A 144,179-nucleotide genomic window follows, 5' to 3' on the forward strand; every position below is an offset into this window, starting at 1 on the left:
TTCTATTGTTTTAACTTAAGAAATAATTACTAGAGTGTACGTGTGAAATGTCTTTTATTGTTGTAGTTTCCTGAGCAGGTGTTAGATTGTTAAATAATGTAGCTTGTTGGCCTGGGAACTCCAGACTAAGTGTCAAAATGATGTAATGTGTATCCTGGGAAAACCTAAGTGTCAAAATGATGTAATCTGGGTGGGCCCAGCAGGGATGTTTGTTAGTGAGTTGAAAAACTATTGCTGAGAGGGAGACTGTAATCATTCTGTCTTGATATCCAACCTCAGCACTGCCTTGCTCTATAAAAGTAAGTTACTTTAGAAGTATGTTTTCTTGTAGAAATTACTAGGACTATAAAGATTAGACTTGTGTGTTTCTGTTATGTCAGAACTGTACTACGGAATTATTTAAAGTTTCTGTGTGATCTCTGAACTCTTGAGTAGAATTGTGGTGTAGTAGTATTGTCTTGTGTTTTTAATTATTTATTATTAAATATTTTTAAAAACCTTTTACCTGTGGCTGGTTTGTGTAGAGTTAAGTTAAGCTCTAGAGAACATTGCATATTTATAGAGTTTATTGTACAAGGCCACTCTAATAAGCCTTAGACTGATTAGTCACACTTACCAATTGGATAATAATATTGCACAGTAATAATTGGACACCCTTTTAAGGGCCTTTGGGTAGCTGATAAGTATTAGCTGGTGGTGGGAGAAATTACTACAGTATAGTCTGTGTAAAGGGGCGCAGCTGGAGAATCTGTGTCAGTCTTTCCTAGGAGTGTCTGTGTTGTATAAATACTTATCTCAAAGTGTGTGTGGTGTGTCAGCTATCTGGGCAGGGACACAAAGCACTGGTGGGACAGAGATGATACTGGAGTTTAGCTTGCCAGCTAGTCTGAGATCTGGACCCTATAGCTGTGTCATTGGGGAGTCTTATTGGGGACCTGGGGAGCAAGGGAGCAACCAGCCCCAGACTGACTGTGATCTCTGTGTGCACTTAAGGGAAATTGTACTTTACTGTGTGTATTTGTTATCCTTTCCTCTTATATGAGACGCCCTCCCTGGTGTTAGTGGTAAGGATTGAGGTTCCTTGATTGTTGGGCCAGGGCATGGCCGTCACACTTTCCACAAGCTAAGATTTGTCACTAATTAATATTTTAGTCTGTATATATTTCCCAGCATGCTTTACCAAACATTAGGCCTCCTCCTATCAACCTTGAATGCACTAGTTATGCTGTCAGTGAGGGGTCCTCAGTATGGATGACTGAGTCAAGATGAAAGGTCATCATACATGCAGCTATGTATGTGTTTTGTGCCCTCTGCCATATATACTGATGCAGGCTATGAGGGCATTTCTAATGAACCTATCTTTCCCCATGGTTGACTGACATAGGCAATTTCATCACCATAAGGGACTACTCTTCCATCCCCATAAATATATATGCTTCTGCCTAGCTGCTATTTTTGACTACCATTCAGCAGTGTGATAGCACCAAGCCCATGTTCCCTAATCTTTATGCTCTTTATTGCCTAAATGATTGTGGAAACAGGGGTGACACACCAGACAAGGACCACAACTCCTTCCAGGGTCAACAAGCTGATGTTGGCTAATCACATGCCATCTGCCTCCGCCCGATCCTCGAATACCCAAGCCACTGTTTGAACATGAGTCATCTGAGCCAAAGTATTATCACTCAAAGCCATAGAGGTAGGCACACCTTAATGTATGTCTAGCAAAATTGCTTCTCTTCTACTTGATTTTGTCATGTTACATCTGATACTGTTATCATGTCTTAAAATCTGCAGCAATGTTTATTACCAGTAACAGCAACTGAAAATATAGCATCCATATTTCTAATGGCCTTTTGATGTCATCTCATGTAAACTTTGGGTGAAAATGCATTACTTACTAGTGAGGAAGAATCTGTAAGCAAATCTAACTCACCTGAAAGACCTTTAACTGCATTAATACCACTAAAGGGAAACTCTGTCTTCGGTGTAGGCAAATGCAACTAAAATACTTTAATTGATTGATCTATGATTATGTGATTTAGCCTGTCCAGTCTTTATCAAGTGATCACCTCTGATCATTGTTGAATTGGTGATATTAGAGTCCCCACCAGCGGATGACTTTTGATTGTCATCCTTGCTGTTCTGAAAATTTCCCAAAAATATCAAGTGACATTTTGAAGTAGCTGCCAATACTCCATATATAACTCCTTAAAAATCTTATCCTGGGTCAGTGCTGGCTAGAATGACTTAAAGCAGAAATGTTTATTTGAAGTAAATATTATCATTCTTAAATATGGGAAAAAAGAGAAAATCATAACAAGAAGAAAGAATTTACTGCTTATAATTATAAATGTATCTGCTATTAACTGTGCTGCAGTTATATGCACTATTCTATGTACAGTACTAAATAGAGCTTCATTGTATTATCCTGAGCACAGAATGCAAGATCTTACATGCAGCAAGGTGTTTAGAACCTGCTTTGAAATTTCATGCATCATTGCTCTCCCTAGAATTTTATTTTATCTTATTTTTACCTTGATGTTTGCTACTAACCTGTAATTTTTGGGGTAGTCAGCATCTGTTAAGCATCCCATTAATATTGTGGACACCCGCTTATTACAGGCACTTTTTACATGAACAGACATTTTAGTTAAATGATAATTATCTTCATTATAGTGATCTGTACTGTTTCCCTGTTTCATTCATTTCATTGTCGTATATTAGATGTCATCTGCAATTATCACCTGATTATCGATGAGGACAAAATTTAAGCTTCTGTCAGAATCTCTTACTGGAACTAACAGTAACTTTCATATCAGTTGCCTCTGTGAAAACAACTGAAATCTCTCTTTGTTGCTCTTAGAAAAATCTTTAATAAACTAAAACCATTCCAAAGTTAAGCTGGAGGTGCACAGTGAAGCAATGCACTGTGTGAAACACTACAATGGCAGATATCTTTGAAAAAAAAAATCAAACAAAAGAACAAACAAAAAATGGTATTTAGAGAGTTCCAGATATCTCATCCATCAAAGATTAAAAAACAGAGGTATAAACATAAAAGCAAACATTTTGATAACAGATAAGGACTGAATAATCTACACAGTCTGTGCATTACTTATCAGATAAGTTATTGCTTGCTATTAGTTAAGGAACATGGGATTTGATAACAGAAAATTAGCAATTTGTCTAAACTGATCCCTGATATAAGGGAAGGGTGGGTGTATAATTGTGTAACCAATCACCCAAGTTCAAAATCAGGCTTGTGAAACTAAACTTTCAGAATGGAAAGGGCAGGATGAGCTTTTCCTCTATCCAAGAAGGATAGTTCAGTGGTCTCTTGTATACAGGAATCCTACTGGTGGAGACAGACGTGTTTATCTGTACCCTGAAGTCTGTCAAAGGGAGAGGATGACGTCAGTAGGTGCATTAAGGAGTGTTGTCAGAATTGGGTTTTATTGTGCTGCCATTGCAAACTGACATGCACTAGTCTGAAAAAGAAGTGCAGGTATTTTCCAAGATGTATTCCTTTGTGAGAATGCAAGCAGCCTAACATAACAGCATTGACTGAGCTAGTGTCAGATACGAGGAATGGTAGTGAAAAGGACATTGGTACATCAAGAAAAACAGGTATTATGGAGAAGTGGGTGTGCAATCCTTCAAAGAAAAAAATACTACTCTTTCAGGTTAGCGTGCCTGTTTTTTACTTACTGCATGAGAGCCCTAATTAAAGTTTTTTTTCAGCCTTCATAAGAAATGCCTTATGTGTGCCACATGTATTCTTAAATCTCTGGTTTTGACCTCAGTTCTTAAGAAATGTTTTTCCAGTCAACCATCATCTTTTCTGTGAAATAAAACACCAAAACTATTATATTGCTGAAGTAACAAAAACAGCATCTAATAAAAAAGTTTAAGTGAGCAAATTCATCTTGAATATAAAACAGAATTTCTCAGAACAAACATTTCAGTTCACATCAACTCTTACATAATAGATGAATAAATCTCAGGACACATATAAACCAATAAAAACACCCATAAAATGACATATAAAAATATTAAAATGTGCATAAAAATTATTTTTTGTGTGTAAATGCAACAACAATCCATGATAGCATAAGTAGAGACGGTGTTGTTTTGCCATAGGAGATAGTTTCATGGCAAACCAATGTGCCTTCTCAGACTATCACTAATTGTTCCAATTTGGCAAGGGGAATTGACAAGACAGAGGATGCACACAAAGTAGTTAACTTTAAATGCCGATACCTTTTATAATTTGCCTGATGACACTTTTAGCAATTCTCAAATAGAAGTTCTTAAAAAGGGTTTCACCTTTATGTCCACTAAGAGAGCCAATCTAGTTGATACTTTGCTGGAACTCAAGTTTTTCACTAGAAAGTTACATTTGTAATTTTCACTTAACAATGTCTTATCAGAAGACAATGTACTAGTTAATCTTTCTGCTTACAATCCACTATTAATGGCCACTTTACAGGTTTTCCAGGAGGCTTATGAACATGATTTGCATAAACTTTTGAATGCTAATAACTGTTATTTTAAAAATTATTTAAATTTTTTAATTATTTTAAGTTAATGAAAGATGAAATAATGGCATTGTATGAACTTCAAAATAAAAACATATGTTTTTTGTGGAAGCAGGCAAGGATGGGCAGGTTGCTTATGATGACTCAAAATGATTATGGTTGATGTAAGTACAGCATTACTTGCCAAAGTAGATTAGTATAAATTAGTCCCATAATATTTTATTAACAAGAGATATAAGTGCATTGGTAATGTACTATTGCACCTATTATTGCATGGGAGGTTTGACTGATGATATATGTGAGTTTTTAAATGCTGAAACGTCTAAGTCAGGTCTATATTTTTGGAATTCCAAAAATCCATAAGGATAATATACCCCTCCCCTTCAGACCTATTGTGTTTGCTACAGATACTGTCTCAGAATATATTTTTCTCTTTTTTGGATCCTGTTTTGAAGTGTTGTACAGAAATTATACAGTTATGTCTGAGATTCATGGAACATTTTAAGCAAAATGAATGTGAGCTTTCTGGTCAAGAAACACTTGTGTTAACATTTGATAAAAGTTTCCTCTATACTTCTATACCAGGACAGAGGAATGTCAAATATATTAGACATTTTTTGGTTGTCCCTATGGTTAAAACCAAGGTTGAAATTAATATTTATATAGATTATTAGAACTATTTCTGGACAACAGTTTCTTACCTTTAATTCTAAGTGTTATCAAGAAATAAAAGGAGTTGGGATGGGTGCTACAGTACCTCACCCCACCCCATTATGGTAACCTAGTAATGTACTGGTGGGACATAAATATTTTACCCAACATACCATTGCATATTAATGTTTTGCACCAAAGGTTAGTCAGTGACCTCTATTCCTTATGAAAGGGAACAATAGATTGACCCCTGGATTCAGGAAGCAGCCATGCAGAAAAAAGTTATTCCTGCACGGCAGGGACCATTCCTGTTCAGCACGGCAACGCGCCATGCATGTGTATGAAGGCACACTGCCATGCAGTAAAATGGACACAGTTCTGTATACGAGCACAGGGGGTGTGTCTGAGAGCAGAGTTCTCACAATACACATGCCCCCTGCACTCCAGAATTGCCATTTGGTAATTTAAAATGAGTGAAAACGCTCGTAACACTCCCAACCCGTCAGGGTAAGAAATCTGGACAAAGCCATAAGGGACAATCATTCTGACCAAGCCAAAGGTTGAGAGAATAACAGATTTAGCATAAGCACATAGCGCACACCTCCCAACCCGTCAGTGTAAGGAATGTGGACAAAGCCATTAGGGACAATCGTCCCACAAAGCAAAAAGTTGATGTAATAACAGGTTCAGCATTAGCATGGATATTCTGAAGGGTACAAATAAAAAACACAACAAATAAATTTGTTTTTATATATGCAATAAAGTTTAAGCATAGCTGTGTGGGTGTGCCTGTTGTTTAGCTATGCTTAGCCCAGCTGAAACGGCACAATAAGTTAAAAAGCAATAGACATCCAGTGCAAGCATAAGTGCAGTAGTGTAGCAGTTAGAGGGCATGCCTTGCATGTAGTCATTCATGGTTCAAGCCTCATCCAAGCCATTGCCATTTCGTATGTGTAAACATAAAACTTTTAATTTTTTTGCATATTTATGTAAGAAGTAATTGATTTTTCTCAGCCAGAATAGTGTTTTAGTCCCAGATGTGAGGTGTCAGTGTAATAAAGTAGTGAAACCCCCATATAAACAGAAGTGCCCCATACAGTATAGTCACACAAGAATAAATTAATCACAGCACATTGGGGGATGTCAGGGAAGGTAAATAAATCTATATTATATAATGAATGATGAATTAATCCCATACAGGTGGTAGACGAATATAATAAAACATAAGCAATGCTAAGCACTGCACAGCCATGTTGACCGGGTGTAAGCATTGTGTACTTATGAATACTAAGCAATGGATAGCCCAGCTAAGTGAATTTGCCCATTGGCAAACAATGCTGAACCTGCCCCTTTAAGCACTGCCAACCTTAGCTAAGCAGGTTTGTCCATAACTTAGCTTAGCTCAGCATTTTCAAAACTGTCCAATCATGGCGAAGGGCGGGAAATTGGCCGTATTTAAACCCCACAGGCAGGAATACAGCTCATAACTGGTTGTACCTCTCCACTGTAGGCAGTATGGTAGGTGTTGAAGAGGGCATGCGCTTCCAGGTGCAGCACTGGGGCTTACAGGAGTCCAAGGTCATGGTAGGACTCCTGGTAAAAAAAACATGACATGAAACTGCTGCAGGACCAATACCAGGGCTTCCAATATAAAGCAGAAGCCTGGGAAAGTCTCACCTGTGATCTCACCAGTGCCACTGGTATCCCTCAGACTGGTGACCAGGTCCGGCACCACTATGCCAACTTGAAACGGAGAAAGAGGGAGCTCTTGGAACAGTGGGTCCAAGAAACAAGAAACAGAGCAGATGTCCCAGCAATGTGTAAGTATTCATAGCAATAATTGTTTACCAAAGTCCAGCCTGTGTATGTGATGGATAGGTATGCATAAATGTTTCTCTATTTTCATTACAGCTGCAGCTGAGCGGGCTGTGAACCAGGAAGCCCATGCCAGCAGGTTGTAAAGGCTGCGTCGCGAGGCTGGTGAGTAACAATCTTGCTTGTAGTAGTCATACCAAATAAATATAAAGGAGTAAAATGTCACCTGGCACTATAAAAATGTGTATGGTTTGTACTGAATAATCCAGGCAATATGACAGTAATAGTCCCATATAGGACATATTTAAATAAAAGTGTAACTGCCTGGCAATAAAGTTCTAAATCCTGGACTGGTTGTGTCTATTCCGGTATTGTATGGCCTCACATGTTGCATTCACCAAGATCTGATATGTGAATAGTACTGTTGTGTCAACTGTTTCTCACACTGTGCTACATAAAGAATATGTCTAGGAATGTCTGTATAAGAATGTTGTAATTACAAGGTCAGATTGTACAACCAACAGAGACTTAGACAGAAAACACTGAAAAACAAAAACAAGCACTTTCTAAATAGCTCACTCTGATGAAACACTAGTTGTTGTATTTTTAGCACACACAGCCATAGTTCGAATCCCGGGAGTGGTAGTAAGCTATATGCATAATCATACCTCTCAACTGTACAGATTTCTGCAAAATGTTTAGATTTTTGCCTCATATTTTTGGCATGTTCCTCTATTTCCCTGGCAAATAAATGGGATGATCTCAGGATTGTAGTCACTAGATAATGACATACATTTCAGTTTCAGACTTCAGACCCTTCAGAAAATGTATATTAAAACAAATCCTGTTACCCTAGCAACTGTCTAAAAGTTTATAAGAGGAATATTTAAAATATGTCCCTATTTGTACCCCCAATTTGCCATGCTTTGTACAAATTTTTTTGCATTAAGAGGTTGAAAGGTATGTGCAGAATTATAACTAGGAATCTAGGAATATGTGTAGAAACAGTCAGGTAGTATTAACAAACATTCCCTCCACAGGTCTACCAGGTAAGAGAAGTAGAATGTAGCAATAAGACAGTCGAAGTATACACTGTGTGCAAACATACCACTGCCCAAACCAAGGACATAGGGTATTGTAATAATACCTGTAGAGTAATGATTAGAGCAATTATTGTTAAAGTTGTGAGTACTGCAAGGGTATACAAGTTAACTAACATCTCTCTCTCTCGCCTCCACCATATCTGCAAAAATAATCTAAACGCACAAATCAATGGGTATGTTTTTACACCAAACCTACTGTTGGGACATATGTCCTATTGTTCAACAAATATTGGAATGTGTTTCTATTAACGTTCCATGTTGAAGTACTATCATCGGTGGCCTGTTGCTATCAATGTAACCTGCATGCTGTTGTAATGGCTACTGTGGTTCCATATATGTATATGTTCTGTTTGCTATGCAACTGCTCCAAATCTGTTGTTTTGGGTTAATGGAAATATCTATGCATGCTGTTATAACTAATCCTGGATTATGTTGACTATTACTAACCCACATATGTTCTAAAACTGTAACACCATAGCATGTCTGGGAAGGCCGGACCCACCTCTTCCACCTCATCTGGCTGTGGCACCAGACCCCAGCACATCTGGGAACTACCCCGGGACCTCCTATTCCGCTGGTCCTGCACCACCTTTGGGTGGAAACACCTCAGGGGATGGGGTTCATCTCCCCGGGAGTGAGCGCGGACAGGATACTGTCACCCGAAGCCAGGTCTGGGGTTTGGTGCATAGTGGGTTCCGAAACGAGTTTGAAGATCTGCTATGCCAGCTTGAGGGCTACATGGCACAATTAGAGGGTCAGCCTGCCCCTCCTGTCAGCCCCCAGCACAGTCACCTTTGGGGCCGTGAAGGTGCAGTGGTGACTGCCCATGGGTAGAGACCTCAGTCCCACTGTTTCTATTTGGAGGCTCATGGGCTTCCGATTAACAGAGACATATTAGACACAAACCTATCCTAAAATACGTGTTCACCCAACCCGACACCAACAAAGGAAACAAACCACCTCGGTTCCCCATCCCCATATGCAGCAATGCAAAAACCCTAAAAGATACCATCTCCAATAACTGGAGAATACTGGAAAGCTGCCAAGAACTAATAGAAGCCATAGGCACCAAACCAAGTTTCTCATACAAGAGAACTAACTTGCTAAAAACAATGTTCGAATGGAGATGTCACACAAATGTGATATCCCCCACCGAACCCACAGGAACTTTCCCCTGTGGGCAATGTGTCTGCTGCCAACACATCAACTCCTGCTATGAGTTAAAATGCAGTAACTTAAAGACACCAATCTGCTTCAAGAGCAGATACAACTGCAACAATCAAGGGGTAGTATACCTTGGAAACTGCTCACACTGTGAAGCATTTTACATCAGTATGACTACCCGTAAACTTAGTGACCGCATAAAAGAGCATTATCAGGCAATATGAAAATGTGACCAAGCCAATCCAATAGCTAAATATGCAGGAAACTGCAAACTGCCTCCTCAGTTCAAATTTCTAGTATTAGAAAAAGTTAACACCTTCACAGAAGAAAGTAGCACTCGACTAGAAGTCCAGGAACTTAAATGGGAAATCACGCTCAGGGCAGACACAGCCCCAGGGCTCAACTGAAGCTTAAACATTAAAAGTCTACTGAAATGGCAAAGGTAGCCAATACAGCCCTGACACGTCATACAGTACTCCTGAAGCACTAGTCACAGCTGCCACATATAAGCAAAACTCGGAATGCCTTGATACAGATTTCTGAAGAAGTTCAATACTATGTTGAATAAATAAAATAGTGAACGAAAGCGCTCAGATCTGAAACTAGCTCTGCTCTCGTTCTTCCTTCTCACTGACCACCCAGGTATTTGTATTGTTCTATATATATATATATATATATATATATATATATATATATATATATATATATATATATATATATATATATATATAAGTGTGTGTGTGTGTGTGTGTGTGCATATGGATCATTGGAATGTTTAGTGCTTCCACATTGTACATTTCCTATGGTAGGCTGACTGTTCTGCATGATATGTTACAGATATCATCCTGACATCGTAAAGCTAAGATAGCTTACTGTTAACTTGTTGTGGCTATGTTGTGCAGGGTCCTGTATTCAAGGCTTGCAACTGCTGGTTATTGTGTTGCAAGGCAGATATGTGCAGCTGTGGAAGAAGGGAAAATGGCAATAATTACAAGAAAGCCCTATTTTGGGCCCCTTCACCCCCATTAATAGTGCCATTGGTCAGATGTTTTGCAGTGAGAGACTCAGAGTGTGGATCCAATATGTGAATGCAATACACACACACACACACACACACACACACACATATATATATATATATATATATATATATATATATATATATATATATATACATGAATGTCTACATATATATATATATATATATATATAGCTATATATATATACACACATGTATGTCTACATATATATACATATATGTATCTATATATATGTGTGTATATATATATATATATATATATATATATATATATATATATATATATATATATATATATATATATATATATATATATATATATATATATATATATATATATATATATATATATATATATATGTATATATAAACGTATATGTATATTTATTTATATATTTTATTTATATATGTTATATATATATATATATATATGTATATATATATATATATATATATATATATATATATATATATATATATATATATATAAATGTATATGTATATTTATTTATATATTTTATTTATATATTTTATATATATATATACATACACATACATACATACATCTACATATAAATGCATTTTCCCTACTGCTGAATGATTATGCTGCATGATATGTTTGAGAAAACATCACATTTATGTGCAGCTCAAATGGCTTAGTGGTAAACCACTGTTGCAATGTTGTGCAGGGTCCAGTGTTCAAGACTTGCAAGGGCTAATTATTTTGTTGCTAGGCAGAACAAGGGCTGTTGGATACAGAGTGATTAAGGCACTTTTAACAGTTGTAAGTGGGTTTGCATGGGTTTGTGCGGCGGTACGTAATGCTAACTTCCAGTCGAATATGCTTACAGACCGTTAGCCATAAAAGTGCTTAATCTGTGTAGCCATTGCTTGCCACCACACAAATAGGTTTAAACCCACTTACTACTGCTTAAAAGTGCTTACTTCCACTTACCCCTGTGCTAATTACGTTAAAATAAATGAAAAAAGGGGTGATAGGAAAGTGCTGAAAAAGGGGGCATGCAGAGGGAACAACAGTAGGGAAACTAGCTAGGGATGTGCAGGATGGGTGTAGGGAAGTCCATAGTTGTCCATTTCTTCTACAGCAACAGCTGTGCATATATACAGAATTTGGAAGTAGATTTGGACACTCAAACCCCTGAAAGAGTGATGAGGACAACAATAATATGTTGTGAAGCCAATTAGACCTTGGATCCTAAGAATTACTGCCCCATCAGTCTGATGAGCCTGATCTGCAAGGACATGGAACAGATTATCATGGAACTTATAAACAAAGACATTGGCAACCTTCAAACACTAGACCCCATGCAGTTGGGTTCGGGAACGGCCGATCTTCTCTCTTGAACCTGATTGACTTCTTTACATCAGTCTGCAGAGCTGTGGACAAGGGTCAGGTGGTCCACACAGCCTATCTGGACCTCACCAAGGACTTCAACACCATCCCCCACTCTGGAATACTAAGCTGGGCATAAATCCCTACATCACTCGATGGGTTGCCAACTGGCTTACTGACAGAACCCACACTGTAATAGTAGCCGACTCCAAATCCAGCTCCAGACAGGTGACAAGTAGAGTATCTCAGGGTTCAGTCCTAGGACCGCTCTTGTTTGGCATCTACTTCTCTGAAGTACAGGCCAACACCAAGGAACTCTGGATAACAAAGTTCGCAGATGACTGCAAACTGGGAGCCATTACTGGATCCCCAAATGATGTGGATATTCTACAAAAGGGCCTTACAGAAACAGATGCTTGGTGCCAGAGCCATGGGCTGAAGCTCAATGCCAAGAAATGTATAGTTATCCCCTTTGGGAAAAAACATGTACCTGTGAATTATAACATTGGTGGCAGAACACTAAACACCGAAAGTGTGATAAGAGTCTTAGGGACACAGGTGGACAGTGGTCTCACCTTTGATAACCACATTGCCACAACAGTCAGGAAATCCTTTTATGTGGCACACCTCATCAATAAGGGCTTTTCAACCAGAAAAAAGGAGGACATTGTCCCACTGTACTCATCACTCATTAGACCCCATTATAGAATAAAACACCCTGTTTGGTATGTACCTCTCTAGACATCTGAAACAACTGGAAAGGCCCCAGAAATACCTCACTAAAAGAATTACAGACCTAAAGCAGATGCCCTGTGCAGTCCAACTAAAAAAACTCCACCTATACTCTGTCACATATCGTCTACTCAGAGGCAATCTCTGCTTAACATACAAGGCCATGTTAAACCCAGAGCTGTTGGACATGTTACACTTAAATAAATCCCAAGCTCTCAGAGACGCATGCTCCAGTGATCTAAACCTTGTAATCACAATGAACAAAATATGCTGGAGGGATAGGTTCCTGACCCAGAAACTCCCCAAACTCTGCAATAGAATGCCAATACATGTCAAGCAGAGCACCTCTTTGGCCCTCTTCAAAAGGAACCTTGATGATTGGATGGGGGATAGGAAATTCACCCCAGAGATCACAACAGTCGCCCTGGTAGACAGGGTCCAGGGAAGTAAATACTGTGGGAAGAAATAGCCAGGGAATTGTTATGGCTAGGCTTGTATAGGCCCTAGGGCCAATAGCCTAGTACCAACCTATGAACCTATGAACCAGATTATATGTGTCCAATGGACATGTGTGTGAAATGGACAGCTATGTATGTGGCAACATTTTTTGGGGGGAACAGATTGCCCTTTTATTTAAGGTGAGAGTGGGATGTTGGGGAAAGATAATAGGTGTATTTGGGGAGGTAGGTTGGATAGGAAGACAGACAAGACAGCATACAGGGGCAGTATATGACACATGTTGGGGTAAACACCTTGGATGGTGAGGGGTGCTTGGAAATTGGAAGCCCATGAGCCCCCAAATGGAAACAGTGGGATTGAGGTCCCCACCCATGGACAGTCAGCACTGCATCATCACAGCCCCAAAAGTAAGCATGTCACAGAAGTATGTACTAGACAGCCTCAGTTTCAGTTTACAATAAAGTTAAAATTATTAATTTTTATCTTTTTTGAAATCAATAATGCAAAACTTTTTCAAGAAAAAGTTACAGTGGATGAGTTGACATAAACCATTTCAAAATAGAAAAGTCCCAAATAATGCAACTGTTAAATACAATGAAAGCAGAGGGCAGGGATATAAAAGTGTACATTTCGATGACAGATAATGAATAAGTTGCTGATACAATCTGTCCTAACTTATCTAGGAAATATAACATTTGATAACAGAAACTAAGCACTTGATCTAAGCCAGCATTGTGACACAGTGACATTCAGCGTATCTTTACCACTTATGACCTAAATTGATGATCACACTTGGGGAATTGGAAGCGGGGTAAGCAGGGAGATGATTTAATGAGCACACATACATGAAACACAATGGGGCAGCTGTCTATCTTATCTATATCCTTTTGTCCATCTCAAACTGACTCTCTCCTCACCAGCACCAGTGTACCCCAGGGTTGTGTGCTGAGTCCTCTACTGTTCACAATCCTTACCCATGACTGCTCTGTGAAAGCTAGCAATAACCACATCATCAAATTCGCAGATGACAGCACAGTGGTGGGGCTCATAAGTGGGGATGATGAGAATGGGTATAGGAATGAGGTCAACTCCCTGACTGAACGATGCAATAACAACAATTTGGCCCTGAATGTCAATAAAACAAAGGAAAAGAAATCATTATTGACTTCAGAAAAACTCTGCTATGCACCTGCCCCTCAAGATCAACTGTGAAGAAGTGGAGAGAGTCTAAACTACAAAGTTCCTGGGGTACACATATCAGAGGATCATTCTTGGAGTACAAACACAGGTCAACTAATTAAAAAAACACTAGCAACTACAGTTCCTGTGTTAATCATCTAGTATTCAATGTTGTCCAGTGTATATAAATAGTGTACAAGCATGTGCGTCAGCTACGGGACATCTACTTATGTACTATAGTTATTGCTTTTTCTTTAATACCTATCATGTCTTGTCTTTTTGTGCATGTTGGATGGCACAGTGGTGTAGAGGTAATGTTGGCACCTCACAACAAGAGGTTCTTTGGTTCGATTCATGGCTGGGGTACTTTCTGTGTGGAATCTGTGTTTCCTGCTTGCATTTGTGTCAGTTTCCTCCCATGTTACAAAGACATGTGCCTGGAGTGTTTCCTCCCTGAGCCTCTGATGAAAATTGGATTTGATCCAAGTTAGACTTTCCTGGTAAACAAATGTTATATAAATAAATAAATGTTTTTTTCCTACGAAAGAGCTGACACTCAAAATTTCATTTAGGTAGCACTTGTGCTTCCTAAATGACTATAACATTTCTTTGAATCTTTGAAAACACACACACACACACACACACACACACACACACACACACACACACACACACACACACACATGGTCTGCTTCAAGATATCTACTTGCAGTTGCATTTCAAGCTGTGGCCATTCCAATAGGAGCGGGTGGGTGAATGCCATGCTAGTAAAATATTAACTTGGTTGAATTATTCTCTGTACTGCTGTACTGCATTAACCCTTGCCCACGTGGGTGGAGAGCACATGGCTACTTTGCATTAGGGAGTCACCTGTAGTGCCACATTTCGATATGGCTGTGCCAGGGAGACCACTTCTACACTACAACCACCTCCAGTTGAAAACACTAATGGGAGAGCAGTCTGGGTTGTTCAAGCTTACCCATACCTCTCACCCTCTTAGACAAGAAATCTGGAAAAACCCATAAAAAAGTGGGGCAAAAGCTCAAAAATAGGGGCAATTTTTAAATATTGTTCTTACAAACTTAGAAAGTTGATCGAATAACAGGTTTTGCATTAGCTTGAATTTTCTGAAAGGTATGAAGACTGAAACTCAAATATCTGTCATTATTTTCTAAATTCAGTCTTTAATGATTTGCCATTAATTTGCCAGAAAACCACAATTTTATGAAAAACAGACTAAAAAATATGAGGCAAAAATCTGGAGTTTCTGTGAAAATCTATACAGCTGAGAGGTATGAGCTTACCTCAGTTTTGAAATCTACAGAGTTAAGGCTGTTACATCACTGTAAGTCTTTCTGAATCCCAAGGCAGTTTGACATGTGGTTTTTATTTTCAGACAAAGGCAGACATATCAGGGGAAAAAAGTATAAACTTGGGTACATGTCTTCACTAGTACTGTAATTCACTTAAAAAGTGAATAGAACAGCTGGTTTGGCATCAACATACTTTTTCTGAATGATGAAACTCTAATAGCTGGCATTACTGACTGACTGTAATTTTCAGTGATGCTCCAAAACAATAGGGCAGCAGAAAAATAAAAACCAAAACTGGGGACGTTCTGCAAAATTTTGGTCATCCGAGGTATGGTACAGTGACGGTGTATTCAGAATGTCTTTGTCCCTCAAAATCAGTGAGCAAAATCTACTTTTTTTAACATTCAGATTGTGTTAATGTTGCTACATGTTACATGTGAGTTTAAGAATTAACTTGCATAACATCCAGTTAACATTTCTAATGCTAACACATAACATTCAGACATATTTAAAAAGCTTATAAACTCTTTTAAATTTTTTTTCAATATTTTAATATTAATCAGATATATCATCTTTAAAAAATGCTATAATTTCAAAGGGAAAATGTAATGACTTGAACCAATATGTGCTTAGTGTATTGTATTTTAGTAACTTTATTGCACTCCTGCTTCAGCTTTTCTTGCTAAATGGTGGAAAAACTCGAAAAACTTAATAGAAAGCTTATAAAACATGTCTCAAAACATTAAAAATCATTTAAATTATATGCTTAAATCTATATTTGTAACAACTGTACTCATTAAATCAGTCTCAATACTGTTTCTTACAATGATGTTTGAATCTGGAACAGTCTCAGAGGTCCTAGACTGTGAATATGTGTGTGTAGTCTAACAGATTTGAATGATGTGAATATAAGTGCGTATATTCTAACCGATGTGAATGATGTGAATATGTGTGTGTGCTCTAACGGATGTCAATGATTTGAATATGTTTGTGTATTCTGACGGATGTGAATGATGTGAATATAATGATGTGAATATAAGTGCGTGTATTCTAACCGACGTGAATGATGTGAATATGTGTGTGTGCTCTAACGGATGTCAGTGATTTGAATATGTGTGTGTATTCTAACGGATGTGAATGATGTGAATATGTGTGTGTGCTCTAACAGATGTCAGTGATTTGAATATGTTTGTGTATTCTAACGGTTGTGAATGATGTGAATATAAGTGCGTCTATTCTAACGAATGTGAATGATGTGAATATAAGTTTGTGTATTCTAATGGATGTGAATGATGTGAATATAGGTGCGTGTATTCTAACGGATGTGAATCATGTGAATATAAGTGGGTGTATTCTAATGGATGTGAATGATGTGAATATAAGTGCGTGTATTCTAAACGATGTGAATGATGTGAATATAAGTGGGTGTATTCTAACGGATGTTAGTGATCTGAATATATGTGTGTATTCTAATGGATGTGAATGATGTGAATATAGGTGCCTGTATTCTAACGCATGTGAATGATGTGAATATAAGTGTGTGTATTCTAATAGATGCAAATGATAATGTGTCATCTAAAATGTCATTTTTACATGAACTAATTATTGGAACCTCTTAACATCGCAGCACAAGAAATCAAAAAAAAGCCAAGAATAATAAGGGACAAAGGTCCAAAAATAGGGACAAATTTTAAGTATTGCTCTGATAAACTGAGAAAGTTGCTAGAATGGAAGGTATTTTGTTAGTATGCATTTTATGGATTCATAGATTAATAGGACAATGAACCAAAGGCCTTTTTAAGCTAGCCAATTTTAACCAAAATCATAATGATGCTCTTTATCCATACAGGACATTGGGGCCAGGCATTCATAAGCTATCTCTGTTCATAAGGGACATGGATGCAAGGCCTGGTGTAAATTTCCTATTCTCTATCCACTGGTCTAGGTTACACATAAACTGGATAATAGATGAATTGAGCTTTGCATTGATCAGAAGCCTGTTCCCTAGGAGAGGCAGTCTCTGGGATACATACCTGTCTCTCCAGCATGTTCTGTTTAAGTCACAGATAAAGTTCAAGTCACTAGACCTTGTATTTCTGGTACTATTTGAAACATTCCCAGTTAAACAGTTTTTCCACAGCATAAACTACTGGTTGCTATGATCAGGTGCAAGCAGTGGTCAGAGAAGGCTCTAAGGTCAACAGAGACCAGGCTGAAGACCTTAAAGTTGACTGGAGAGAAAGTATAACAGTTTAATGAGTTACTCAGGGCTCTAGCACCTCAAAACAGCATGTTTGAAGACTACAGAACAGATATGTGGCCAAGCCAGCTGTGAAAATAAGGTACATAAGCAAAGCTGGTGGTGGAATGCAGAAGTCCAGGAAGTCATCAAAAGAAAGAAGGAGTGCAGGAAGAAGTGGGAGACAAAAAAGACTGACCAGGTTAGGAAGCACTTCTGGTTGGCTAACAAAGAAGCTAAGAAAGGAGTTGCAATAGCCAAGAATAAGGCATTGGAGGCACTGTACCAACTTCTCAGTAAGGGGTACAAAGCAACTATATCAGGTTGCAAGACAATGACAGAAAGATAAAGACTCCCTTCATAAGGGATGCCAGAAACAACCTGCGCATGAGCCCACAGGTCATCAAAGGGAGATAGAAGGAGTACTTCCAGCAGCATCTGAATGAAGAAAAACCCACAGAACTTCTACTGCCCCAGAAAGAAACTATGATGAGAGAAGAAGAGGCTGCCACCCTAGAAGTAGTAAGAATAGCACTAAGGAAACTGAAGTCAGGGAAAGCAGCAGGATCAGATGAGGTCACAGCAGATATGATAAAGATGCTGGCTGAAAAAGGGGAAAAATGGCTCCTGCGGGTACTCATAGCAGTATGGAGAGAACGGTATATCCCAGATGATTGGAGAATATGCATGCTCATGCCAGTGTACAAGAACAAAGGGGAGATCCACAACTGTGGCACTACAGAGGTATCAAACTCCTGTCACTTGGTATGAAAGTTCTGGAGAGGGTGATTAATAAACAGATACACAGAGCAGTAGACAGTAAGATGGGAGATAAGCAATTCAGATTCAGATCAGGATGCAGCACAGCTGTCCCAATGTTTGCAGTGAGACAGGTAGTTTAGAAGAAGCAGATAGCTGAGAAAAAGCTAGAGATGAGGAAAGAGTCCCACTGAACATTCTCAGACTTGGAGAAAGCATATGACAAGTTCCAAGAAAGCTGATTTGGGCAGTACTGCAGTGGTTCAAAGTCCCAGAAACACCGGTAGAATTAGTGCAGGCTATGTACAAGGACCTAATGCCTCAAGTATGAACAGTGTTTGGCCTCACAGAGGGGTTCCCAATGGGAGTAGGTGTACATCAGGGTTCAGCTCTGAGACCATTGCTGTTCATACTGATAACAGACTACATTAGCAAACAGGTCATAGGGGCATATCAATAAAGTTGCTATATGCAGACAATGTGGCATTACAGGCAAACTCTGAGCAAGAAATTCAGCAAAGGATAGAAGAATTGAATGCAAAACTGAAGGCATATGGGATGAAACTAAGTACAGATAAGACAGTGGTAATGGCAGCAAACTGGAGAAATCAAAAGAAGCTGAGATCTGAGATACAAGGGAAGACAGTGGAACAGGTTAACAGCTTCAAGTATCTAGGAGGGGTGTTTGAGGAGAAGGGAAGTCTGAATGAAGAGGTCAAAGCTAGAATCAGAGGAGCTGCAGCCAACTGGCATAGTATGTCAGGAGCAGTGTATGACAGAAGAATACCAAAGAAGCTGAAACGTAAGGTGTACAAGACAGTGATGTGACCAGTACTACTGTAAGGTGCAGAAACCTAGGCAGTAAAGGCGGAGCAGATGAGGAAGCTAGAGGTGATTGAAATGAAGTGCCTGAAACAGGTGGTAGGATGCACACGTGGGACAGATAAAGAAATGAGGACATCAGAGCAGAAGCCAAAGTAGCTCCAATTGCAGAAAAGATCAAAAAGAACAGATTACAGTGGTTCAGACATGTGGACACGTGCAGAAAAGCAGAAGACAATCTGGTGAAGAAGATTTGGGGTAGACAGCAAGAAGGTAAGAGGAAATTAGGGCATCCAGCACAGGTGGATGGATTGTTTGAGAGAATGAGAGATCTGTGACAGTCAGGTATGAGTGTTGACGGCAGGAGTGTAGCACTGAATCAAGAGAGATGGCAACAGTTAATACGACACCCCAGCCCTGTATAGCAAAATGGGAGAAATGGGGGTTGAAGATGATGATGATGATTGACTTACAAATATGGAAGAGATTCATAAGTGTGGTGTTTGTGGATGCCTTGTAAGCCAGGCTTAGCTCACCACTCAGCAATCCATAGGAGACTGAGTAGAGGGAAAGGGCTTTTAGGTGCTCTGTATAAAGCAGGTTTGTTATGCCTTGCATTCTTTTTGTAAGGGACCTCAGAGGTCACTCTAGTTGCTTCACATGCCTGATCAGGTACATATTGAACGGAGCATTGTACTCTATGATTGGTTTGATAAGAGCAGAGTATAGTGGGATAATGACTTCTATGGAACTAGATGCAATGTCCTTACTTATATATTGCATAACATAAAACGATTTCCTAACCAATGTAGCCACATGGTGGTCAAAAGTAAGTCTACTGTCTGTGTGTACACTGATCCCTGACCACTGGGTCAAATCTTAGGGCTGTATTATCAACATGCTAATTAGCCAGGATGGTTGACTTCCCAAAAGGATACAGTTACACATTTCTTAGCACTGAGTTTAAGACCATGGCTTTGGCACCATTTGTTAGTCAGAGATAGGCCTTCTTGATGAATGCTAGCATCTGCATGAGATTTGACGGTAACCCCCAGCTTGCAAACTTAGTCAGCCATAAGCCTTCAGTGTTTGCTTCAACTTCAGAGAAATAGATGCCAAAAAAGAGCGGACATAGTACCAAGCCCTGAAGGATATGAAGTCTGAAACTCAAGTGTCTGTCATTATTTACTGACTTCAATCTTCAGTGATCAAAAATATGAGGCAGAAATCTGGACTGTTGAAAGTCATGCCTTAATCAAAGTTGTCCCAAGTGTACTATTGCTTGGCCACATATTAAATATGCCCTAAATATCCTCTCATCCCCTTGTTGCTTATCTTGCTCATAGTGGAAATCTTGAACATTTTCAAGCTTCCAACTTACATTCCGTCTCAGTTTTTTGTTTTATAATTTTAACATGTTTAAATGCTCCAAGTGCAGGTCTCGTTTTTATCCTGAACAGAACTGTAGAAAATATAAATTAACCATGCTATGCCCTAAGGCCTTACTCTAGTATAAAAACTGATTGATCGAGTGATTCAGAGACAAACCCTACCACAGTATTTCAGAGCAGAGACGGGAGAACTGACCTTTGTATTTTATAGTGTTTACCCATCGCTGTGTATGGCAACAGAGGATCTTTAAGTACTGCAAGGCTGTATGCATTGTAAGTGTATGTATATGTGTGTGTGTGTGTGTGTGTGTGTGTGTGTGTGTGTGTGTGTGTGTGTGTGTGTGTGTGTGTGTGTGTGTGTGTGTAGCTCTCAACCTGCAGACATTGAAAGTAAATGCAAAGGCCCATGAAAATAAAAATCTAGATATCTAATTAGCATGAAATATGAATACCAAATAGCACTTTGGGACATACTCCAAAACTAGGTACATCATGTACAAAGGTAAATCAGACCGAAAAAATATGAATGTTCCTACAAAACAGGGACAGTTTAGAGGTTTGCTTTGATGGAAATCAGTATTTGTGGCCCACATGCTCCATACACCCACTTTTTGTGGTCCATATGCTCCATACACCCACTTCTTATGCAACTGGTGTCCTTAAAAAGTCCTTCATATACTTGCCTGGCTTGGAATATCTTTGCACAACAAATATGAAAATTTCCTTTTTGTAAAAAAAAATGAAATTTCACTTTTGAGTTAAAAAAATTCTTGTCTGAGATGTGAATAACTAAAGCTGTCACTTTAATGGAGTGTTCTAAAACTTTTAGATGAAAATAAGGAATATTCTCCCTGTTAAAAGACTCCATCAGAAAAAAAATGAAATACTATCTTCTAAGGGTGGATATTTACAATTCATTTGTCAAAGGTATTTTTGTTTTGCATTTTTGTGATGTTCTCGTAAAACACTGAAACAAACCAAAAACTGAATCCAAAAAATAGCAGAAACGATCCAAGCAGAAACCAGTTGATGCACGGACTGTTTATTAAATGTAAGCGCTTTCGGTCGAGGTAATACCCCAACCTTCTTCAGACATACACAATTTAGCAATCCTAATGCCTTCTTTAAATATATCCCTTAATTGGATAATGCCTCCTAATTAAACAGTAATTAAGCCATTAATTGTATTCACAAGAAAGCTACAATTTCCCCCACATAAACTAATAATACAAATAATGCCAATTTTTATATATATTATATATATGCACATAAATTGACTATATATTAAATCTTTACACCTAACGCATAAAAAACACTTGATATTAAACACACAAACATTTGTTAACCTGTATAAAAAGTTGTGTAAAAGATTGTGTAAAAGATTATTTATATATTTAATTTACACTAACTTATATTATGCTGTACGCTAGTGCCAAATATTTACACAACCCAGCAAAACAAAACAAAACAGAATCTGAAACTGAAACAAAACTCGCCAATGCACATTTTTTAAAAAATACTTCAAGTAAAAATGTTTCACATAAAACATTTTTTTTTAAATCAAGATATTAAAACATCAATAAACATTTGTATATATTGAATATGTGTAAAATATTAATTTATTTACATGCAAACTAACTATACATAGTCAGCCCGAATGCAAATACTATCATCTGTTTAATGCTTTTAATTTCAGTATGCTTTTTATTGATGCATACTCATTCAAACCTGGAGGAATATGAGCCGACGTTCTAATTTGCCATAATAACTTTAAATAATTTTTGTGATGTTGTGTTATGAATACAGATGGCAAACACTACAAAGCAAGTGCAGAATACTAGTATAGTGTATGAATGTATTTGTACTAAATCTGAAAAACGTTTGTATATTCACAAGATGTTTTTTTACAAAATATCTTGATAATGTTCCAGACCAGCAAGTTAGGAGGCAGTATTTGCAAAATTAAATTTAGTCTTATAATTTTGGTAGTCTTCAGTCAACATATATATATATATATATATATATATATATATATATATATATATATATATATTTTTTTTTTTTTTTGCGCAAAGCTTTCAGGATTGTATGAGTGTGCCTCCTTAACTGAGTGGTATGATCAACTTTTGCCTCAATAGTGATTTTGCAAAGTGGCTGCAGAATTGCCTGTCAGACTAAAACTACACATTTACCATGAATTTTTATGATGTGGGGTCATATATGTGGTCTAATGAAAGCTTATACTTAAAATGCAGCCACAGCATTGGTAAGAGGTGAAAGGTTCACTGAGAAATATCATAAAATAATGTATTATAGCCCTTCCTTCAGTTCACAGCCTCCCGACCAAAGACTTAAGTGAGGCCGCTGTATTGGTGACGTGGATATTCCTGAAGCTTCAATCGTTAACTCTTTGAGCACCAACAGGGATGTTTGCACTCAGCAGCTAGGCCAGTTGTGTTTGGGGAGCTGATAATAGCTTTGTTTTCTGAATTTTAGAAAAACAGTTACAGATAGATAGATAGATAGATAGATAGATAGATAGATAGACAGATAGATAGACAGATAGATAGACAGATAGATAGACAGACAGATAGATAGATAGATAGATAGATAGATAGATAGATAGATAGATAGATAGATAGACAGACAGACAGACAGACAGACAGATAGATAGACAGACATATAGATAGACAGACAGATAGATAGATAGATAGATAGATAGATAGATAGATAGATAGATAGATAGATAGATAGACAGACAGATAGACAGACAGACAGACAGATAGACAGACAGACAGATAGATATATAGATAGATAGATAGACAGACAGACAGATAGATAGATAGACAGACAGACAGATAGATAGATAGATAGATAGATAGATAGATAGATAGATAGACAGACAGACAGACAGATAGATAGATAGACAGACAGACAGATAGATAGATAGATAGATAGATAGATAGATAGATAGATAGATAGATAGATAGATAGATAGATAGATAGACAGACAGACAGATAGATAGATAGATAGATAGATAGATAGATAGATAGATAGATAGATAGATAGATAGATAGATAGATAGATAAGAAGAAACTACTAAAGGATAACACAGCTGGACTACCATCTCCAGTGACTCTTACTTGAAAAACTGGGACAGCATTTGAGGTTAGAACTCGTTATAGTACCTGATTTGGAGAAGACAAAGTTTCCAAGGTAAGTGGGGGTTACAACACTGTCAGTCACACAGGCAACAATATTGTGTGGCAGACATCATTGCAATTTGTAACCACTGAGACAGACTGCTGATGCAAAAAATATTAATTGGCAATGACTGGATGAAAGTGTATAAGAAGGAACCACCAAAACCACGCTATTTTGTTTCTGCACTGGTGAGACAGAGCTGAAGTTACGCCACATACTCTGCCCCACACTGATATCAGTTCAAAGATTTAGAAAGTTAATACTAAGTGTACTATAAATGCCCATTAAATGTCGGCCTGAAATTATCTGTGGGTCAGTTAGCACAGTAAAATGCTGGGCTGAGTAGTAACAACATTTGTTGTAAATCTGAGCCAAATCAGATCCAGAAAAAATAACACATTAACCACTATTCACTGCTTTTCTATGGTATTCTTTTTTACACTGAACATTCGTATTTTAACACAGGCATGTAAAAAAGTAATGCCTAGTTATGAAATTAGACATAATGGAGTCAGCAGCATAAGGCTCTCTATGGCCGTTAAGTAATATGAATGCATTGCCCTGAAACATCTGTATGTGTCAAAGTACTTGGTGTGTAAATCTCATTTTCACACATTTGTCATATCTTTTACTGATACATTTCTATCAGTTAGGCCTAAGATTATGAAAACCTAAGTAGCAGCCTTGATAAATTGTTGAAAAAGAAAGTTATCCCTTATGGTTTCTGAGAATATTTTTTATGCTATATCAGATTTTGTTTTAAAAATTAGTAAGACCATTTAGAGACTTGAGATATTAAAGTTTTATGATTGCTTATAAGAAGAGCCCTATGGAGAAATTATTATCTAGTACATTTATGCAAAACAGTCTTTTAGCTACCCTTAAAATAACCTTGAAATTCAAGTCATGTAGAGACAAGCTGACTGGAATATATATTACAATGTTTGAACTTTTCATGATTCTGTAATTTAATTTATAGCTGATGTGCAATTGGAAAAGGTTTAACAACAAATGAATAAAACCTTGCATGATTTCCTCAGTATTCACCCACCCAGTGACATGCTTGCATGAATGTGCAGGACACACACACACACACACACACACACACACACACACACACACACACACACACACATCTCAATCTCATTTTATGATGTGGGGGTCATACACACACACACACACACACACACACACACACACACACACACACACACACACACACAATTCCTACAACTGTTTTATAGAAAATATTTCTATGAAATCATTCATATGCTAATGCAGAAAGCATTTTTTTCTAATCAGCACAGTAACATCATGTTCATCCACTGTTGTGTATACAGACTAACATGCCTTCATTTATACATGTTCATCTATGTGTTCTTCTACGAATGTGTGGTAATAGGCGCACTGTTGTGAGCATGACAAACTGGTGAATGAAATGTGATTTAGAGTGGACTGGAACACTTACAGAAGGTGTGTATGAATATCTTTGTTACTGCCGTAATGAGATACATTATAATATTCACATTATGGTAAGTGTTTAAAGTAGATGAGGGACAGAATGTTGACCTTTTTAATGCAGACTATTAAATATCATTAGAAATCAACACCTAATGTTTGAGCTTGTCTTCTTATATTTTAGCATGTTGTGAAGGCAGTGCATTATAAATTAACAAGGGCTCCAATGTTCAAACCCTGAGACTTTGATTATAATGTCTCAGCCTGCTCTTGTAATTTGTTTGACCTTGAGCATATTATTAAACATTTTTGTGCCCCTGGATTATACCTTCAAACATAATCAACTTGTATATTTTTCTAATTGAAAATATTTGGGTTTGTCTTGTAGGACCTGTTGTTATTTCATATTTTTTAGCTAACTCCTTTTATTTTCCACACCAGAATGACCCAAGAGTGACCATTATTTATTGTTACAGAAATTGCTATACCTGTTTAAAAATGTCACAGTTCAGTAATTTTACATTCACTGCCTGCACTTCCAGACTCTTTCCACATCTCACTTTTCATTAAGTGTTATTTGATAATGCTGACATACCATACACTAAGGAATAAATATCTCTTGTAGCATATCCCTGAGGCCAGTGATGGACATCCTGAAAGTACTGTATCCAGGATTTAAGCTTTCACTCCTCACCTATGATCCATGACATTTCCATTCAGCACACACTTCTCTGGTCTCCATTTGTATCTGCTATCTGTCCCTTAACTCTCATCTACCTAACATAACAAAAGCAGAAGGAACGGAAGGCAAAAAGCTGAGTAATTGTCAAGTTTTAACATGCAAGAGCTGTTTGATATTGCTGGGAAATGGTTTGGTGTTGGGCAGGTATCTTGAGACGGAGTGATAGGGCGGGTTCACATCCATACGGCTACAGTGGAGTGATTCTTTGTCACTGCTGCTGCTTTGTCTTGCCCTTAACCTATTAAGTTGTTTGCTTAACATACTCAGTTATGGTTACAGCTTGGCTTTCAGAAAACAACCTTGTTTAAAGAGTTCTCATCTACTTTTTTTTGTGGTTGACTTAAAACTGTATAGTTCATCAGGCAAGGAGTTGAAAGCACAACTACAACTAGTTAAAACTTCTCAGATGAAATAATAATGACATTTGGTCTTGATAAATGTGTAAATCAACATTTAAAACAAGAAAGCTGTAACATCAAGACAATATCAACCAAGTATAGGAATGTGATATAAAGGAATTTGAGCAGGAGGGAGCATACAAATATTTGGGAAATGATGAAAGATCAACAGTAAAGCAAGAATAAATGTGAATAAAACTCAGTAAGGAATACTTCAGAAGACTAAATCACATTAGAGGTTATGAAAATGGTCAGTACACTTATGGTTTGTTTTTGCAATGTGGTTAGGAAGGAGAACACTATGTATAAATCCATTTATACTGCAGAAAAGGCAACCAAGCAGAGATGTGAACACGAGAACCAGCTGCTGTAATGCAACAACCCTATCTTCTATGCCACTGTGCTAAGTTGTGCTTTTTTATTTAATAAGTTGTTCTTAAAGTTATGTAACTGAACTGATCATAATGGAGCATTTTCACACCCAGCCTAGGCCAGTAAGGCTGCCAAAAAGAGCATTACAAATGTGCATTCAGCAGTGATACCTGGAACATAATATATACAAGAAAACATAACAATACAAACTGAATAGTTATACCAGTAGCACCTGTGACACAGACCTATATACAAGAAAACATAACAGTACAAACTGAGTAGTTATACCGGTGACACCTGTGACACAGACCTATATACAAGAAAACATAACAACAGTACAAACTGAGTAGTTATACCAGTGACACCTGTGACACAGACCTATATACAAGAAAACATAGCAATACAAACTGAGTAGTTATACCAATGACACCTGTGACACAGACCTATATACAAGAAAACATAACAACAGTACAAACTGAGTAGTTATACCAGTGACACCTGTGACACAGACCTATATACAAGAAAACATAACAACAGTACAAACTGAGTAGTTATACCAGTGACACCTGTGACACAGACCTATATACAAGAAAACATAACAACAGTACAAACTGAGTAGTTATACCAGTGACACCTGTGACACAGACCTATATACAAGAAAACATAACAACAGTACAAACTGAGTAGTTATACCAGTGACACCTGTGACACAGACCTATATACAAGAAAACATAACAATACAAACTGAGTAGTTATACCAGTGACACCTGTGACACAGACCTATATACAAGAACACATAATAACAGTACAAACTGAATAGTTATACCAGTGACACCTGTGACACAGACCTATATACAAGAAAACATAACAACAGTACAAACTGAGTAGTTATACCAGTGACACCTGTGACACAGACCTATATACAAGAAAACATAACAGTACAAACTGAGTAGTTATACCAGTGACACCTGTGACACAGACCTATATACAAGAAAACATAACAACAGTACAAACTGAGTAGTTATACCAGTGACACCTGTGACACATACCTATATACAAGAAAACATAACAATACAAACTGAGTAGTTATACCAGTGACACCTGTGACACAGACCTATATACAAGAAAACATAACAACAGTACAAACTGAGTAGTTATACCAGTGACACCTGTGACACAGACCTATATACAAGAAAACATAACAATATAAATTGAGTAGTTATACCAGTGACACCTGTGACACAGACCTATATACAAGAAAACATAACAACAGTACAAACTGAGTAGTTATACCAGTGACACCTGTGACACAGACCTATATACAAGAAAACATAACAATATAAATTGAGTAGTTATACCAGTGACACCTGTGACACAGACCTATATACAAGAAAACATAACAACAGTACAAACTGAGTAGTTATACCAGTGACACCTGTGACACAGACCTAAATGACAGTAAAAAAAAACAGTTAATAGATGTTCTTCATTCCACATTGCTGCAGTCCTAACTATTGGGGTAGTCCGCTGTCCCAGTCGGCCCGAATACCAAAGTATATGGCTGACGTCGGTCAAGGCGCATTAGACTGACGTCAGTACGTCAGGGTACTAATGCGCATGACCGACGTCATATCCTCTGTCTTTTTTGCCGCATGGTCCGATGCAGAAGCAGTTTTGCGAGTGCAGGTTGGCGTTCTGAAAGTTTCTGAAGTCAGAGTTTCAGACCGAATCAAAGTTGGCTAAGTACCCGTTGGGGAATATTTTGGTTTTTCTTGCCTCAGTATTTAACCGGATGTCAGAAAAAGTGAATAACTGTATTTCTTGTGGGAAACAGATACCTCATAGGGATTACCATACTTTGTGTATACCTTGTTTAGGGCCTGAGCACGATGTTGTTGGATGCCGCTCTTGTGCTAGATTTAACAAACGCACTATTAAGAGAAGGTTAGACTGTGCCAGGTTAGTTTTGGGAAGCGTTGTAATTATAAAATGCCGTCAGATGCTCCGGCGCCGCCGCCAAAAAGCGCAAGGACAAAGCAGCGAAGCCTAGAGTGGAAGAACCGACAGTCCGGACGCCGGTTCTTTAGAAGGCTCAGTGGAGCCGGAGGTTCTGCCAGGAGTTTCTTTGGAGTCTCAGGAGAGACTTTACTGTTACAGGATGTGTCCTCTCAGGAAGTAGGCCAGGCTGAAGGGCTTCTCAGGTGGCTGTTCTTCCCTCTCTTCCTAAGGTGGTTAGAGCCTCCCTTCTGTTTCCAAGGCTTCTTTGAGAGGCAGGCCAAGTTTAGCTTCAGTGGGGTTTCTCCTAGTGCTTCAGGGTCTTTGCCTAAGAAACATATGCTTAAAATGGCAGAGGATTTGATTACTATGATTAGAGGTTCTATGCCCCTCCTGATAAGAGGCCTAGGGTGGAACCTGAGTTTGAGAGTTTTGAGCAATGTTCGAGGCTTCTGAGTCTTCGGCTGAAGACTTGCAGGAGTATCCTCCTTATTCTGATTCTGATGTGGATGATTCTACTCCTTCAGCTTCTCCTCCTGAGGATTTTTCATTTTCAGAGACTCTGCATTCCATGAGGGAGCATTTTAAATGGGAAGGTCAAGATTTCTCTGATTCCAGGAAGAGGCTTAGGGAATTCTTGTTTTTACCCCAGCATAGGCCTTTAGCTATACCTCCTGTTCTGAATGTGGTGGAAGATGTTTTTGCAGAGGCTTCCTGAATCCTGATTCTTTGCCTCCTGCCCCAGTTAAACCGGATAGGTACTATAGGGTGCCTGAAGCTCATAAGTATCTTTTAAGAGTCCTAGGGCAGACCCGAAACTGTCTCTCAGGGGCCTAAAGGTGTGAAGGCTTCTGTTGTTAAAAATCCTGTTCCTCCTGATAAAGAGGCAAGGGCTTTGGATAGATGGGGAAAGAAAGTGTATACTTCTTCCACTTTAGCCATGAGGGCGTTGAATTGTCAGTTTCACATGTTAAAATATCAGAATTATCTCCTTTCACAATTGAAGTCTAAGGTGGATGCTCTGGCAGAAGGTATTGAGTGTAAAGAGTTGCAGGATTTAGTTCATGTGTCTGAACAGGTGGGTAAGCATTCCTTGCAGTGTGGTTTTGATGCTGTGCAGGCCTCCTCGAGGGTGGCTGCCACTGGTTCTGTTCTTCGAGGCACGCCTGGTTGAGGGATCAGAATTTAGCTGAGCATGTTAAAACAAGGATTTTGGATGCTCCTTTACAGTCTGATGTGTTGTTTGGTTCGCCTGTGGAAGCAGTTTTAAAGAAAATGGAGGACAAGGCTAAGTCTATGCAAACTGTTAAGGATGTTTTGCAGGTGCAGCCTCCAAGTTTAGTAGAAATTGGCCTACTAAGGGATGGACATATCCTGCTTATGATTCCCAGTCTAGGGGTAGGTCTAGACGTGGTAGGGGCAGAGCTCAAGGTTCTTTTAGGCCTAGAACAGGGAGTTCACCTGCTCAGACTTCTGGTGAGGGCAGGGGTCAGTCCTTTCGTAAACAGACCCAATGACCTACCTTTTCAGCTGCCAGTACATTCTCGCCTGGCAGCACCTTTGGGAGGAAGGCTGGCTCTTTTCAAAGAAAATTGGGATTTAATTACCCAAGACAGATGGGTTTTGGATATCATTCACCACGGTTACAGGTTTTATTTCCATACCTTGCCTCCTTTCAAAGGCATGCCAGACATTCCTCCTCTACAAAGAAAAGAGGCTCACAAGCAAATTTCTCTGTTGCTCCAAATAGGGGCCATTCAGCCAGTTCCTGTGCCAGAAAGGGGCCTAGGATTTTATTCTCGCCTGTTCCTAGTACCGAAGAAGGGGAACACGTGGAGACCAATTTTGGATTTATCTATCCTCAACACTTATCTGGACATTCCCAAGTTCAAAATGTTGACGTTACAACAGCTTTTACCTCTGCTGGGCAAAGATCACTGGATGGTAACTTTAGATCTCAAGGAAGCTTACCTTCATGTGCCTATCAGACTAAGTTGCAGGAAGTATCTGCGTTTTCGAGCTGGAAATTCTCATTATCAGTTCTCTGCATTGCCCTTTGGCTTATCTACTGCCCAGAGTATTCACAAAGGTTCTGGCTCCAGTGATAGCTTACTTCAGGCTAAAAGGAATTCAAATCTATCCTTACTTGGACGACTGCCTGATTCTGGCTCAAGAAAAGGAAGACCTTTTACAGCATTTGAATTTGTGATAGCAGTGCTAAGATGCCTAGGGTATTCTGTGAACGAAATAAAGTCCAGTCTAGTACCCTCTCAAGACATGTGCTTTCTGGGTGTGAGACTGAATACAGCAGCCCAGATGGCCTTTTTAACCCCGGACAAACAAAGAATCTTTCCAGTTACTTCCATCAACTATCTCTTCAGTCCGGGCTGACTGCAAGGACAGTCCTTCAAGCCTTAGGGTTCATGGCATCTTGTATTCTGGTGCTTCCCAATGCCAAACTGCATATGAGGAAGCTGCAATGGTATCTCAAAATGTATGGACACAGCACTGCCAGGATTTGGACACTGTCATTCAAATAATACCTTGCATTCAAAAGGAATTTTTGTGGTGGGCTCAGGAATGTCACCTAAACAAGGGACTCTCTGTGACCCGGCCAGAGGCGAGTCAGATTCTAACGACAGATGCCTCAGACATTGCTTGGGGAGCTCATCTAAATGGAAAGTGGATACAAGACAAGTGGCCTGCCAGACTACAGCATCTACATATCAACATGAAAGAGATGTTAGCAGTCCAGTTTGCATTAATGGCTTTCAAGGAGTTACTTCTTCCAGGGCAGGTGTTGATTCTAACAGACAACACAACTGTCATGTGGTACATCAACAAACAAGGGGGAACACATTCTTACCCGTTGTGCAGGCAAGCAATGATTTTATGGGAGACTGCGCTCAGCTTGCAACTAACTCTTCAGGCAAGGTTTCTGCCGGAGCACAGAACTCCTTAGCAGATGTGTTAAGCAGACAAATCATGGATCCCCACGAGTGGAAACTGGATCTTCATGTATTTCGAAAATTGAGTGTCATGGGGAACTCCAGACATAGATCTGTTCGCTTCTCCACTAAACCACCAGCTGCCAAAGTTTTGCACAAAGAGGTTTCATCACACAGCTTGGAAAGTGGATGCTCTGTCTTTCAGTTGGAAAAATCTTCATGTGTATGCCTTTCCACCTCTGCCTCTTCTCCCAAAGGTGCTCCTAAAGGTCAGACAAGACAAGCCAAGGATGATTTTAATAGCTCCAGATTGGCCTCGGCAACACTGGTACCCATTACTGAGGAGTCTGGTAAGGAAGCCTCCATGGCCTTTACCTTTGATTCCACACCTGTTGTCTCAGAGGGACGGTCACCTGCTCAATGTCAAGCTCCACTCTCTTCATCTAACAGCCTGGCATATTCTGTGTTGAAACACAGCAGGTCTCAACTTCCTCAACAAGTTTTAAATGTGATTATGGAAGCCAGAAGACCTAGTACAAGGAAAGTGTATGAAAAATGGAAGAGATTTTTATTTTGGAGTGCAGCAAACAATTTGGAGATTTCTGAGCCTAATTTGAGTGTGGCTCTTCAATATCTTACTGAGTTATTGGACACAGGTTTGTCTTTCTCTTCCATTAAGATTCATGCTGCAGCAATTTCAGCTCACTATGATTGTGACCCACCATTGTTTTCGCATCCTTTGTTCAAGCAATTTCCTAGAGGGGCAAAGAATATAAGACCCCCCACGTAGAGCTCCTACTCCTGCTTGGGATCTCAATTTTGTGTTGGAGAAACTTACTCTACAACCTTTTGAGCCTGCGCTACTGCTGAATTGAAATACTTGTCATGGAAGACTGTTTTTTTTGTTGGCCATTACTTCTGCAAGAAGGGTTTCTGAATTGCAGGCCCTTATGGCGGTAGAGCCTTTTTTGATTTTTCATAAGGATAGGGTATCATTACGTACTAATCCTTCCTTTCTGCCTAAGGTGGTTTCTAGTGTGGCTTTAAACCAAACTATTCATTTGCCTACTTTTTATGCAGATCCCCAAAATAAAGGGGAAAAGATTTTGCACACTTTAGATGTGCACAGGCAATGCGTTATTATTTAAGCAGGACTAAGGATTTTAGGCAGTCTCAGCAGTTGTTTGTTTCTTTTGCTTTGAGTTCTCAGGGCAAGCCTGTGTCAAAACAAACTATTTCTAAGTGGATTGGGTTTTGCATTGCATTTTGTTATTCCCATCATGGCAAGGAGATTCCAGCTGGGATTAGGCCTCATTCCACTAGGGCTACTGCCACTTCAACAGCATTTCTAAGAGGGGTGGCAACTAAGGATATTTTGGAGGCAGCTACTTGGAGTTCAGTGCATACTTTCTCTAAGCATTATCACCTTCCTCTCTACTCTAAATCTAGGGCTGGTTTTGCCACAGCTATTTTGCAAGGCATGTTGTCAGCTCCTGCTTCCTTATGATTTGCCAGCCTCCCTTACCTCTGCTTTGGGATTCTACCCAATAGTTAGGACTGCAGCAATGTGGAATGAAGAACATAGTACAGTTTTGTACCTACCATAAATGTAGATGTTCGAGGATCCACATTGCTGCAGTCCAATTCCTCCCTCCTTCCCCTCTGTGTTTAGGGGTGGTTGTGTAGGTGAGGTTATACTCTGGTAATTTTGTATATATTGTACATATTTTTGGTGCAGGAATGTTTGGAGTTTTTGGTTTTGGTCTTGTCTTTTTAGGGTCTTCTGACATCTGGGGCAAGAAAAGACTGAGGATATGACGTCGGTCATGCGCATTAGTACCCTGACGTACTGACGTCAGTCTAATGTGCCTTGACCGACGTCAGCCATATACTTTGGTATTCGGGCCGACTGGGACAGCGGACTACCCCAATAGTTAGGACTGCAGCAATGTGGATCCTCGAACATCTACATTTATGGTAGGTACAAAACTGTACTTTTCTTCACTAACAAAGCAGGATGCAGTCACCATCTAGAAAATAAGCTGATAAGAGTATGCAACAAGCAACTGATGCTTATAGGATGTGTAAAACAGTATCAGTAAGATTCTGCCAAGTTAGACACTAGATGGGATTCATAAATTTCACTGGGACTGTACACATTCGAGTAAGGCCAGACAGAAGACACTGAAAGGTCCTTCAGGAATGTCAAGTTATATTGCACAAATTAGTGTAGTAGCTTTATGCTAGTTTTCCCCAACAATGCAGCATGATACAATGTAAATGATTATTCTACCATGTTCCACACATACTGTAAACTAAATGAATGTTTTCTGTGTTATACCTGCCTTTTAGTAAATGAACACTTCACCATATATTTGCCCAACCCAAAATGAACATACTACATTATACATACCTTATCACACATTGGCAGTCTTCTGTGTTATACATGCTTTATTCAGAATGAGCATTGTTACCAAGTTATATGTGCTGTTTCATATAAAAAAAACATTCCACTATATTATACATCCCCAGTTCTAAATGAGCATATCTGTATGCTATACATGCTGTATTCTGAAAGGACATTCCATCATATCATACATGACCTATCCTAAATAAACATTCCAGCATGTTATATATGACTTAGTATCCTAAATAAACATTCCTCCATGTTATACATGCCCTATCCTAAGTAATAATTATACCATATTATACAAGCCTTATTGTAAATCAGTATTTGTTCATGTTATCCATACCTTAACTTAAGTGTGCATTCATCCATATCATATGTGCCCTTATATTAAATAATCATCCCACCAAGTTACATATGCCTTATCCTATATGGGCTCTCCACCATGTTTTATGTGCTCTATGCTAAATGAACATTCTACTGTTTTATATTGCCACTTTACAAACCAGGATTCTACCACATTATACATACTCTAAGTGAGTACTCTGCTCTGTTATGCATGCCCTGTTTTAAATGAGCTATCTTCTTCCACTGTTTTATAATGCCACTTTCCAAATTGGGGTTCTGCCACATTATACATACTCTAAGTGAGTAATCTGCTGTGTTATGCATGCCCTATCCTAAATGAGCTATCTTCTTCCACTATTTTATAATGCCACTTTCCAAATCAGGGTTCTACCACATTATACATACTCTGAGTCCTCTGCAATGTTATGCATGCCCTGTCTTAAATGAGCTATCTTGTTCCACTGTTTTATAATGCCACTTTCCAAATTGGGGTTCTGCCACATTATACATACTCTAAGTGAGTACTCTGCTGTGTTATGCATGCCCTATCCTAAATGAGCTATCTTCTTCCACTGTTTTATAATGCCACTTTCCAAATCAGGGTTCTACCACATTAAACATACTCTAAGTGAATACTCTGTTATGTTATAAATGCCCTATCTTAAATTAGATATCTTCTACATTATACATTCCTTATTGTAAATGAATGATCCATAATATTAACATGTCATATCCTAAATGATCATTACACCATGTTATAAATGACCTATCCTAAATTTGCACCATTCATGTTATGCATACCCGATCTTAAGCAATCTTTCCACCTTGTTTTACAGACTTTATTCTAAGGGACCATTCCTTCATTTTATACAGGCCCTATCCTAAATCAACATTCCTCCATATAATATATAATTTGTTCTAAAGGGTCATTATACCGTATTATGGTTCCCCTTCAGAAGGTCAAATGGCTGAAATCTCGAAATGTATATGGTCGAGACCATATTCTCGAAATTTCAGAAGCTCGACCGTTAGAATGGGGATCGGCATACAGCACAGAATGGGAGATTTCCCTTTCTGCGCTGTAGTGCAATCTTGAAGTTGGTATAAATAAGTAGCAGGGGGTGTGGGGGGTGCAGGGGAGCTTGCCCCCCTGCAGAAACATTGTTTTGTGTTACGTTGTTTTTTTTTTCCCTTTCAGAAGGTCGAGCTTCTGAAATTCGAGCATATGGCTTCGGCCATATGCATTTCGATATTTCAGCCATTCGACCTTCTGAAGGGGAACCCTTATTATAAATAACTTTTCCTGAACAAGAATTTCTCTGCATTTTACATGCCAGATCCAAAATGTGAAGTTCATCAAGATATGCATGTCTGATTCTAGGTGAGCATTCCACTGTTATTTATATGCCTTTCTACCATGTTATACATGTATTTCCTAGGTAAGCCATCATGTTATCACATGCCTTATATTAAATCTTTGTTTCACCATGTTACTATACATTCTCTCATAAATGATAATTTTACCATGTTTTTACATCTGATTCACAAAAACAAAATCACAAAAAGGTGAGCTACAGATCACTATGCTGAGCTACAGATTATATTGCACCACATGCACCCCAACAGTACAGCCCCCTTCCTGGCCTAGCAATAGGCAGTCATACAGCCTACTTCCTGGCCCAGTAATAGGTAGGCACAGCACCATAGTTTTCTGCTTTCTCACACTCATACTTCTATGAGTACTTGAGTTCCATATTCCTTCTTTCAGAAAAAAATAATCTGTTTTTCTTGCAGCTAGGTGTGCAGATGCCAGTGAAAGTTTTATTCTGCATGCATACCTGAGAGCAAACACGTAGCATTTAAGTTTAATTTAAATCAGTTGCATAATAAATAGTTTCAGGAATCCTTCTGGTAGGTTGCACTCAGTCACAGCATACAAGAGTTATTCAATGTAGTATATGAAGTATTGTAATACGTATCAATAGCAGGTACCCATGAATGGTCAATAGTATGTCTGCAACTGTAAACATGGGTGGGAGACAGCCCAGACAAAGGGTACTCTTTATTCATTTACATGGCCAAGTTGGGCAATGGCTTGTGGAACGGGTACCTTTCATTCATCTATATAGTTGAATTGCGGAATGACATAGACCATCGGTAATGTTTATTTGTGACAGAGTTGGATGCAGGGATACCTTTAGACTAAGAGTAATGACTATGTTTTTTGCAAGGAATGGGTTACGGGATACCATAGGAGTAATGAATATGTTTTTTGCAAGGACTGAGTTATGGGATACCATAGCTGACCAACATTATACCTTTAATTCTGTGCAATGGTGAAGTAACTCTGGACAATGAATGCTGAATTATAGCATTTTGAGAACAGGAAGAGAGACCCTGAATGTGACATTATGGGGTAGTAGCACATTCCCAGATAATGAATATTGCATTATGTTTTCTTGGAGAAGGCAAGAGTACCTCAGGCATGAGCAGTGTTTCTACATTATGATTTACTGCTTATGCAATACTATGTAGGATCATGTCTGTCTGTGTTTCGGGTGGAAATTAAACTGTACTGCTTATGCATTGCTCTGGAACTCTTATCTTACTCTACAGCCAGTCAGTGGAGTTACTCTTACTAAGGGTCTGAATTTTGTCAATGTCCATTCCTAAATAATGTGAATGAACAACTCACTTATCACAACTAAACAAAATAGGTACTTGTACAAAGTGTGGTAATAAAGTGTGTGTGTGTGTGTGTGTGTGTGTGTGTGTGTGTGTGTGTGTGTGTGTGTGTGTGTGAGTGCTACAGAATCCTGAAAGCCCAAAATCCTAAAGACCAAAATCCTGAAAGTTCAAAATACTGAAAACGCAAAATACTGAAAACTCAAAATCCTGAAAACACACAGGATACCAACACTTACTATATTCCAGCACAAGTACATACAGAATCAAATAAAACACAAACTATATTACTGTTCTCCAAGTATAAGCGGGGAGGCAATCACCCTGCACCCCCCACCCCCTGCTACTTAAATATATCAGCTCCAAGATTGCACTTAGTGTAGTGAAGTGCAATCTTGGAGTTGATATATATATAAGTAGCAGGGGGTGTGGGGGGCACAGCCACCCACATGGGGGGTGCAGGGGAGCTTGCCCCCCCCTGTAAATAGTTGAAGGGTAATATGTTTCTGTATGTACTTGTGCTGGAATATAGAAAGTGTTTGTATCTTGTGTGTTTTCAGGATTTTGAGTTTTCAGTATTGTGAGTTTCAGTATTTTGAACTTTCAAGATTTCGGTCTCAGGATTTTGGTCTTCAGGATTTTGGGCTTTCAAGATTCTGTAGTGCTCCTGTGTGTGTGTGTGTGTGTGTGTGTGTGTGTGTGTGTGTGTGTGTGTGTGTGTGTGTGTGTGTGTGTGTGTGTGTAGATTGATAGATATATATGTATATATAGATACATGCTCGACTAGCATATGTCCAAATCACAAAACATCGAACACACATACACAAAAGCGCTTAACATCGACAAACGCTTCCATGTATGTGTGCCTGTTTCGTAGATTGGACTACAGTGCGGGTAAGGGAAAATTTCCTTTTCCCCACTGTAGTGCGATCTCGGAGTGAGAATAATAAAGTAGTGGGGTATGGGGGGTGCAGGGGATGAAGTCCCCCTGCAGAAACGTAGATTTTTTTTTTTGAACTACACATACAAGGAAGCACTTTTCAATGTTAAGTGCTTTTGTGTATGTGTGTTTGATATTTTGTGATTCAGACATATGCTAGTCGAGCATGTATCCTAGACCCATATATATATAAATATATATATATATATATATATATATATATATATATATATATATATATATGAAGGGTTACTATCACATAGTTGATCGCACTTTGTGCAATCAACATATGTGTGAAACTCAGTTAGCAGAAAGTACAGTTGTGTACACTTACCATAAATGTAGATGTTCAAGTGTATTCATGGTTGCAGTTATTACATTTGGGTTATCTGATTGCAGTAGCCCTCAGTCGGCCTGATTAACAAAGTCTTGGGTCCTGTGTCAGTTGCTATCCCTTCTTCCATGACGTCAGGTCATCAGGGGTATAAAACATGCAACTGACGCCATTCATCAGTTTTTCTTGCCCCAGATGTCAGGTGCCCCCTAATGGAAAGAATCAAATGTATAAATACAAAGATATACCTCCAACAAAAAAGCAAATACACCAAAAAGCTTTTAGAACATAGTAAGTGAGAGTAGAGGTATAGCCAAAAGAAGAAAGGGGGCTAGAGGGAGGGTAACCAGGACTGCAACAGTGAATACACTCAAAGATCTACATTTATGCTAAGTGTACACAACTGTACTATGTTCTTCATGTTTCACTGTTGCAGTCATTACATTTGGGTAGATTCCCAAAGCTAAGGTTGGGAGGAGGAATTTAAACAGAATTAGGAACAGCTATAAGGCCCTGCAAGGCTGCAGTGGCAAAACCAGCTCTGGATTTAGAGAAAATTGGCAAATGGTAATGTTTGGTGAAAGTATGATCAGAACTCCAGGTAGCAGCTTCTAGGATGTCCCTAGTAGGGATGCCCCTGAGAAAGGCTGTAGAGGTAGATGCCCTGTGGGATAGGCTTCCCATGGTGCTTATAGCAGAAATGAATGCAGTGGCCTATCCATTTTGAAATGGTTTGTTTTGAAATAGCTTTCCTCTCTGTTCCTGCAGCAAATGCCACCAGCAGCTGTTCAGATTTCCTTTGAGGTTTTGTCCTGTCCAAGAAGAATCTAAGCTGTCTGTGCACATCTAAAGAGTGCAGTATTCATTCTCCTTTGTTTTGTGGGTTAGGAAAGAAGGAAGGCAAATGAATGGGCTGATTAAGAGCCACACTGGATATCACCTTGGGCATGAAGGAGGGATTGGTTCTGAGGGACACCCTGTCCTCATGAAAGATGATGAAAGGTTCCACTGCCATAAGGGCTTGTAATTCAGATACCCTTCTTGCAGAAGTGATTGCTAAAAGAAAAGCTGTTTTCCAGGAAAGAAATTTTAAATCTGCAGTAGCAGCTGGCTCGAAAGGAGGAAGAGTGAGTTTCTCCAAAACAAAGTTAAGATCCCAGGCTGGAGTTGGAGCTCTCCTGGGTGGCCTTAAATTTTTGGCCCCTCTGAGGAACTGCTTGAGCAGTAGGTGAGAGAAGAGGGGAGACTCTGTACTATAATGAGCTGAAATGGCTGAGGCATGAATTTTGATGGAGGAAAAAGATAAGCCCTTATGAAGCATCTCAGTCAAGTATTGTAGAATCTGAGGTAAAGTGGGCATTGCTGCGTTCATTCCTTGAGATTGGTTCCAGGCACAGAATCTTTTCCATTTTTGCGCCATAAGATTTTCTAGTACTAGGCCTCATTGCCTCTAAAATTATATACATCACTGATTTACTGAGGGATGGTAAAGGAGAGATTAGGTAATTAGCCAGGCTGCTAGGTTCAGGGTTTGCAGCTGAGGGTGCAGAATCTGGTTCTTCTGCTGAGACAACAGGGAAGGAGTCTGAGGCAGTTGCCATGGAGCCAAGCGTGACACACTGCACAAGAGTGGGTACCAGTGTTGGCAGGACCAGTCTGGTACAACTAAAATCATCCTTGGCTTGTCCTGTTTGATCTTTAGTAGTACATTGGAGAGCAGAGGCAGAGGAGGAAAGGCATAAACCTTTTTTTTCCAGATGAAGGATAGAGCATCCACTTTCCAAGCTAGCTTGTGGGGATTCCTTGTGAAAATTTGTCCAGTTGATGGTTCTGGGGGGAGGCAAATAGGTCTATATCTGGGCTCCCCCATTTGCTTGTCAACATGCTGAAAATCCTTGGTTCCAAATTCCACTCGTGTGGGTCCATGAGGTTTCTGCTTAGTCCATCTGCCAGTGTATTTAGTTTTCCTGGCAGGAATTGAGCTTGCAGATTCACTTGGTAGCTTAAGGCTGTGTTCCACAATGCCATGGCTAGTCTGCAGAGGGGGTAAGAATGTGTACCCCCCTGCTTGTTTATGTACCACATGACAGTGGTGTTGTCTGTCTTTACCATTAGTTGTCCTGGAAGAATGTGGTCCTTGAAGGCTGTCAGAGCATTCTGTGCAGCTAACATTTCCTTTTGATTTATGTGCAGGTGCATTTGACTTGGGTTCCATTTGCCCTGAATGCACTTCCCTGCTAGGTGAGCCCTCCCTCATGCATAGTCTGATGCATCTGTTGTTAAGATTTGGGTGGCAGGGGGTAATGTGAATGGTAGTCCCCTGTTTTGGTGACAGGCCTCTGCCCACCAAAGGAACTCTAGGCGTAGGCAAGGTATGATAGGAATCCTTGCTTCTAGAGCCTGTGAATGTTGACACCATAGGCTTTTGAGATACCATTGTAGTTTTCTCTTATGCAGCCTTGCATATGGAATTAGAATAATGCAGGAGGCCATGAACCCCAAGGCTTGCAGTATTTGCCTTGCAGATAGCTGGGTTTTTGTGGCCACTTGTTTAAAGTAAGTTGTCAAATCCGTTTCTCTGGCATGAGGAAAGCTATCTGGGAAGTTGTATTCAAGCTTGCTCCCAGGAATATAATTAGTTGATAGGGTACCAGGTGGGATTTCTTTTCATTTATGGTGAACCCCAGACAAGTCAGTACCCTTTGAACAAAGGCCAGATGATTCAAAAAAATGTCCTTACTTTCTGCCTGAATTTGACAATCGTCCAGGTATGGACCAAACCACAAAAGGAGGGGGAGTATCAATATTCGTCAAAGATACCCACACCTCCAGTTTGGTGGCACAGAACGAAGCATCAGAGACTATCCATATGCAACTAACAGTGGGTAAAACTGCCTTCCAGTTTATAGCCTGCTACAGACCACCCTCCCAAACCCAGGAACCCCACTCAGCCTTCCTGAGAACACTGGAAAATATGAAGGTCTCTCCAAACACCATTATATTGGGTGACTTCAACTACTCAAACATAGACTGGAAGCATTACTCTAGCTCCAACACCCTAGCCCAAAGATTCCTAGAATTTATAAACTCAAATGCTATGGAACAACTTGTTACCACTCCCACAAGAGGGGAAAACATATTGGACCTGATCATCACCAACATGGGGACTCTATGCTCCAGACCAGAAGTGTATCCCTCACTGGTAAGATCAGACCATAAACTAATCTCACTGGATATTCACATCCCGACCCCACCCCCTGCCCAGAAAACCACAGTGAAAAACTTCTCTAAAGCAAATTTCACACTCCTCAAAACTGAGGTGGAATCCTTCAAAGCCCCCAGGCCTGTGGAAAATACGGCCCAGACTGCAGAATCCTTTATAAATGCATTCTATGAACACCTTCAGGAATGCATGGATCATGCAATCCCAAATAAAACCAAGACCCAATCCTCCAAAGGCAGACGTCTTGTCTGGTGGACCCCAGCCATAAACAAACTATACAATAGAAGGAGAAAGCTACTACATGATAGAGCAAAATCCCAAAAAGGGAAAGCATCTCTGATCTGTATTAGCAGAAAACTACGGGCACTCATAAAATCGTCTAAGGCCAGCTTCGAGAGAAAAATTGCACAGGACACTAAGGATAATCACAAGGCTTTCTTTAGTTATGTTAGGAACCTGGATGGGAATTCCCAGATATGCTCAGAATTAGTCCAAAATGACAAAAAATACACCGAACCCACAGACATTGCCAACATCCTAGCTGACAGGTTCAGCGCAAACCCCCCCCCCACCAAAAGGGCAAATATCTATCCCAGCAGAGTGCTGCCCCCCCTGACATCTCAGATGCTCAGGTAAGAGCCGCCCTCTCTAAAGCAAAAAACACAGCATCAATGGGACCAGACGGTGTCCCGGGCTGCATCCTACATGAACTCCAAGAAGAGCTAAACCCAAACATAAAACTACTGTTCAATCTTAGCCTTACTACAGGATATGTACCCAAAGAGTGGCATACAGCAACAATGGTCCCTCTCCACAAAGGTGATGCCTCAACGGATCCTGGAAACTATCGCCCCATAAGCCTGACTAGCTTGGTCTGAAAAGCTATGGAAAGGATCATCATGGAACTCATAAATAAAGATATTGGGGACCTACAGACACTGGATCCTACCCAGTTCGGCTTTGTTAAGGGCAGATCCTGCCTCTTAAACCTGGTCAATTTCTTTGAAACAGTCACCAAGGCCATTGACGAGGGGAAGTTGGTCCACATAGCCTACCTGGGCCTCGCAAAAGCCTTCGATACAATACCCCACTCGGGCATTATAGATAAGCTCACCAGCTTAAATATAAACCCCTATGTCACTAGATGGGTTGCAAACTGGCTCAAGGACAGAACCCACATGGTTAGACTTGCTGGAGCCATGTCAGACTCCAAACCAGTTACAAGTGGCATCACACAAGGCTCAGTCCTGGGACCTCTCTTGTCCGGTATATATTTCTCGGAGGTACAGGCCAACACGGAAGGACTGTGGCTGACCAAGTTCACAGATGACTGCAAACTGGGCGCCATAATCAACTCTCCAGCCAACACAAGCATCCTCCAAAAGGGCCTCATAGAAACAGACAACTGGTGCCAGAGCCATGGCCTCAAGCTAAACACCAAAAAGTGTATAGTCATCCCCTTTGGCAAAAACAAAGTGCCCACAAATTACCACATAGGTGGTAATCCATTAAGTACAGAAGAAGTAATTAGGGACCTGGAGACCCAAGTTGATAGCAATCTCTCATTTGACAACCACGTGGCCAAAGTGGTTAGAAAAACATTTTATATAGCTCACCTAATCATGAAGGGATTCACATCTAGATCAGGGGAGGATATCATGCCTCTTTACTCATCCCTCATCAGGCCCATAATTGAGTACAATGCCCCTTTTGGGATGTACCTTACCAGACACCTGCAGCAACTGGAAAGACCCCAAATGTATGTCACCAAGAGGATCAAAGGGCTCAAACAGATGCCATATGCTGCCCGGTTAAAGAAACTCCAGCTCTACTCAGTGGCATACCGCCTGCTCAGAGGCAATCTGTGCCTGACGTATAAAGCCATGTCCAACCCGGAATTAATGGACATGCTGCACCTCAGAAAATCCAAATCCCATCGAGCTACGCGCTCGGGAGACGTGAACCTCAGCACTGAAATAAATAGGACATGCTGAAGGGACAGATTCATAACCCAGAGGCTCCCTTCACTCTGGAATAAAGTCCATGTCCAGGTTAGACAGAGTCCCTCATTGACTCTCTTCAAGAGGAATCTTGATGAGTGGATGGGAGATTGTAGGTTTACCCCAGGTATCACTTCTGTGTCACTGTTAGACAGAGGCACAGTATACTAACCTCGAAAAAGGGCATAGCAAAATTAATTTAAAATGGGTGGCGAAAGCCAAACACACTCTGGCTAGGCTTATAATTGCCCTAGGGCAGATAACCTAGTATGAACCTATGAACCTATGAACCTATATTTGAATATTTCTTTGCCTGCAAAATGCAATGACTGGAGCTAGGCACTTTGAGAATACTCTGGGCACAGTAAATAAGCCAAAGGGCAGTGCAGAGAACTGATAGTGCATGTAGCCTTCTTTGAAGCGTAGGTATCTTCTGCAAGACTCCCTGATAGGGATGTGCAGGTATGCTTCTTTTAAGTCTAGTGTTGCCAACCATGCATCCTTGCCTAGCATAGGAATCAGCTGGTGAAAAGTCAGCATTTTGAATTTTGGAATCACCAGAAAGGTGTTTAGAATAGAATGGTACAGGATAGGACGCCATGTATTGCCTTTTCTGGGTACCAGAAAAAGTCTCGAATAGAAACCTTGTCCCTTTTCCTCTTCTGGTACCAACTGAATAGCCCCCATGTTTAAGAGAGAGAGTATTTGATTTTGGGCCTCTGCCCACTGATTTGGGGGTAAATGTGGCCACCTGCTTGGTGTTGGTAATATGTGGAAATGAAATCTGTATCATTGGGACACTATATTTCAAACCCATTTGTCCTGGGTAATGAGTTCCCACTTTTTGGCCTGCAGACCAATCTTTCCGCCTAAAGGAGCATTCAGTTGGGAAGTGCTTGGAAGTTTTAAAAGCAAGTCATTGAGACAGTTTTCCATGGGGGAGAGTCTTACTACTCCCAGGTTTGGGTGCGGAAACCCCCCACTGCCTAGTCCTGTGTGTCCCTTGGGACTGAAACTTGGGGTTTCTGCTGTGTCTGGGTTTGGCTTGAGAAGACCTGGAAGGGGCTGGAAAGGACCAGTTTTTAGAGGGCCAGTGCCTACTAAATCTAGGAGGCTGAACTTGTAAGAAATCTTTAACAGTCTGCATAGATTTAGCTTTATTTTCCATCTTTTTAAGAACTTCCTCAGCCTTGTTGCCAAACAGGCGGTCCTGATTTAAGGCAGCATCCAACAATTTAGCTTTAACATGATCAGGCAAACCTTGCTCCTTAAGCCAAGCATGCCTTTTGAGCACAGACCCAGTAACAGCAGCCCTGCAAGAGGCCTCTGATGAATCAAATCCACATTGCAAAGTATGTTTTCCAACCTGTTCAGCCAAATGCATTAAATCATGTAATTCTTTATTTTCAGCACAATCAGGAATTAACATCATTTTCTGTTTAAGCAATCCATTAACATGTTGTTGATACTTTAACATATTAAACTGGCAGTTTAAAGCCCTAATGGCCAAGGTTGCAGAAGTGTAAACTTTCTTCCCCCATCTATCCAGCACCCTGGAGTCTCTATCAGAGGGCATAGGATTTTTAGCAGTAGAAGCCTTAATGCCCTTGGGTCCCTGTGAAATAGTCTCTGGATCTGCAATAGGATTTTTAAAAAGGAACTTGTGAGAATCAGGAACCCTGTAATATCTGTCAGGTTTTCTGGGAGCAGGAGGCAAAGAATCAGGTACCAAACTAGATTCCAAAAAGGCATCATCAACAATGTCTAGTACAGGAGGTATAGCTAAAGGCCTATGCTGAGGCAAGAGTAAGAAATCCCTAAGCCTCTTTTTTGAATCAGAAAAATCCTGGCTTTCCCAGTGGAAATGCTCCCTTAGAGTATGTAAGGTCTCACCAAAAGAAAAATCCTCTGGAAGAGAAGCAGAGTCCTCTGCATCAGAATCCTCATAAGTAGATAAGGGCAAATCCAGATCATCAGAAGAATCAGAAAAATTAGAATCCTGTTCAGAAGATTCATAAACAACTTCAGTCCTAGGTCTCTTAGAAGGGGGAGGTTGGCTACCCCTGATTAGAGTTATAAGATCTTCAGCCACTCTTATCATTTGTTTTTTAGGCATAGAGGCCTGAGCATGCAGCCTGGGTGTTGGTTTCTTAGGTATGGTTCAAATATTTCGCCTAAATGAAGAAGGAGGCATTGGTTTAATATGCAAGTCTGTAGGGCTGAATACACCCTCAGAAGCCGGTGCCTGCACAGCGGCTCCGGACCCATCCAAGGTAGAGACATCTGCAGGTTCCACAGTTGAAGCATCTCACGGCATACCAGTCTCAGTAGAGGCCTGCAAGTCAGAAGTAGTAGGTATCAGGGGCTGCGAAAGTGCCTCACTGAGTACCGGTGAACTGGTGACTGGCTTAGGAGAAGCGACGTCAGCAGCTTTGGACCTCAGCGGCCTGTCTCTCTCTTTATTTTTGTGTTTTTTCAGAATCCCGGTAGGCGGATGGCTAACCGACGACATTTCTGGATAATTAAACTGAGAACTGAAATATTTAGAAGCGAAAATATACCAGCGACAGATACTGCGCTGATTAAATAAAGCACAAAACCAACAGCAAGGTACATTGTGGTCAGAGCCTAGGCAAGGAATACAGTACGAATGAAAATCTTTGTGAGGTATTTGATTTCCACAAGTAATGAAATTATTAACATTTACTGACATCGCTAAGGAGCAAGAAAAAGTTTTCCCAACGGGGTACTTAGCTTTAGTTGAAGACTTCGGTTCTGAAACTCGAAAATGAAAATTTCAAGAGTCGGCCGACCAGCTCTTGTGAACTTCTTTTGCTTTGGGCACCGCATGGCAAGAAAGACTGATATAATGGTGTCGGCTGCATGTTTTATACCACTGATGACCTGACGTCATGGAATAAGGGAGAGCAACCGATGCAGGACCCAAGACTTTGTTAATCAGGCCAACTGAGAGCTACTGCAAGCAGATAACCCAAATGTAATGACTGCAACAGTGAAACACGAAGAACATCAGTAATTGCAATTACTACATTGTCGAACCTAGCAAGGTTCGACATTGTAGTGCAGATCGCACTATAGTGGGGATCGGGAAATGTACCCTTTCCCTCAGTGTAGTGCAATCTCAGAGTTTGTATATATAGGTAGGGGGGTGTCGGGGGTGCACAGGGGCTTGCCCCCCTGCAAAAAATATTTTACAATGTTGAGCGGGTGTGAGCATTTCAGTAAAGTCGACATATTTGACATTCAACTTTACTGAAATGCTCACTTCAGCATTTAGTGTGTTTGGTGTTCTGATTTCCGAACATTTTGTTTGGACATTTTCACACTCAAACACAGTGCATTCGAGTATGTGATAGTAAACCTATATATATATATATATATATATATATATATATATATATATATATATATATATATATATATATGGGTCTACTTTGAATTATCAAAATTTCAAAACTTCGAAACTCATATGGCTGGGACCATATGATCAAAGTTTTGAAACTTTGAACATTCAAAAAAAAACAAAATAACAAAAAGAAATTAAGACACATTTATGCAGGGGGGGGGCAAGCCCCCATGCACCCCCCGCTATTAAAATATACCAACTCCGAGATCGCACTACAGCGAGGAAAAGGGAATATTTCCATTCCGCGCTCTATGGAGATCTCCATTTAAGTGTTTAAAGTTTTAAAACATCGATCATATGGTTTCGGCCATATGAAATTCAAAGTTCTGAAACTTTGATCACTTAAATGATCTTGTGTCTTTCATGAACTGGATTACATGACTGTTCTCTTTGGAAATCCAGACTCATTTCTGAAAGAAAATATTTTTGAAAGATCTATTAGTGATCTGATTCCAGGATGAAATTTTAAATATATCTTTTTTGAGTATTACTGCCAACCCAGTAAATTTGAGTCTGTATTGTTGAATACTTCCTGGTTTGAAGTTTTTCTTTACATGCCTGTAAAAAGTTATATTTAACTATGCAATACCCCAGTGCATTCAGCATGGACTTTTATTGTATTTATTGCCTGTATATGTGGATCTCCCTTGCTGAACTGAATACAGTGCTCTGCAATGGGCGGTGTCACTCCAAGGTCTGCAGATCCCAAGTTCTCCTGATCCTTATTAACTGGACCAGATCCAGGAAAAAAAACTGCCCTTTCTAACTGAAAATGCACTCTATTGTGAATTATTGAAGTCTAAATCTGTCATTAACGTCCATGAAAACAGGAAGTTTAATCTAAAAGTTTAACCTAAAGGATTTTTCATAGCATTCTGTTATTTTGCAACAGTCTGATTAGTTGCATGACACATTTTTAGCTAATCAGAACCAACTTAAACTTAAACTATAAAAACAAAAGCAAAGGTGGAAAGGTAAAACCACACAAACTATTCATTGTGAGCACTGAGGAAGTGTATAAGAATATTTGTACAAAAGCGCTCACAATAAATAGTTTGTGTGGTTTTACCTTTCCACCTTTATTTTTGTTTTTACATTTTAGCTAATGAACAACCTACTCTCTTCTTTATTTTACTACCATGACTGTTGCACTACAAGCTTTATAGTTATATTTTGTGCAAGAAGTAATGCCCTGCAGGGGGAAATAACAGCCACCCAGGGTTGTTGTAAGGCCCAATGCTGCTGTGAAGTGGCTGACATGTTTTTAGTAGTTTATTACCTGTACATTAACACCCTGCTGGAGAAGGATCATTCTCCAATCAGAGTGATATATACAGTTTGCCTATTCACTAAGCCTAGGTCTCCTGGGTGCCCACACCCCTACCAAACGTTACTTTGTGGGGTATACTACAGGTGCTGATGTGCTAGTTGCCTGAAACACACCCACTTGCTGCCACTTCCTTGAAAAAACAAGTGCTCTGAGTTACACCAGCCCAATGTCCTGCTTCAATATAGCCCTTCCAATACCTAATCGTATAAATTACATAAGCCTGCCAGGACCTAAACCCTACACCTAAAACTCTCAGCCAGTTCCCACTCTGACTCTTTGGTCCTTTACCCAAAACCTCCAATCCCCCTTCCCTAACCATAAAGTCGCCAGTCATTCCCTAAACCTAAAATACCAACTCAGATCCATAAATCTAAATTCCCAGATTGCTCCACTACCCTAAAACTCACTTCCTGCTCCTTAAACCTAGAACTCCAACCCACCTCCCTAAAACAAAGTTCCCTGATTGCTCCCAGAACCTAAAACTCTCTTCCTGCTCTCCCTTATCATAAAATTTCCTTCTCATTCCCTAAACCTAAAATCCACTTCCTTCTCCCTAATCCTAAGCCTCCACTTCCATTCCTCCCCACAGCTGGCTGCCCAAACTCGTATTCAAGTTCATGCAGGAGCAGCAGCCTAGCCAATTTACAAGGCGGTCGAGTTCCTGGCTTCAAGGCAGTGGCTTTCAAGTGCTTTACTGAACCTACTGTATAATATAAGAAATCCAGATAATCTGCTCGGCACACACTGACAAATACACCATCAGATTCACTCGTTCTAAATCATAAGTGCACAGTAATGCATGCTGTGAAATGTATGTGTTGTAAAATTTGAATCGTTCAGTAAATCCAGTTGCCAGTGGGTACAATATACAAACATTTGTAATCAGTTTCAAGCATTTCAAATTATTCATGAACAAAATCAGAACAGGAAGGGACAAGTTGTCTAGGAATAATGTACAGCCTTGAAACCATGCTACACAAATGGTTATGTGTTGACCTGAGAGACAAATAAATACCACTGGCAGTAACTACTTTTTTCTGCTACCTCACACCATGGAGGCTTGGCTGTATTGTAGGTGTCTAGTTTTCAGTAGCAGGTGATGTGATGCATATACAGCTGTTCTGTCCTGAAACTATAAGCCTCCAGAAACATGATGATTTTCTGTTCTTGTTCATTATTGGTATCAACAGTTTTAAATTAAACAGGGAGGGGCATGTTTCCCCTCACTATGGAAAACCGAAGCCTTTCTGGCTGTGTAAAGGGATAAAGCCCTAACTATGACACAGGTGAGCCAGGTTTGATTAGCGTCTGAGGCAAATGACAGATTTGCAAGGAGGGACAAATATCCCCATCCCAGGGGCAGAGGGGTACATGGGCATCTGTTGATGATTCCTTGTGGAGGCCAGGGTAGTCACCCAGAGAGGCATGGACAGCAGTTGGAAGTGAGCCTGGCTGAGCTGCTGCATAGGTGGGAAGATACACCACTAACCCACACTGAATGCCCACCCAGAGGGCCATTATGCCACAAAAAGGGATGGAGAATCAGGTAGGACAAATAAGAACCCCATAGTCAGAAGCTAAGATGTGTCTTGCCCTACTGCCTTAGATCTGTAAACAGCCACAGCAAGTACCAGAATATGTCCTGGGGGGCATGGAGTGGCCTTTAGACCCAGCACAGGCAGAGAATGATGGCCAAGCTGGTAAAAATGATAGAAGAGTAGGAGGAAAAATGCAAAAAAAGTATGGAAAACTGAAATTCTTGTAATTTAGTTTCAGAGGTCAGGATGGTGGTATATAGCCACTTAACCCATAAGTTTAGTCTCCGATTTTCACAATTCCTTTTCTATTCCTGCAGTTGTATTACTTTTCTCTGTCATTTGTTTGTTCATTGAAAATATATTAGGAACACAGGATCATCGGAGGTTACTAGGATATCGACCCGGAGGTCATTTCAAACCCAGTCATTTCATCCCAATGTAGTACCATAGATACAATAGTCAATAACCCGGATTGTATTTAGTAATGACTGCCCATCTCCAAGAGGGTTGCGGGTGTTATCCCTGGTAAGAATTTATGGTGCTCTATCCACTTGTCCAGGTTCCTTTTGAACAGTGTCATAGATGTGATCCACTTCACATAAATTGGCAGCCTATTGCAAAGATGCAGCAGTCTCTGGGAGACAAATCTGTCCCTCCAGCACATCCTCTTCAAGTTACAGGCCATACTTAGGTCCCTGGAATGGATGGTTCTAATCCTGTTTGATTTAAGGATATGCAGCAACTTTATTAGGTTTAGGTCTGAGATTGCTCTGTAAGCCAGGCATAACACTCCCCTATGAAGTCTGTACAATACTGAGTATAGTGACAGGGACTTTAGTCAGTCTGTGTAAAACACATGCTGGAGTCCCTTGATCTTCTTTGTTGGAAACCTCTAACGTCTCTCCAGTTGCTGCAGGTGCTTTGTATGGTACATGCCAAAAGGGTGTTATACTCAATTATGGGCCTGATTAGTGATGAGTATAGAGGGGTTATAACCTACTTTGCTCTAGTGGTGATGTTTTTGATAATCAAGTGCGCTATGTAGAAAGTCTTCCTTACTACAGTAGACACATGTTGGTCAAAGTTAAGGTCACAGTACACTTATGATCCCAGATCCCAGATCTCTTACCACTTTTAGGTACATAGAGTATTGTTGTTAATATGATAGTGTGAGGGGAATTTGATTTTACTAAAGGGAATGATGATGCATTTCTTTGTATTTAGTTTGAGAACAAAACAACTAAGACTAAGAAACCAGTTGTTGGTCTGAATAAGACCCTCCTGAAGTATACTTGACATAATTTGGGGATTCAATGTTTGCACCCAGTTTGCAGTCATCTGCAAACTTGATTAGCCACAGCCCCTTACTTTCTTCATGACACATTACAAGTATTATGTAAAGGATTCATCTTTGTACCTAACTTTAGAACAGATATCAAAAGATTGATTGTTAACTTAAAACTGTTTACGAGGCAGTTAAATCTATGTTTGTTTTTTACAACTCAAAATCATGTTTCTACACCATTTGAGGGTGGTGGTTTAAAAAGAAGTACTTTTATTCCACCTAATAGCCCTATGGTGATAGCATTTGAACAGTCCTGCGAGGGTGAGTTCATGAACATTTGTAACAGCAACACCTAATTAACGACAATTTAACAGGTGATGAAAGAAACTGTTTACATGAACTCGTACAGAGTAGGGGACCATAGGGTTATAAAACTGGACAATGGTGGGGGGTTAGTCATTATGAACCAGATGGATTACACTTGTAAAATGTTTAACATCTTAAATGATGCAACTACATATGAAAGGGTATCCTAGAATGAGATCAACAGGGCATATGAGAAGACTGATATATTTTTATATGATTTTCTGTTTCAGGAAACCATTACTAAGGATGAACTAGATTATCTGCTAGTTGAAGCTCCAATTACTCCAGCCATGTTCAGGATACCCAAAAGTCATAAAAATATGACTGACCCCCCCCCCCTTTTAGACCCATAGTTTCCACAAGAAGATCTAAAACTGAATCATTGGTAGCTTACATTGATCACCACTCTAAGGAAATAATGCAGGATAAGCTATATATTTTAAAAGATTTGTGGCACTGTCTAGAAGTGTTGAGAAAGGTGAATATGCGGCATGGTTTTATATTTCTAGCAATGGATGTGGTTAATTTATTTAGTGTTATTCCACATCAAACAGGGTTGGACTATTTTAGACAAATGTTGACCAAGTGTAGGAGACTAGTACCTACTAAAATGAATTTCTTGGTCAATTTGATGGAATTGGTATTAGTCAACAATTGTGTATTTTTTGAGGGTGAAAGTTTTCGCCAAAAAACAGGGGTACCCATGGGTGCCAAATATGCACCAGTTTTTGGGAACTTGGTGATGGCTGAGGGGGAAACACATTATGTGTTTAATTGTGGTTACAATAACAATATTAAGTGGTTTTTTTTACAATTTTTGGATGACATACTGATTCTATGGAAAGGAACTGTTGAGGAAGGGTTAGAATTTGTAGAATATTTAAACAATACCACTCAGTTTTTGAAATTTACATCTAGCATTAATGATAGGGAAATTGATTTCCTAGATACATTACTAAAGAAAGACACTATTAAAGGGATTTTAATATCCACTATTTTTAGAAATAAAACCTATTCTAATTCTTTATTGAGATCTGACAGTTGCCACCCTTTACATCACAAAAAGAGTGTTGCTAAAGGACGAATGGTCAGATTGTCCAGGGTGATTAGTGAAGAAGACACATTCAAAATTGAGATGAAGAAGTTATATGACATGTTGTTGGACAGAGGATATCCGCTTGAATTTTTGGTCAAATTAAAGAGGGAGGTAGTGAAAAATGGGAGTGGAAGAGTTTTGCAAATTTTTAGGAGTAGTGAATATAGCCCAGGTCAGCTTTATGCAGAAGAACAAGTTCGGACATGATGCTATGATTATTGAGTTGAATGAAATTACCCCGTGATAGTGTCTAGGTTGAATATGTTTTGGGAAGGAATATTTGACTATGATTTTAAATCAAAATTAGGGAATAGAACTAAAATACCTTACAGCAGGGGGAAAAAAACTAAAAGAATTACTAGAGATGGGCCCAAAGAAAAGGTTAAACACTTATAGATCATTTATGAGCAAATATGTTTTTTGCAGATGGTGCAAATATATTAATGATGGCCCTTATATATCTATCTCAGCATTTTGCAGAAATTTGGAATGTCCAGGAAGATGTAATTGTGAGACAAATTTTGATTTATTTTGCATCCTGCACAGTATGTCCAGCATTTTATGTCAGTAAGACCGTTATAAAATTAAGAGAGAAGATAGCTGAACACATGCAGGACATTAGAAATAGGAGAACAAGCAGTCACCTATATATGCACAGTATGAAATGTACGAATTTTAAAAAAGTTTTTGTTTTTCATCACTGATAAAGTGAAGTTTGGAGATAGAGGGGGAGACCCAAAGTTAGAGGTAAAAATTAGGGAAACTGAGTGGCAAATTAGATTAAATGCCCAAAATGAATCAGGAATTAATGATTATATTTCCATCAAGGGAATTCTTAGGTAGAGAGCTGGTATGATATGATTCGGAGCACAAGACCACTATCCGTGTTACTTTGGGCTCCACATGGTTTAATTTGTAGTTAATTTGTATATAATGATTACAAGTTAATACACTATGATAAATATTATTTGTGTTTTGATTATGTATTTATTTTTGCACGTTTATTATGGAATGCATTGTACATTATAAGGGTTTATTTTACTATATATGTATTTTTTATTAGGTTGTGAGGGGTGAATCCAGGATATGATGTCATTGCTTAATTAATTTCATTGTATAAGTGAAGTGAAGCTGTGGCTTTTGTTGACTCTGATGAAGCCCTAGTAGACAGGGTGAAAGCGCTTAGTTTTTGTAGTGTTTTTAATGTTTTAGAAGCTATATGCTTATATATTTTTTATTAAAGTGGTTATTCTGTCTCAACACCAAGTGGGTATTATTTGTGTACCTTTAGTTTTGGCCTCAACTTCTGAGAAGTATATACCAAAAGTAGGGGGGCCCATCAATGACCCTTGTGGCACCCCAGTGGTGACAGTCTGCTGGTTCATGTTGAGTTACCCACTTTGATAGTGTGTGACTGGTTTGTGAGCCAATTGGCAACCCATCTTACAGCAAAGGGATTTACAGTCATTTTCCTAAGTTTATCGGTAATGCTTGAGTCTGGGATTGTGTCGAAGGCCTTGGCCAAATCAAGGTATACTGGGTGCACATATTGCCCTCATCAATGGCCCTGGTCACATTTTCAAAGAAATCCACCAGTTTTAACAGGCAGGTTCTGCCTTTGAAGAAGCTGAATTGGGTCGGATGCAGGGCTTGGAGGTTGCCTATGTCTTTGTTTATGAGGTCCATGATGATATATTCCATGGCCTTACAGATGAGGCTGGTCAGAACTATAGGTCTATTATTCCCTGGGTCTGTTGCTAAGCCACCTTTGTGGAGGGGAATAACTATTGCTGTTCTTCATTCTGCAGGAATATAGCCTCTTTTAGGCTGTGATTGAATAGGGTACTTAATGGTGATGCTAGTTCATGTTTTAGTTTATTTAGAAAACAGTCTGGGATTCTATCTGGTTCCACAGAGGCTGTGTTTTTTGCTTTCGACAAGGCTTTAATGTCCTGCTCTTCAGATATGTAGGGTGTGGGGGAGGGAGTTTGGGGCAAAGTTTATGATAAGTTTGGGGAGGATAAAGGAATGAATGTTTTACCAAATCTGTCTGCCAACAGGTTTGCTATCTTTGAGGGATCAGTGTGTGTGATATTGTTAGTCACTAGTTTGGCACATGCTTAGATTCTACATTTTAGGTTACATACATAGCTGTAAAAGGCCTTATGGTTATCCTTGACTGTGATTGCTAAGTTTGTCGCAAAGTTACCCTTAAAGGATTTTACATGTTGTCTTATTTATTTATTATTTATTTATTTAAGTTTGATGACCGGGGAAGTCCACTGGGCCATAAAGAGCTCCTTTTCAGTCGAGGCCCGGGGAGAAAAGCTCCAAGACATTGCAAGTTAAATGTTACAAAGAAATAACAAAGAGTTCATACAGAATAATTAAACATTACAGAAGAATAATACATTATGTAATAAGCACTTAGAGAGTTAACATTGAAAACATGAGGATTACTAGACCTTTGCAGGTTAGGTAAACTCAACATTAGCAGAAGAACATTATGTGACTTAAGCTCTAAGTGAGTTAATTTTAAACCATAGCTACAATCCATCTGTGGTTAGATTAACCATTTTTCATGGAAGAAGCACCAAACTATTTGTTATTGAAAGTAGAGTACATTAGATAACAGAGAAATCCAGTCCCAGGTAGGGGCTGAGAATGTTTTAGGATGACAAGAGGCAACAGCAGTGATAACAGGTGACGATTTCAGTGCAGGGAAGAAAGAAAGGGCAGAGAGGGGGTTATGTCGGAGCGTGAAAGGGTAGAGAGGGGGTTATGTCAGAGCGTGAAAGGGTCGAGGGGTTTATGTCGGAGCGTGAAAGGGTAGAGAGGGGTTATGTCGGAGTGTGAAAGGGTAGAGAGGGGGTTATGTCGGAGTGTGAAAGGGTAGAGAGGGGGTTATGTCGGAGTGTGAAAGGGTAGAGAGGGGTTATGTCGGAGTGAGAAAGGGTAGAGAGGGGGTTATGTCGGAGTGTGAAAGGGTAGAGAGGGGGTTATGTCGGAGTGTGAAAGGGTAGAGAAGGGTTAGGTGGGAGTGTGAAAGGGTGGAGGGGGGGTTATGTCGGAGTGTGAAAGGGTAGAGAGGGATTACGCCGGAGTGTGAAAGGGTAGAGAGGGAGTTATGTCGGAGTGTGAAAGGGTAGAGAGGGGTTATGTCGGAGTGTGAAAGGGTAGAGAGGGGGTTATGTCGGAGTGTGAAAGGGTAGAGAGGGGTTATGTCGGAGTGTGAAAGGGTAGAGAGGGGTTATGTTGGAGTGTGAAAGGGTAGAGAGGGGTTATGTCGGAGTGTGAAAGGGTAGAGAGGGGGTTATGTCGGAGTGTGAAAGGGTAGAGAGGGGTTATGTCAGAGTGTGAAAGGGTAGAGAGGGGTTATGTCGGAGTGTGAAAGGGTAGAGAGGGGTTATGTCGGAGTGTGAAAGGGTAGAGAGGGGTTATGTCGGAGTGAAAGGGTAGAGAGGGGGTTATGTCGGAGTGTGAAAGGGTAGAGAGGGGTTATGTCGGAGTGTGAAAGGGTAGAGAGGGGGTTATGTCGGAGTGTGAAAGGGTAGAGAGGGGGTTATGTCGGAGTGTGAAAGGGTAGAGAGGGGTTATGTCGGAATGTGAAAGGGTAGAGAGGGGGTTATGTCAGAGCATGAAAGGGTCGAGGGGTTTATGTCGGAGCGTGAAAGGGTAGAGAGGGGTTATGTCGGAGTGTGAAAGGGTAGAGAGGGGTTATGTCGGAGTGTGAAAGGGTAGAGAGGGGGTTATGTCGGAGTGTGAAAGGGTAGAGAGGGGGTTATGTCGGAGTGTGAAAGGGTAGAGAGGGATTATGTCGGAGTGTGAAAGGGTAGAGAGGGGTTATGTCGGAGTGAAAGGGTAGAGAGGGGGTTATGTCAGAGTGTGAAAGAGGTAGAGAGGGGTTATGTCGGAGTGTGAAAGGGTAGAGAGGGGGTTATGTTGGAGCGTGAAAGGGTAGAGAGGGGGTTATGTTGGAGCGTGAAAGGGTCGAGGGGTTTATGTCGGAGCGTGAAAGGGTAGAGAGGGGTTATGTCGGAGTGTGAAAGGGTAGAGAGGGGGTTATGTCGGAGTGTGAAAGGGTAGAGAGGGGTTATGTCGGAGTGTGAAAGGGTAGAGAGGGGGATATGTCGGAGTGTGAAAGGGTAGAGAGGGGGTTATGTCGGAGTGTGAAAGGGTAGAGAGGGGGTTATGTCGGAGTGTGAAAGGGTAGAGAGGGGGTTATGTCGGAGTGTGAAAGGGTAGAGAGGGGTTATGTCGGAGTGTGAAAGGGTAGAGAGGGGTTTATATCGGAGCGTGAAAGGGTAGAGAGGGGTTATGTCGGAGCATGAAAGGGTAGAGAGGGGTTTATGTTGGAGAGTGAAAGGGTAGAGAGGAGTTATGTCGGAGTGTGAAAGGGTAGAGAGGGGGTTATGTCGGAGTGTGAAAGGGTAGAGAGGGGGTTATGTCGGAGTGTGAAAGGGTAGAGAGGGGTTATGTCGGAGTGTGAAAGGGTAGAGAGGGGTTTATGTCGGAGCGTGAAAGGGTAGAGAGGGGTTATGTCGGAAGCGTGAAAGGGTAGAGAGGGGTTTATGTTGGAGCGTGAAAGGGTAGAGAGGGGTTATGTCGGAGTGTGAAAGGGTAGTGAGGGGTTATGTCGGAGCGTGAAAGGGTAGAGAGGGGTTATGTCGGAGCGTGAAAGGGTAGAGAGAGGTTATGTCGGAGCGTGAAAGGGTAGAGAGGGGTTATGTCGGAGCGTGAAAGAGTAGAGAGGGGTTTATGTTGGAGCGTGAAAGGGTAGAGAGGGGGTTATGTCGTAGCGCGACACGGCATTCCCATTTAGCTGTTAGATGAGAGAATAGCTGAGATTTGAAATTAGTATGGCTTGGTAGGTTGCGTATGTGAGGGGGGAGAGAGTTCCACAGTTTAAGTAGGGAGTATGAAATTAGTAGATGGCCAGGAGGTCATATGGGTTTGTGGACCAGAAGGAGATTTTGGTTTGTGGATCTGAGTGGGCGGTTGGGTATATAGGGTTTTAAGGATGTAGCGAGGGATGGGCAGTTTGTAGGTTTAAAGATGAGCTTGTGGGCAATGGCGAGTTCTAGGTAAATAAGGTAGTTGGGTAGTTCAAGCCAATTGAGGGAGAGGAGGGAGTGGCAGTGGTGGGATGAGTGTTTAGAATCGGTTGCAAATTTGCAGATCTTATAGTAGCAACATTCAAGTTTGGGATGTAAGCCAAGGTGGAGATTGGTAAACAGAGGGGCACCATACATAAGGGAGTGGAGCAGGAAGGTGGATGCTAGGGTTTGACAGGTAGAGGGTCTGAGGAAGTGGTTGTGTCTGTAGAGGAGGCCAATGCCTGTTGATGTTGAGGAGAGTACTTTTCCATTGTTGGGACCTCCCTTGGTTTTCTTAGACAGCAACATTTTACATTTATTGTAAAGTTTGTTGAGGCTGGATGTCCACCAGTGTGGCTTATTTTTACTTGCAGCTCTGGCTTTGATTCTGTCTGGAACAGCTGAGTCGATGCACTTATACAAGTGATTGTACAGGGATTTACTGTAAGCTTTGGTGTATTTACCATTTCCAGCTGGGGTTGGGGCTTGGAATGCATTTATACCTTCCCATAGGAGGGTATTGTTTGCCTTGGTGAATATTTTAGTCAGACTTGGCCATTTGTGAGTTCTGGTGTTAGTGCCAGTTTGAAGGAGACTGATTTGTGGTCAGATTTAACTAATGAGGATCTGACAGTTGCGGTGGTGCATCTGTTTGTCAGATCTAGTATGTTTGCTCCTCTTGTTGGGGTTTGAACAACTTATTCCAGAGCATATGAGTTAACAAAGTCATGGAACTTTTGCACTAGTAAGTTAGGGCTAGAGTAGGTATCCCAGTTGATGGTGAGATAATTGAAATCCCCAATGACCAGAGTGTTTCGCAATATTTGGATTGACTCCAGTTTGGTCAAGTAGGCCTCGTAGGCATCATGATTCATAGAGGGGGATCTATGAGTAGCTATGACTTGAATGGGGGTCTTACCCACAGTAATCTGAACTAGAGTAACTCCATGGAGTTGTCCTGTCTATCTAGTTAGGCGGTGAATTTATCTTTAATATAGACAGAAGCATCACCCCCTCTGGTTCTCACACATTTGTTTTGTGGTCTGAAGGTGTGGAAATCACTGTAGCCTTGCAAGGCTGGGGTAGTCTCTAAGGCCTTGAAACAGGTTTCTGTGACTGCACAGACACCTACATCCTCCAGTGATAGGAGTGCTTCCAGGGTGTACAATTTCTGGTTTAAGCTCCTAGCATTCAGTAGCATAACCCTTATTTTGTTATGATTGGCAATTTTCATGTTGGCAGTTTTGTTTTTCAGATCTTGAATAAAAAAGGCACTATGGGGGAGGCAAGAGCCTTTGTCAGCAATTGAGAGCCTAATGGTGCCAGGTGCAACCTGTCTCTGGAAAAGCAGCAAGTTTTGTTGACCATGTCAACCCAGGCTGGCAGAAACAGAATTCCCTTTGAATGACACCAAAAGCTAAGCCAATTGTTGAAATTGATCATTTTTTGTTTATATTGTGGCATCATTCTAGGTGAGGGTAATATGCTGCTCAAGTCTAGGGACATACTTGCCTGAGACACATTCTCAGACATATTAGTTGTATTAATTCAGCAGATCAGTTCTCCTGATACTATATTTGGGAACATAAAGTGCTGTTTGTCTTCCTTCTAGTTTCTGGTTTTAAATGGTGTGGAACATGTAGCCATTACAGCCCTTGCTCTGCATTCCTCAAAATGAATTAAAAACTGTTTGTTATTTTGGCATTGTCTTTATGACTTGCTCTGGCTTGTTTTCTTTCTGAAATATTGCCATAGTGTCTGGAGTCACTGCCCTGATTTGGAGTTCTTTTTTAGGTTGTTGTTGTTTTTCTTATTTGGTTTCTTTGTATATTTATGTATTCTTTGACGTTTAATAATTGTCACAATGGCACTTGTCTGCTCTCTAAGACCTGCCTTCAGATGTGTATTGAGCTGTTGACAGAATGGTATTTCTCTTTTAAGGACACTGTTTTCTTTGTATGGAGCAAACTACTTTATGCATTTCTTACCACATTTCCTAAACATTTAAATAAACAGGCATTTCCTAAACATTTAAATAAACAGGGAAGGAATGGAAAATATATTGATAGTGTACTTTTGGACAACAGTTTACTCATTAGCTAAATAACACTGCAGATGCAATAATATTTCATTTCTATAACATATGCCTGTAAACATTTCATTCCTTTATTATTAGGACTACTGTTTTTTTGCTGAATGATGTTTAGTCAAAAATAGTCATGCTGAATGAATTTCTTTTGACTTCTCCATTTGTCAGTTTGTTCTGTAGTTGAAGTTTGATAAATTAATTGTACCTGCTTAATCGGCTTTATCATTTTAGTTGCTATTGTGCAACTGTAAGGTGATATACAGTACATAAGTAAAATGGGGTGAGAAGTGAAGCCCCCACTTAAGCATGTGATATGTTTCATCATAGTGATGAAATGCCTGCAGTTTTTTTAATACTTTATTTGCAATTTCTTTTTTTTTTTTTTTCTACACTTTGTCATGTGCCAGAAACAGAAATGTTCTCTAGAATTTATTTATTTAGACTGTTCTAGGTATTATTGGTGGTTAGACTGGAGTTTTACGGAGAAAGAAGTCTGCAGCAAATAGTTTAAGTATGTCAATGAATGTGTGAGATTTTATGGTTAGAATCACATCTTTACAGAAAAGCAGGTGCACAGATACAGGAAGCTCTGCAAATGTTTTTTTTTTCCTCACTGTAGGGAAAGTTTGTTTCCACTGCACTTTGAGATAGATGTTTAGTTAAGTTTTAGGATTCAGCTATTGTTTTATTCTGTTTTTATTTTTATGTATTTATTTGTTTGTATATTTATATAGACATGTTTTGATTAATTATTTAGACGTTTCATTTAAAATATGGTTTGTTGGTTTTAATTTTTGATGGATTTCTTTTAGCTTTATAGTGATTTGATTAGCTATAGATCATTTTCTTTACCTGTAATTCTTTTAACGACAAATTATTATTATTATTATTATTATCATCATCATCATCACTTCTCTGTATAATAAATCCTTTATTTTCAGATACAGAACTCTCTCTCTCATCTGAAGTTGTCTTTCATTAATATCCACATGATCAGTGATTGCACTCAGCTGAATTCTGGGAATTTATGGATGGGGCACTGTTTGTTCACATGACATTGTTATAACTTACTTCCAGACTAATTTCTAGAAAAGGCAGTAGAATATTACAGATTAATTGGCCATCATGTGAAGATTAATATACACTTGAGCAACTTCTATTCTTTTCTGTGGTGTAGATTGTCTACTAGCCTTTTTTGCCCGAGTGATCTGATGTGACACCCCGACCCCATGTGCAAAAATGGGAAAAGGGGTTGAGGATGGATGGATGGATTTGTGGAACATGTAGAACATCCTTCTAATGCAGTGCAACGTTACACAGCACTATATAAGAGATAAGAGAATGGGAAAACTGTACATAATCACCCCGACTGGAGAACAAGCATTCTGCAACAGAGCTTTAATGTACAGGCAATGCCCGATGAAAAACAAGTTCACCATTTAATGGCAGAGAGAAAAAAGCAAACAGCATTTTTACACTAGCTAATCAATGCTTTCCTGTTTTGCAAGAGGAAAATTTAAAAAAAAACTAAATAAATAAAAAACTGTGGATGATCATGCACTTGTGTGCATGTTTGTGCGTCTGCGTAGATGAGCGAGACAGAAGAGACAGAAAGAGAGCTTCAGCCTGAGAGAAACAGAGACAGAAACAGTGCATACAAACTTATTTCAACTGCAACAGGCAGTCCATCAACATGCATTGCCAATGCAATAAGCATGATACTCTAATGTATGGAATTATTGCCTGATTTTAACCCATAGTAATATACCAGCAAATGAAACATTCCTTGATGGACAGAGAAGAACTATGTGGCAAAACCAGGGACAGTTAGGTTCATAGGTAAGTATTTGGCAATCAGTCTGCAGACCATTGCAAGCCTAGCCAAATAACCTATTCAAGCATCAAGCATCAAGCAGCATCAAGGAGGATAAGACAAGACAGACAGGAGAGAATCTGAGGCTGCCCATCCAGTTATCTACGTTTACCTTGAAGGTGGCAAGAGAGCTACTCTGCTTGGCAAGTAGTGGAAGTTTGTTCCAGGAGTGAGGGATGCATCGGGATATGAATCTATCATGCCAAAGTGTCTTATTAACCAGCTGATGAAGATATAGTTCTTTTAACTGAGTATTTGATGTACCATTAGTTCTGCGATGGAATAGGAGGTCAAATAGGGTTGGATCTTTCCATGTTATGAAAGACTAGACATACATCTCCATGGAGGTGTCTGTAAGATACTAAGTACAGAGAAGAGGATACCAGTATCTCCTACTAGCTAAGTTTTTTTAGGCCAGTGATATTTTTAGTTATGAAACTCTTAGGTCTCTCAAGTTGTGCGAAATGTTTAGAAAACTGCATGTCAAAAGCTGCATTATATTCAATAGTGGACCTGATAGGATATTAGTAAAGGATATTAGTAAAGGGGAAGTAAGACTTCCTTGGATCTAGTGGAGATGCCTTTGAAAATTAGATGGGCCAGATAAAAGGCTTTCTGAACTACTGTTGAGACATGATGGTCAGAAATTCAGTAAAATGATAAGAAATTATCAAGCAAGAGCACCCAGATTCCTGACAACAGTGTCTGATTAAAGAAGCGCATCTCCACTATGGTAAGTGAAACTGTTATGTTTACCAAAATGAACTGCGCTACATTTTCTACATTTAATTCGAGATCATTGTCCATGTACCTCTTGTTAATGTTGTCTAACTTGTGTTGGAACAATTGTGACTCAGCTGAAGATTAAATAACAACACTTAATTAATTTACAGCCATCGGCAAACTTAGTTAACCATAGGCCAGGAGTGCCAGCCTAAAAATCTGAGAAATATAGGCCAAAGAGGAGACACCCCAAAACTGAGTCCTATAGTACACCACTGGTAACTTTTCTGATTTCAGAAGTGGGACCTGCAACTCTAACCACATGAGTTCTATCAGAGAACCAGTTAATATCCATAGCATAATATATGGATTTATATTTATATTTACAAGTCTGTCAATAATGCCTGCATGGGGAATAGTGTCAAAGACCTTGGCCAGGTCTAGATGTGCTGTATGTAGTACATAACCACTATCATTTGCTTCAGTTACTTTTTTCAAAGATATTAATGAGGTTAAAGAGGCAGGACCTTCCTATGATAAAATCAAATAGATGATGGTCCAGGGTTCATAGATTGTTAATGTCCAGATTAATGATGTTTGAGATAATGCTCTCGATAGCTTAATATAGCGGGCTAGGGAGATGAATGGGTCTACAGTTACTAAGGTCCATGGTTGGGCCACCCTTGTGAAATGACATTAAAATGACTGTTTTCCAGGCTTTAGGAATGTAATCAGTGGAGATGCCTAGATCAAAGAGGTTAATTAAGAGGAATGGAGAGTTACAATACATTGCATTCTGCATTTTTTTATTCTTTTAATCACAATGAGACATTTCAGGTGTATTCACCCTACAAAGTGACTGTTACTGCTAAGTGTGTGTGTGTGTACATGTGTGTGCGTGTGTGTGTGTGTGTGTGTGTGTGTGTGTGTGTGTGTGTGTGTGTGTGTGTGTGTGTGTGTGTGTATAGTAAATGCTTACATAACTTATATTGTGGATGTGAAATACTTCCTCCATCAACAATTACATTAGGGAAAGAAAGTATTTGATATCCAAAATATACATTATGTAAGCATTTAATGTTTACACACACACACACACACACACACACACACACACACACACGTGCCCGGCAGTTGTAGTCACTTCCCCCAGCAACAATTACTTATGCAGCAGCAAGTTATAAACATTAGGTAAAGGAAGTATTTTACATCAAAAATATAAAAAAAAAGATATAGTAATAGAAGGTTTGCAATAACTTACCTGAATGGCAGTCAATCAAATGGCTGATTGTTGAAATCATGGTTTCCAAGGGGCAGGAAATCAAATCAAGAGTGGTCGAGCACCTTTAGTCGAGTTGCATGGTGCACTTGATCTTTCAGAAAGTGACGTACCGAGACTTCACGCTTCAGTGAGGAACAGGGAATTAGCCCAATTCCTCACTGTAGTGCAATCTCGGAGTTGGTATATTTAATGTGCAAGGGATGTGGGGGGCACAGCCCCCAACATGGGGGTGCAGAGGGGTGTAGCCCCCCTGCAAAATAGTATAATTAACATACTGTTGAATGTAGAGTTCAAACCTATGTCACTGTGCATAGTAGGAGGTGAATGACGTCACCTCCTGTTATGTCGAACACATTGAACGATGAAGTTCGATGTATTCAGTTTCGTTATGGGTTACTATTCTGTCAGACAACCAGTTAGCTATCCATTGCATAATATAAAGATGTATATTTATATTTATAAGTCTGTTAATAATGCCTGCATGGGGAATAGTGTCAAAGACCTTGGCCAGGTCTAGATGTGCTGTATGTAGTACATAACCACTATCATTTGCTTCAGTTACTTTTTAAAAGATATTAATAAGGTTAAAGAGGCAGAACCTCCCTATGATAAAATCAAATAGATGATGGCCCAGGGTTAATAAATTGTCAATGTCCAGATTAATGATGTTTGAGATAATGCACTCCATAGCTTAATATGTCAGGCTAAGGAGATGAATGGGTCTACAGTTACCAAGGTCCATGGTTGGGCTACCCTTGTGAAATGACATTAAAATGGCTGTTTTCCAGGCTTTAGGAATGTAATCAGTGGAGATGCCTAGATCAAAGAGGTTAATTAAGAGGAATGGAGAGTTACAATACATTGCATTCTACATTTTTTTATTCTTTTAATCACAATGAGACATTTCAGGTGTATTCACCCTACAAAGTGACTGTTACTGCTAAGTGTGCGTGTGTGTGTGTGTGTGTGTGTGTGTGTGTGTGTGTGTGTGTGTGTGTGTGTGTGTGTGTGTGTGTGTGTGTGTGTGCATGCGCGCACGCGTGTGTATGCGTGTGTGTGTGTGTGTGTGTGTGTGTGTGTGTGTGTGTGTGTGTGTGTGTGTGTGTGTGTGTGTATCTATGCATGTGTGTGTATAGTAAATGTTTACAAAACTTATATTTTGGATGTGAAATACTTCCTCCATCAACAATTACTTAAGCTACAGCAGGTTTGAAATATTAGGGAAAGAAAGTATTTTATATCGAAAATATACATTATATAAGCATTTAATGTTTACACAAACACACATACACACACACACATGCTCAGCAGTTGTAGTCACTTCCCCCAGCAACAGCTACTTATATTGCAGCAAGTTATAAACATTAGACAAAGGAAGTATTTTACATCAAAAATATAAAAAAAGATATAGTAAGAGAAGGTTTGCAATCACTTAACTGAATGGTAGTCAGTCAAATGGCTGATTGTCGAAATCATGGTTTCCAAGGGGCAGGAAACTGAATCAAGAGTGGTTGAGCACGTTTATTCGAGTTGCATGGTGCACTTGACCTTTCAGCAAGGGACATACCGAGACTTCACGCTTCAGTGAGGAACACTGTAGTGTAATCTCGGAGTTGGTATATTTAATGTGCAAGGGGTGTGGGTGTGTACAACCCCCCACATGGGGGGGGTGCAAAGGAGTGTAGCCCCCTTGCAAAATAGTAGAATTAACATATCGTTGAATGTAGAGTTCAGCCCTACGTCACTGTGCATAGCAGGAGGTGAGTGACATCACCTCCTGCTATGTCGAACACATTGAACCATGGAGTTTGATGTATTCAGTTTTGTTATGGATTACTATTCGGAATTTCGCATTCAACATTTAAGGTTGACATTGTAAACGTTTGACTGATGTTGATCTGACATTCCCATAGTAAACCATAATAGAAATAAACACTAAAATATTTAGCACATAGCCCATTTTGTAAGTGGGCCTGTGGCAATGGACCTTACAGCAGCTCTGAGTATGCGTTAATTCCCTGATAATAACTACCCTGTCAGGTATTATTACTTGTTTAACATAAACTGTTTTGCAGATTGAATTCATAGCCTGGCACGTTTTATAGAATAGCTGAAATGTACGTATAATTTTCTTGCAACACATGAAAGTCTTTGTTCTCTCCGAAGTGTGTCCATTATGTAAATTTTGACAGTGAGGAAAAAAATGAAATGTAGACAATGACCCCTACTAAAAGGGTTTTCTGCTTATTTAAACTAATGTAGATCACAAGAAAACCTGCAACAAAGCAATTGCAGTGGAAAGCAGAACCGTATCTTTCTGTTAAGCACACCCAAGATGTTGTAAGATCTGTGTGTGTGATCTTATGGAATACATTGACTCTGTTGGGACATCACTTTCACTGGTGAAGACAGCACCCAAAGGACAATCAATAACAATCAATAACACAGGAAGATTTAACTGGCATCTGATCCGTATAACTTTTTTCAAATGGACAGCTGAGTAATCTAAAGCATGTTTCTGTTTAATAGGTGCTGATATAATATCGTATCACAATAATCGGTGAATCAGAAGCATTTTGAATCTTACAGGCTGCACGACAATTTTAAGGTTTTTAAGCGCAGTTCTATCATTTTTGAAATGAGTTTTGTTACTGTAATTGCCTAAGAATGGTAAGTGTGATACTTATCTTTATGTTCAATTGTCTGTGAAATTGTGAGCAGTCTTTTAGCAGCTGAAATTTGATGGCTATGAACAGAAAAACTCTAGATGATGTGAAGGGCAAAACTGGGCCAGCTGTACCACTAATTATTCGAGAACAGTTCTGAAAAGAAATTGATAATATTAGAAGGAAAAGAGAAAATCTTTTTTTTTTCAGATGCATTGGATTGGGTCAGACTTCACTTATCCTGTTGGTTGTCATCTTTCTTAATATGTTATATTAGCACATGTATTAGTACATCATTTTGAATGCTTGCATCAAAGGCACATATTTTGTTTAGTGTAGTTTTTAATATACGGGCCACTTATTAGAAGTACATTACTGGCACCTACAGAAATGCAGCAACACATATGGCATGGCATCCTTTGTTTCGTTAGCAGGAATTATCCTGTTTTTTCTGTATTCTGCTTTCTTTTTTGGACCATTGCAAGCTGTTCATTATGACTTTTTTCCCCGAGTTTATCTGTCCTGATACTGAGTAACTTTTGGTCAGCCTTCCAGAAGGGAGGCAAATCTGGTGGTCTTTCATCTTCTCACTTTAACTACTCTACTGTGAATGTATTTTAAAACAAATGTTAATATTTGTTATGACTGCATTTCTATAAGTCATAAAAAGCTAAATTTTATTTGAAAATACCCAGCTGTGGCTGTTCCGGTCTATATTATTTATCTGAGAATAAGAATATATTAAACAATATTTTCATCTTCAGATATTTCACAGAGGTGATACGGAAGTCCCTATACCACGGTGCGAATGCACAAGCTGGTCCTACAACAAACTATAATATAACAATCCCCAAGGAATTAGGGTAATAAAATACCCTCGTTTTAATTTTTTGTACTTGAAAATATATTGCAGGCAAGCATCAAACCAGGATTGTGTTCCTTAATCTGGCAGCCCCTCTATACAGCCCTAGTAACTTACATATTCCTAGCTCTCTCATAGTGATTAAATAAGCTTAAATTTGATTACAGTTGAGCAATACCCTTACCTGAATTGGTAACTTAGATTAAAAACCCAGTCTCTATGCGTACATGCAGCAGGCTTTAAGACCCTGCAAACTCCTGACTGGGGTCTGACGTCAGTGAGATTTTAAAGTTTCTACAGGGTTTTTCCGCCATTTTTATAAGCTTATTCCTTACTTTTACTGTTGTCCTCCCCTGTCGCTTGCCTGCTCTAGCCTTCAGGTATGTTTTAAAACAGTACTATTGTTGTGCTCGTGCTTTCAAGGTGTTTTATCGCTAATCACTTGTATCAATTGACTGTGCTGTTCTCCGCGATCAGTTCTACCGCATCTAGTGTTCAGTGGATGCTTTACTTTGATAAGCTTATGCTATATTAGCGATTGGGTTGTAGCCTAACTTCTTTGGTCAACGTGTAACTGTCTTAGCATATACATAGTGTTTTTTCACCATAAGGTAGCTATTATAAATGTGCCTAATTTGACTACAGCCATTTCGGCGACTAGGTACAACGACAGTGCTATCTTGTAAAACAGCATGATAAATGAGAATGTTTCTTAGCCGAGTCACTGTATTACAAGCATTAGCTGCTTATTTTGTTACTAGCGTCCTAATGGTTCCTGCATAGTTTTTTGAAGGTATCATATCAACTTGACTGCTGATTTTGTGATATTGAAGTGCTAATTACTGCAACTACAGTGACCTTGTGCTCTGCTCAGTATTCTATTGCTGTCGCATGTACTGTATCTATTGGCGACTAGGCTTTTCTCTGCAATAACTGTAAACAAATTGTCTAATATAAAATGGTTTTATGTGTGAGGCTCTAAAAGCCTTGGGTAATACTATTTCTCTTCCTTACAAACTCACCCTCTGTTTTTCTCTTGCTCTCACCACAGGTAGCCCCCTCTAAACAACTACCGCGTGGCCCCCGACATCAGGCGGTGATACGGAAGTCCCTATACCACGGTGTGAATGCACAAGCTGGTCCTACAACAAACTATAATATAACAATCCCCAAGGAATTAGGGTAATAAAATACCCTCGTTTTAATTTTTTGTACTTGAAAATATATTGCAGGCAAGCATCAAACCAGGATTGTGTTCCTTAATCTGGCAGCCCCTCTATACAGCCCTAGTAACTTACATATTCCTAGCTCTCTCATAGTGTTTAAATAAGCTTAAATTTGATTACAGTTGAGCAATACCCTTACCTGAATTGGTAACTTAGATTAAAAACCCAGTCTCTATGCATGCAGCAGGCTTTAAGACCCTGCAAACTCCTGACTGGGGTCTGACGTCAGTGAGATTTTAAAGTTTCTACAGGGTTTTTCCGCCATTTTTATAAGCTTATTCCTTACTTTTACTGTTGTCCTCCCTGTCGCTGCCTGCTCTAGCCTTCAGGTATGTTTTAAAACAGTACTATTGTTGTGCTCGTGCTTTCAAGGTGTTTTATCGCTAATCACTTGTATCAATTGACTGTGCTGTTCTCCGCGATCAGTTCTACCGCATCTAGTGTTCAGTGGATGCTTTACTTTGATAAGCTTATGCTATATTAGCGATTGGGTTGTAGCCTAACTTCTTTGGTCAACGTGTAACTGTCTTAGCATATACATAGTGTTTTTTCACCATAAGGTAGCTATTATAAATGTGCCTAATTTGACTACAGCCATTTCGGCGACTAGGTACAACGACAGTGCTATCTTGTAAAACAGCATGATAAATGAGAATGTTTCTTAGCCGAGTCACTGTATTACAAGCATTAGCTGCTTATTTTGTTACTAGCGTCCTAATGGTTCCTGCATAGTTTTTTGAAGGTATCATATCAACTTGACTGCTGATTTTGTGATATTGAAGTGCTAATTACTGCAACTACAGTGACCTTGTGCTCTGCTCAGTATTCTATTGCTGTCGCATGTACTGTATCTATTGGCGACTAGGCTTTTCTCTGCAATAACTGTAAACAAATTGTCTAATATAAAATGGTTTTATGTGTGAGGCTCTAAAAGCCTTGGGTAATACTATTTCTCTTCCTTACAAACTCACCCTCTGTTTTTCTCTTGCTCTCACCACAGGTAGCCCCCTCTAAACAACTACCGCGTGGCCCCCCGACATCAGGCGGTGATACGGAAGTCCCTATACCACGGTGCGAATGCACAAGCTGGTCCTACAACAAACTATAATATAACAATCCCCAAGGAATTAGGGTAATAAAATACCCTCGTTTTAATTTTTTGTACTTGAAAATATATTGCAGGCAAGCATCAAACCAGGATTGTGTTCCTTAATCTGGCAGCCCCTCTATACAGCCCTAGTAACTTACATATTCCTAGCTCTCTCATAGTGTTTAAATAAGCTTAAATTTGATTACAGTTGAGCAATACCCTTACCTGAATTGGTAACTTAGATTAAAAACCCAGTCTCTATGCGTACATGCAGCAGGCTTTAAGACCCTGCAAACTCCTGACTGGGGTCTGACGTCAGTGAGATTTTAAAGTTTCTACAGGGTTTTTCCGCCATTTTTATAAGCTTATTCCTTACTTTTACTGTTGTCCTCCCCTGTCGCTTGCCTGCTCTAGCCTTCAGGTATGTTTTAAAACAGTACTATTGTTGTGCTCGTGCTTTCAAGGTGTTTTATCGCTAATCACTTGTATCAATTGACTGTGCTGTTCTCCACGATCAGTTCTACCGCATCTAGTGTTCAGTGGATGCTTTACTTTGATAAGCTTATGCTATATTAGCGATTGGGTTGTAGCCTAACTTCTTTGGTCAACGTGTAACTGTCTTAGCATATACATAGTGTTTTTTCACCATAAGGTAGCTATTATAAATGTGCCTAATTTGACTACAGCCATTTCGGCGACTAGGTACAACGACAGTGCTATCTTGTAAAACAGCATGATAAATGAGAATGTTTCTTAGCCGAGTCACTGTATTACAAGCATTAGCTGCTTATTTTGTTACTAGCGTCCTAATGGTTCCTGCATAGTTTTTTGAAGGTATCATATCAACTTGACTGCTGATTTTGTGATATTGAAGTGCTAATTACTGCAACTACAGTGACCTTGTGCTCTGCTCAGTATTCTATTGCTGTCGCATGTACTGTATCTATTGGCGACTAGGCTTTTCTCTGCAATAACTGTAAACAAATTGTCTAATATAAAATGGTTTTATGTGTGAGGCTCTAAAAGCCTTGGGTAATACTATTTCTCTTCCTTACAAACTCACCCTCTGTTTTTCTCTTGCTCTCACCACAGGTAGCCCCCTCTAAACAACTACCGCGTGGCCCCCCGACATCAGGCGGTGATACGGAAGTCCCTATACCACGGTGCGAATGCACAAGCTGGTCCTACAACAAACTATAATATAACAATCCCCAAGGAATTAGGGTAATAAAATACCCTCGTTTTAATTTTTTGTACTTGAAAATATATTGCAGGCAAGCATCAAACCAGGATTGTGTTCCTTAATCTGGCAGCCCCTCTATACAGCCCTAGTAACTTACATATTCCTAGCTCTCTCATAGTGTTTAAATAAGCTTAAATTTGATTACAGTTGAGCAATACCCTTACCTGAATTGGTAACTTAGATTAAAAACCCAGTCTCTATGCGTACATGCAGCAGGCTTTAAGACCCTGCAAACTCCTGACTGGGGTAGCCCCGCTCCGCTCCCCACCCTGCCCCCTTATCCCACCCGCCCCCACTATCCCTACTTTTATCTAGCAACAAACCCATCCCACTCAATCCCAAACCAATCACAGCCTCCCTCTAACTTAATCTATCTCCTCCCACAATCACGTCCATCTACCAATATCTTAGTTGGCCTACCCAACCCTTCCCACTCTTTTAGCTACTTCATCTTTTAGTAGTATGGGTAAACTAAGAAGCTCTATCATCCCAACAATATTTCTACTTTTATTCATCCTTTATTTCTCAACTAGATATGAAAACCAAGCCCTCCAGGGCTTTCACGTCCCCTATGGGTTTACCTCCTATTACTCAAACCTTTCCACTAACCTGCTTTCTCCTTCGAACTTCATCACTACAACATTCTGCTATAAAGGGGTATATCTTACGCTACGTCACCCTAAAGTTACCTCTACAAAATATAGTTTAAAGTTAATTAGTAAGCTACTAAGACTGATAGACCATCTGAAAAAATGCATTGTTAATGATGGTGATATTCACCCCAACCCAGGCCCAACCTCAAACGGAGACCATATTACCCCTAACCTATCCCCAAGAAGCACTAGCTCTCTTCTTATCTTCCATCTAAATGTTAGAAGTATTAAAAATAAAGTTCATAATCTACATGCTATTATAGCCACACATTTCCCAGACATCATGTGTCTAACGGAAACTTGGCTCAAACCTTCTACAAAGGATGAAGAGATTCTCCCACCTGGATATAATTTGCTTAGGATAGATCGAACAAAAAAAAAGGGAGGGGGAATAGCTGTTATGTTTAAAAACTCATTGAACATCATCCGGAATTCCTTACAACCCCCTATCATCTCCAATATGGAACTAATTTCCCTAAAAATATGCCTAAACAACCAAAAATGCATTAACCTTATTGTAGTTTATATCCCACCAGGGAACAACCAAGATACTCTGGAATCCACCCTATCTTGGCTAACCATGCACTACCCTCAGGAAACCATTATACTGGGCGACTTTAACATTGACTGGTCCAAGTTCACTGACCAGAAGAATCCCTTGCCCATTAACTTACATGGCTTCTCCCAAAACATCATATCACCAACAAGACTTGGAAATGCTAATCAAAAAGATAGCACCATTGATTGGATTCTTACCAATAAAGATACACCAAACTATACCAGTGGGACCCTTCCTAATGACCTCAGTGACCACCTTGTCACATTTATCTTGAAACATAAAATGACCTGTACAAATCCTCCCATATATAGACATGTTAGAAATAAGAAGAAATTTCTCCCAAGTATATTTTTGGAGGAACTCAAATCCTGTAACTGGTCGATGTTAAAAACACTTCCCTTGATGAGAGTGTGTCACTCTTCAATGACACATTTCTAAATATACTAGATTTACATGCCCCTAATCGACTCATCAGATCAAAGGCCCGGATCGCACCTTGGCTTACCAAGGAAACTAAATTAAAAATCAAGCTTAGAAATCAAGCATGGGACAAGTGGAGAACCACTAAAGCACCACTTGACCGTATTAAATTCCAGCAGCATAGAAATTCCACTAAATCAGACATAACCCGGGATAAAAAGAACTACTTTTGTCACCTCCAGGATAAACACAGCAATAACCCTAAGAAGTTTTGGGCAGGTTTCAATAACCTCCTTCACTCAGGGAAATCCTCTACCCCAACCCCAGAGAAATTTATTGGTAAAGATCCTGTAGAAGTGGCCAATGCCTTCAACACTTTTTTCACCGAGACCATCCAGTCACTAGCCAGTCAGCTACCTTCTTCCTCCTCCTTCATTACTACTGCTGTTTCTAATGCTCCACCTGCCTTTAACCTTCAACCAATATCCACCTCCTATATTAGAACCCTATTGAAAAAACTTAAACCATCCACTCTATCGGCCGATCGACTCCCTGCTGAATATTTACAAATAGCATCAGATGTAGTAGCCTATCCCATTTCAATCTTAATTAACAGGACTATAACCGAAGGCAAAATACCCTCTCTTTGGAAAATATCCTACGTCATCCCTCTTCATAAGGGTGGTCCCTCCACAGAAACTTCTAACTACCGACCGATAGCTATATTGTCACCTATAGCAAAAATAATGGAGAGATGTGCTCACAAACAACTCCTACATTATCTCACTTTAAATAATCTTTTATCCAAAACTCAACATGGCTTTCGCCCCATCATAGTACTACTACTGCCCTCCTTTCCTTTGTTGATACAATCAACAGCAACCGTAACAACAAACTAATCACTTCTGCTCTATTTCTTGATCTGTCAAAAGCCTTTGACATGGTCAATCATCAACTCTTACTACAAACTCTTGAAAACCTTCACCTTGATAGACCTGCCCTAAACTGGTTCAAGGCTTACCTCTCTGGTAGACAACAGGCAGTTCAGTGGCAAAGTAAACTATCTCACTTACTACCTAATACTATAGGAGTTCCCCAAGGTTCCATACTTGGCCCCCTTCTATTTTCGGTATTTATAAATGATCTCCACTCAGCCATCCCCAAAGCCACCTGCATTCAATATGCAGATGACTCTACGTTGATTTGCTCTGATCTCTCTCTTAATAACCTCCAGAAAGTCACCCAACACTGCTTTACTGCAGTGGAATTATGGTTCACTGAACGGAAACTTATCCTAAACCCGAAAAAACTAACCTACTACTAATTCTCCCCACCCTAGCCTCTTCTTTAGGGCAACATCCTACACTCTGTAATGACACGGCCTTCCACGTTCGGTCCACAAATGGGACCATCATTGAGCCTGTTTCCAACACCAAACTACTAGGAGTCACAATTGACCACAAGCTCAAATTTGATATTCACATTACCCAAACTATAAAAACTGTCAACAAAAAACTTGGATCCATGTATAGAATTAAGAACTTTCTCACGCCCCATACTAAACTGACCATAGCACGTACTCACCTTCTCTCTACCCTACTTTACGCTTCTCCGGTTCTTTCCTTCCTCAAAAAAACTGAGCTCAATAAACTATCTGTAGCTTATAACCATATTGCCAAATTTGTAACTGGGAAACCTTATCGAACTCATCATTGCGTTAACCTCAGAAAACTAGGCTGTTTAGAACTCCCCAACCTTCTCAAGTTTAACCAACTTACGGAAGCTTATAAAATTATCAAAGAGCCAGAAAACCCCCCCTCACTACACAATCTCTTAACCCCCTACTCTAATCTAAATAGTCTTCGATCCTCTAATAGTGTCCTGGTTCATACAACGAAATCCAATAATTCAGGAGGTGATGCTCTTTTTGCCAATTCCACCGGAAAACTATGGAACGCCCTTCCAAACAACCTAAGACTTGCTACCTCTCCCCACCAATTCAAAACTAACCTTAAACAATACTTTAACACTCATTGGCTATGTCCTTGTACCAAACCAGACTAAATCCATTATCCCCTGCCTTTTTTTCTTAATGTCTGCTCACCAATTGTTCTCTCTTTTCTCTTACCTTTAGATCCTATATATTCTAACACCCCTGTATGCTTACCTTTATTAATTCTACTTCTCTACTTCCTCCTTTCTTTTATTATTGTTAAATTGTCCTGTTTGTATTTTGTTTTCTCCTTTGTGTACTTAACTTTTACAAAATTGTATTTTTCATTATGGAAATGAATTAATGTATTAACCACTGTGGAGCTTTTCTCCCCGGGCCTCTGCTGAAAACAGATTTTTATCCAGTTGGACTAGCCCGGTAAACAAATGTAAAATAAAATAAATAAATAAATAAAATAAAGGTGCCATATTATGGACTGCATACTTCTATATATATTGTAAGTGCACTTACTTTTACAAATACCTTTGATTATGAAGCTCACTTCTAGTAATATTCCTTGTAAATAAATTGCTTTGGATGAGCTTATTGCATAGATGACATTTTATTGTTGGGATTTTTTCTCCATAGTCAATTTGCCTTCAGTTAGGTCAACAAACATGAATTTCAGCATCCTGAATGTAAACCACTCTACGTCAAAAATGGAAATATCAGCTTCCTAGTAAGCATGCACCAAGGTTACTTCTCAGTGCATGCAAACATTGCTTCAAAAAAAAAAAAAAAACATAAACAGCAACCTCCCATGTTGGTGGCTGTGAAACCTGGGTCTATATTACTTGATAGAATTCATTAAGGATCAAATCGCTATTTATCGAACTGACTTAATTGAAACCTCAGTGATTGTTTCAGTGAATTTTCTCTAAGTGAAAGAAAGTAGTTAGCCATCATCATGAATTTGCCCTTTTCCCCACTGTAGTGTGATCTTGGAGTTGGTATATTTAGTTATGGCGGGCTGTGGGGGCTTTTGCTGACTTTTAAATTGCGTATTTATTTTTGCAGTCGATAGCTTGCCCATTAGTTTCTTTCACTTGGTGACATTTTGCTTAAATGGTTGTTCACTGAATTGAGATTTTAATTGAGTTTGATGAATAGAAATTCGATCATTAGTTTATTCGATGAAGTGATATAGACCTGTGAGCTCTGTACCCCCCACTAATTATATATATGACTCCGAGAGTGCACAATTCCCTGGGTAAGGGGAATATTCCTTTACACAGGGATTGCTGATCCTACACACCTGTCAATTATCTTATAGGAGACTGCATGCAGTTGAATAAACAGATATCAACCAAATTCCATATTACCATTCCCACATTACGTTTATCCAATGTACTATCTTTTCTGTCTAGCAGAATAAGACCTTTGTTTGTAGTTAACATGCTTATAGTTATTGTGCATTATCTCTGTTACACATATGCTTTTTACACTTGCTTTGTAAGCAAATTTTCTATGTATTAACATTGTTTCATTTGTATTTAATTGTCTCTTGTATGTAATATTGTGGAGTTTTTATCCCCGGGCCTCTACTGAAAATGGGCTCTTCATCCCCGGGCCTCTACTGAAAATGGGCTCTTCATAGGCCCAGTGGGCTTTCCCAGTCAACAAATGCAATAAATAAATACATACATACATAAATAAATGTTGGCCAAACCAACAAAATCCATATATGGGTCTATATCACAAACACAAAATACCAAACGCATAAACATGAAAACATTGAAATGAGAAAAACAAAACATCAGAAACATGAACTTTTAAAAAATCACACTAGACATTCATGAAATACACAACAAAAGGCTGCAAAATATACTGCAGCTGAACTAAATCCATTTGTGTCACTCTTGCATGTCACCAGATGATTCCACCAGTGACAATAATGTCTCAGTAACATTTCTGTCCCTTTTTGGCTTTTTGTTAGTTTGTATATGTTTATTTAGCCACAAGGAATATGCAACCTAATGTTAGTATATTCCAGCAATCACAGCAATGCTACATTGGTTTCCTTAATTGGTACTACTTTCACTATTTCATTACTCATCGATGTGTACTTCGGTGCTGTGATTGGTGGAAAAGGCTGGCATTAGGTGCGACATTCCCAGTTGCTAAGTAAATGTGTATCAACTAACAAGAAGTCAAAAAAGGGACAGAAGTCTTAGCAATACATTATTTTCATTGGTGAATTTGCATGGTGATATGCAAGAAAGTTGCAAATGGATTTCGCTCATTTGCAGGATATGCCACTGAATTACACGTTGGTGTATTCTGCAGTCTTTGCATTCATTATTATAGATTTTATGAATGTGTGATGTGATGTTTTAAATGTATGAGTTTCTGACATTTCATTCTTATCATCTCAATGTTTTATACTATATATGGATCACATTCATATTGTCGAAAGTACAGTTCTCCGAACCACACTTTGCAGAGACCATAACTCCGAATTTACACTTCTCCAAAATGGCATTTTGCCAAAAAGGAAAAGAGTTAAACCACATTAACTAATTTTCTCTAATTTTTGCAGGGAGGCCAGTCCCCATCACCCCCCATGTGGTGGGCTGCACCCCCCCACCCCTTGCTAATTATATATACTAACTCGGAGATCGCACTACAGTGATAACAGTATATTTGTTCATACATACTGCAGTGCGACCGCAAACTGCCATTTTGGAGAAGTGTAAATTCTGAGTTAGGGTCTAGGTAAAATGTAGTTTAGAGAACTGTGCTTTCGGCAATGTGAATGGGAACCATATATATATATATATATATATATATATATATATATATATATATATATTATATCAATTGTATTTATTACTGCTTGGTGTAACTCATTCTAAGCCTTTTGGTTTAAACACTTGGGCTTTGGACCAGTTGTTTTGCACTGAGAGGGTTTGTGGTCTGCACTGTAGTGGCAGAACAGGTAGCTTACATCCTTCTAGGTTGGGAACTGCTGATTGAGGGCTCAGTGTCTGTTATTCTAAAAGTGTATTGATTCTGGTTTAAGCACTTGGGCTTTCAGGCCAGCTATTTTACATTAAGAGGGTTCGTGGTCTGCACTCTTGTGGGAGGAGAGGCTGGACTCTACCCTTCTGAGCTGGGAATTTCTGGTTGAAGGCTTATAGTGCATGCATATCTGAACTGCTTCTTACTGAAGTTGGTGCGCCTTGTTTGCTGTGGCATAGACTGGATTCGGGCCTGCTGGATCTAGCTTTGTTTGTGTAACTTGAGCACTAATCCAGGCATTCTCTAAAGTATTCAATTGTATTTATTACTGCTTGGTAGTATCTTGATTAAAGTGTAGCTATCATTCTAAGTCTTTTGGATTAAGCACTTGGGCTTCAGACCAGTTGTTTTACATTAGGAAGGTTTGTGGCATGCACTGTGGTGGCAGGACAGGTAGCTTTCATCCTTCTAAGTTGGGAACTGCTGATTGAGAGCCCAGTGTCTGTTATTCTTAAAGTGTATTAGTTCTGGTTTAAGCACTTGGGCTTCAGGCCAGTTATTTTACATTAAGAAGGTTTGTGGTCTGCACTCTTGTGGGAGAAGAGGCTGGACTCTGCCCTTCTGAGCTGGGAATTTCTGGTTAAAGGTTTATAGTGCCTGAATATTTGAACTGTATCTTACTGAAATTGGTACACCTTGCTTGCTGTAGCATAGACTAGATCCAGGCCTGCTGAATCTAGCTTTGTTTATATGCTTGTTTGTTTGCTTGTTATTTCCCTGGAACGCTAATTCCACCTAATACGCGGCTTCTCAGCGCTTCTGTGGATCACTAGTGATATCTGCATTGCCTACTGTAATTATTTCCTTGTTTCACTTGAAAGAAAGTTACTGTTTGTCGTTTTTGCATTTAAGTTACCTGTAACACATTGCACTTAAGTTACCTGGCACTTGCTCACTAAAGCAATTATATAAGTCAGCACTAAAAATTAAAAGCACTACACCCTCACTCCCCACTGGCCCTGGTTTTCAATTATTAAGGAATTCCCAATATTATTCTAGCATGTCCAAAGGTCAGTTGTCAATCTCCTCTCCGGTCCAGCTGGTGAATCTGGGAATCTTGAGGCAATGTTACAACTGCCTCATGTACACAGACAACCCTCTCCTCCTCCCAACAAATTCCAACACATGTGAGAGATGCAACCATATAGCCAAACTGGAAGCTAAGCTCTATCAACTCAGTACTGGCATAACCAGTCAGGAGGAGAAGGAAATCACACTCACTACAATTCCTACCACGACAGCAAACCAAACACATAATCAATCACACAAAAACATACTCGGAGGCTCTAAATAAAGATCTGCCAAAGCAGCAGAGACCTCCAAAGCAGGCACCCAAGCAGCTGCTACCCCAAAACAAAACACGTGCAACACATATCTCACAAAGCCAGTGTGCCAAACAGTCACAGCCCTTAAGACTAAACAACACACCTGATACACTTGTAATAGGTGACTCTATCATCAGGCACACTGACGTCCCGCTCACCAGGCTGAACAAGGAGAGGGTCACGGTGAGCAGCCTGTCGGGCGCTAGGATCCGCCACATAACACAAGCACTCAGGTCACTCCAAGGCAAGTACAAATATGACTCAGTCATTGTCCATGCTGGTGTGAATGACCTGAGACATACCTCCCTGGACTACATGAAAAGAGACATAAAGGAGCTCTCTGAGCATGTAGCCCAGGCCGGTATGACCCTGACCTTGAGTAGCATCTTACCCTCACCAAGAATGATGCCACAATATGAAGACAAGATGATCAATTTCAACAATTGGCTTAAGTACTGGTGTCATTCAAAGGGGATCCAATGCCTGTCAGCTTGGGATGATATGCTCGACAAGCCACGATGCTTCGCTAGGGACGGCTTGCACCTGTCACCCTGGGCTTTGGATATTGGCAAAGGCTCTTGCTACCCCCATAGTGCCTTTTTAGGCAAGGCTCAAAGACAAACCCACCTCCATAGGTATCACAAGGGATAAGAAACTAAGAGTAATGCTACTCAACGCCAGAAGTCTAAACCTCAAGATGCATGCACTCGAAACTCTCCTTAGCATGGAGAACATCGATATCTGTGCAGTAACAGAAACCTGGTTCAGGGCTCGAGAGCACCCCAGCACTACCAGGTTATACCTCATACCATGCTTTTCGCCCCAAAACTTGGACCGAACCACAAAAGGAGGGGAGTATCGATATTCATCAAAGATACCCACACCTCCAGGTTGGTGGCAAAGCACGAAGCATCAGAGACTATCCATGTGCAACTAACAGTGGGTAAAACTGCCTTCCAGTTTATAGCCTGCTACAGACCACCCTCCCAAACCCAGGAACCCCACTCGGCCTTCCTGAGAACACTGGAAAATATGAAGGTCTCTCCAAACACCATTATATTGGGCGACTTCAACTACCCAAACATAGACTGGGAGCATTACTCTAGCTCCAACACCCTAGCCCAAAGGTTCCTAGAATTTATAAACTCAAATGCTATGGAACAACTTGTTACCACTCCCACAAGAAGGGAAAACATACTGGACCTGATCATCACCAACATGGGGACTCTAAGCTCCAGACCAGAAGTGTATCCCTCACTGGTAAGATCAGACCATAAACTAATCTCACTGGATATTCACATCCCGACCCCACCCCCTGCCCAGAAAACCACAGTGAAAAACTTCTCTAAAGCAAATTTCACACTCCTCAAAACTGAGGTGGAATCCTTCAAAGCCCCCGGGCCTGTGGAAAATACGGCCCAGACCGCAGAATCCTTTATAAACGCATTCTATGAACACCTTCAGGAATGCATGGATCATGCGATCCCAAATAAAACCAAGACCTAATCCTCCAAAAGAAGACGTCCTGTCTGGTGGACCCCAGCCATAAACAAACTATACGATAGAAGGAGGACGCTACTAAATGATAGAGCAAAATCCCAAAAAGGGAAGGCATCACTGATCAGTATTAGCAAAAAACTACGGGCACACATAAAATTGTCTAAGGCCAGCTTCGAGAGAAAAATTGCACAGGACACTAAGGATAATCACAAGGCTTTCTTTAGTTATGTTAGGAACCTGGGTGGTAATTCCCAGATATGCTCAGAATTAGTCCAAAATGACAAAAAATACACCAAACCCACAGACATTGCCAACATCCTAGCTGACAGGTTCAGCGCAAACTTCTAGCCACACACCTCACCAAAAGGGCAAATATCTATCCCAGCAGAGTGCTGCCCCTGACATCTCAGATGCTCAGGTAAGAGCCGCCTCTCCAAAGCAAAAACGCAGCATCAATGGGACCAGATGGTGTCCCGGCTGCGTCCTACATGAACTCCAAGAAGAGCTAAACCCAAACATAAAACTACTGTTCAATCTCAGCCTTACTACAGGATATGTGCCCAAAGAGTGGCGTACAGCAACAGTGGTCCCTCTCCATAAAGGTGGTGCCTCAACGGATCCTGGAAACTATCACCCCATAAGCCTGACTAGCTTGGTCTGCAAAGCTATGGAAAGGATCATCATGGACCTCATAAATAAAGATATTGGGGACCTACAAACACTGGATCCTACCCAGTTCGGCTTTGTTAAGGGCAGATCCTGCCTCTTAAACCTGGTTGATTTCTTTGAAACAGTCACCAAGGCCATTGACGAGGGAAGGTGGTCCACACAGCCTACCTGGACCTCGCAAAAGCCTTCGATACAATACCCCACTGGCATTATAGATAAGCTCACCAGCTTAAATATAAACCCCTATGTCACTATATGGATTGCAAACTGGCTCAAGGACAGAACCCACATGGTTAGAATTGCTGGAGCCATGTCAGACTCCAAACCAGTTACAAGTGGTGTCCCACAAGGCTCAGTCCTGGGACCTCTCTTGTTCGGTATATATTTCTCAGAGGTACAGGCCAACACGGAAGGACTGTGGCTGACCAAGTTCACAGATGACTGCAAACTGGGCGCCATAATCGACTCTCCAGCTGACACAAGCATCCTCCAAAAGGGCCTCATAGAAACAGACAACTGGTGCCAGAGCCATGGCCTCAAGCTAAATGCCAAAAAGTGTATAGTCATCCCCTTTGGCAAAAACAAAGTGCCCACAAGTTACCACATAGGTGGTAATCCATTAAGTACAGAAGAAGTAATTAGGGACCTGGGGACCCAGGTTGATAGCAATCTCTCATTTGACAACCACATGGCCAAAGTGGTTAGAAAAACATTTTATATAGCCCACCTAATCATGAAAGGATTCACATCTAGATCAAGGGAGGTCATCGTGCCTCTTTACTCATCCCTCATCAGGCCCATAATTGAGTACAATGCCCCTTTTGTGATGTACCTTACCAGACACCTGCAGCAACTGGAAAGACCCCAAAAGTACCTCACCAAGAGGATCAAAGGGCTCAAACAGATGCCATATGCTGCCTGGTTAAAGAAACTCCAGCTCTACTCAGTGGCATACCGCCTGTTCAGAGGCGATCTGTGCCTGACGTATAAAGCCATGTCCAACCCGGAATTAATGGACATGCTGCACCTCAGAAAATCCAAATCCCATCGAGCTACGCTCGAGAGACTTGAACCTCAGCACTGAAATAAATAGGACATGCTGGAGGGACAGATTCATAACCCAGAGGCTCCCTTCACTCTGGAATAAAATCTCAGTCCAGGTTAGGCAGAGTCCCTCATTGACTCTCTTCAAGAGGAATCTTGATGAGTGGATGGGAGATCGTAGGTTTACCCCGGGTATCACTTCTGTGTCACTGTTAGACAGAGGCACAGTATACTAACCTCGAAAAAGGGCATAGCAAAATAAATTTAAAATGGGTGGCAAAAGCCAAACACATCCTGGCTAGGCTTATAAATGCCCTAGGGCAGATAGCCTAGTAAGCCTAGTATGAACCTATGAACCTATATATATATATATATATATATATATATATATATATATATATATATATATATATATATATATATATATATATATATATATATATATACACATACATACACAAACACACACACACACACACACACACACACACACACACACACACACACACACACACACACACATACACACATGCCCAACTCTCTTTCATTCAGTTACACCACAAGTTTTACTGCTATCACCTTTGCCAAGCTTTCCATCATAGTGTACATTTTTCTGCCATTGTCTGCATTCTGCATTACATTTTTAATCACACTTCATTGCCTTCTTGTGTCATTTAAATATGTATTGGTGTCACAGCAGAAATAGATAGCAAATGGTTACATGCCATGATTTAAAGTATTAGTCGACCCTATAGTTACACTTAAGATTGTTGTTGCTTTTGTCCTCCTTTGCTCTTTGTATTATAGTGTGGACTAGGATCAATTAGCAAGAGACAGCACCCTTGGTATACCAAAGCTCAACACTTTTAAATACTTTCAACAGCACAAAAAATAGTGCTTTTTACGTATTAGACTCAGATATGTCTTTCCTAGTATACAAAGGAATATTACATCAGAGACAACAGAAAAGGTATAGTAGGGAAGCCACCACTCAGCAGAGACAGTCAGACTCCAAAATTGCTAGGCTTTTTCTCTGTGTATTGATACTAGCTTTACCTGAGTAATAGCTCAGGTGATTAATTTTACTATCCAGAAGAAAACATATCGCTCGTAGGACACATTGGAAACACCAAGTATCTTCATTATTTACATACTGTTTTGAGTCAAAACTTAAATGCTCTAGTTACATTCATTCAGCAGCAGGAACAGAAAAATATATCTGTATTTCTGAGTTTCTTATTATATGAGTTTTTTCTCCTACGGTTTCTGAAGAGATTCGTCCTGAATTCGTTATCTCTATACCACCACATCATACACCTCTTCCTCTAGCTCATTTTCAGCATTTAGATCTACAATGTTTTCATTTTCCAAAACTGACAGCTGTCTCAATCACATGAGTAGGCCATTCGTTGAAAAGTTCCTTTAAACAGCAAAGGCAGAATATCTTATTTCCTGAAGAATATATTTTTTCTCACTTTTGACTTCAACAAAAGCAGAGACAATCTGACTTTAACTGCCTTCAGTCACTTCTCCTGTGATTTTTCTGGTGAACTGTAGAATTTTTCTTCGTTTTAACAAACATCTTAACACCCCAGGATAATGTAGTTTGCATCTAACTTCATGTAGCCTACCCCCACTGAAACTTCTGAGTTCAAGTACCAACAAGCCTTTAATTGTCTCAGCATCCCTATCTCTATATGCCATGTAACATGGATTAATCTTTGTGATTACACCACCTTATTAACTGGCCACGTACATGCAGTACAGGAAAGTTGCATTAAATAACATTCGGGATATTCTGCTCTCTAAACTCTCTAAATAAGAAAATACTTACAAAATACATTACACACAACAAACTATTACAGTAATTGCTTTTTGAGTTCTCATCTATATGAATTGTATTCAGAAGTGTAGTCCATATGTTGTATTACAATAATTGTTGTTTTATTTTTCATACTGTTTAATTCCAGTGTGCTCACATTTGTTTATTGCATAATCGTTATACTTTTACAGTAACAGTTTAAATTTCAAGACTAATAAGTATAAGTCTGATAAAAATGAAACAGAATGTGTGAAGATACATTCATAGAGACAGACCTCTCAACTGTCCCTATTTTGAAGGAATGCACCTATTTTTAGGGGGTCTGTGTTAAATGTTAGAACATCCAAAATGTCGAACATTACATGGTCGAGACCAAATGTTCGACATTTGGATGTCCGAACATCAAATAAAAAAAAACTAAAAAAAGAAAAAAGCACTTTAACAGTGTAGGCAGGGGTCAAGGCACCCCCACACACCCCCTACTTATATATACCAACTCTGAGACCGCACTTCAGTGCAGAAAAGGGAAATTCTCCTTATCTGCACCGTACGACGCCATTGAAAGTCAATCTTCGAACACTTAAAATTTCGAATGTTTGGTCTCGACCATGTAACGTTTGAAATTTTGAGCATTCGAAGATTTGTCAGGTACCCTTTTTAGGCCTGATTTGGGATGTCCCGGTTAGCAAGTAAATACATTTATTTATTATTTATTTGCCATTTATTTACTGGGAAAGTCCATCTGGGTCATAGTGTAATCATTTTCAGTGGAGTGAAAAGCTCCAGATATGTAGGTATAAGTCATTGTTTTTTTAACAGCATGAAATGACTCAACAGACATTATAAAATCAAATTCAGTCACAAACTAAACATGTTTGATAGAATATCCTAGGAGAAACATGATTTACATCATATGGAAAAATTAACAATAGATATCCAAAAGGGCAGTGAAATAACATATTTGAAGTCTGGTATCAGCTAAGTGGAGAGGAAGGCTATAAGGTCAAAAATGAATTGGTGAAAGAGGTAAGGAGTAACTTAAGAAGAGGGTAGGAATAGAAAGTGGAAGTAATGAAAAAAAAAAGAGGGTAAGGCATGACAGAAAGGCGTATAGAAAGGGATGGGAAGCTGAGAGAGAGATGCATGACTGCTTGAGCCTGGACTATTACAGGAGCAGATCCATGTTTTGGTTAAGTATTGTTTTAAGGAGCATTTCAAGGAGCGCAGGGTTGAGATTGTTTTGATAGTTAACGGAAAGGCATTCCATAATTTTGCAACAGAGCAGGAGTAGAGGCTTATACCTGGGCTTTTGTTGGATTTGTAGGTTGTGAGGAGGTGTTTGTGTGTAGATCTAAGATATCTGTTTGGTACATAAGAGTCAATTAATGGGCTGAGGGCAGGACAAATGATAGGGTGATGGATGATGTTGTGTAATGTAATAAGAAGTATGTACTGGAGGTGGAGGGGGAGGTTAAGCGAGCAGCGTGAATGTATGGCTTTACAATGATGAGTTAGATGGGATGAATTTGTGGCAAATTTGATAATTTTATTATAATAGCTTCCCAGTTTGTTCTTTAAGGAAGTCCGTAGATTTGTAGAGTGGAGAGCCACATAATAGTGAGGGGAACAGGTTTTGGCCACCATAATTTTGGTATGTGTGGTGAGGTCATTTTTGTTCCGGTATAGGATGCTAGGTTTTTTTTTTTGGATGCTGCTTTGTGTGTGGATGTCGAATTTGAGTTTATCATCAATTATTACTCCTGGTAATTTGGGGTGTTGAACCAATTCTATTTCTGTGTTGTCTGCAGAAAAGATTTTGAAATTTGTTATATGGGAGTAGTGTGGTTTGTGAGTGAAAAGGAGTAGTTTTGTTTTAATAGGGTTCAGTAGGAGTTGAGTGTTAGTGAGTCAGGCTTTTATGAATGAGAAGGTTTGCTGTGTTATATGTTGTAGGTAAGTTAGTGTGTCTGATTTGCGGATAATTGAGGAGTTATTTGCATATTGTGTCCGAGTACCTTCACTGGAGTTTGTATGTAGGTACTTGATAAAGACATTAAATAATAGTGGTCCAAGGATGGAACCTTGTGGAACACCTGTGGGGGTGATGAGACAGGAGAAGATAAAATGTTGCACTTTTACTGCTTGCTGCCTGTCAGTTATGTAGTTAGAGAAGCACTGAAGTGAGCGGAGAGATAGACTAATATTGGAAAGTTGATCAAGCAGCTTATAGTGAAAGACCATATCAAATGCTTTTGACAAGTCTGGAAATAATGTAGATACTAGTTTGCCAGCATAATGGACTTTGATAACAGTGTCCATAAAAGATAGTAGAGCTGTAGAGGTGCTGTGGGCAGATGTAAAATCATGTTCCATGTGAGTGAAAAGATATTAAGTGTAATGTGGTAAAGAAGTTGGAGATGTATGCACTTTTTTAGAATTTTGGAGGGGGGGCAGGATTGTGATGGGATGGAAGTCTGTGATGTCCGTGGACTTCCATCCCTTATGAATGGGGATAACATGTGAGATCTTCCATATGGTGGGGAAATGTGATTCAGCTATGGATCTATTAATTAGGATGGTAACTGGGAATGAATTGCATCTAGAGCCAGCTTTAGGTATACTGGAAGGAGGTTGTTTGTTGAGGTATAGCAGGATTTTAGTTGTTATAGTAGTTTTTTTATTATAGATAAAGGAATGGGATGCAAGTTAAAAAGGGGGTTGGTTATGTGTGTATGATTTGGGGGATGTGTAAGGGTTATTATTGAGGGATGTATTTGGGTGGTGGTGGTTTGTTATTTATAAGCTGGGTTTATTGTTTGGTTGGTTTGGTTATGAATTCTACAAAGTAAGTATTGAATTTGGTGGCTGTTTGATGGGGTGTCATGTTTGGGCATAGATTTGGATTGTTTTGTTTTCCTGGGTTGAGAAGTGATGACATGCAGGACCAGAATTTCACGGGGTAATTTTTATAGTAATTTTAAATGTGGGTGTAATATACTTTTTTCTCATAGGATATTTGTCATTTTGTCTGATTCCAGAGTTGTCTGAGTACTTGTAGATTAGCATAATTTTTATTCTTTAGACAAGCTGCCCAAGCTTTGTCTTTATCTTTCACTAGGCTTTTGCATGATTAGGTGAGCCATGGGGCATGGTTATGCTTAATTCTTTTAGATTGTTGCGGGGCTAGTGAATTGAGAGTACTTAAGAAAGTCTTATTGAAATGTTCAACTGTCTCATTAAGGGGAAGTTTTTTTTTAGGATAGTCTAGTCAGTAGCTTTCAGAGAGTCAATGAATACATCTTTGTTGAATTTTTGTAGGTTGGGTATGATTTTGAACTTCTGTTGTTTCATGGGTTGGGTGATAGTCTTATGCATAAAGTCCCACGTTATGGTCACTTAGAGAGTCAGGGAGTGTACCCAAGGAAGGGTAGTTGGTAGGGTTAGATATTACATGGTCAGAGTATTAATTATTCCAGTAAACCACTGAGGTTTATGCTATTAGTTGAGGTGTGTGAAGAGATAGTCTGCCAGTCAATGTTACTATCACCAAGGGTATTGGTTTCATTTTGTATTGTTTCAGACATCCAGGACAGAATGCTTTCTAAGATGGGAATGTTTTGTCCTGGTAGGATATATAGTGCAACAATGCAGATGCTCTTGGACAAGTTTATTTTTAGGAATGTGATAAGGATTTCTGCTGTACCAAATGTAGGTGTAGTTTTAACATAGAAGATAATTGTGAGGGTGTTTGGGAAGACTAGGGCTATTCTGCCTGCTTTTTAATTCATTCTGTCTGTATCGGATATTCCAAGTTTTAGCCAAGTTTCTGTAATGGCAGGGATGTCTGGATTGTAGAGTGTTACCCAGGCATGAAAGGCTGCCAATTTATTGCATGTACTCCTAAGGTTAAAAGTGATGACATTTAAACATTTTGATTGCATGTTGTGGTTGGGACCTGGGTTTGGGTGAATATCTCTGCAAAAATGTATGAAACTGAGAGAGTATCTAGTTGTTCTTGAAGTTTTGGAAAATTTAGGTATATGTGTTAATTTTTGGTTGCAGTAGTCAATACTGAAAATTTTGGGGTGGGAATAATGAAATATGGGAAAAGAGATTAGCATTGGAGATATCTCAGAGTAGCTTGTGGAAGCAGGATTAAGTGGTGAGGCTGAGGTAATTGTGGAGGAGTATTTCATTACTGGTGTATGTGGTGGAGTTGTTAGGCTACAGAGGAGGGGAAGGAAGAAAACTGGGAGGCATGAGTATACTAGCATGATTTTATAGTTAATGAATGGTATGGTGGAGGTAACCGAGGTGAGAAAAAGTAACAAAGCAGGACAGGGAGTAGAAAATGAGGTAGAAGTGAGGTAGTGAGTGATGTAGTCAACAGAAAGAGTGGAGTCTAGAGGTGTTCAAGTGAGAGAGTTGTAGGAGGGGCTAAGAGAGATGTAAAAGTAGATTAAGTGGGGGTGAGTGGAAGTTGGGGGTAGGGGACCATAGTGAAGTCTGAGTGTAGCAAGGGATGAACTGAGTTTGTCAAATACCAGCAGTGGATTTTATACCAAAAACAATCAGTGAGACTGAGCAGGAGGTAAGGAAAGTACCACAAGTAATGAAGTTAAGAATACCTAGAACAGAAAAGCACCAGAGGTGCCAAAAGTGAGGTGGGATGAAACAGGTATTGCTATTATTTAAGTAAAGGGACTCAGGGTGAATACAATCCAGACTTGGTTAAACAAATGAAAAGATGTAAAGGGGTAGCTTAAGAATTTGTAGAGGGGGTTCCAACTAGATGTGCACATTAGACTCTATAATCTGTATAATGCAAGAAACTGTTAGTTTTACTTATCTTTTTCTTTAAGGCAGATACCACATTAAATAAATAAAGCTAATTTAATACTGAAAAATAATAACAGATAATATTCTATTGCATTACAACATAAATTTGTTTTTCTTCAGAGTATGAGAATAATTTATTTATAAGTTTATAATTAACAGACTGGCTGCATATAATTTGAACGTTTCCTATCCTTTTAAGTACATCATTTGTCTAAGAAGCTTGTTGTGCAAAAATATAACCCATGCCAGCTGTTCCATCTGGGATTTCCAAAGCAGGAGTATACTTTGAAGTTGGTCTGTAGTGCTTTTATGAATTTTTATTATTACTATTAAGTGAAGGTTTTTGTTCATCTCCTCAGTAAGTATACATTTCATATGGTTATTGGAATCAGTGCTTTGATATGAAAAAGGCCGAGGAAGTTCAGGTAACAGTTTTTGTAGAGATAATCTCAAATTACCCTGAAGCTAATAATTTCAGATCTTGAGGAAGCAATTAAAGGACGAAAGCTTAAAATATACTTCATCCAAACCTTTTTAAGTATATTGAAAAATTGCAGATTCTTTACTGTGTGTGTTGAGTAACTTTATTTTACCACCTTGTGCTTGCTTTGCATGAACTTCTTTTTTCTTTTGTTAGCACTTTACTTCAAAATGCAGTGCTGGGAATGGTACAATTAGTATATTTAAATAAAGACAAGTTATAAAGACTAGATGTTGGTACATTCTCAGCAAATTTGGTTATCTTAGTGGTTACTTGTAATGTATATGCTGCAGGATTAACCAAATGAAAGCACAGACCCATATGGACATTTGTTTCCTTTTTCAGACTCAGCTTGAGAGCAGTGTTTGATTAACTGACTTGCTCAGAGTTACACAGCAGGCAAAGGGGGGCTGAGGAATCAAACCCTTCATCACAAGCAAATGGGGGATGAGGAATAAAACCCTACATCACAAGAAGCAACTTATTAATAATTCATAGCCTTAAACTTCTGCTGCAACTGCCAGAATGTTCACATATTTAATTACAGAACTCTGTGGCATGAGAAAGTATATACTCATATTTATAATAGGAAATATCTAAACAAAAATGTGAATTTTTAGCACTCACTGAAGTTATTACAAATGAAGAGAGAATGCCATTATTTATTCATGTTTCACAGCGTACTGGGGATAATGCACATTGTCCATGAAGGCTGACAACGTTTGTGAACTAACTTGTTAATGCAGTGTAAGACCCAAAATATTGTTTTCAATATTACAATGTCAAATTATGAGTGGTATTAAACATAGACATACATTTTACTGTGCAGAATGACTATCGGGGGGCTTCACATGATTCAAAGTAGTTACAAAAAATAGTGTATCATCAGGGCGTACCTCTCAACTGTCCATATTTTGGAGGAACTTTCCTATTTTCAGGCCTGACTTACTACCACACAAGATTTGGTGGTAACTCCCTATTTTCAAGCTTGATTTATCCCATCACACAATTTTCTGAATCCTCCCTCATCACATGTGATTTCTGAAGCTGTCTAGTAGACAGAAACTCACACAACATGGCCAACATATTACTCCCTTTTCTGAAACAAAAGTAAATGACATTGTGTAGTAGAATTTTGTAACACAGTTCAATAAAGCCAGATTTTACAATGTCTCCTTGATAACATGCTTATATTTTTCCATAATTTTTGTCACTCTGTTTTTTAAAAGGTACAGTTGTGTAAAATCTTACCATAGAAATAGATATCCTTCTCTTCACTGTTGCAGTATTCAAAACAGAAATGATCTCCTGCCCATGGCAACCCAATGTTTGGCCAGTATACCAAAGCCTAATGCTTTGTATGCCCTGTGCATCACACATATGCTCCCCACCATAACATAGGGTATAAAAGAGACATATGGACTCAGCTACCCAGAACAGAACAGGGCCAGAAGAGGACAGTCTCCATAGGACAAAGGATTCCATGCACATCCAGAAGGAAAAAATGCAGAAGAAAAAGGGAAAACACTCAGCCAGAAGGGAATCTAAAAAAAAAAACAGAACAAAAGGGACTGGAGGGAGGGACCAGAAACGTCCAAGCTCCACAAAAATTAAAACTTGAACAATGCTATAACAAAGCTGCTAAATTTGCAGAATATACACGTTTCAGAACCCACCACTGTATAGCACTGAAACGCTTAATTTGGTTAAGACGTCCTAGTTAAAAGCTGGCTTTGCTTTTGCTCAAAACAGGATAAACTATATCCCTAAATGTGAAAAAGTGCCTTTTCATTCCTTATACCTCCTTACTCTTCCTTTTTACTTCCTTACTGCTATCTAATCCTCTTCCCTGACTTTCTCTCTAAATATACCACAAGCCTGTCTCTTCCCTGACTTTCTCCCTAAATATACCACAAGCCTGTCTCTTCCCTGACTTTCTCTCTAAATATACCACAAGCCTGTCTCTTCCCTGACTTTCTCTCTAAATATACCACAAGCCTGTGTTTTCCATCACTTCACATTGCAATTCCTGTTTGTATTAGACTACCTTACCTTTAATTTTCTACAAAAGATTCTCTACAAACTATCTAAAATTTCTCTTAATATCAAATGATTGTCATATACCTTGTATTGATTCTTAACAAATGTTTTTATATTATATCTAATTTGTTATAATTATTTAAACTATAAGACTATAAAATTATTGTTTTTAAAAATGTTTTGTAATAATGTCGAGCTTTTCTCCCCGGGCCTCTGCTGAAAATGAGTCTTCTATCGAGTTGATCTTTTCCGGTAATCAAATGTCAATAAATAAATAAATACGTCATTCTGTATCAATGTTGCAGTATTCTAAACTAAAGGGAGAGTAAAAAAGCTCAAGAAACAGAATGGAAGGTGGAAGGCTGAGAAGAAGCCTTAACAAACCACATAAAATTATTTCAGCAAAACCTGCTCTGGCCCTAGAAAGCGTATCCAACTTATAATGTTTAGTAAAGTTATATACTGAAGACCAAGTAGCAGCGTCAAGGATGGAATTGCTGTACATTATAGAAAGCACATCTTTAGGCTAACATCTGTGATATTAAATCTAAAGGAAGTAGTGAAGAAAACGAGCAGAGATGAGAATCAGGAGAAACGTAGAGATGGAATCAGGAGAATAAGAGAACTAACAAGGGAAGGAAGACATTGGTATGAGATTATAGGGGTGGAATAAAGGCTATTGTGATGAGATAGCTAGTATAATAAACAGAGTACATAGGAAAATAAATAGAACTAACAAAACATAACTAAAGACAGAGAGCAACAGTAGGTGTATAAGAGTTTGAATGGGGGGGTTGAGGAGTTAAGGATCAGAGAGAGCAGGTAAAGATGTGATTGGTTATTGAAACAGAAACAGACCTAATAAGAAGGGAAGATGATGGGTAAAGGTGAGGAGAGAAGCCAGGAAATATTTTAGCTTGTTGGCAAAAATCAATAAAGGAGAATATGAATATGAAAATAAGAATAAGAATGAGCCGAAAAGAAAAACAATTGAAAGATGCGACCGTTAAATACGGAGGGAGATAAACAAATTCTTCTAGCCAATTTACTTATCCACAGATGAAGCAGCTTGACAGTAAATCTATGGGTAAAATGAGAAAGGAAGGACATATTGTACTCAGACATGATCAAGCACGCAAGTGCCTTCAATAGAGGAAATGAGCTAAGAGATTGTAGCTTCCAGTCAGAATACTCTCAGATAGTCGGAGCAGAAATCAAGGGAGAAATATCTCCTATGTATGATATATGACAATTGCCAAAATGAGGGGGTACGGTGGTTGCAGTACTAGCAAAAGACAAGATCATTTTTACAAAAGGAAGATAAGGAGATGATGGAAATAAGAGTGTTTAGATATATCTCAGTAATACATTAATGCTGACCAATAGAATACAATCAAGCCAGATATACAAGTGGAAAGTGGGGTTTGTAGAAGCGAGAATATTACAGGATAACTTGTTATTTCTTTTAATATATTTGAAAAATCAGAAAAAGAATGGATATTACAAAGTGGGAGTGGTTCTGTAGGACATAAAAAAAGCATTGATGAAATGATAACTGGTAATGTGAACTGTAGGAAATGGGGCAGGAAATGAACTTACAGGACAGACGAAAGTAATGCATACAAATGTGACAGCGTCAATACTGATTAATGGACAACTGAGAAGGGGGATTGAGTCTGTTAAAGAAAAACTAAGTCAAGTCACCCAAAAATGGCCACGTTTAATTCTTTCAGTCTTCAAGGTGCTTGGCCACGTTTAATTCCATCAGTCTTTAAAGTGCGAGCAAGGCAAGCCATTGTGGTCTTGGGAAACATGGACAGTAGAGGCAGAGGGGAAAGTCTGCTTTTGTCTACTTGCAGATGATCATATACTAACGGAGATGAATGTAGATGAGGCAGGACAGTTGTAATGGAGTATCTGGAAAGGTTTTAAAAACAGCAGCATTAGAATGAAACATAAAGAAAGTAATTACTGTTAGGATCTTTAATACGGGTGAGAAGACTCCAAGGGAAATATAATCAATAGACCAAAACTGAAATACCTATGGATGAAGGAAAAGGAGACAGTAGGCAAAATAGGAAGGGAGATATATGAGGTGACACAACAGAACATAGGAAGGAAAAAGACCTTAGGAAATGGAAACAAATGCAAATGCTTTCGTTGTCACTTTAATATTATTAAAATGATAATGGTCAGTCCAAAGGTAGCATATGTATTGAGAAATATGCATATAACAGGCAATGAAAAAAAATGCTTGCAGTGATACAAAGAAGATGTGTTACATTTATATGGAAGGAAGAAGCTCTGAATGGCAGTGAATTGGCTAAAATAGAAGGAGGAATGAAGGATCAGTGAGCATCCAACTTTGGTAATATATACTTGCTTATAACATACATCAATGGTCAAGAGAAAATTAACAGAGGCTTCTCTATGACAAGCCATATTCAAACTGCATTTGAGTAAAATGCATGACAGTATTATCTTGAAATTCTCATCTTTCGCAGCCAGTAAGCCCAAAACACACATCTCCTAGAGAATGCAAGACATACCAAATATAGAAGACCAATATTCTGCAAAGCCAAATGACTGGAAATAAAAATAAAAAGCCTTAGCATAAGCAACACCTACTAAACTAAACATTTAAGAATGTAAGAATGTAAGCTCTCATCCCCCAGAGACCACATTTGTTTTATATATATATATATATATATATATATATATTCGCCAGGAGGCGAAACCGGTTTGTGTGCTTGGATTACTTGTTTCCTTGAGTGTTGTGAGGAGACTTCCATTTATCCTTGTGTTCATGTACATTTCCTTCAGCACATATTCTTTCCTTATTAAAGGATTTGGTTCAATTGGACTGTTATTTTTCATATATATGAGTGTATGAGTGAGGTGAAGTTTATGCTGGACCTTCTGTTGGAGTGGATATTGGTTTGGTCCGTGCATTGTGGTTACGCCAGAGCGCGCACTGGGGCTGTCTGGTGGATATATATATATATATATATATATATATATATATATATATATATATATATATATATATATATATATATATATATATATTCACATGGTCGACAGTTCATTTGATCGACTTTTATTTGGTCGACAATTCATATGGTCGACAGGGAGATTTGCCCCCCTCCCCAATGTTGTGCGACCCTGGAGTTGATATATATAGTTAGAGGGGGTGTGGGGGGGCACAGCCTAGTAAGATTTTTTAACTTTAAAATACATTTTAAAGAGCAAGAGTCATTTAAGCCAGAGCAAGTGCACCTTAATGTGCCTTTAAATTGTGTTTTATTTTTGTAATTATTTGCATTAATTAATGTGGGAGGGAATGTGATGTCATTAATTACTTAAATTTTTACTATTTAAATGATGAAACAACTTGTGTTTATTTGAAGAAGTTCCTTCACTGTAAGTGGACGAAAGCGCTCACAAGAATAAATCTTGTTTTTGGAATTTGGATTTGTCTCTCATGCTTGTTTTTAATTTAAACATTTGTCTGTTTACCTACTTGGATCCAGAAGGGAAGCCAATTCTCCTTCATTATTCTCCCAGATAAACAACTCTACGAATGCTGACACTGCAATTGGGAAGCTTACACTTTAATACAGCAACTCAATGACCGTGTTGATGATTTGGCTTGAAGGATTACTCACAGCAAAATGCAACCAGCCACCACTAACGGCAAGAACCTCCCATGTTCGAATTTATCTAACCAACGGAACTGTGCCAAAAAAGATAACATGAGGTTCAGTACTATTTCGTCAGTCCCTCTGACAAATTTGTTTAATGCATTCGAAGGGACAGTTACTGAAGCTGATAATAACCTTACTAATACCAGAACTAATAATAACAGTACAGAAAACACTCCTATTATTCCCCACCTTAATGACTGGCTAGATGAAGCAGTTACCTGTAGTTTGTAGAACAGCAATGCGGAAACCTGCAATCGGGTAATGGACACTGAACATAATGTGAACTTCATTGTTAACAATTTAAAACTGCTTGTCGATCAAATGAATTGTCGACCAAATAAAAGTCGATCACATGAACTGTCGACCATGTGAAGTAGACCCATATATAGATATATATATATATATATATATATATATATATATATATATATATATATATATATATATATACAGTCCAAAAAACACTTCCAGCACTCTAAAAAATAGGCACCACGAGAGGAAAAGCCTTTTAATCCAGGCACAGTCTGCCCACAGACCGGTTTCGCTTTATAAAACCTCGATAATGAGGCATATGAAAGAGTTTCTTTAAATGAAATGAATGGGGCTTACCAAAGACTAAGGATTCCTATCAATAACTTGTTTTTGAAAGGCTATATTGATTTAGATACACTCAATATGTCAGCACCCATTGCACCTATGCTATTCAGGATCCCCAAGATACATAAAAACATTAACGACCCCCCTTTTAGACCCATAATTGATGGGAGGAATTCCATCACTTATGCCTGCCCCAAGTTTGTGGATCACAAACTAAAAAGATATCTTGAAACAGAAGGACAAATATGCAAAGAATCCTGGAATTTCTTACACACATTAAACAACTTGGTATTTGATCAGGACTGTAATTTTTTGACAATCAATGTCAAAGACCTCTATACAGTCAACCCACAGAGTATAGGTCTGGATTGGGTATGTAATTCCTTTTAAACAAGGGAGCACTGGGAGAAGAGACAGATTTGATTATTAGCCTGCTGGAATTGATTCTCACTAATTATTTTTTATTTGATGGTGAACTATTTCTTCAGAAAACAGGGGTGGCGATGGGCTCCCCCTGTGGTGGGACTTTTGCCAATTGTGTCATGGCCCAATAGGAAAAACATTCATTGTTCCAACATGAGATATTTAAGAACAAAGTCTTTTGGTAGACTAGGTACCTAGATGATATGTTCTTGTTATGTAAGTGTAGTATGGATGAGGCTCAAAATTTTATGACCATTTTATCAAATTTAATCTCATTTCTTGAGTTTACACACCAATTTGAAACACAGGCCATCTCTTATTTGGACATGTAGTTGGAAAAGGACTTATTAAATAACAGATACATCGCCTGAATATACCGTAAACCAATATATTCGAATGATTTCCTCCATTTTAGCAGTAATCATCCCTTTCATCAGAAAAAGGCAGTTGTAAATGGCCACTAGTTAGGACGGCCAAGATGATCACACTAGATATTGAATTTGATAAGTAATGTGAAAATTTAAAAGGGATGTTTACAAGTAGGGGTTACACCCCTTCTCTCCTTAATGACATTATAGCAGACGTGGGAAGAAAAAGGCAAGTAGGTCACTTCCAACCCATTTTGAACAGCGGCATTGGTAGGTTTGGCAATCAACTAACTGTAGCCAACCCTTCTACTGAAATAAGTGTGAATTTTGATTATTTCACTAGTTTCACTATTGTTTTCTCTAGTGATGCTATTAAGTTGAGAGAAATTTTTAATAAAAACTGGGCGATTATTAATAATGATGGAGATTTGAATAACAAATTAGGTCTAGGACCCAGGATTACTTTCAAAAGAGGTTATCTTAAGACATTACTAGAGAGATTTGCCCTTATGTTCCAAATAGGGGGATGAAAAAATGTGGAAGATGTTCCTCCTCTAAACACATAGGCACAAGTACGTCCCTTATTGTTGGGAACATAAAACATGTTCTAGTGGGGAAATTTGAATATAACACAAAGGGAGTTATTTACTTAGCTAAATGCCAACAATGGTCCACCTTCTATACAGGAAAGACAGAAAGGGAATTTAAGCAAAGGGTACATGAACACCAATATAGCATTAGCAAGCAGGATAAAACTAATGCTTTGGCAAAGCACATTTTACAATATAGCAATCATTGCTTTCTTTACACTATTATTGAGAAAGTACACCTTAATCCCAGAGGGGACCCATGGGCACTTAGATTAGAGGGGAGAGAGAGAGAGTTGCTTTGGCAACTCAAAACCAATGCATCTTCCTATCCTGGCGTAAATGACTCTTGCTCTTTAAAATGTATTTTAAAATAAAAAAATCTTACTAGGTGAATAATGCTGATATGGGGGATGTATACAGGTTTATGCATTTTACACACATATACATGCATATATACATGTACCTTTATGGGTATTTTAAATATTGTGCATTTAATTTATAAGCATTGTGTTTTATTTTTATAATTATTTGCATTAATTAATGTGGGAGGGAATGTGATGTCATTAATTACTTACATTTTTACTATTTAAATGACGAAACAACTTGTGTTTATTTGTCTGAAGAAGTTCCTTCACTGTAAGTGGCCGAAAGCGCTCACAAGTATAAATCCTTGTTTTTATTTGGAAGTGGCGTTCTTGTTTTTGGAATTTGGATTTGTCTATCATGTTTGTTTTTAATTTAAACGTTTGTCTGTTTACCAAACAAAAATTCACCATAGGAAGCTTTTGACAATGAGTACTTGTAAAGAACATTGTTTACATTCTTATATTTGATATAATAAGTGTGCTCATGTATTCTTTTTATGAGACTTCTCTCAGTCTTTCCAATATAAAAACAGGAACATTTTTTTTGCAAATGGCTGAAGAAATAATCCTTTACTAGCATAGTTGCCTTTTCTAAGTACTACCGACTTAACACAATGTTGTCCCTATCCAGGAAATACTTGCATTGTCCACCACTACCACATTTTCTAGTACCTGGACTTTCTTTCTTCTTGTGGGGGAGGTTTGTTTCTTTAGGTTCCTTAGTTGACGTAAAATTATAATATATTTTTTGGACAACTTTAGTGTAGCATGTAATTTTGTGGGTGATAAATCCCTAAACCTATGAATATCCCATATAGTAAAGTCTCTGATATGAGGATAGTTGGCTAAATTAATCATATTTCTATTCAACATAAGATTAGGGTTTAGATGAATAGGCTGTAATAAAAGGAGCATTTTTTCCAAATTAACAGATTTGACTAGTTCCTGAAATATTTTTATTTTTTCCTTTATGATATGGTGCAATTTTGATTTCTTAAGGAATAATGGGTCTATAAAGGGAAGAGCTTTGGGGTTAAGATTATTGTCTGAAACATGATTAAACCACATATTAACCCAAGGGGGGATCGCAGCTGGGTGGTTGGTTTGTGATTAGCAATTTTAATTTGTCTATTAGCATGCAGAATTCTGTAGTAAATACATAGGTCTGGCATGCCAAGACCCCCCCTTATCTTTTGGAAGTGTAAGTCTTAGATAAGATATCCTGACTGCTATTGGGTACCAAATAAATTTCGCAAGTGCTTTGTGCATTTTTAAGAAAAAAATATTGGGAATGTATGAGAGAAATGCATGGAAGAAGTATAGAATCCTTGGGAGGATATTCATCTTAATAATGGATGTTTTGGAAAGCATAGGGAGTTTCAGCTGTTGCCATCTGGACATATCTTGGGTTATATTTGACCATACTTTCGTTAAGTTGGAATGTAGTACCGAAGGTGTAGCATGAATGAAATGGCACCCCACCTAAGTACCATGTTCAATCATAGCCTCACCTCAGGCTTTGTGCCCATTGAATGGCGCACCGTGACAGTTATTCCACTCCACAAAGGGGGGGCCAAAACAGACCTCGGGAACTACTGCCCCATTAGCCTGATGAGCCTCGTCTGCAAGGCCATGGAACGTATCATCATGGAACTGATAAACAAAGACATTGGAGATCTCCAAACCCTGGACCCCACCCAGTTTTGGTTTGTAAAAGGCAGATCATGTCTCCTAAACCTGATAGACCTCTTTGAAGTAGTCACCAAAGCCATAGATGAGGGTAAGGTGGTTCACACAGCCTATCTAGATCTCGCCAAGGCATTCAACACCATCCCCCACTCTGGAATTATAGATAAACTCACTAAACTAGGTATAAATCCCTGGGTCACAAGATGGGTTGCCAACTGGCTTACTGAAAGAACCCACACTGTGAAAGTAGCAGACTCCAAATCAGACTTCAGACCAGTGACAAGTGGAGTACCACAGGGTTCAGTACTGGGTCCTCTCCTGTTTGGTATCTACTTCTCTGACGTACAGGCTAACACAGAAGGTCGTTGGCTAACTAAATTTGCAGATGACTGCAAACTAGGAGCCATAATTGAAACTCCTAATGATGTGAACATCCTACAAAAGGGCCTCACTGAGACAGATACCTGGTGTCAAAGACATGGTCTCAAGCTCAATGCCAAAAAGTGCATTGTCATCCCCTTTGGTAAAAATTCTGTACCCATGAACTACCACATAGGCGGTAGTCTACTTAACACCGAAAGTGTGATAAGACACCTTGGGACACAGGTGGACAGTAGTCTCTCCTTTGATAATCACATTGCCAAAGTGGTCAAGAAATCCTTCTACGTGGCACACCTCATCACAAAAGGTTTCTCATTCAGAAAAAAAGAAGTCATTGCTCACCTCTACTCATCACTCATTAGACCCATTATAGAGTACAATGCCCCTTTTGGTATGTACCTCACAAGACATCTACAACAACTGGAAAGGCCGCAAAAATACCTCACAAAGAGGATTACTGGCCTCAAACAGATGCCTTACACAGACCGTCTCAAAAAACTCCAGCTTTACTCCATCACATATTGCCTACTCAGAGGCGATCTCTGCCTAGCATACAAAGCTATGTCAAACCCAGAGCTGTTGGACATGCTCCACTTAAAGAAATCCAAATCCCTCTGAGCTACATGCTCTAGGGACCTAAACCTTGTCACCACAATAAACAGAACATGCTGGAGGGATAGATTCCTGTCCAAGAGACTTCCCATACTCTGGAACAGACTACCTATCTATGTCAAACAGAGCTCCTCATTAGCACTCTTCAAGAAAAATCTTGATGATTGGATGGGTAATAGGAAATTCACCCCGGGGATCACTTCTGTGGTTCTGCTTGACAGGGGCACAGGAAAATAATTTTCTTGGGTGGCGAAAGCCAGGGTACATTTTTGGCTAGGCTTGTATAGGCTCTAGGGCCAATAGCCTAGTACCTACTTATGAACCTATGAACCTATGATCATAACTAATTCCTAAATATTTGAAGGAATATACTGGGTGACATGGAGAGTCTATAAAAATGTTCTTTATGAGCAAAAGGATTAATTGAGAATTTACAAGATTTATCTTGATTGACCTTATAATCTGAAATGTATGTAAAGGTATTAAAGGTTGAGATTATCTTCTTAGTGTCTGATATGGGGTTTTCAAAATAAAGGTTCAAGTCATCAGCAAAGGCAGTCAGACTTATATTGGTATGTAATATTTTGGGTATTGAATGGAAAGTTTTCTGAAGCAAAAGTAGAAATAATGGTTCTATGTAAAGGTTGAAAAGCAGGGGAGAGAAGGGGCAACCCTGTCAGGTTCCATTAGAAATTTTTATTGGCAATGAGGACTTCTTGTTGATATAAAGGTGTGTAAAGGCACTATTATATAACATTTTAATAATATTAATAACATTTACAGGAATATCATAATGTCCTAGGACTACAAATAGAAATTTCCAATTAACCCTGTCAAATGCTTTGGAAGCATCAAGAATCATGGCATATCTTGGATTTTTGTCTTTCTTAGTAATGTTGATCATGGTCTCTAATGTTAAGGTATTGTCCCATGTATGTCTACTGGGCATGAAGCCGGCTTGGTCATTTGAAATAAGGAAGGGGATTACTTTTTTAAGCCATTCAGCTAACATAGAGGATCGGATTTTGATATCTATATTCATTAAAGAGATTGGCCTGTAGTTGTTAATGTTTGATTTGTCCAGATTATTTTTGGGGATTAGAATTGTCTTGGAGTGATTAATATAAAGGTCTGAAATCCCGTTACTAGCAATATTGTTTAATAGTTTTAGTAAAATGGGAGCTAATGAGTCTTTAAATGATTTATAAAAGTCTGGGGAGTAGCCATCAGGGCCTGGAGCTTTTCCTGAATTGAGGTTATCAGTTGCCTTAATTATTTCTGATTGAGTCAAAGGGGCTGATAGGATTTGTTTCTGATCTTCATTTAATTTAGGAAACGTAATGGATTTAATATAATTTTCAATCTCTGAAGGAGGGGTTTGGTGATCATTACTAGAGTATAAGTTCGAGTATATCTGATGGAATAGGTTGATTATCTGGGAGTCTGATTTAAATAGTGTACCTTGGTGGCTAATGAGGGTTATTCTGGGAGAAGATTGTTTATTTTTAATCAATCTAGCTAGAGCTTTAGAGGGGGCTTACGTCCATTCATAAAATTTAGCGATAAACTTTAATTCTTGCAAGGAGTAATTAAGAAACCTTAATATCGCATATTAAACTTTGCAAATAAAAAGGGCAAGATTTCATCCACAGCACAGCTGGCTCCCTGTTATCTAGTTGACTGCTAGAGTATAAAAAAAAGAGAGAGAGAAAGTAAATAAACCAATTTATTTCACACAAATCTATAATAGTCCTTCATGTCAGACTTTATACTCAACAAATAAAGAAGGAATGTTTCTTTCATCCACAGCACAGATAGTACCCTCTTATCTGATTGACTAACACTGTCATAAAAAAATGTACTTACCTTGTGTTACTGCAGTTCACAACAATAATGGCTTCACTAGCCTATCTGTGGATGTGCAAATGTGAGGCACTGTGAGTATACAAAGTCAAACACTTGAGGTGTCTGTCATTTCATACTTGTTTTTAATTAAAAAGGGTCGATGAATGATGATCACTGGCTATGTTCATCACATACATTAACAAAGATGTTAGTATTAAAAACAAAGCTTGTAAAATAAAATTATTTTCTTGGCTGGTTATAGACCCCCCAGAGCTGTTTTCCCCGGGCAACTGCCCAAATCACCCTTATTGTAATCCATGAAGGCTTGTGTGAGCATAATTTTATAATCCAACAAACTTCCTTAAAGAAAATAAGATACCTCTGTAAAACCTAGGTATGCATTTTGAGTTTTCAGAGGACCAAACTTTTTAGAAGCATTTATTTTTACCCATCTGCAAAGGATAGTTTTATTTTTTTCTACATGATAGCATTACATATTGAAGCAACATCTCCTGCTGATTACAGCGTGCTACATACCGAGAGACATAGAAGTGTTAGGGCATGTGAGCTCAAATCAAAGTATTGTGGACAAGGATACCCAGTTAGTCCAATATCCCTTGTAATAAATGGGATAATAAAAAAGGAACATTGAAGTTCAAAATATTTGGAGAAATTTAAACAGGGTATTTAAATAAACAACCAGACCCTGTAGTTGTACTCAGTAACAGGCATTCCTCCTAGTCTGTTCTCTTTATCTGTACTTTGCATACTTATATTTTATTGTCGATTATTATTGATTAATACAATTATTGCCATGCTTTGCTTTAGTTTTTGTTGCCTCTGACCACTAGAAATGCTTTGCTATATCATGACATGAGCGACTTATCTGACACATTTTTCATGAATTATTTCTGAGAGAATTGTCATGTGTACATTAATAGCTGCTGGTATTTGCTGACTACACAGCTTATGCAGGGGGAATTGTTTTACAGTGTAGTCTCATATCAGTCGTATGAGACGAACCTGGAACGCTCTCGTCCTCTTCTCTGTGCTGTCCTGAGCTGCCAGTTTTAATGACTTGCTAACGTCACATATGTAGATATATGAATATTACCTGTAGTAATGTGTAAGGCATTCCAACAGCTGTACTTTGTCATGTGTCTACCTTCACAGCATTGTACAACTCAGTCTCTGCAGACTTTGTAAACTTATACAGCAGTGACTGCACTAAGCTATATGATTTACAGTTGGTGGCACCTTTTACATCATGTTGGCCCATTTGAATCATGCACTTGGCTGCGTGCAATATACCTAGAATGCTCTCTTCCTCTTCTTTGTGCTGTCCTGAACTGCCAGTTTTAATGACTTGCTAACGTCACATATGTAGATATATGAATATTATCTGCAGTAATGTGTAAGGCATTCCAACAGCTGTACTTTGTCATGTGTCTACCTTCACAGCATTGTACAACTCAGTCTCTGTAGACTTTGTAAACTTATACAGCAGTGACTGCACTAAGCTATATGATTTACAGTTGGTGGCACCTTTTACATCATGTTGGCCCATTTGAATCATGCACTTGGCTGCATGCACTGTTTGTATCTGTGCCGTGCTTAGGTTACACAATGTTCTTTTTGACTCTTACTAGTTTTTTGCAGCATAAAATCTACTTTTGAATTTGGCAAATGCTGCTTTGCAAGTTTAATGTTTCATTATTTTCATTAACAACTTACTTTATATACTTTTTCTCCTAACAACTTTGGTAAGCGAAAGCTATGGTATTTGTTTGACCCAGGACAGAAGTGAACATTTTTTATACTAGAACTTCAGAGTCCCTACTTTTTATGGAAAATCAACTCTCATTCCCTAGTTTGCAATGCACAAAATTTGTTTTCATAAGGCACAACACTAAAAATGATTCCATGAGGAGGACAATTTGCAAAGCACAAACACGATGTGCAAGCCTTTAACTGGCAGCTACTCTGTGATGGTCATCTTCCTAACTTTTCACCTGATGCGTACAGTGTGATTATTTCTCTAAAGCATCACATCACTGACAGCTGTCTTTTTCAAATGCAAAAACACTTCTTCCTTTTGCAAAATGAATTATTTTCTTTTACTGTGCGAATTACCTTCCATAAAAAGAGACATTATGTTCTTCGGCAACATCACCTTCCAGCCCAGATAGGCAGAATCATAGTAAGTGCTAAACGTTTAATCCACAGTACTGTACATCATTACATTTATGAGTTTGTATATAATTTAAAAGGTGGTGGCTTCACAACTTTGGCAGTTTTTATTTCTTTACTTTAAACTTATAAACATTTTATCACAGCATTCAATGAATGTCATAGTTAGCATTACTCAGGTCCAGAATAAAGTATACATTTTTAATGAATATTCTCCATCCTAACAAGTCTTATTACTTCATCAAATGTGGGAATTTTAATCTTTTAGGACATTTGCTGATCACAGAATGCAAAAATCTGTGATGTGATACTCTGAAATGCTAATGTTAGCAGTGTCCCTCTCAGACAAAAATGCTGCTAGCCTTCTATAAAGGAGTGTCCACATAAGCAGTCTGGTCAGATATAATAGGCCCGCAGAATCATTCATTCCACACCAAAAACTGGAGTGATGCACTTTAGCTGTGATAACTTTAGCAAGATAAAAAGCACCCCAGGAAAGCACTAGGCCACAGCCCTAAGGGGGTAGATGAATGGTATGGTACAATACACTTTGCCATCAGAGGTGTAATTCAAGTGAGTAAATGGTGGAAGAAACTAGTGTAGTTATCAAAATAAATAAATGACTATGAACATTCAGATGGTAGTGCAGGTCTAACATCAAACACAGAGAGGAATGAAGAAGATGGTTGTTTCAGATGTCATAGTAAGAACAGTCAAAGGCAGTTAGGCATTAAAAGCCCAGACAGAAAACATTGCAAACCATGCTAAGAAGGGGAACTAAAACTCCTTTACAGGTGCAGTTGTTCAGCGAGAAACATCGGCACCTTGTTTAACATGTAGGCATTTGGCAACCTAATCCTCACTGACCGCATAATCACATACAGAAAATAAATGTTTGTTCCATGCTGGAAATGAATACAAGTGGGAGTTTGAGAAAAGTATATGTTAATATAGTTTCTGTATATTCTCCCCCACTGCAAAATAAAAGTAAACAAGTGGCATCTGCAGTATATGGAGTACAATGAACATGTATTAAACATCATAAGGAAAGGTTGGAGTCATCCCTTGTCTTCTACTGATCACAGGAATACAAATGTGAGTATGTTAACACTGCAACACTCGTTTCTCCAGATTCAGAAGCATACAAAGGGACGCAAACCAAGAGAAATGTGTGTGCATGTGTGCGTGCGTGCATATGTTCATGCATGCGTGCGAGTGTCGGTCTGTCTCTCTCTCTCTCTCTCTCTCTCTGCCACTCTCAAAGTTTGATTACACTTCTTTGTATGTAACAAAACTTTTTTTCTTATGTGTACATAGTCAAATTGGATTTAGGAGTGGCATAAAAAAGTCTTACATTTTGTGACTAGAAAGTTATCGTAGAGATTGCTACCCTTCCTGCCCCCAAACAATTGGCACAGAATGCTGCTGTACAGCCTGTGATGTTTTATAGCAAAAGATGAAGGAAAAAATATGGTACTGGGTAATTAAAACTCTTAAGAGTAAGACGTGATAAAGAGAACACTTGATTCAAATATTTTGAAGATGATGGCAATTTCAAAATCTAGATAAACCCACCCGACACTACTACATGAAATAAATTGTAAAAAGCACTGCAACACACACCATACAGGATGTCCACAAACAATGCAGGAACATTCTTCAGCTACACTGTTATGACTTAGCTGAGTATGCTGCACCTATCCAGGTGCTGGTGTGTGTAGTAATTGCTCCATTCACCCCACTCTTTTTGCATGAGTGAAAGGTCAGTAACTTGGGGCAGTAGGCTGCAAAACTACAGCCACAGATGGCAGAATATATAGGAATGAAGGCAGTACTACTTCTGCATACCAAAGTACAATGTTCATAGGAAGGAGCATAGTACTACCGCTGTATACCAGAGTGCAGAGTTCATAAGAATGAGCACAGTACTACCTCTGTATACCAGAGTGCAGAGTTTATAGGAATGAGAGCAATACTACCGCTGTATACCACAGTGTAGGGTTCATAGGAATGAGTGTAGTACTACCGCTGTATACCAGAGTGCAGAGTTCATAGGAATGAGAGCAGTACTACCGCTGTATACCAGAGTGCAGAGTTCATAGGAATGAGTGTAGTACTACCGCTGTATACCAGAGTGCAGAGTTCATAGGAATACGAGCAGTACTACCGCTGTATACCAGAGTGCAGAGTTCATAGGAATGAGTGTAGTACTACCGCTGTATACCAGAGTGCAGAGTTCATAGGAATAAGAGCAATACTACCGCTGTATACCACAGTGTAGGGTTCATAGGAATGAGTGTAGTACTACCGCTGTATACCAGAGTGCAGAGTTCATAGGAATGAGAGCAGTACTACCGCTGTATACCAGAGTGCAGAGTTCATAGGAATGAGTGTAGTACTACCGCTGTATACCAGAGTGCAGAATTCATAGGAATAAGAGCAGTACTACCGCTGTATACCAGAGTGCAGAGTTCATAGGAATGAGTGTAGTACTACCGCTGTATACCAGAGTGCAGAGTTCATAGGAATAAGAGCAGTACTACCGCTGTATACCAGAGTGCAGAGTTCATAGGAATGAGAGCAGTACTACCGCTGTATACCAGAGTGCAGAGTTCATAGGAATAAGAGAAGTACTACCACTGTATACCAGAGTGCAGAGTTCATAGGAATGAGTGTAGTACTACCGCTGTATACCAGAGTGCAGAGTTCATAGGAATGAGCACAGTACTACCGCTGTATACCAGAGTGCAGAGTTCATAGGAATGAGAGCAGTACTACCGCTGTATACCAGAGTGCAGAGTTCATAGGAATGAGCACAGTACTATCGCTGTATACCAGAGTGCAGAGTTCATAGGAATGAGAGCAGTACTACCGCTGTATACCAGAGTGCAGAGTTCATAGGAATGAGCACAGTACTATCGCTGTATACCAGAGTGCAGAGTTCATAGGAATGAGAGCAGTACTACCGCTGTATACCAGAGTGCAGAGTTCATAGGAATGAGAGCAGTACTACCGCTGTATACCAGAGTGCAGAGTTCATAGGAATAAGAGCAGTACTACCGCTGTATACCAGAGTGCAGAGTTCATAGGAATGAGAGCAGTACTACCGCTGTATACCAGAGTGCAGAGTTCATAGGAATGAGTGTAGTACTACCGCTGTATACCAGAGTGCAGAGTTCATAGGATGGTGGTTAGTACCACTGCTTTATACCAGAGTGTAGGGTTCATAGGAATGAGTGTAGTACTGCATCTGTATACCACAGTGTGGGGTTCATAGGAATGGGTGTAGTACTACCGCTGTATACCACAGTGTAGGTTTCATAGGAATGAGTGTAGTACTACTGCTGTATGCCAGAATGGAGGGTTCATAGAAATGAGCGTAGTACTACCGCTATATACCACAGTGTAGGGTTCATAGGAATGAGTGTAGTACTACCACTGTATACTAGAGTGCAGGGTTCATAGGATGGTGGTTAGTACCACCACTTTATATGACAGTGTCGGGTTCATAGGACTGAGTGTAGTACTGCCATTGTATGCCAGAGTGTAGGGTTCATAGGACTGAGCATAGTACCACCACTGTACACCAGACTGTAGAGTTCATAGGATGGTGGTTAGTACCACTGCTTTATACCAGAGTGTAGGGTTCGTAGGAATGAGTGTAGTACTACCTCTGTATACCACAGTGTGGGGTTCATAGGAATGGGTGTAGTACTACCGCTGTATACCACAGTGTAGGTTTCATAGGAATGAGTGTAGTACTACTGCTGGATGCCAGAATGTAGGGTTCATAGAAATGAGCGTAGTACTACCACTATATACCTATATACCACAGTGTAGGGTTAATAGGAATGAGTGTAGTACTACCACTGTATACCGCAGTGTAGAGTTCATAGGAACTGGTGTAGTACTACCACTGTATACCACAGTGTGGGGTTCATAGGAATGGGTGTAGTACTACCACTGTATACCACACTGTAGGTTTCATAGGAATGGGTGTAGTACTACCGCTGTATACCACAGTGTAGGGATCACAGGAATAAGTGTAGTACTACTTCTGTATGCCAGAATGTATAGTTCATAGAAATGAGTGTAGTACTACCGCTATATACCACAGTGTAGGGTTCATAGGAATGAGTGTAGTACTACCACTGTATACCACAGTGTAGGGTTCATAGGAATGAGTGTAGTACTGTTGCTGTATACCACAGTGCAGGGTTCATGGGAAGGTAGGTTGCATTACCATTTTGTAGTTGAGGCAATGGTTAGTATGTGTGTGTTTGCGATTCTGGAGAGTATATGCAATGGGGAGGAGAGAAAGTGGATGTAGAATGACTAAGCTGAACATGTATATTGGAAAATAAAAGGGAAGGGTCTTGATAAGATGAAGTACATAGGAAAATCAAAAGGGCAGTCAGATGGAGTTGGTATTCTGATAAAAAGAAAAAAAGGTATGAAAAGAGGCTACACTCAGCAGATCAAAGGGCCAAACTCGGTTCAACGAACCGATAAAAAGATAAAAAAAAAAACAGAAAACACTTACTTACTTACTTACTAACTGCGCCGCCCCACACCCCTCCTACTTAAATATACCAACTCCAAGATCGCACTACAGTGGGGAACAGGTGAATTCCCTATTCCCCACTGTAATGTGCCTCGGCACTTCAGTTTCCCTGAATGGTTCGTTGAACTGTGCTTCGCGGAAATGCACTTTCACTTAAGTGCACTTTCACGTAACCAAGGATCCACTGTTCGTTTTCGAACAAGTGGATTTTCGGTCTTTTATGGTAGACCCATTTATCTCTATATATAAAAAGAAAACCTAGTATGGATAAGGTGAGTAAATTTGAAACGAGGTGCAATCAGACATAGCATTGTTCAAGGAATGCTTATAAAGACCTGAGATAAAATCTCACAGGTAACAAAAAATAAAGGAGATGCTGTGCAACAGAAAGTAGAGCAACTGACAGCAACTAAGAACTAAGACAGTTTATAAGCAGGTATATCAGGTAGCCTAAAAGTGGGAATTTACTGAGAAAAAGAACCAGAGACAATTGGTCTGCTTAGGATATGTGAACCTAGGATATAGAGGAAAAAGTGTACAGTACAGAAAATGAGAAGTTATTATTTCCCTGCACAGACATATGATGTGAAAACTCTGCACAGCTGCTCAAAGTTCTGGAGACTTCACTTCTCCATTCTCGACAGACTTGACATTTTGTAGAAAAGGGTTCAAAAATAGTATGTAATAGTACGTTCTTTTTCCAAAAGTATTTTTGATACAAGATTAAACTGCTGGGTATGTACTCAATAGTGTGATGGTCACTGCTGAAGCAACACTCTGACCCCATGACAACATCACGCTAATGCAGGAAGGGATGTTAATAATACTTTTAACCCTGTCTGAGCTGTAGGACCACAACAACTTCCACTGGATGGTAATGGCGTTCCTAGGGAATCAACACAAGTTAATGCAAACAGCGAGCAAATCGCTATACGACCAGGTAACAATTCACAACAAATACCTGGTAATAGTAGTGCTACAATTCCTTCAATGACTACCTTTTTAAACAATAAAGATTTTTTTATTGGCAGTTCGAACCCGGTTGGCGTGGATATGAATGCTGAGGACCTGGTGAGTACTTTCACTGACAGACTGAATTTGTTTGATAGTAAACTTTTCAAATGTAGGAAATTGCAACTGGAGGTCACATATCTCCAGGAGTGTATTACGAAGAAAGTAAGACCTAAAGGGTTATGCCAGTGGCGCTACCCTGCTGGACTTGTAGAGAACTCTGATTTTCACCAAGAGCTATTGGGCCTGTTTGATCGGCAGGGTTTTGACTTTCTTCTTTCTTTAATTAATTTCTACAATGCTGAAATTATGAGTCTGAAAGAGGAGTTGGAAGTGCTTGAGCATGATATATGTGGTGACCCAGAATTCATAAGATACAAGTATGATTATGCAAGAATTTACACCAGTATAGAGGCTACAATAAGTAAGCTTTTAACAAGCAAAAAAGAAAGATGGACAGAGACTTAAAGGATTATGCTAATAAGAAAGCCTACCCCCCTCCCCCTGTCATTTCCCATAATCTAACAAGTAATCAAATTAACAATAATAGGGTTGCTCAAATGAATGATACTGAGGACATTAGTGACCCGGAACCCATACAGGTGTGAAGGAGTGAGCGAATCAGGAATAATGTCAATAATATTAATGGACAAGGAAACAACCAACAACAGAGGGAGGGCCCACATAATATGGAAGGGGATCAGGGTTTTCAAAGGGTAGGAAACAGGAGGAACAACAACAACCAGACCAACAACAGGAACCAAGGGCAGAGAAGACGTTGAAGGAATCAACGGAGGAGGTGATACAACGAACAGTAGAAGGACCAAAAATCCTCATGAGCCAACAAGGGGACTTTAAAATATTTAATTATACTGTCCTGACAATTGATCAACCATTGATTGAGTTCTTCTCTAAGGGTCTGTCCTTCGTTCCTGATAAAAAGGCAGATTTGGTTAAAACAATAATTGACCTTAAGTTATTTGTACACAAGTTGAACTTGAATTATAGTATGGGTAATAGTTCCACACATCTTAATACACTGAGGGTGTCAAGTGTTTTTAATCCACCACTTTCTGGTGTACTAAATGTGTTTGAGAGAATGTGCAAAATTGATCTGAGGTCAAAGCTGGAATCTTCCAGACATGCTAGAACTGCAAATTTAAAAATTTCTAAAAATGAATTAGACTTCATCTCCCTTCTTAACCAATGTAAAATTAGAGTTATGAAACCAGATAAGGGAGGAGGTCTGGTATGTATGGATGAATACCAGTATGAGAATAAAATGCTTAATTATTTGCAGTCTGGAGCATATATAGATGCTTGTTTAAATGAGGTCAACTTGGCGTGTAAAAACATTAGGGGGGCATTGGATGACTTGTTCATAGAGGGCAGTATTGACATTGACACGTTTCAATACTTAACTATGCCAGCCCCAAGAATTCCTGCCACTTTTGGCTCTCCAAAACTGCATAAAAGTCTAATTGATCCACCCTTAAGACCGATTGTTGATGGGAGAGGTTCCATCACTTTTGCCTGTGCCAAGTACGTGGACAACATATTGAAACTGTTCATCTAGGATGAGCCACAGATATGCAAGGATTCCTGTAGTTTTTTGGAGAACATAAACCAAATACAGTATAATGAGGAGCATATTTTCTTGGTCATAGATGTTAAAGATTTATATACCGTTATACCCCAACATCTAGGGATTGAATGGACCAGGAATTTTATGTTGTACAAAAAGGCAGATAATGCAAACATCAATCTTGTCGAGGCCCTCCTAGATTTGATTTTATCCAATAATTATTTGGTATTCAAGGGTCAGTTTTTTCTCCAAAAAACAGGAATAGCTATGGGGTCTCCTTGTGGGGGCAGTTTTGTCAATAGCGTAATGGCTTTTTGGGAACGTAATATGTTGTTTAACAATCATATGTTTCAAGAACACGTAGCTTGGTATACTAGGTATCAAGATGATATGTGTCTTATTTGGAAAGGGCACATTGATCAGATACCTAGGTTCATAGATAGTATTACTGTGATGACTGATTTTCTTGAATTCACATATACCATAGGAATGGAAGAAATAAATTACCTTGATGTTAAGATTAGTAAGGACAGAGGTAATAATAGATTAAAATCCACATTATATAGGAAACCCACATATTCAAATAGTTTCTTGCATTATACTAGTAGCCATCCTTATCATCAAAAAAGAGCGGTGGTCAAGGGACAGTTCATACGAGCTGCAAGGATGGTTTCTGACAATCATGATTTTTTGCATGAATGTGGTAATATAAAAACGATGTTTTTGAATAGTGGGTATCCTGAAATATTAATTACAGATCCATCGATGAAGTAAGGACCAAAAGAGAATCAGGGCATTTTAGGCCGCTTTTAAGTGGCGGAACTATGAATAGAGTGGATATAGGGCCCTCTGATAGTAATGCCCATAGTGTTAATAACAAGCACTCAAGTCTTAACTTTCGTTTCACATACAGCATTCATTATAAGATCATTATGGAACTATGAATAGAGTGGATATAGGGCCCTCTGATAGTAATGCCCATAGTGTTAATAACAAGCACTCAACTCTTAACTTTCGTTTCACAAACAGCATTCATTATAAGATCATTAAGGAGATTATAATTAAGAACTGCGGTATCATTTTAGAAGATCATGCTTTATGTAAGAAGATAGGATTTCAACCTAAATTCACTTACAGAATAGGCCCCAATCTTAAAAATCTGGTAGAGATGAGTAGGAAACATGTTAAAGCAGTGGGTATGAGTAAATGTGGAATGTGTCCACAATGTAAATATATTTCACCAGGAGACTATGTCATAATTAATGGGAAGGAATATTTCTTAAAGGATAAATATAATTGTGAAACAAAAGCGGTGGTATATGTTGCGACATGCGAGAGGTGTCCCTCCTTCTACATAGGAAAAACTGAAAGAAAATTTAGGAAAAGAATTTATGAGCATCAGTATGCTATAGGTAGGAGGGACATGAACAATGCACTTGCAAAACATATTTTTGAATGTCCAGACCATTCCTTTACTTTTGTTATTTTACAAGTCCAAAATGATGTAAGGGGAGGCCCATGGCAGTTACTTTTGGAAGAGCAGGAGGTTCTATGGCAAATTAGGACATCAGCGTATGTCCCACCAGGTTTGAACGAATATGCCTCTATTAAATGTATTCTTAAATTGAAAGCATTACGTAGGTAACAACAATACGCACATAGTAAGGTAGTGAGTAAGTATACTAAATGCATGTCATATAGTCTAATAATGTGTATACAAATAAGTGGTTCGCCTTGGAATGAGATGGTGGTTTTTTAAGCAATACGCAAGTGATGGTAAATCAAAGATGTAACATTGGTTGTATTTTCATGTGTATGAAAGCCAGGGATAGACAGATTGAACATATTGATTACTGTTTATGTCATATTGCTTTTTAATATGTTACACTTGGCTAAGTTGATTTTTATTCTATTTTGTTATTTGTTTGGTAAATAATTAGATGTATTTTATACATATATATAAATATATATACTGTTCAATCCTATTTAATGTTTATATCTTGTTAGTTTGAGAATATAGGATCGAAGGTGAGGTAGTCATAGTTTAAAGCAAGTGTATATATGTATTTCTGAAGACAGCCATGGTTCTATAGATGTTAGGCTGTTATTTGTGGTTTATGTTTTATATCTGGAGACTGAGTGGCTATATATTATGAATTTTTAACCCATTGGCGCTTTGATTCTTAATTTTTTAGAATTGAGCTAATTGGATTAATTGATTTTAGCTAATGGTGTTAATTTGTTAGACTAACTCTATATAAGTAGGAATAATTGTTATGTAACACTTTGTCTGATGAACGTTGGGTACTATCTCAACCGAAAGCGCTTACAATAAACAGCTTTTGGTTTTTGGTTTACGAAGTAGGCCGTGCTTTGTTGCGGCCTCCCATTTACTCACTTTTGTTTGCGGTTTCTAGTCTTTTCATTTTTGTTTTTACCTCTGACCCCATGAACAAAATGGGAAAAAGAGGGTTGGGTTACAGCAAACGCTTGTGTAGAAGGAAGGAGCATGCAGGGACATGGAAGAGCAGTTTACTTACCTGAGGGGAATCATCTGAGTCTGGGAAAGCAGCATTGTTCATAGGAGGCGGAGTCAAATTTGGGTTTACTATCAACTGAAATTGTACCAGCCCTGTCATTTTTTTTCATAGCTTTTCTTCTTCCCTGTTTTAGTGAGCACTGGTCTGGCAGTAGTATTTTTATTAACGTGCACTGTTATGAGATATGGTTAAGAGAAACATTGGCATATACCTGTGGCAGTTCTGGGAGGGAAGAAACCACTAAATTAAAATGTGCTTCGGTTTAGCAAATTTTTCATATATATACATATATATATATATATATATATATATATATATATATATATACATAAAGTGGATATAAAAAGTTTACACACCCCTGTTAAAATGCCAGTTTTTTGTGATATAAAAAAATGAGACCACAATAAGTCATTTAAAATATTTTACCACCTTTAATGTGACCTATAACCTGTACAAGTCAATGGAAAAGCAAACAAATCTGTAAGGGGAAAAAATATAAAAAATAAAAAACGTACAATAAGCTGGTTGCATAAGTGTGCAAACCCTTAAAATAATACTTTGTTGAAGCACCTTTTGATTTAATTACAACATTCAGTCATCTTGGGTAGGTGTCTATTAGCATGACACATCTTGAGTTGGCAATATTTGCCCACTCTTCCTTGCAAAAGCTATCCAAATCTGTCAGATTGCAAGGGCATCTCTTGTGCACAGCCCTCTTCAGGTCACCCCACAGATTTTATATAGGATTTAGGTCTGGGCTCTGGCTGGGCCATTCCAAAACTCTAATTTTCTTCTGGTGAAGCCATTCTTTTATTGATTTGAATATATGCTTGGGGTCATTGTCATGTTGAAAGGTGAAATTCCTCTTCATCTTCCACTTTCCAGCAGACGCCTGAAGGTTTTGGGCCAAAAGTGACTGGTATTTAAAACTGTTCATAATTCCTTCCACCTTGACTAAAGCCCCAGTTCCAGCTGAAGAAAACCAACCCCAAAGCATGATACTGCCACCACCATGCTTCACAATGGGGATAGTGTTCTTTTGGTGATGCAAAGTTTGTTTTTGTGCCAAATGTACCTTTTGGAATTGTGGCCAGAAAGTTCAACCTTAGTCTCATCAGACCATAACACATTTTTCCACATGCTTTTAGGAGACTTTATGCATTGTTTTGCAAATTTTAGCCAGGCATGGATGTTTTTCTGTGTAAGAAAAGGCTTCCTTCTTGCAACACTACCCCATAGTCCAGACATATGGAGAATACGGGAGATTATTGTCACATGTAGTACACAACCAGTACTTGCCAGAAATTCCTGCAGCTCCTTCAGTGTTGCTGTAGGTCTCCTGGCAGCCTCCCTGACCAGTTTTTGACTTGTCTTTTCATCAATTTTGGAGGGACGTTCAGTTCTTTGCAATGTCACTGTTGTCCCATATTTTCTCCACTTTTTGATGACTGTCTTCACTGTATTTCATGGTATATCAAATGCTGTGGAAATTTTTTTGTACCCTTCTCCTGACTGATATATTTCAACAATGACACCCCTTTGATGCTTTGTAAGCTTTCTGCAAACCATGGCTTTTGCTGAAGCAGGCAACTGAGTAAATGTCAGTAAAATCCTACTAGGACAGCTGAACATTATTTGGGGCTAATCAGAGTATTTTTAACTGATGGCAGTTGTGTATCCAAGAAGACTGAATGCTGCAATTAAATCAAAATGTGCTTCAACAAAGTATTAGTTTAAGGGTGTGCACACACAACAAAGTATTAATTTAAGGGTGTGCACACTTATGCAACCAGCATATTGTATACTTTTATTTTTTATATTTTTCCCCTAAGAGATTTGTTTGTTTTTTTAAATGAATTGTACAGATTATAGATCACATTAAAGGCGGGAAAAGTTTTGAAATGATTTATTGTGGTCTCATTTTTTTTTTTATATTACAAAAACCTGGCATTTTAACAGGGCTGTGCAATATATTTATATCCACTGTATATATATATATATATATATATATATATATATATATATATATATATATATATATATATATGGGTTCCATTCAGAATTTCGAAGCTCAAAACTTTGAATTTCATATGATCGAAGATCATATGTTCGAAGTTTCAAAACTTAAAAATCCTGAATGGAGATCGGCATACAGCACGGACTAGGAGATTTCTCTTGTCCTCGCTGTAGTGTGATTTTGGAGTTGATATATTTAAGTTGCGGGGGGACGCAGACCCCCACATGGGGGGGTTCAAGGGGGCTTGCCTACCTGCATACACATGTTTTAGTGTGTCGGGTGATGTTTTGGGGGGTTCACAATTTCGAGATTCCAAGATCTCGAGATTCTGAACTCTATATTCTGAAACTCAAGATTTTGGGGTTTCGAAATTTTGTAGTTAACATACATACACACACACACACACACACACACACACACACACACACACACACACACACACACACACACACACACACACACACACACATAAAATATAAATTAGAGAAATTTATGGCTTAAAAGTAAATAGGTAATTACTTCAAGACAAAAAGCTTCAATTCTTCAGGAGGTACTCTTTTTAAATAGGATATCTAGGGGTGTCACCCAAGTAACAAACATCAAATTAAAATGCAAGGTAATCAATACATTATAAACTGGATTTTACGTAATTTATTTATATATTTTTACATTTGTAATCAGATTGGAGAACTGGTCCAAGGACTGTTTTCAACCACAACTAGAGTCACATGACAGAGAAATGATACATGACAATAAATGACAATTTTGCCATTTACATATGCACACATATATCAATATATGTATATATACATAGACATACATATATACATAAACACACACACACACATATATATATATATATATATATATATATATATATATATATATATATATATATATATATATATATATATATATACACATGTGAGCTATGACTCTAATTAAATATCATTTTGATGGACTTAGCAGATAGTTGACAGGCGTGAAAGAGATCCCACAATTCTCAGAACTGTGAATATGCCCTTTCCCCAATATTGTGTGACCTCAGACTTAGTGAATATAATTAGCAGGAAGCATAGGGGTGCAGGCTTCCACATGTGGGGTGCAGGGAGGACTTGGCCCTGTAAAAAACATGCTTTTGTGTGTCTATGTTTTTTTTTTGTTTTAATTTTGCATGCACCATGGTTATTGCTTGGTGTACGTGTAATAACATTTCAGCATTTGTGTTGACATTTGGGTCTTTCAAATATTTTCACACACATATATAAAGAGACAATGGATGGACACCTGGATAAGTAGATCTATAGATAGATAAACAGACAGACAAAAAAAAGACAGATACATAGATATAGCCTGACTGGGTCTTTCTTGCAGGTTTTTTGAATGGTTTGTTTGTGTAACCTTCTTACCTTTTGTTTGGATGTTATTTGTGATAGCTTGCAAGCACCTTAATATTTACAGACATCAGGCTTGGTGTTAAGCCCTGTGTTTTAAAAATAAAGTAACAGTCCACTTATGCTGTAGTGATGTGGTCAAACAAGGGCAAAACATGGCATGTCTACAGCTAGTGGGGGTTGGCTTTATTGACCTGAATGTACCCATAAAGACTTACAGCCTCATGAGCCTTCAGATGTTATGTAGATGAAACACTGGTATGTCCTTAAGGGTAATTTGCATATATCCCATGAGAATGGACTACAGGAGGTTTAAGGCATTACAATGTGAATAATCTAGCTTGGCTGAGTCTTTCTTGCAGTCATGTATATATCATAACAAGAACTGTGGACAATATTGCAGTTGTATAGAATAAAATAACTGTGCCTATGGTTACATACAATAAAATAACTGTGTATTGTCTATAGTATACTAAACAACTGCAGTTGTATACAATAAAATAACTGCATCGTCTACAGTATACGAAAAAAAGCTATCAAGTTAGCCAGAGTGTGGAGACATAAAGGGCGTGTTCCTCCACTAATATAGTGGTCACTCTGTTATGGATATACTTTTACTGAGAGTACCTGCAACAACCGTACTTGTCTTCCTTAGATGGGGGAGGTCAATGTAACAGTATATCATAACGTTTAGTTAGCATCCTAGGCAGTAAAAGAGATACCCCTGAGAGTGGATAGTTACAGGTTTGCGTTTACACACTCATGCCAAAAAATTATCTACCACTAGACTGAGCTTCTAGTTTGTAGTGTTTACACAAGTATGAACACTAGTTTATACAGATACTTTTATACGTCCAAAGTAGTAACATTCCGTACCATTCCTAAACTTTGCTGTAAACATAACCGCTCATCTTGCATAGTCAGCAAGAATAAGGTATTGCAATATTTATTCTACTTTACAGCATTGCAGTGGGTTGGCCGGTATGAAATAGTTTTCAAAGTAAGAGTTGTGGCCACCTTCCATTTTCATAACTGGAGTGGGTTAGAATATTTTCAAGTATAGTTGCATTTAAGAAAGTTCTGAGCAAAAGTATAACAAACACATTTATGTGTAGTGATGCTTGTGTGTTAGGACAGTATTTTTTTTTTTTTTACTTTCAAAAAGAAAAAAATATGATACTCATCGTGATAAATCTTTTAATTTTGTTTAAATTAGAGAAATGTATGGCTTAAAAGGAAATAGGTAATTACTTCAGGACAAAAAGCTTCAATTCTTTAGGAGGTACTCTTTTTATATAGGATATCTAGGGGTGTCACCTAAGTAACAAACATCAAATTAAAATGGAAGGTAATCAGTACATTATAAACTGGATTTTACCTAATTTATTTATATATTTTTACATTTGTAATCAGATTGGAGAACTGGTCCAAGGACTGTTTTCAACCACAGCTAGAGTCACATGACAGAGAAATGATACATGACAGTAAATGACAATTTTGCCATTATCCTTTTCAGATGATTGACAATTGGAGAAAATTTTACGCAGTGCTGCAGAAAGTACATAAAATATTGAAAATGTCACCAAAGCAATAGATGAAGGTAAAATAGTACATAGTGCATACCTTGACCTGTCCAAAGGTTTTGACACAATCACTCACTCAGGCATAGTAGAAAAGCAAATAAACTGGAAATAAGCTCCTATATCTCCTGTTTGATTGTCAAATGGATCACAGATAGGACACAGGAGATCAAGAAAGGGAAGTTACCTTCACAAAGAGACCTGTCACTACTGATGTATCCCAGGGTTCTGTGCTGGGATCTTGCCTGTTTGGCATCTAGTGTCTGAATTAAAAGTCAATATCAACAGGCCCTGGCTGACTACATTTGCAGATAAGTTTAATCCAAGCTCCAAAAGGAAAACTGACAAGGCTTAAAACAGCCTGCAAGGTTAGCTACACTAGTACTTAAAGGACCATTACAGGCAAATGATGGAAAACATTTTTTTTTATATTGCCATGAATTACTGCCCCTCCCAAGGCTGCCTGCAGCAAAATAAGTACTCATTCCTAATTTTATTTTTCCTGATCCTTATTTGCACTCATGGGAGCAGGCATCCTGATTCCTTTGCAAATCTGTCCCATAATGCACTATGAGAGTTCAGATTGTGATAAAAAGTAGCGCTACCGTTTGTTCTCATTCACTTAGAATGAAACACGTGAAAAATGCCAAGTTTGAGAGTCTGCATCATTGATTGTTCTGTACTAAGTTTTGCAAATGTTGTTCCCAGTAATGTACTACACATTCACTGGAAGAAGCTTTCAAATTGTCAATAACTTACTGAGATAAAAAAGACTTTTTAGAAAAAGCAGTTTTGCAAGTTTCAGTTCCTGGTCAAGTTACTCCTCCCATCTCCCTTGCTTCAGTGAGCTAGAGTCTCAACTTTGCAGTGTGGCTAGATTCAACTATTTAGTCAACTTTAGATGACAATAGACATCAAACAAATCATAGCCTGGTGTGCCACTAAAACTGTTCCCTCATGTCTCTTCACTTCTGAATAGCATTTTCCAGGAATTATTTCTGAAAAAAATGCACACATCAGTCCAGAGTTTAGGCCAACCTATCCATTTCTTAAAATGTGTACAGTAAAATATGGTATTGGAATTGCATTATGGTTGCTCATGTGGTTATCTTTACATAGTTATTCTGTTATAATATAACCTGGACTATGTTTTTAATGTTAAGCCTTACATAACAATGAAACAGTACTCAGGCTTCTTCTTAACAATGACCTCCCAGGCCTCTGATGTGACCCAGTACTTGCTGTAACTATTGTTTTATGTAATTTGTCTTAGTTATATACTTGTAGCATATCTCTCATCCTCTCAGAAACAGACTGATGGAGAAAGCTTCCAAATCAGTTACTTTTGAAAACAGCAAAACTACTGAATTACTAAGCTCACAAAATAAGACTACAGGAATTAGCATTCTTTTTCTGATGGAAAAAAGTGTTTAATTACAATGGATGCCATTATTTGTTCATGAGAATCCAGCACCATTAATACACACCTGGGATAGCGGCAATGGAGAACTAAGTAGGAGTGTTGGATTGCTTAACATACCCCACAAGTGTTCCTAATTTTGACTTATATTTTTGCTCTGACATACTACAATCAATAATGGTTTTTGAAAAGGTATTGGTGTTGAATCCTAAGTGAACAAATATATGTATTTTCATCATTTGCCCATAGTGGTCCTTTTAACTGTGAAGCAATGAACTACAGAACAAAACATTTTTTCAGATGAATAGCAATATGATAATTATTTGTCATATTAACTATACAGATATTGAAAATTAGTAGTCTAGTAGGTAAAATAATAAGTAAAAAACTCAAAAAGTATAGCATTTATATTAGGGAAGTTGTGTTATTTAGTAGTATCTCTGGAAGGATAGCTGTTGTTAAAGTTTACCACTGAACAATACCAATTAATATATATATATATATATATATATATATATATATAGCACAAGACATACTAAACTAAATAGGTACTGGATTGAAATTTAACTCTAGATAGTGTGTCAAAATATATGTACATATTTATATTAATTATATGAATATGTATAGTGAGAAAGTATCAAAGCTATTTTTAAATTAAATTAAATTTTGCCAAAATTCTGGGCCAGAGTCATGAATGGCTACACGTTGTGCTGCTATCATGTATATGTCATGGCATGAAGCGCACACAATAGCGTGCTATTCTGTATTCATAAAATTGTTCTATACATCACGTAGAGCTGCAAGACAAAGGTAAACTGGGGAGTATGCTAATGAAGGCATAATCAGCTGAATTACATGCTAATTAACCAATCCAAGATGGTGGAGCCATTCAGGAAGCTATAAAGTAATCGTGCAAACTTTGTGTGGCTCTTTGCCATGAACTACAAAACTTATTGGACTACAGCTGCCATCACACATAGAAAAATAACGATGTTAGGGGCTGCTACTGCTCTCTTACATATGGATGTGCAACAAGCTCAAATCTATGCTCCTGCTCCTGCTGTTGATAGACCTCGGCCAATGAGAGGAAGGGTGGTCAGACTCTGTTTAACATATCATGGACTGCATGATATTGAAATATCAGAGTGATACAGGGTTGATAGAGAAACACTACAGGTACTCTGCTACCTCTGCTGACCCCACCTCAGACCCAGAGGAAATCGAGGAGAACTTATGCCAGAGGAAACCAAGGTATGTGTAGCATTAAGTATATTGGATACTAGTACATTCCATAGGTTCATAGGTTCATAGGTAGATACTAGGCTATCTGCCCTAGGGCATTTATAAGCCTAGCCAGAGTGTATTTGGCTTCCGCCTCCCTATTAGATTAGCCTACTGTGCCTCTGTAAAGTAGGTCACAGAAGGTACCCTTTTAAGATTAGTTTACTGTGCCTCTGTCTAGCAGGGACACAGAAGAGATCCCAGGGGTGAATTTGCGATTGCCCATCCAAGCGTCAAGATTTCGCTTGAAGAGGGTGAGCGAGGGGCTATGTCTAACATGAATTGGGATTCTATTCCAGAGTGAGGGGAGCTTCTGGGAAATGAATCTGCCCCTCCAGCATGTCCTATTTATTTTTGTGCTGAGGTTTAGGTCCCTGGAGCTTGTAGCTCTTAGGGACTTGTATTTTTTGAGGTGGAGCATGTCCATTAATTCTGGGTTTGACATGGCTTTGTACGTCAGGCATAGATTGCCTCTGAGTAGGCGGTAAACAACTGAGTAGAGCTGAAGTTTCTTTAGTCGAGCTGCATAGGACATCTGTTTGTAGCCCATGATCCTCTTGGTGAGGTACTTTTGAGGTCTCTCCAGTTGCTGCAGGTGTCGGGTAAGGTACATCCCAAAAGGGGCATTGTACTAGTACATCCAGACACCCAGAATGGCTGTACTAGTGGTGTCACAGGCCTCAGCCTCCAGAATATTGCATCAATGTCTTAATGCAATGCTGGAACATGCAAGGGAGTACATATATTTCCCTGTACACCAGAGGAGAGACCAAGAACAATGCAAGAATGTTATGCTGTAACACACTTCCCTGAAGGTTTGGGGGCAAGAGACTGCACTCACATAGAAATAAAAGCCCCACCTGGTGAACAGGGACAGATATACATCAATAGGAAGAGGTTCCACTTGGTCAAATGTCAGGTTGTCTGTAATGCCTGAGGAAACATCCTCAATGTGTGGGCAAGTAACCCAGGCAGGTATAATGACTCACACATATGGCACACCTCACGGCTTTACACAAGGGTTGCTAGGGATGATGGTCCACAAGGCCATCTACTGGGTGATGTAAGTTATGCATTGGAACTGTGGCTCATGACACCCATCAGAAATGCACACACACTCACTGAAGAAGGATACAACAATGCCTACAATCAAACTAGAAACATCATAGAACATTTGTTTAGCATGCTGAAGTCACAATTCTGCTGTCTAGACACATCAGGGGATGCCCTGCACTACAACTGTGGCACCTGCAAAGAAATTCTCACAGTCTGTGCCATATTGCTCAATATCATTTTGAGGAAACAGCTGCAACAGGGAGGATCAGGACTACACATTCCTGGACCACAGGCAGGGCCAGCACCTCCAGCATATGCAGACTACGATTCTGAGGAAGAACTTCCAGCTGCACTGGGAAACAGAAGACATAGGCATGCACAATTTGCCCCTGTCCTGGCAAAGTGGCAAAGGAGCACACACACTCACCAGCTAAGAGACAAAGTATAGCACACACACACAAACACACACACACACACACACACACACACACACACACACACACACACACACACACACACACACACTCACCAGCTAAGAGATAAAGGATAACACACACACACACACACACACACACACACACACACACACACACACACACACACACACACACTCGCCAGCTAAGAGGAGACAAAGGATAGCACACACACTCACCAGCTAAGAGACAAAGGGTAGCACACACACACTCACCAGCTAAGAGATAAAGGATAAAACCCACACAAACCCACACACACACACACACACACACACACACACACACACACACACGCACACACACACACATATACATATACACACATACACACACACACACACACACACACACACACACACACACACACACACACACACACACACACACACACACACACACACACACACACACACACACACACACACACACACACACACACACACACTCGCCAGGTAAGAGGAAAAGGATAGTACATACACCCACTATTTAAAAAACAAAAGATAGCACACACACTCACCAGCTAAGAGGTAAAGGATAGCACACACACACTCACCAGCTAAGAGGCAAAGGATAGTACACACACCCACTATTTAAAAAACAAAAGATAGCACACACACTCACCAGCTAAGAGGCAAAGGATAGCACACACCCTAACCAGCTAATAGGTAAAGGATACTACACACACACACTATTTAAAAGACAAAAGATAGCACACACACTTGCCAGCACATAACAACCTAAAAATATACAAATAATAAAACTGATGCCAGCCATTGTCTACAAATGTAATGGCTGTGTACAGATAGCATCAGACAGACTCAGCCCCAAAGGACATAACTGATACGTGCAGTAATGTTGAGGTACGTGTGGAACCTGAAGTGTACAAAGAAATGTGTAAGAAGATAAACGTAACTGATATACCAACATACTGTTAGTCATAAATGTACTCCAGCAGAACCTGTTAGAGATGTCCACCAATGGCACTACTGGCCTATATGAATGATGTCTGCAATATACAGCTATACGTTGTACACATTAACCACCATCAAGCCATTCACTTAGTGTACTCAAAACAGTCAACAGGACAATTAAATCAACAGATTCACAAGTAGAGAAATAAGCAGGAATGCAATATCAGGCATTTGAATGCATGACTTACAATACTAACTGAAAAAAGCATTCCAAGATGAGCATGTACGAAAACATCCCAAATTTTCTTATGTAATATATATATGCCTAAAATCAATATAGTGAGAAAGACTCACAGCTATCCACTCTGTGCATCAGAAATATATGCAACCCTAAGTCAAAACAAAATAAACAAAGGGCATAACACAGTCATCATCATTTGCACAGGGTGGGGGTGGGCCAAGGCTGACACCAAAGTAGTGAGTGTGTGTGATTAAGAAACATGGAACATTAGGTAAAGTAGAAAATATCTTAGGGCCACTAACAGGAAATGCATAACAACCAACACTAAGGTTTGCATGGCTTGCATGAGTGTGAACTGATATGGGCATTTTCTATTAAATATGTGTGTGCCTGCATGAACACAATCAAGCTTTGTGCTAGTACTACATCCTGGCATATTGAACAGGTGTGAGGCATGCATGGTAAAGTTGTAGGTTCAGTGTCTTCACTCCCAGCTGCTCAAACTGCCTCACAAAGGAGTAGCACTGGCACGTCTATGTTCTTGGTTCAAAGTGGGGCTGCTACTGAATACGAGTAATGTCTGCTGGACAAGCTCTTCTCATGACTACATCCAGGACCATGACCCTGTGGTCTGCCTTGTTTGGGTGTGGACACCTCAACCACTGACTGAGCAGTAGAAGTTGTGCCACTATGGGAGTGGGATCTGGCACAACCATGTCAGATAACACCAGAGGATGTTGCAGCTGTATGGACACGTGGATGCCTACCATTTCCCAGCACACATTCCATCACAGACACTGCCTAATACAGTGTGCCACTCATCCTATCCAAGGAGTCACCCACACAGTTTAGGCAGTCAAGCACATCAGAATGTGCCACATTTAAGCCTCACATTACCTGTTCTGAGGCCTGGTGCAATGTGCCTGTGCCTCCATAACAGCCCTGTACATATATCTGGTGGCACATAATGACGTATCAGCATCAGGTGGGTGGTCAGTAGGTCTCCTCTGAGCACCATTAAAAACACTACCATGTGGCACCATGCCTGCATAATGGCTACAGGCAGACTCGACCAGCTGTGCAATCAGAATAACCACACTACTCTAATCAACTGGGTTACTCACAACCTGTCCTATGTCTGAGGACCCAATGAAATGGATATGCAAATGCATACTGACTGTATCTGAAAAAAGGGCAGGGGATGTGTGAGCCACAACCTCAGTGCCAGACTGAACCTCTGCACCTCCTGGCCGTGCCTCTAAATAACCACCATCATCATTAGAGCCCACCAATACTCTGACATCAGATTGTACAAGTTCTACACTGCTACTGTCAGGATCACCAGTGATAATAATCAATAAACACAATAATGAGAGAAACAGTAAACATAAATTATCTAAACTGTGTTGTAAACACTCATGTTAATCAATTTCAGACCCTAAAGGAATACAATACTTAATCTGTCCTCAGACGTACATCTAACTGCTGTTTATTACCAATCAAAGAAAATTTGTGTTCACCATGTGTAGGGGGTCTTTCAGATGGTAAATCTTATGTCCCAGCAAAAAGAGAAAGGCAGTGGAAAGAAGGCTAATAAGTACCAAAATGCAACTGACACAAGGACAAGAGAATAATCCTCTGCCTATATCCCCTTAACATATATCTCAGAATCAAGCAGGCTGACCACCCCCAAAACAATCTTTGTTGGACAGTGTCATTTCTAAGCCACACATTTCAATGTTTCCAGATATATCAAAAGCAAACCAGTATTAACAAACAAAGATGTCTAGAATGGTAGTAAATGCCTTTTATATAGCATGCCTGGAAGATGTTTTGGGACACGCTTGGCCTGTTGCCCACATCTGCACCAACATCAAGGAATTTATGTGAACCCAATGCTGAGCTGTCGGGATCTCTGACAGTGAACAGGAACTGTTCAGTATCAGTGAGTGGTGGTTCAGTAGCAGGGCCACCCTGTAGCCTCCTGTTCGTGTGCTACCTCAGCTGCCGTTATGCAAGCCAGTATGACCGCTCACTATGTTTATGTCAGCAACCACATGCTGCCATATGCTTTTTTTCCAGAAGACATATCACCTTTGCTTCTGTCAAGCAGAAGCAATTCATGGTGGTGTAAGGTTTCAATGATGACCTTTTTCTCTGCATCAATGAATGGTGGCTTGTGTGGAACAGATGGTCTGGATGCTATAATCCAGCATGACATAAAACAGAAAAAAAGACAAAACAGACTTGTAGCACATAGAGAAATGATTCTCCTAAAATAAAATTTGTGCACCCATTGTAAGATGCAGTATTATTGTTTGTAAATGTATTTCAACATGTATCACATACTTAGCATATGCATTTCAAGTGCAGCATATTATTCTTACATGGTTTTTCTATATCCAGTTAAAAATAAAAATATTTGCAAATTGGATTCAAACCCTACATCATCTGTCTTGTTTTTTTTACCTCATTGCATTTATACCATGTGTTACAGTGATACCTAGGTGAGCTGCAGAATTTTTTCACTTACTTCTGTTCAGAGTGCTGTAGCAAAGCATGCCTCTGCCATTCTAGAATGCAATAATGATGGCTTTCCAAATAAAACTTCTCAGTTTGCACCTTGGGCAGTGGACTCCAGTTCACTGCCACAAAATGCTGCCAGTCCAATGTGTGCTTTGCCCAAATGTGTGCAAATGATGAACTCAGCAAAATAAAAAAATGTCAATAGTATCAAACATCCAGGAATAATAATGAAAGTGTAAGATAGTGAGGGTTCCTTACTCTATGTGGCTTACAACCTAATCATATGCTGAGGAAATATGCATTAATGCTTTTAAACAGCACATTTTCTGGATTTGAACCCTAAATTCAGTGTGATAACAACACACACTCAATTGTGTTTCTTATTCAGCTTTACCACCAACATAAACTTAGAGTAGTAATCAGAAAATGTACATACCATACTGATCTAACTTAGAAGACCATTAAATTGCAAAATTAGCTGCAGAAAGATTAGAAAATGTCCCTTTCTCATTTGCTTGAACATGTCTAGATGAGTGTGATATTGACAAATACTTTAGGCTAATAATAGCCCACACCCTATTAATGTAAGGTTGGTAATACTGCCAGCTATGTCTTCTCTTCATTTTCTGACCAGCTTCCCCTCATGTCAGCTTGATTAACAGAAATGCAATGTCATGTGCATTTCTTTTCATATTTTTTCAGTGTGTAATATACCTGATTAGCATTGCAAAACAATTTTTAAACAGACGATGGAGAGTGTGCTGTTATTAAAACGATTGCAATGTTAAGGTTGTTCTCATAGCTCTCAAGATACTTCCACATTTTTCTTAAATCTAGAGTGCATGATACACAAACTTCAGAGATAAGAGTCTCTTCAGTATTGTAATACTGTTTTTTGTTGATGCTAGAGTAATCATTAACATTTGCAAGCCATTAGCAGAAAAAAAAGGGTCATTGCTCCTTCCTGCAGTCCTAAGATGTGTGCATGCAATTGTGTAGCTACTTAGATGCTTACCTCACATGCTCCAAGTGAGAATTTCAGTATTCAGGAATATTATAGCAATAACCCATGCCTGGGTGTGGGTAATGCTGGATTTACCCACGGTTGGCATGGTTTGGTCACGAGAGCGAAGCCCGAGGGACCAAACAAAGCCAACCGTGGGTAAATCCAGCATTACCCACACCCAGAAGTGGGTTATTGCTATTATACAATGACATTATTTAAGAAAAAAAATAATTACTTTTCTTAAATAATGGCATTGTATAATGCCTCCTTGCTGCCCTTCCACAGCTGTCTGGTATTCTGCGGCAGTTCTTATGTACTGCGCATGAGTATGCCTATGCAGTACATCAGAGCTGTGGGCAGAAGCAATGGAGAAAGCAAGATCGCCATTGCTTTTTACAAACTGTCTCGCTATGTTAAACTCGTTTAACATAGCGAGATCATTAAAAAGCAACAGAGAATGTCCGCTGTTTTAATGCTGTCTCGCTATGTTAAACGAGTTTAACATAGTGAGACAGTGTGAAGTAACGAAGATCTTGCGTTCTCCGTTGCTGTAAAAAAAAAAAGAGTTATAGTAATGGAAAAAGTCCGGGCGACCGGACCTTTTTCCATTACTATAACTCTGATTTACAACGTGCACACTACCAATCAGCGTGCACGTTTTTTGAATATTAATGGGGAGGGGGTCGTTGTATAATAGTGATTTAACACCCCATTTGCATCTTTACAGTTCAGAGAAGGCTGAATCTACACTATATAAAGATAATGGTGTAATTATGACAGTGGAAGGAGGGGAGCCTTTTGATACAGACATATCATTACTGATATTTACTTAGAGGAGATTTTTCTACAAGTTACTGCATTTTTTCATAGCATATGTTTGTCTTCTTTATAAACTGTTTACCTTTTAATATTTTGAATACATTTAAATATGCAATAGATTTTTTATCTGTATTCATTTTTTTCATTCACTGTTGGCATAGTACAGGTATATCAGTCCTCAGTCTGCTTTCAAAGTTTGTTAATGAATAGTTACATCACAGTATTGTGTTTTCATTTGCTCTTGGAATTTCACCAGTTACTGCAGAGTGTATGGTATTTATTAGCAACTTGAAGTTGTTGTTTATGTTTAGCTAACAGAGATGTTAGGCTTCTCCAATGTCCTGTGGTGACCTCCATAACAATGTAAAGACCAAGGAAATTGTCTTGGCATTTCTGCTTTAAATTTTTGCCTATTTATTTATGATAGTGCCACCCAGTAGTTAGTTATACAAAATGTTAACAGAATGAATTTAATGCAAATGTTTTTTTTCGGGGGGGATCCCTTAACTTGGGTGTTTGAAATGAGCATTGTGTACTCAGTTGTTTTGTGTTGACAATGGGTGCACAGATTTTATTTTAGGAGAATAATTTCTCTGTGTGCTATAAGTCTGTTTTATCTTTTTTTCTGTTTTATATCATGCTGGACTATTGCATCCAGACCATCTGTTCCACACAAGCCACCATTCATTGATGCAGAGAAAAAGGTCATCATTGAAACCTTACACCACCATGAATTGCTTCTGCTTGACAGAAGCAAAGGTGATATGTCTTCTGGAAAAAAAGCATATGGCAGCAGGTGGTTGCTGACATAAACATAGTGAGCGGTCATACTGGCTTGCATAAGGGCAGCTGAGGTAGCACACGAACAGGAGGCTACAGGGTGGTCCTGCTACTGAACCACCACTCACCGAAACTGAACAGTTCCTGTTCACTGTCAGAGATCCTGACGGCTCAGCATTGAGTTCACACAAATTCCTTGATGTTGGTGCAGATGTGGGCAACAGGCCAAGCGTGTCCCAAAACATCTTCCAGGCATGCTATATAAAAGGCATTTACTACCATTCTAGACATTGTTGTTTGTTAATACTGGTTTGCTTTTGATATATCTGGAAACATTGAAATGTCTGGCTTAGAAATGACACTGTCCAACAAAGATTGTTTTGGGGGTGGTCAGCCTGCTTGATTCTGAGATATATGTTAAGGGGATATAGGCAGAGGATTATTCTCTTGTCCTGGTGTCAGTTGCATTGTGGTACTTATTAGCCTTCTTTCCACTGCCTTTCTCTTTTTCCTGGGACATCAGAATTTCCATCTGAAAGACCCCCTACACATGGTGAACACAAACTTTCTTTGGTAATAAACAGCAGTTAGATGTACGTCTGAGGATAGATTAAGTATCATATTCCTTTAGGATCTGAAATTGATTAACATGAGTGTTTACAACACAGTTTGGATCATTTATGTTTACTGTTTCTCTCATTATTGTGTTTATCGATTATTATCACAGGTGATCCTGACAGTAGCAGTGTAGAACTTGTACAATCTGATGTCAGAGTACTGGTGGGGTCTAATGATGATGGTGGTGATATAGAGGCATGGCCAGGAGGTGCAGAGGTTCAGTCTGGCACTGAGGTTGTGGCTCACACATCCTCTGCCCTTTGTTCAGATACAGTCAGTATGCATTTGCATACCCATTTCATTCAGTCCTCAGATATAGGACAGGTTGTGAGTGACACAGTTGATTAGGGTAGTGTGGTTATTCTGATTGCACAGCTGGTCGAGTCTGCCTGTAGCCATTATGAGGGCATGGTGCCACATGGCAGTGTTTCTAGAGGTGCTCAGAGGAGACCTACTCTCCACCCTCCTCTTGATGCTGATATGTCATTATGTGCCACCAGATATATCTATATGGCTGTTATGGAGGCACAGGCACATTGCACCAGGCCTCGGAACAGATAGTGTGAGTCTTAAATGTGGCACATTCTGATGTGCTTGACTGCCTAAACTGTGTGGGTGACTCCTTGGATAGGATGAGTGGCACACTGTATTGGACAGTGTCTGTGATGGAATGTGTGCTGGGGAATGGTAGGCATCCATGTGTCCATACAGCTGCAACATCCTCTGGTGTTATCTGACATGGTTGTGCCAGATCCCACTCCCATAGTGGCACAACTTCTACTGCTCAGACAGTGGTTGAGGTGTCCACACCCAAACAAGGCAGGCCACAGGGTCATGGTCCTGGATGTAGTCATGAGAAGAGCTTGTCCAGCAGACATTACTCGTATTCAGGTAGCAGCCCCACTTTGAACTAGAAACATAGACGTGCCAGTGCTACTCCTTTGTGAGGCAGTTTGAGCAGCTGGGAGTGAAGACACTGAACCTACAACTTTACCATGCATGCCTCACACCTGTTCAATATGCCAGGATGTAGTACTAGCACAAAGCTTAATTGTGTTCATGCAGGCATACACATATTTCACAAAAAATGCCCATATCAATTCACACTCATGTAAGCCATGCAAACCTTAGTGTTGATTGCTATGCATTTCCTGTTAGTAGCCCTAAGATATTTTCTACTTTACCTAATATCCCATGTTTCTTAATCACACACACTCACTACTTTGGTGTCAGCCTTGGCCCACCCTGTGCAAATGATGATGACTGTGTCATGCCCTTTGTTCATTTTGTTTTGAATTAGGGTTGCATATATTTCTGATGCACAGAGTGCATAGCTGTGAGTCTTTCTCACGATGTTGATTTTATGCATATATATATATTACATAAGAAAATTTGGGATGTTTTCGTACATGCTCATCTTGGAATGCTTTTTTCAGTTAGTATTGTAAGTCATGCATTCAAATGCCTGATATTGTGTTCCTGCTTATTTCTCTACTTGTGAATCTGTTGATTTAATTGTCCTGTTGACTGTTTTGAGTACACTAAGTGAATGGCTTGATGGTGGTTAATGTGTACAGCGTATAGCTGTATATTGCAGACATCATTCCTATAGGCCAATAGTGCCATTGGTGGACATCTCTAACAGGTTTTGCTGGAGTACATTTATGACTAATTGTATGCAGGTATATCAGTTCTGTTTATCTTCTTACACATTTGTTTGTACACTTCGGGTTCCACGCTTACCTCAACATTGCTGCACATATCAGTTATGCCCTTTGGGGCTGTCTCTGTCTGATGCTATCTGTACACAGCCATTACATTTGTAGACAATGGCTGGCATCAGTTTTATTATTTGTATATTATTAGGTTGTTATGTGCTGGCAAGTGTGAGTGCTATCTTTTGTCTTTTAAATAGTGTGTGTGTGTGTGTACTATCTTTTATCTCTTAGCTGGTGAGGGTGTGTGCTATCCTTTTCCTCTTAGCTGGTGAGTGTGTGTGCTATATTTTGTATTTTAAATAGTGGGTGTGTGTACTATCCTTTACCTCTTAGCTGGTGAGTGTGTGTGTGTGTGTGTGTGCTATCCTTTGCCTCTTAACTGGTGAGTGTGTGTGTGTGTGTGTGTGTGTGTGTGTGTGTGTGTGTGTGTGTGTGTGTGTGTGTGTGTGTGTGTGTGTGTGTGTGTGTGTGTGTGTGTGTGTGTGTGTGTGTTTGTGTTTTATCCTTTATCTCTTAGCTGGTGAGTGTGTGTGCTATCCTTTGTCTCCTCTTAGCTAGCGAGTGTGTGTGTGTGTGTGTGTGTGTGTGTGTGTGTGTGTGTGTGTGTGTGTGTGTGTGTGTGTGTGTGTGTGTGTGTGTGTGTGTGTGTGTGTGTGTGTGTGTGTGTGTGTGTGTGTGTGTGTGTGTGTGTGTGTGTGTGTGTGTGGTATCCTTTGTCTCTTAGCTGGTGAGTGTGTGTGCTATCCTTTGTCTCTTAACTGGTGAGTGTGTGTGCTCCTTTGCCTCTTTGCCAGGGCAGGGGCAAATTGTGTATGCCTATGTGTTCTGTTTCCCACTGCAGCTGGAACATCTTAAAGTCACACAAATACAGGTCTATCTGAAGTATATCTTATTCATACTGAATGCATTATATATGTAATGACCATGGCTGGAAGGGTGCTCTCTTGTAGCACTGGCAGCTAAAACCCACCATTGAAATGTATGCATCCTTTATTCCATAGGTTTGATTCCCACTATGTACAACTATCGTTCTAAAGTATGCCAGCCCCAAGTTATCCTATTTCGCCTTCCAAAAACAAAAACTTACAAGCCAAGCTATTAAACTTATCACTGTCGATCAATGGAAAAAGTGTGACTAGGTTGTGCATCACATGTGACAATTCTCACTGCCATCATTCACAACTTCATTTCTGTTTGTTGAAATCCCTACCTCATTGCCTAGCAATGGATCTCTCTGTTTTCCATCATGCAAATGTAGTTGGCATGTAGCGTGTCTTTGTGCACTGGTTGTTAAACCCAAGACTGGAATATGGTACCAATGCAGACACAGAGACTTCGGAAGACATGGCTGATGTAGGAGATGATGGTGCTAAATTTAGAGCATAGGGGTGGGGTGTGGAGGAGTGTAGTTTGTGGTGCTCCTTGTGAAGCACTACAGCTGCAAGCTACTGCAAGGGGCCTATACTAGGTCTCAGTATAGGGCTTAGGCTTAGAACAGCATATCCAAGGCTGTCTCCAGTAAAACTGACATCCCATGCACTCGGAAGAATTGTCGTTACCACTATAGTGACCTGAAATGGCACAAGAAGGACCTCCTTAGCTGATGGGAGGATGAGTTTAAAACTTTTGACCCCCCTCAGTTGAGTAGGTGTACTGATCCATCACTATGGTCAAACTGATGTCCATTATGCTTTCATGTCTCTTGTTCTCTGTTGTCTAGCTGCTGAAGACATTACAGCAAACAGGGAGGTGCACCAAGAGAGGTTAAATAACCACAGAGAGGCACAGGGTACATATGCATCAAGGCTTACTGTAAGCTTAATAACCATTGCTACATTGTGCAGTAAGGCAATGCTGAAATAAAAAGTTGTATTTATGCTATCATAGCAGTGCAATTGATTAATGGTACAACAGAGTAAGGCCTTCTAATCATACCTGGATATAACAAATGTGTAAAGACCAGATCATCATAAATGTGTATGCCGTCAAATTATATACTCATGTGACATGCCATGGATCTAATTCTCACCTTTTTTTAGCCTCACCCCCACCTCTTCTCAGTTTTTTTTTTTTTTTTTTTTAATTTTTGAGTGTTTTATATGGCTTGCAGATATTCTGTTGTCATACATTTCAGCTTACAAAAAATGGCATTCAGCACAGAGATGTAAACCAACCACTGTAGATCAGCCCACCATCCCCCCTCCACCCACAGGATGCCGCACCAACACTCAGGACTTCAGGGTCCCAAGTTGTCAATGCTGACTCCACAACCCTTGCCCTACCTGCTTCACCTACATCAGGTAGCTCTGCCCCAGCTGCTGGTGAATTGGTATCCTCTGAAAGTAGTAGTAGTGGAGGTGGGGATTTTATCACCTAGCAAGAGGCCTGACTTGGCTGAGTAGAAAACGTGTTTCATCACATTGCCAAGACCATGCCACTTTGAGCACTGACAAAGGAAATTCAGACAAGAAACAGTGATGACAATTCTGAGGGTGAGAACTAGATTCTTATTGTTCTCACGCTTGATGTAGGTGCACCTCCATTTTCCTACCTATCCCCAATAATGGTGGCCCCCAACCTTTGATGTCCATCACCATCCTTGTCTGTCTTGTATGTCCTGTATGTTTGTGCCTGTTTCCTTACATACCCTATGTACCTGATCTTCACATTCTTAAGCCCCTTCCCCAACATTCCTCTCTCTTTGAAATGAAATAATATTAAAAAATTGTCACCTGTCCCACAAAAAATAAAGACTTCATACATAGCTTTCCACGTCATCTAAATGTTCTCCTGACACCCTTGATTTGGTAGAATTGGCTATACAGAATTATTTTGTTGTTGTCACCTACCCTTGGTGTGGTAACAGTCCAAATTCAGAAATTTCTGTCTACACTTCTACATTTATGTTGTGAAGAAATGGATAGCTATGGTTCTCTTCCACCACATTCCTGAAAATTCCTCTTTTCTTTCTCCTGTGTCCTGCCCTCTGTTTGCCACCCCCCCCCAATTCACCACTTTCATATCAACCCCTTTTTCACACATTTAACCTGGTAAAAAATAGAATTATATCTGTGACGCCTGTGCACTGGCCCAGCAATCAAGGAGCCTCAGTCCATACCACTAACAACAGTGAGGGGCATCCACATTGGGAAGGATAACAAATACACACACAGTAAAGTACAAGTTCCCTTAAGAGCACACAGAGATCACAGTCAGTCTGGGGCTGATTTCTCCCTTTCTCACCAGATCACCAATAAGACTCCCCACTGGCACAGTTATAGGGTCTAGATCTCAGCCTAGTGGTCAAGCTAAAACCTCTAGCATCCTCTCTGTCCAACCAGTGCTTCATGTCCCTACCCAAGTAGCTCACACACACACACAAACACACACACACACACACACACACACACACACACACACACACACACACACTTTGAGATATAAGTTATATACAAACGCACAGACACTCCTGGGGAAGGCTGGCACAGGTTCTCCAGCTATGCCCCTTCTGCCCAGACTATACAGTAATACCACTTGCCATCAACCACTAATATTACCTAATAAGGCCCTTATCAAAGTGTGTCCAATTATTACTGTGCAATATTATTATCCAAGTGGTAAGTGTGACAAACAGCAAGGCTTATTTGGGGTGGCTTGGACAGTATCACTATATACATGCAATGTACTCAACAGCTTAAATTATCTCTACATAAGACAGCCACAGTTAAATGGTTTAAAAATATTTAATAATACATAATAAGAATACAAGACAATACTTCTTACTACACAGTACTAGTCAAGAGTTCAGAGATCACAGAGAAATGCTTAAAATAATACAGTAGAAAAGTTCTGACATCAATACAGAAAACAGCTAGACTAGACTTCCTATTTCCTATCTATATCTAAGAGCAAATACAATTCTAAAATAAACTTACATATAGAGCAAGGCAGTGCTGGTGATGTTGTCAGTTCTGAAAACAAATGCAAAATGCTCTGATTCTCTCTCTCTCTCTCTCTCTCTCTCTCTCTATCCTTAAATTGATAACACAGTACCACTGACTCATTTCAGATACATCGTTATTCTCTGTTTCCCAAGCTAACAGAAACTCAGAGTGTAACAGCCCTTTTGATCTAGCAGCTGGTCAGGAAGCCAGAGCAATAAAAGACATTATACATGTAAATTTTAGCCATTAACTTTGGTCTCAAAACAAAAGGAAGAATTCCTTCATTTAGACATTTCAGCTCCAAGTTTTGAGATCAAACAATTATGCAATGCTTGACTTATCAGCTTTCCTCCAGCAGAGTGCAATATGGTTACATTTTCGAAGTTCAACATTTACCATAATTTTCTTACATTTAAGAGAACAAGCATGTGGCTTACATTAATATTTACAAATGACAGAATTATCTACAAAATCCTATCTAGCTAGGCTGGCAGCCTTCACATATCTTCACATACCCCCCCCCCAGAGAACTCAAGCTAGTTTTTCAAGTCACCTCTTGAGAAACATTGCTTGAGAGGGCTAGGTCTATCTGAGTATACCTTACCCCATTCCCTGTCTTGAGATCCCATCTGAGTTGGCATTGCTACTCCCACTACAGTGCTGGACTGACATATCATATGCTTGCAACCCTAGGCTCCATCTTAGCAACTTGGCATTTTGTTGGCTGGCTCTGTTTAACCATGTTAGGGAATTGTGATCTGTCACTACAGTAAATTTTCTTCCATACAAATAAGGCTGAAGTTTCTGCAGTGCCCACATTATGGCGAGACATTCCTTTTCCGCAGCTGCATAGCATTCCTCCCTAGGTTGGAGCCTATGACTGAGATAAACCACTCTTCTCCCTCTGAAGAATTCTGGCTAAGTACAGCCCCCACCCCGTGGATTGAAGCATCCACCTGCACAACAAATTCTTTACTGTAATCTGAACTGGCTAACACAGGGGGTCCTCTCAAAGCTTCTTTACGCTTCTGGAATGCCTGCTTACATGCTGGGGTCCACACTACCTTATCTGGCCTGTTCTTCCTTGTCAGGTCTGTGAGGGGAGCAGCTATGGTACTATAACTGGGGATGAACTCTCTGTAGTACCCTGCTGTCCCTAAGAATGCCCTCACCTGCTTTTTGGTAACAGGTGGAGCCCATGCCTGAATGGCTTCTACTTTGGCAGGTTCTGGCCTAATCTTACCTCTCCCCACTCTATGTCTCAGGTAGGAGACCTTTGCCATACCCATCTGACATTTACTGGGCTTAATGGTCAACCCTGCCCTCTGTAGTCTGCCCCACACCTCCTTAACATGTTAAAGGTGCTCTTGCCAGGAATGTCTGTAGATGGCAATATCATCTAGGTAAACAAGTTCAAACCCTCCTGCTGCTTCTAGGATATGACCTACCAGCCTCTGGAAAGTTGCTGGGGCATTTTTCATCCCAAAGGACATCTTTGTGAACTCATACAAGCCAAAAGGATTCACAAAGGCTGACTTCTCTCTACCACTGGGAATCAAGTGCACCTACCAGTAACCCTTGGTAAGATCAATGGTTGTAAGATATGTAGCTCCACCCAGCTGCTCTAGGGCCTCATCTGACCTAGGCATGGGGTAAACATCTTACTCTGTGTGACTATTTAATTTCCTGAAGTCCACACATAATCTGTTGCTGACATCCTTCTTTGGCACCAGCACCACTGAGGAGGCCCAGGGACTATTGGACTCTTGAATTACTCCTAATTCCAACATCTCCTGTATCTCCTCCCTCAGAGTCTGTTTGACTCTCTCAGGCACCCTATAAGGGGCCTGCCCAAGGTGACCAATGTTCATAGTTTTTCCAGGACAGTCTCAGTTTGGAAGTCTCTGTCCCAGAATCCAAAACATTGTCTTTGGGACACAGAAATGTCCCAGTTTAGACAGCTCAGTCTGAATGGTGAATTGGCTTCCCAGAGCAGCCAGTCCCCCTGCTTTCCCATCCTAAGCAGATCTGGGGACTTTGCTATTTTTAGGGGATGCTATTGGGTATGGGGAAGGTCGGATGCCTTCGCCCTGGCAGGAGCCTTCCAGGCCCTGCCACCCTCAGTCAGTCACTCTCTCAAGGACTTGCATCATGGGGGGGTTCTGCTTCACCCCACTAACCCAGGCAGGAGCTCTCCAGGCCCTACACTCATTTGCCTGGTGCTCCTATACTGACTTCTATCAGGGCCAAACCCTGCAGTCCTCCCCTTCAACCTGACCAAGAGACCTTCCCCAGCTGTGCCCCGCTCCCCATGTCAGGGGACTCTGCTGCTTGCATGTCTCCTGCAGGCTGCCAAATCATGTTGAATCGCTCATGCCCTCAGACCCTCTCAGGGAAGCTTCCCTCCAATCCCATCCACTCCTCCGGAACTTCACTCGGCTGCTGAGGAGAAAATCCTCTCTCACAAAGTCTTCAGAGTCCCCCTGCTTTCCCATCCAGAGCAGCTCTGGGGACTTTGAGATATTTCAAGGATGCTGTTGGTTATGGGGTGAAGTTGGATGCCTTCACCCCAGCAGGAGGTCTCCAGGTCCCTCTGCCATCCACCTTGGCATTTCCTCAAGGACTTCCATCAAGGGAGCTCTACCTGACCGCACTCAGCTAGGCAGGAGCTCTCTAGGCCCCACCACTGTCCACCAGTTGCTCCTTTAAGGACTTCCATCATGGGGGAGCTGTGCCTGACCCCGCTCATACAGACAGAAGCTCTCCAGGCCCCACTGCTGTCTGCCCTAGCACTCCCTTAAGGACTTCTGTTATGGGGAGCTCTGCCTGCCCCCCTCACCCAGACAAGAGCTCGCCTAGCCCTGCAATTATTTGCCTCTCTCCCCCTTCCAGACTTCTGTCCCAGAGGGGGCATGGTCCATACCCCCTCACCCAGGTGAGAGCTGTCCTGTACCAGTCACTTTCCACCTCTCTGTCTCTCCCTTCCAGACTTCCATCGGGACTAACCCCCTCTGGGGTTCCACTTCTACCCAGGAGAGAGAGCTCTTTTCCAGTTTTACATATCTCCTAATTGCTGCCAAATCATGCAGTGTCATGCATGCTCTAGGAGCCTCTCAGGGGATCTTCCCAGCCTCATGGAACTCTGCTGGGCCACGAAGCCTCAGACAGTCCCTCATCCAGACTTCCATGATACCGGTTCTCCACTTTGCCTTGCACCTAGGGCTTTCAAACTCGCAGGGCAAATGGTCCTGGGTCCCCCCATCTCTGCACTTTTTGCAGCACACATCAGTCTCTCACTCTCTTGGTTCCAGGCACCAACGAATGTGCAATGCTTCAAGCCTCCTGGCATGTGGCCTCTTGCCTCTCGGGTAGTGCTATTCACAGAGTGGCATCCTCACAGTGCCTGGTGAAAGATGGAAGGCCAACCTGCCTGCCCCGGTGTGAGATGACATGGCTGCTCTATCCCAACTCCCATGGGGGCTGGGAGAATGGGATTGCAGACCTGGCTTCCCGGGGTGGCCCTCAAGTGTCCCAGTTTAGGTCCTGTAGCAAAATGGTCACCTTGGGCCTGCCTAATAGGCATTTGGAGTCCTGTATCCACCTGGTGTTGCACCAGGTGGGTGCACCCTGGTTTCCTAGTGAACATGTCCACAAACTCCCATAACACTGCTCGGATTTCTCAAACCTGGGAAGGAGATAGCTGCTGGGACATTGCTACCCCTTCCACTGAGGTGTCAGTCCGAGCCTCACTGAGGAGCTCAGTCAACAGATCTCCCTCAGACACCTCCTGCAATCCACTGCAAATACTCAGCACAAGGGTCTCCCTATCATGGCAAGATTTCATCATATTAACATGGTACAATTTGTGCCCCTGCCTCCTACCTAGCAGTTCCACCACTTAGTTAACATCACTTACCTTTTTACCACCTTTTAGGGACCCTCCCAAGCTGCCTGCAGCTTGTTGTGTCTGACAGGAAGAAGAACCATTACCTGCTGCCCTACAGCATACTTTCTAGTTCGAGCATTCCTGTCATACCATACCTTTTTCTGTTGTTGGGCTTCTGCCAGGTTGTTCTGGGCCAAGCCTATGAGTTCCCTGAGCCTTGTCCTGAGGTTTAGGACATATGCTACAACAGACTCCTTGTGGGATTCACATTCACCTTCCTGCTCATCACAAATTAAATCTAAAGGTCCCCTTTCCTTATGCCCGTCCAGCAACTCAAAGGGTGAAAAACCTGTGGATTCCTGGGGAACCTCTTTGTAAGCAAACAACAGATGAGGTAAATATTTTCCACACTCCCTCTTAAACTGGTCTGCAAATGCCCGTAGCATGGACTTGATTGTAGAGTTTAACCTCTCAACAATACCATTATTCTGGGGATGGTAGGGGGTGGTCTTCAGGTGCTTCACCCCGCAGTACTTCCCCAGACAAGCCAGCAGGTCTGACATGAAATGTGCACCTCTGTCAGTCAGTATATCTTTTGGGAAACCTACCCTGCTGAAAATCTCTAACAAAGCCTTTTCCACCTTTTCTGCCTCAATGGAGGACAAAGCCACTGCCTTAGGGTATCTTGTAGAATAATCTACTACCACTAGGATATACTTTTTCCCTGTGGAACTTGGGGTACTCAGAGGCCCCACAATATCCATGCCTACCCTCTGAAATGGCTCCTCAATCACAGGCAAAGGCATCAATGGAGCTCTCACCTTGTCTCCTGCCTTACTTACCTTTTGGCACTGCTCACAGGTCCTACAGTACCCTGTTCCATCTCTGGAAATTCCAGGCCAATAAAAGTTCTGCATAATACATCTCTTTGTATGTTTTATGCCCATATGACCTGCAAAGGGAATATCATGGGCTATGGCTAGAAGCGCCAGATGGTAGGCTCTGAGCACTACCAACTTCTGTATCCTCTTATCTTCTACCCCTTCACTGGGGGTCTATTCTTTGTACAGTAACCCTTTGTCTCAGTATGCAGATTCTCCCTTCTTTGAGAATCAGGTGCCTCACTAACTACCTGCCTCAGGCCTTGCAATTTAGGGTCTGAGAGCTGAGCTTATTTCAACTCCCTCTTTGTAACCATTCCCAGCTCCCCTTCTACAGGAAGCCTAGCATCCTCTGACAGGGGTGCCTTACTATCAGCCTGGGTACTACTACTCACCTCTACCTTTGCAGTCACTCTGTCTAAGGGAACATCAGTACCCACAAGCAGCTGTGGCTCACCTTCAGTCTTACTGCTACAGGGTAGCACCCACCCTGAAGTAACTACCTCACCAGTCCTGGCTGCAAGTATGTGGTCTGACTGGGTCTCCCCAGGCTACTAGATCCACATGCTTGTCTCTTAGCCTGACTGCATGTAACTGCATAAGCACATGGTACTGCCTCATCAAATTCCTTCCCCATGAGGACCTCTGCAGGATGGTAGTTTGGTACCCCTGATGTCTCAAGACAACCTACTATTGGCATTTTGTCTTTCTCACTTACTGGCTCTCTCCCCTTTTGTTCCCCACCTTGCCTCTGTGGACATCTGTATGCCACATGGCCCCACTGGCTGCATTCAAAACATTTAAGCCTAGGTCCTGGATGTGTACCTGGACTAGTGGCTTCCCCTGCTACTGGCATATTCTGTTGGGGCAGTCTGGGCTGCCCACCATAGGTTCCTTTAGACCAATGAGCAGTACTGGGGGTCCTTTTCCTGTGCAGGGATGCCCTGCTTGCTAGGTATAGGTCTCCCTTCTTCCCCAACTCCTCTGAAGTAGCACATTGTCTATCAGCTAACCAGATCCTCATGTCCTCAGGCAAAGTGCTAAGGGCTTGTTCCCTCACCAAAATGTCTGCCAGCCCTTCAAAAGTGGCAAAAGTGACATCCACTCACCCACCTATGAAAATAAGTGCTCAGTTCAGCAATATATTCACACACACTTTCATCTGCCTTGCATCTATACTCACAAAACGTTTTCCTATAAGTTCCAGGTGTTAGCTTAAAAAATTCTAGCAAGCAATTCTTAACAGCAGTATAATCAAAACAGTCAACATCAGACATTTTGGACAAAAATAGTTACAGCTTTACCATGGAGTAAGTGGGTTAGGAGCTGTACCCAGAGCCTTTGGTCAACATCATACTGTTTAAATACCTTCTCAAACATATGAATGAAACTATCAAAATTATCCCCCTCTGTAAACTGTGGAAGAAATTTACTGACTTTTTGTGCTTCTGGGGTCCGGTGATTCCCTTCCCCATTACTCCATGACTCTGGCGAAGAGTCAGCATCTCCTTTTCATGCTGCCTCTGCCACTCCTTTTCCACAGCTTCCATTTCCAAATGCCTGGCCTCCAACTCAAGTCTCTTTGGCTCCAGATGGATTTTTAAGTCCTCTGCACAATGGTTGAGCTGTCCATTCCCTGAGTGTTGTACATCTCCATGGCCAGTCTGATCATCCTCCTGGTTGCTGTTTTCTGATGCAGCTGTGACCAAAGCTGCAATCATGTCTGCCTTAGTCAGGTTTCCCTGCACCAGTCCTTTAGTCTGACACATCTCAGCCAACTGGCTCCTTGTCAGCTTTCTGTACTCCTCTGCTGACATGCTTGCCTGCTCTCCCTGACTTATACGCTCATAAAAGAAATAAAACAATTGTGATCTGAACTCTGAATATTCACTGTGTGGCTGATTTAGAGTACGAAAACACCTTCAGTGATCACTGTACACAAGCTATAGGGATTCACTATCCACACCACTACAAACCAGCCAATTGCCAACCAATTAATATGTGGTGTAGATATCCCACCACTCTCAAACAGTATGTGGTGCGGATATCCCACCACTGTCAAACAATTAATAAGTGATGCCCGTGCATGGCCTAGCAATCAAGGAACCTCAATCCTCACCACTAACACCAGTGAGGGGCATCCACATTGGGAAGGATAACAGATACACACAGAGTAAAGTACAATTTCCTTTAAGTGCACACAGAGATCACAGACAGTCTGGGGCTGAGTTCTCCATTTCTCACCAGATCACCAATAAGACTCCCTACTGGCACAGCTATAGGGTCCACATCTCAACCTAGTGGCCAAGCTAAAACCTCCAGCACCTTCTCTGTCCAACCAGAACTTTGTGTCCCTGCCCAAGTAGCTGACACACACACAGACTTTGAGATATAAGTTATATACAAACACACAGGCACTCCTGAGGAAGGCTGGCACAGGTTCTCTAGCTATGCCCCTTCTGCCCAGACTATACGGTAATACCACTTGCCACCAACCACTAATAGCTACTAATAAGGCCCTAATCAAAAGGTGTCCAATTATTACTGTGCAATATTATTATCCAAATGGTAAGTGTGACGAACAGCAAGGATTATTTGGGGTGGCTTGTAGAGTATCATTATATACATGCAATGTACTCTAGAGCTTAAATTATCTCTACATAAAACAGCCACAGTTGAAAGGTTTAAAAATATTTAATAATAAGAACACAAGACAATACTTCTTACCACACAGTGCTAGTCAAGAGTTCAGAGATCACAGAGAAATGCTTAAAATAATACAGTAGAAAAGTTCTGACATCAATGCAGTAAACAGCTGGACTAGACATCCTATGTCCTATCAATATCTAAGAGCAAATACAATTCTAAAACTTACATATAGAGCAAGGCAGTGCTGGTGATGTTGTCAGTTCTGAAAACAAATGCAAAATGCTCTGATGCTCTCTCTCTCTCTCTCTCTCTCTCTCTCTCTCTCTCTCTGCCCTTAAGTTGATAACACAGTACCACTGACTCATTTCAGATGACATCATTATTCTCTGTTTCCCAGGCTAACAGAAACTCAGAGTGTGACAACCCTTTTAATCCTGCAGCTGGTCAGGAAGCCAGAGCAATAAAAGACATTATATATGTAAATTCTAGCCATTAACTCTGGTCTCAAAACAATAGGAAGAATTCCTTCATTCAGACATCTCGGCTCTGAGTTTTACTTGACTTATCAGCTTTCCTCCAGCAGAGTGCAATGTGGTTATATTTTTGAAGTTCAACATTTACCATAATTTTCTTACATTTAAGAGAACAACTATGTGGCTTACATTAATAATTACAAATGACAAAAGTATCTACAAACTACTATCTAGCTAGGCTGGCAGCCTTCACATATCTTCACAATATACAACACACATTTCCAGAAATGGTCCATAAGAAAGCCTTCACTTTTTCCCCTCAGCATTTTTACAGACTTTGCCATTGCAGTCCAATGCTGAGTGACTGTAAATGGGTGTTTATGTCCCATGACAAAACCCGGTCAGTTGTTGCCATCACCCGCAGTAGTCTGGTTATCCTTGCACAAAGGTATTTAAACATACTATGCTATCAGAATACAGAGTAAAGGCAGAATAAATGTGCTACTTGGCAACAGTTACTTTAACAGTCTTTTGACTAGTGGATGTAACAAAGAGCAACTTCCCCTGTGAAGTATTGACATAAATCACTTGTCTAAAGATTGATTTTTGGCCATAGCATCAAGGGTTCAATTCCAGATGTATATCACATTATTTTTTACTGTGATGTTATTATACTTTTGTGATATATTTTATGACATACATCTTAATTTTTATCCAGTTGTGACCTTTAATAAACAAATTTTGAATACTGTTGGGGAAAAAGCATTTGCAAACACATCCATATACATAAGAAAGGATTATTAAACACCCTTATTCTAATCACATATTAATCACATATTGCATCTTGAGCCCCAGAGCCATCAAT

The sequence above is a fragment of the Protopterus annectens genome, chromosome 12.part0, assembly GCF_019279795.1.
Source record: "Protopterus annectens isolate FY-2018-M chromosome 12.part0, PAN1.0, whole genome shotgun sequence".
NCBI classification, from domain to species: Eukaryota; Metazoa; Chordata; order Ceratodontiformes; family Protopteridae; genus Protopterus; species Protopterus annectens.